Below are 111,450 nucleotides of genomic sequence, written 5' to 3'. Positions count from 1 at the left end.
TTCTCAACACCAGGGGGCTGTGGAAGCTCAGTCAGTGAGCATGTTCAAGACAGAAATTGATAGATTTCTGGATACGAATGACATCAAGGTATGTGGGGATAGTGGGAAAAATGGCACAATTAGTAGATGACCAGCCATGATGTTTGAATGGTGGAGCAGGCTCGACAGACCAAACGGTTTCCTCTTGTTCCTGTTTCTTATGATCCTAAAAGCGAGAGAGTCAGGAAGCTGAGGCTGTCGGAGCAGAGGAAAATTGAGTTGAAGGACCAGTTGGCATCACTTCCCTACTTCTAACCTCAATATTCTGTTTTCAGGAGTTGGCATGGATATACAAACACACATGCTTCAAAAGGTGATGCATGGGAGAAAATCCTGTTTATCTTTGGTAAACCTGAATGAAAAATAATTTCTCAATGGAAATCATTTCAGCCAAACTGGATAGATTATCAAGATGGAAAACAGAGGTAATGGAAGGTCATAAAAAATAGGAAGAGTAGATCTGCTCTGGCATTCAATAAGATGATAGATTTCTGGATGCAAATGACATCAAGGTATATGGGGATAGTGGAAAAAATGGTATAATAGGTAGACAGTCAGCCATGATGTTTTAAATCTAATTGTGACCTTAAAACTACTTTCCTATCCATCCTCATAACCCTCAGCTCCCTTGTAGATCAAAAATCTGTCTAACTTTGAATATATTCAATGACCCAGCTGCAGTGCTCTCTGTGGAAGAGAATTTCAATATCTAATGACTCAGAGAAGAAATTCCTCCTCATCTCGTTCTTGAATTGGAGACCTCTTATTTTTAAAACCGTGTTCCCTAGTTTTAGTTTCCTTCATGTGGGGAAACATCCTCCCAGTATCTCACTTGTCAAGTCTCCTCAGCATGTTATATGCTTGTTTCAGTAAGATCGCCCCTCATGTTTCTAAACTCTTATGAGTATAGGCCCAATCTGCTCAATCTTTCCCCATTAGACAACCTCTTCATCCCAGGAATCAGGCTAGTGAAAGTTCTCTGGACTTCTTCCAATGAAAGCATAGTCCTTGTTGAGTAAGGAGACCAAAACTGTACACAGTACTCTAGGTGTGGTCTCATCAATGCTCTGTACAGTTGTAGCAAGACTTCCCTACTTTTATAATCCATTTATTTACCTTGCAATAAAGGCCAACATTCCATTTGCTTTCCTAATCACTTACTGTACAACTCCAGAATAATTTTGAGAGATTCATGTACAATTATGGAGATCCCTCCATACAGCAGCATTCCACAGTCTCGCTCCATTTAAATATTTCACTTTTCTATTTTTTCTGCCAAAGGGGACCTCACATTTTCCCACATTATACATCTGCCAATTATTTTCCCACTCAGACTATTTATATCCCTTTGCAGATTCTTTGTATCCTCCTCACAACTTACTCTCCTACCTATCTTTGTATTGACAGCAAATTTGGCTACAATACTGTCTGCCCTTTCATCCAAGCCATTAAAGTTAATCATAAGTAGTTGAGGCCCATGGACTGATCCATGTGGCACTCCACCATTTAGTTTGCCAACCTGAAAATGACCCATTTATCCTGAATCTAGTTTCCTGTTAGCCAATCCTCTACCCATGCTAATATATCACCCCAAAACTCTTATCTTGTGCAGTAACCTATGTGGCACCTTACCAAATGCCTTTTGAAAATCCAAATACACTACATCTATTGGTTCCCCTTTAGCCACCTGCTTGTTACATCCTCAAAGAACCCTAATAAATTTGTCAAACACAATTTCTCTTTCACAAAACCATGCTGACTCTGCCTGATTGTACTATGATTTTCTAAATGTCCTGCTACTACCTCTTTAATAACAGATTCTAGTAATTCCCCAGTGACAGATATTAGACTAATTGGCCAATAGGTTCCTACATTCTGTCTTTGTCCTTTCTTGAATATTGGCGTTACAATTGCAGTTTTCCAATCTGCGGGGACCTTTCCAGAATCTTGGGAATTTTGCAAGATAACAAACAATGCATTCACCATCTCTGCAGCCATTTCTTAAGACTCTAGGACGCAGGTCATCAGGTTCAGGGGACTTGTCAGCAATCATTCCAGAGGCTGTCAAACTGTTTATCATGACCTGCAGTGGAGTCACGGGATGAGATTTTGGGGCCGTGAGCTCTGAGGCCATAATGCCGATGGTGGGGCCAAGACTCTGTAGGTAAAGTCCTGGGACTGGCTCAGATGTCCCAGGATACATGCACCCAATTTTTCTTTCCCAGCTCAAAGATCACTAGGTGAGATGGGGAAGTGAGCAATCTTCTCACAGGCAGCCTCAGTGCTTGCTTGAAACGAGTTTTATTTTTTTTTCTGGCTCAAAAGTTCGCTGGGAGGGGTGGGAGTGAACCCTCAAGTGACCTGACGCTTGATAGGGTTGCATCAGTCAATGGGAATCCCAATAGGAAGATCAGCAAATGGGGGAGGAAGGTCATGCTATGGCATTAGGCTCAGTGAGCAAGATAACATTTTCACAAAAGTAGTGTAATTTAAAAACACGTGACTTTTGTACATTTAAAGTTAGTGTAATTTAATAGTTAGTGAAAGTTGCTATCCTCCTGCTTTGTTTATTTTGACGCCACCCTACCCCCACCTCTGCTCAACAACTGAAGACCAACCCAGCCCCACTCAACAGCTCTCATCCACCACCAACAAACCCCCCCCCCCCCACACCAACCACCAAATTTTCACTCTGAGGCCACACTAAAAATGTTTGGGAAGTGCTGCATTAGTCCCATTAGTTTTACTCATACTTTTTCTTTAGTGATCACAATTGTTTTAAGTTCTTCCCTCTCTTTTGACCCCTTACTTTTCTAATATTCTTGGAAGCTTTTGTGTCTTCTCTGAAGACAGATACAAAATTCTTGTTCAAAGTCTCCGTCATTTCCTTGTTTCTTATTATAGAAGGTAGGAAAATGACAAAATGGTTTTAAATGAAAATAAAGATCTGCAATTTGTTGTCGAACCTAGTATAGGCATCAATCATGGGGAAAAATGTCAAGGCAATAAAGCTGAAAGATGTAAATGCAGACCAGGATTACTTGGAATATTACATTCTTGATAGATCCATAATAACTAAACAGGTGAAGGAAAAAGGTGAGGGCTCAACATCAGTTTCTCAAAAGGTGTATATTATGACCAAAGTACCAAGGACACTGGACAAGTTAAGAGTGAAGTTGAGCAACTGTGTTATTTTAAGGCATTAATTGTTTTTCAATATTGAACACGCGCAGGACACCTCACTATAATACTAGTGCAAGACAACTCCTAACCAGCATTATTCATGTTTTCAGTGCATCTACTTCTTGTATTTCAAATACAAGAACAAACATTTTCTGACTTGAACAAATTCCACAACCACTAGACTCCAAAGGTTATACTTACTGTTCTTATGCAAAGAACCATGTGTAAACAGAAGCAAATCAGCATTCAAAATATAGACTATCCTAACCATTTATTACTGGAATGTGGTTCACCAAACTTCTCCAAGTAAATTAGTTTATCAAAACATATCTGGTATCTTATATTACAATACATTGTAAGACAAGTCTATTTGATAATTTAAAAAGCAGTTAATTTTGTACTTCATAGAGCAACCCTGACACAGCCTGTTACCACCACATTCTACATGTCAGTTCTATCGTGGGAGAGTTTAGTGACATGTGCATTCACTTCCAGACATTCCTATACATTTACATAGACTAGGCTTTTCTATAAATGTTCAGACTCAACTAGCCAGATGGACTGTAGTGGTCTTTCCCAGTCTTGCACATTCCTGGTCTCCTAAATATGTCTTTTTTAAAAAAAAATTGCAGACTGGCTAGTTAGATCACAGTGGTTCTCTGCCAGTTTCTAAATTAGATAAAAGCTGTCCCCATAAAAGGATTTCTCACCATCAGAGGCTTTAGAAATAACTCTTAAGAATGGTGGACAGACAATATTTTATTCATTTATAAGTGCCCATCGTTGTATTTGCATATTAAAATATCACTACTTTCCCATTACAGCTCCCAGTCAGGATATACCTTCATGCTATATTTACAGCCATCTTCCAGCTCTACACAAAATTGTCAGCATCAAAATATTCAGAAAACAGAGACAGATACAGGCAATACTATGCAAATTAATATTTAATATATTATGTACATTCTTCATAGAACGGCAACAGCAGTTGCGTCAGGTACCAGTTAGAACAGATTTATGCAAAAACAATGATCAGAAATAGCCCATGGCACCACACACCAAGAACTTGTCAAACAGTGGGCAAAACAGCAAAAAATGGCAGTTTTGTAAAAACATCATTTTATGTAAAATGACTATGCTCATATCCTGTAATCCCCAATATGAATGCCAACGTTAACATTAAACAATATTACTAAACTTCCAATCTAACCCAATCTTGTGATAAAAGCATTAACACTCAAGCTAATTTAATGATTCTCATGTTCCATTACACTATGCTATCATTGCATAATGTTGAATCCAAAAAGGTAATGCATTCTTTGCCCTCTAGATCAAAAAAGCATAAAGTTTAATCCCTTTTAAAGCATTCAATTTTAAGATTTAATACTGCACAGAAGCTGGTCAAAATATGAGAGCTTGCATATGTTAAAATGATTAGTACTGTAGAAGCACAAATTAATGTCAAAATAATTTTTCGTGCTCACTGAGGCAAGACATTTGTTTTGGGAAGTGGAAGAGTTGTGTCTTTGCAGTAACTGTGGGCAAAGTCCTCCTGGTCAACCTGAACACAAGCACCGATGTGTCACCCTTTCGCCTCCTCAAGCCCCAACAACATGCATTGAAACAGAAGGGTACGCAATGAGGAAGTATGAACTTTGATTATTTAACAATAATTAAACTTTTAATTTTTCATTAATTTATTAACAATTTAACAGAAGTCTGAAGTACTCATTTCCTGTCCCATGCTCTATTATAATGGTAACCTATCATTTTGAATTAGGTTCTTTCTAGACTTTTTTACTGTAGTGAACTCATTGGTATAATGGCTTAATTTAGTTTGTATGGGAAGAGACTTTCCTGTGAGAAAGAGCTAAAGAGGGCGTATTATTTAATAATTTTTAACAAAAATAAACTGTTGTTATAAGTATGATATACGCCCTAATGGCTGAGTGCCAAACAACCTTTCATGTGGTGGGTAAACACACTTTTTAAAAGGTAGCAGTCCCACAATCTTATTTATATGGGTCAACATTGAACATTTTTTGGAAATTTTCCTGGAACTGCTATGCAGGAACAAGGTACAATTGAAGGTTGAATATTAAATACATAGAATGATAAATATTTTGTAAATGATTCAAAATTTCGCTGTCCTATAAATTTATTTCTGTGGGAAACAGTCACTGGCCCTTTCTTTTCTAATTTTGCTGGAAGATCAATGTGGAAGCAAGGTAAAAAGTTAAGGAGCAATCAAGGTGATTGATATCTTATTAACACTGAATGCGAGGCCCTTTTACAGCTGCCCAACTGGCCTGTCAAATTAATACAAGCAATGATTCATAAGGATTGGTAACATGTCTGCACTGTTTGAGTATTACTCAGATGGTAGATATCTTTTAAAATGCCTGCACGCTTCAGATCAACATCCAGGACCCTAATGAATTAGTACATCCATCTGTTGAGCAGCTAAAATGACTTACGTTTGATTAAAACCATTGAGTCTCTGCTGTGATGATTCAACATAGTGCTTCTAATATTTGAGCTTTATGATTAAAGTGCATAATATGGGAACTATTTTGCATTGTAAATCATTCCCTGGTTTTCTTCCCTTTTAAATACAAAGTCCAGAAAAAATTCCCTCTATGCACCAGTGATATTTCCATTTCCCATACCAGTTAATCACCTATAGACTACTCATTTTCAAATGATTAACTCTTTTGTGCTGTAAATGTGTAGATTATAGAAATTGAAGAGACACCCCAACATCTGCCTGAGATTGGACTTTCAAATTGTATTCAACCCTACAGCCCTGAGACCTCTGCGTTCCTCTAATTCTGGCCTCTGCCACATCCCTGATCTTAATCGCTTCACCATTAGTGACCATGTCTTCAGCTGATTAGACCCAAAGCATTCTAGGCCTCTCTACTCTCCTTTAAGATGCTCCTTGAAACCTAACTCTTTGACCAAGGTTTGGCTCACCTATCCTAATGTCTCCCTATGTAATTTGGTACCAAACTGTGTTTGATAACGCTATGAAGTGACTTAGGATGTTTTACTGCATTAAAGATGCTATATAAATGCAAGCCGTTGCAATTGTGTGCCGAGTGTACCATCCTACTCTACTATCTTTGTCTAAATTTTATCCTATGGCAATCATTAATTTGGCCTTCAACTTGCACAAAACAGTTACAATATTTGGCTCAACACATGTCTCAGTAAATACCCACAGCAACTGCAACACTGTATTAAATGGTATTGCACACATTTCTTTGGATTTTTCCCACTAGCTAGTTTGACATGCACTCTTTCCATGTGGGCAGAGGCATCTTATGGCTATAAAATCTGACATTATGAAGCTTCATAGAATTGAGAGAAAGGTTAACTGGAATGAACATAAACATTTTTAACAATTATTTTCAACAAAAACAAATTGTAACAATATTAAACATATCTCAACAGTTGAGGAGTAAATATATGTTTTATAAACAATTCAAAAAGTAATTGTCCCACAATTTTTTTTCATAGATGGAACAAAACAAACTCTTTTCTAATTTGCTGGAAGCACAATTCAGCTGTAAGGTACAATCATCAGGGACAATAAAAACAGCTTACTACTGACAAAGACATGTACTGCAAACATGTTCACAAAGAAACTACAAAATATATAGCTATATTTATTTATTTTTAATGGGGGAAACTGAGAAAGAAAGAATAAAGTGGAACGTAAAGACGTATAAAAGAATTAACATTGAATGAAACATTCACTTTCCTGCTAAATGCATTGAAAAACAAACAAACAAAAAAATTGCACATAAAAATCTCCACTCCAACTGACCCTCCTATCATCTTTTCTGACTGCATCTCATCCTTGAGCAAAGTTTTGGTACCCTTCCAATGTCTCATCCAAGTGGCCATTCTTTCTGTGTCAGAGCTGGTAGCAATCAATGTCAGCAGATAAGTAGATTATGTGGAGATCGGATGGGATTTCAAGCAAAATCCGATCATGACCACATCAATATCCACACTTTCACTAAGGGCCAGAGATAAGAGGCCAATTGTAGCCCCCCCACTGCTGCCCAGCGCCAATCAAATCTGGGCCCTTCTGGGCTGTGTTGCTCAGCACGACATTATTTAGTGCATTTATCCACAGAACCATTAAAAAAGTGCCTATTTGGAATTTTTATAAAACAGGATAGCTGAATCCATCTGCTTTTTTATAAAATTCAGCACGACTTGAATTGCAGTAAGCATACAAGCCATGTTTCCTTATCACAAGTAAGAGTAAACATGTTCAAGATCTATTGAAATGCAAGGCTCAACTATTAAAAGAGCCTCCTTTCCATTGCACACAGCTGCTTGGAAGGCATTACAACAGCATTGGACTCAGCATAGTGTGTAAATGCTCAATTCAAGCAGAAGCATCCCAGCCTATTATTTGAACACTGGTCCAGCTCCATATATTTCATTATATTGCCCAGAGTGAATTCAATTACACATCTCTAGAGCTGTTTTAATTCAGCCCAATAAAGTGCCTCAATCCCGACTTCAGCAAAGCATCCAGTGCCTCACTATAACTGATGCTTTATTTTCTCTAAATCCTCAGCTATCCTTGTTGGTATTTAAGAGTGAAGCTAGTATTAAATTATAAGAACAAAATTATGTGTATTTTTGAGTAAGAAAGCATGCATGTGAAACTGAAGTCACTCAGTCAATTGACAGGTAACTTCAATCTCAGGAGTTAGCACTGGTTTCAAATGGACGTCCAATTGGTGAAAGGCTGATGTTCTTTGTGTCATGCACATTCTTGACAGGTCATCCTTCATCTAAATTCTTCAGCCTCACAGATAAACACGAATATACTCATCCTTCATCTAAGTTCTTCAGCCTCACAGATAAACACGAATATACTCTCCAAATTTCTGCTTGTTTAACTGTGAGCTGTCAAGATGAGATGCAATGCCTTCCAATGAGAAGGTGGGGTGAAAGCAATGGTGCTATACTAACAGTCTCACAGAGAAGTTACAGGAATGGTCGGTGGTGGAAACAGGTCAAGTGATATAACTGGTCCTCTGAAATTAAGATTAAGTTCCATTGTTGAGACACAGCTTTATTCTGAGCATGGCCGATGTTACACTTGAATTAGAAGCTTTTGATGCAAACTCTGGACAGTGCTGCAATGTCCTGCATGCTTATCATCGTATCTTCGACAAGAGTGCAGCACAACTTCAAAAATTAAAAAGGATTCCCTGGATGAGTCAATTGGTTGAGTGTTTCCCCTTTATAAGTTTCAGAGTTCAAGCTTACAGGCTCAGCAATAGCTATGGTACATCCAATATTCGCAGCTGAGAAATGAAAGAACATGCACTGATATAGCATTTTTCATTATCTCTGGACATCTCAAGTGCTTTAAAGTCAATGAGGTATGTTTTTTAAATTGTATTCACTGTTGTAATGTAGAAAATGCAGTTGGCCAACGCATGCACAGCAGGGCACCAAAAGCAGCAATGAGACAAAGAATTTGGTGAACAGTTGTTTTAAGTTAGGTTGGTTGAGGGATACATAAAGGCCAGAACAACTTGAAAACTCCCCTAACTCTATTTTAAATAGGGCTGTGGAATCTGTTATGCCTAATGAGAGAATAGAAGTTTAACATCTCATCTGAAAGGTGGCATCTCCAACTGTACAGCACTCCCCCAGCAATGCCCTGAAGAGTTTGCCTAGATTATATGTTGGAGTGGAGCTTAAACCTTCAAAATGTCAGCCAAGGTTCAGTTGGTAGCTCTCTCATCTGAAGGCTGTGGATAAGTCCCACTCCAAATACTGGAGTACAAAAATCTGAGCTGACATTCCAGTGCAGTATTGAGGGAGTGCTGCATCATTAGGGGTACTATCTTTCAAATGAAACATCCGACCAAGGCCCTGTCTGCTCTCTAAGGTGAATATAAAAGTTCCCATGACACTATTTCAAAGAACAGGAAGTTATCCCCTCTGTCCTGGCCAACATACATCTTTCAAGCAACATCCCAAAATAAACATTTTCGTATTGCTGTTTGTGGAAGCTTGATGTGCACAAATTGGCTGCAGCATTTTCAGTTCAAAAGTATTTCATTGGCTGGAAAACTTTATGCAACCTCCTGGGTGACACAAAGGCACTATATAAATGCAAATCTTTCATCTGACTCAAGATGCAATCCAAGGCTGGCACCACATCAAAAAAATAGGGCTTCTATACAAAGTCAAGCATCACATCATCCTTTTGGGTAGCTGCATTCACATCTTAACTATTGTACTACATTTCTAAAATAATAGTTTTAACAATCATTGCTTCTGTTTTGCTTTTTTATCTTCAGTGATCTAATATAATGAAAGTAGTGTAAATCTTACGGGGCCGATGATGCTTGTCACCTGCACAGATTTGCTTTAAAATTCCAAGCCCAACTAGGATTCTAACCCCAGGTGGAATGTGTGGACGGTACTGGGAGAGCTGTGGCACTGTTGGCATGTAACCAGCCCGCGACAGTCACCGCATCCACTTACAAAGAAGCAAGGCACTTGGCCAAGATAAGAGAGAGCCTCCCACAGCCATGGAATGACACCCAGAAAAAACAAGTCATCATTTTCAGGAGAGATGGAGAAAAATAAACTTAGAGCCACAAACAGGAAAATAAAATTAGTTTCATTATTAGTCACAAATGAGTTTTGGAGGAGTTGAGCTTCAGGAGCCCAAAGAGTTTATCATGTCCATTCTCAAATCTTTCAATGCTAAATAACTCAAGTGGCAAAATACAGAAAAAAATACACAACCCCAAGGCCGAGAATTAATTTCTCTTAGATTTTGATAATGTTTTGTATTTTGACACATACACAGAAACTCCCAGATCATGTTAATAAAGAACCTGAATATTTTTGACAAAATTAGAGTTTACTGTAATGAATTTTAATATATCCAAGAGATGCCACTGTTTAGGCTAATCACAATATTACACACCAGATGTCAATCCATTAAGTTAATGATGGATAACTTAGAACTCAAACAGTTGCTATAAATCTGTAGACATATGTCAGATGGAACACAAGAAACAGCAAACAATTTATACAAAGAGTTCTGTTGTAGGCTGGTGATTGCTGTCTCTCTCACTGATACAGTGAGAGGTAACTAGAATAATGTGCAATAGAAAGGCCTGGAGTGACTCCACAGTCTGAAGTCCAGAATCGTACAAATTATTCCAACAGAAACATAATACAAAACGTGATGGATCATTAGACCAACATCATCTGCACACAAATTACAGATCCCTTGGCATTAACCTACATTAAACACATTAAGATTATACTCTCCAGGCATGACTGAAAAAGATTGCGACTCTTTACCCATGCAGCTGAAGTATCTGCCCAAGTTATTTATTCCAATTTTAGTGTTCAGTGAAATCTTTTGTACCTCCGGGATCCAACTGAAAGTCTGATGTTCAGAAGCACAACAGACCACTAGAAATGCTCAAAACAAATCCACCCAGCAAACAAAAAACAACCTCGGGGGCACATGTTGGTCTGAGATGTCTCCATCGTCTAATAAGAACATTCATTTCAAGATTCAAACAAGCATCATGTAGCCAAATTCCTGACAGTTCAAAACTAAAAAATGCTAATGGGTTACAAGGCCTTTGTCTTTACAATCATGGGAGATTTCTATTGATTTATGTAGAATTCATCCATTCACAGCAGGAAGAATAAAACCTCCCTTGTTAAACCAATGTTTTCATTTATATTTAGATTCACGGCTGCTTAGCAGATTTAATTTTTAATTAAGGGGCTTCATCACCAAATCTCTCGAGCTTCCTGGAGTAGGTGAGGGGTGGGGGAGAGGGAGATAATCACTTCTCTTCCCAAAACAAAGGAAAAATGAACCATAGCAAAGCTTGGCCACCACTGGTGCTACCTTAGTCATATAGTCAAATGCAGCAACAAAGAGTAAAAGAAACCATTTACCACCATGGCAGGTACCACATATAATAGCACAATAACTTACAAGAGGCAGTCCAGTTATAGTAGGTTTCAAGTACGCAACACTGCAATTGTATTTCTTTGGAACTCTATCGAAGGGATTTTATTTTTCCCAAGAGAGGATTGTATGGAAATCCATTACTGTGTACAACTATAGAAATCCCATAAGGTTTGTGAAGGGATACGGAAACTCAGCAGCATCTGTAAATTTCTTTTGAACTGTAATTACCCAAAACCACAGATCGCAGTCAAGTGCCAGATATCCTGTACCTGCAGTCAGTAATAATGCTCACCTCACTTGCTTAGTATAAGTATTTGTAATTATGTTTTTGGAGAGGTGGGAAGTGTTCTACATCTTGGGCCAATCCTTTCCCAAGTGGGCTGGCATCTTTGCAACCTTTGTAGGTTTAGCTTGTGTAACTGAAAGAAGCACATTTACAAGATGTAAATAACGCTCGGGAGACTTTGCACACACTGCAGAAGGCCTCTCTGTGCTAGAGTCGATAGTGTCATTTCACTTTAAAGTGCTGTAGTAGATTACTCCAGTTCTTTCACTGTTTGAGGAGGTCTTTAAGTACAGCCCCAGCACTGGAATCTGGAGACACTGGTAGAGGTGTGAAGGTGGGAAGGGCACTGGAGATTGGTTTCATGAGGAGATGGGGGGCCCCAGCACCACTAGAGACTGTCGATGTGATGAGAGGGATGGCGGCAGATCGTGGAGCCAAGAAAGGGTTGGAGTCAGATTTTTTCACTGAACCTTCTCCTGGTGGACCTGCAAATAAAATTCAGCAGTATTATTCATGATAATAATGACTGTGCCAATTAAACAAGATACTGAATGCAAAAATAATTTGTACTGTATATCTAGCTATTGCTGTTCAATAATTGGGACTGCAGAAATATGATTATTCTATAAATATTTTCAAACACTTAAGTAACTGTATACTGCCACCAAACTCTGGGCCACAAGTTATAATAAATCCAGTTAATGCAAACAAGGCCAGGCAGTATAACAAAACACATGGCACTCAGCACTGGGATAGTTCAAAAGTGGAAGTTCCTACGGCTTGTTTGAAAACTTTCTGCTTGGGAGCTAAACATTCAGACAAATGGCTTTGTTTTATCGGCTGATATCAAAGTAAAATAAAAAGTTCTCTTCCTTTACCTTCCGCATTGGGAGGACACAATAACAATGTATTTTGCTTTAGATTAACACAACAAATCAAGTTCTTATAACAGATAGCCAACCGAATAAAGGAGGAATTCAAATCATTTGAAATAAACTACAGAATGAAATGACACAGAAGACCATTCGATCCATTGAGTTTGCACCAGCTCTTTGAAAGAGTTATTCTATTAGTCCTGCTCCCCTGCTCATCATGCTTGTAAATCTTTTTTGCTTTCTCCAGTGTCTCTCTATCCTGTTTTTACAATATGGAGTCAAACTTACTCATTTACCCAGTGTGGTCTAACCAAGATTTGTTATAAGATTAACAGAACTGAGAAGCAGAGAAATTTTTCTCTCTCTCTAGACAGCACCAGTGCTTTTTTTGCATTTTTCAAACCAGACAAAAGACAACAACAGGGCTGGCCAAAGGTGACCTGGCGAAGTACGTTTAAGGAGGAGCTCCAAACATGGGACACCAGCTGGGCTGGAGCACAAGAGGATGGGCCAGCGCCGGTGGAGGAGTCTTGCTGCCCATGGGACTGGAGGAACTAAGTCTAAGTATTAACCTACATTGATACTTTTAGTTATTTGTGGAACTGCACCCATCTATGTTTTAATATTAACTGTAGAAGAAATATGGAACATAACACTTTGAATGCCTGTACCTGCAGAATGGCCAGAAAAACTAATGGATGGTTGGCTGCTTCCAGAGGTGACTCCAACTGAGTGTATATCATAAACTGGAAGCTTTAGAGCAGGAAGGGAAGGTCGAGATTCTACTTCCAGGAACTTCACAAACATTTCTGAGAAAGACTGCCGAGAAAAAAGCAGAAGTACTTGATATAATAATACACTGCATCAATACAAAGACCTCTAATAAAGCACACCATGATGGTCTGAATGAATTCGTTTTTAACCAGTTTGCACACCTGAAGATTTACTTAGATTCATAACAGAGGGCCATGTATCAGAATCACAAAGACCAGAGGTTTCAATAGTGCAGGAGATCATTTGTCTCGCCATGCTTATGCATTAACTTCATATCCCAGTTATCTACTTAATCCCATTTTCATTCCATCTCCGTACTGCTTAATATTCTTCCTCATGCATTAACTTAATCCCTTCCTCAACTTCAGGATTGACTTGGATATCAACATAAAGACAAGGGGGTGATTTATAAAAGTATTCCACTGATGGCAAAGAATCTTGGGACATAGAGATGCTAAGAAAGGCATTATATAAATTAAATTTCATTCTGTACTTGTAATTTCTGGAATTTTGCCTTTGTCCTACTTTCTTGAATTCCCTCCAGATATACTCTTTGCCTTGAAAAACTTGCAAAATTCATCCTCTCAATCAGACGAATAATTAGCTGTCCTAGTTCGCCAAACTGGGCTCAGCGTCATTCTTTTAGCACTTTTCATTGGCTTTCTTTCCCCACATGTTAGAGGCATTATACAATTCCAATTCATTGTGGTAGTGCATTCCATATTGTAATAAATCTTAGTTTAAAAAAATTCAGAGAAATGCACACAAGATTTCTTAGGAGTTTCCTGAGCAATAGTTTTGTGGTGGTGGAGGCGAGAAGAGCAGGGGGTAAGTGAAGGGATGAAACAAGAGATGAAAATAGAGAAAAGAGATGGCAACAGCGCAAATGAAAGTCAGCATCAGGCTTGTGGTTCATTTCCTGTACACCCAAGGTAGATTTCAATGAGGAACACTGCCACCTATCTTGAAGATGCAGCTGGGAGGTCTCATAGGTAAATGAGAAACTGTGTCATCATGTGGGGACCAATCTTGAAAAATGCAATCAGAGTCCAGCAAAATGAATGTTGAACCTGAGTATCACAGATAGGTATGATCAAACAAAGAACAAAGAACAAAGAAAAGTACAGCACAGGAACAGGCCCTTCGGCCCTCCAAGCCTGCGCCGACCATATTTCCTGTCAAACTAAAACATTTTGCACTTCCGGGGTCCGTATCCCTCTATTCCCATCCTATTCATGTATTTGTCAAGCTGCCTCTTAAACACCACTATCGAACCTGCTTCCACCACCTCCTCTGGCAGCAAATTCCAGACACTCACTACCCTCTGCGTAAAAAACTTGCCCCGCACATCTCCTCTAAAGTTTTCTCCTCTCACCTTAAATCTATGTCCCCTAGTAATTGACTCTTCCACCCTGGGAAAAAGCTTCTGACTATCTACTCTGTCCATGCCACTCATAATTTTGTAAGCTTCTATCAAGTCGCCCCTCAATCTCCATTGCTCTAGTGAAAACAATCCGAGTTTCTCCAACCTCTCCTCATAGCTAATAACCTCCACACCAGGCAGCATCCTGGTAAACCTCCTTTGCACCCTCTCCAATGCCTCCATATTCTTCTGGTAATGTGGCGACCAGAATTGCACGCAATATTCCAAGTGTGGCCTAACCAGGGTTCTATACAGCTGCAGCATGACTTCCCAGCTTTTATACTCAATACCCCTGCCAACGAAGGCAAGCATGCCATATGCCTTCCTGACTACCTTATCCACCTGCATTGCCACTTTCAGTGATCTGTGGACCTGTACACCCAGATCCCTCGGCCCATTGATGCACTTAAGGGTTCTGCCGTTTATTGTATAATTCCTACCCATATTAGACCTTCCAAAACGCATAACCCCGCATTTGTCCGGATTAAATTCCATCTGCCATTTCTCCGCCCAAGTCTCCAACCGATCTATATCCGGTTGTATCCTTTGACAATCCTCTTCACTATCTGCAACTCCTCCAACCTTGGTATCGTCTGCAAACTTACTAATTAGCTCAGTTACATTTTCCTCCAAATCATTTACATATACTACAAACAGCAAAGGTCCCAGCACTCACCCCTGTGGAACACCACTAGTCACAGCTCTCCATTCAGAAAAGCACCCTTCCACTGCTATCCTCTGTCTTCTATGACCAAGCCAATTCTGTAGGCATCTTGCCAGTTCTCCTCTGATCCTGTGCGACTGTACCTTCTGTACCAGTCTGCCATGAGGGACCTTGTCAAAGGCCTTACTGGAATCCATGTATATAACATCCACTGCCCTTCCATCGTCGATCATCTTTGTCACTCCCTCGAAAAACTCAATCAAGTTAGTGAGACACGATCTCCCCTTCACAAAACCATACTGCCTCTCACTAATACGCTCAGTTGCTTCTAAATGGTAGTAAATCCTGTCACGAAGAATCTTCTCCAATAATTTCCCTACCACTGACGTAAGGCTCACCGGCCTGTAATTTCCTGGATTATCACTGCTACCTTTTTTAATCAATGGAACAACATTGGCCATTCTCCAGTCCTCTGGGACCTCACCCGTAGCCAGTGAGGATACAAAGATTGCGGTCAAGGACTCAGCAATCTCCTCCCTTGCCTCCCTCAGTACTCTGGGGTAGATCCCATCTGGCCCTGGGTACTTATCCACCTTAATATTTTTCAATACACCTAACACCTCCTCTTTTTTGATCTTAACATGATCCAGGCTATCTACACACTCTTCCCTAGACAAATCGACCACTAAGTCCTTCTCTTTGGTGAATACTGATAAGAAGTACTCATTTAGTACCTCTCCCATTTCGTCTGGCTCCAGATACGGATTCCCACCTCTGTCCCTGAGTGGGCCTACCCTTTCCCTGGCTACCCTCTTGCTTTTTACATATGTAAAAAGGCCTTGGGATTTTCCTTAATCCTGGTTGACAATGATTTTTCATGACCCCTACTACAATGATGGAAAATTTTATGGAAAGTTTGTGCATACACGAGACTAATATTATACAATATACAATGCAAGTCTTTTCATTTTTATAACTGTTCCATCAACTTAGATGTTCCAAAATGCTTTTATAGCCAATGAAATACTTCTGAAACGTAGTCACTGTAGGACAATAGGCACAAATTTGGACTCCATAAAGCAAGGTAATTACAGAATAATAATCTATTTTTAGCAATGTTCATCGTGGAATAAGTATTGGCCAGTACAGCGGGCAGAAATTTCTTGCTGTTCTTTGAAAAGTATTCAGAAAACTAAGATTTATTACAATATGGAATGCACTACCACAATGACTTGCAATTGTACAATACCTCCAACATAGAAAATGTGGTGAGATCCATTATCATGCATCTGCAAGGGTTAACAGGGTCCATGGTTTAACAAATTATTTGATTATTGAACCTTCGACAGTACAGTGCTTCTTCCATAATGCTGCACACCAAAATGTTAGCCTGGATTTTCTGCTCAAGTGTCTGGAGTTGTACTTGAATCCTGTCACTAAGCCAAGGTCAAGGTTTTATAATTTTACTGCTAATAATTTTACTGCTATCAGAAAATAATGTACTGCACAAACATGAGACAATTTTAAAAATTGCTCCCATACATCAGCTGAGTGGAGCATCCTGATCGACATATCCCATGAAACTCCTATAAACACAATAAAATTACTCCTATGAATTCCACAGTGTTCTATACTAGGAGCAATTCTGATACGAGAATGATCACAGGCTATACCTTACTTAGAAAGCGAACAGTCCCAATTTCTCTAATCCTTCTACGTAATCGAAGTTCCTCATCTCTGGAACCATTCTCATCAATCTTTTCTGCTCCCTCCCTACCACCTTCATATCATTCCTAACGTGTAGTGTCCAAAACTGAATGCAATTCTACAAATGAGGCCAAATTAATCTAGAGGATGTTTTGGTCCCTATAATGTGCATTTTTTAAAATGGCAATGCATGAGAACATATGAAAAGAGAGCAGAACTTACACTGTTGAAGACTGTGTGCTGGTTTGGCCTCTGGGGGGTACTTGGGAAACTTTGGGTTCCACTAACTCGCTTAACGCCAAGCCAACTAGTTACCCATCCAGTAACACCACGATGCTCGCTATCCAAGAGCTAGTAAAAACATAGCACACAAGTTACATTTTTAAATGTAAAACTATTACAACTGAATGACAGAAAATACAACCATCAACTTGACCTGACGCAAGGGCTCAGCATTTCATTTTTGTTTCTGTCAACTATAAGAGCATGGAATAAGTTCTCTCTTTTCTATTTTAAATAGCATGTAGTTAGCAATGTGTATAGGAATAAATTGTGGTTAACAAATTGTTATGCGAAATAAGTGAGGATATGTCAAATGTGGATACCTGCAAAATGTGGAGCTGAGGACAGATATATCCTATTATGGAGGAATTGGTACAAAATGTCAGAAGAGTTAGGTCTCCTCAAGATGTTGGATAAGATTATCAGGCTTAATTTAATAATGGTTGTACAGATTCATTTGCTGATATACTGCTGTGAGCCTAGGACTTTTTTTTGATAATACAGTAATGAGTAACTTTAAAGTTGCAGTAACTCAAGTTAGTTTCAGAAATACAGTAGTTTGAGCAATTCTGAAATGTAGGCTGCATGTGTGTGCAGAATTCCTGTAAGAACAAAGTCTCAGGGAACTGCTGGTGATTACTAACCGAAACCTATGAGCCACATTGACAATTGCTATTGTCTGTAAAAGATTGATAAAATGGAACAACAGTTTGAAACAACAGGCAGCCAAAGAGGGGCAGGAAACCACAGGATGCCTCTTCAAAACGTAGGATAGGAGTAGGAAGTACCTATGTACAACTGAGTTGAGGATGCGTAAACTTACAAGGTAAGCAGGAAAACCAGAATCTGAACACGTGTGGACAAAAATGATTGTACCTATTGAGTCAGATGACTAGCACTTTGTGGTATAAAGGAGTTGTGGACAAGGAGACTTATATGGGTTGTATATAGTGCTGGCAGGAGCAAAACACACATCTAGCTAAAGAAACTGAACAAAAAGTAGACAATGCATGCTACTCTCTCCAGTGATATGTGGTCTATTGGAACTGTACATTACTGCCTAGGCATTGTAATGTGTTGATTTCTGCTGTGTAATCAATTGGTATCATGTTTGAATCCCTTGAAATTCTGACACAATACTGGTCTTAACTGCTCAAGAACTGTCTCGTGATTCTCAGCCAAAGTGAGTTGCATCAAAAGAAGCTGCCCAAAGCCACAGCTCCCGTACTTGGTGACTTGAAATGAAGTTATTGTATTGGTGATAGTATTTCTAATATGTGGATAGGCTGGTTTATGTCTAGTCAATCTTCCATTCAAAATAAAAGTAAAAACTTCACTTTCATAGGAATGTTACAGTTGGAAGAGGAGAAAAATATAAAATGCAACATTACTGAAGATTTGGAACACAAAGAAAACTAACATTAAAGTAAGAGTTCACAGCTTGCATTAGTTTAGTAGAAAACATATTACAACAAAAAACAGAAAGGTTAGTACCTTAGGTGGGATTTTTGGTTTCAAGCAAACAAGGCTAAGTTCATTAGAAGGCCCTTGCAATTTTACTAACTGCACTGGAAACGGCAGTGATCATTTTGTCATACCTGACTAATCTCTTCTTTTTTTAGCCCCAGGACACTTCCCAATAGCCGCATTGCTTCATTACGTTTGTTCTTTGGAGTATGGAAGTATCCCACAAACAAATTTCTCATCAGGACCCTTTAAAAGAAATGAGAGCCGCTTAGTGACATGAACACAAATGACAAATCCATACTTGTGTTGGTTGGCATGCAAGATAACAAGGCCTTCAATGATACTTTTTAAAAATACGCCTTCCAAGACATTGTAAATTGAGCTGTTAAATTCAGGTGACAAATCCTGCAAGTTTTTTTTTAAAAAGTTATCAAAATTGTGTTTCACGATTACCTGCTTCATTCACTGTTCAATATTTGCTTCAGGACATTTCAACAAATATAGAATCAACTTATAATTGATATTCTCCTGCTGTTTGAAATGTGAGGCTAGTGCTGACCATTTTAACATCCCTGCAAATTCCTTGTGGTTAAACAAACCCTATGGTGTGCAATTGAGCCATAGATATAGGCTCCAAGTTGTTAGAAGTTAGCTGATCTCAAGTGTGGCAACAGTAGAGGGGTACAACAATTTGCCTAGCAATCTCTGGTGTAAAAGGTAGGGGGTGCAATGAGGGGGAAAGTAAGTAATCAACTGGAATTCTCATTTGTAATGACTATCCCTTGGGCCCCTGCTGTACAGTATACATGCGTGAATATTGGGTAACAAAGATTCAACTTGAATGTATTGATCCCCATAGGTGAATAGTCATTGGCAATACCTGACTGGGCTCACAAATACAGACTGGCTTCTTGAATTAGATAATGCAGAATACAGTTAACTATGGAATCACATAACAGCAATTCAGGACCATCAGGAAACTGAAGAAGCAATAAAATAATGCAATTTTTTCTATCACTGTATTTGTCTATATTGTAAAGCAACAGCAAATTCTCCTCATTATTTCAATGAACATATGTACCAAATGGTGTGAGACAGCTACAGAAAAACATGCGCATGTAGACATCCTACAAGTGCAGGATTGGGCATTGGGTCTGATGCTTTTTATTGTGAAACAGTCCATAATAAAAAAAAATTGCCCAAATTCATCCATTGAGAACAGCTACTGGTCGCTATGAGCTGTACCTCAATCAAGGTCAGGAAGGCAGATCACGTTGGAAATATGAAGGCACAAAAAGAAACCATGGTGGGTTGGGATTAGTAGAGCGCAGATGATCTCAGTATTCAGATTTTTGTTTTCAATGATTGAAAAAAGCTCACTATCAGTGAAGAACCCCAACCAAAATGAGAGCTTCAAACCAAAAGTGAAGAGATGATGAGCCAACAATTCATAAATTGACAACAAACATTCAGAACTTTATAAAATGCAAATGTTACACTTAGTCCTAGGAGAAAATGCTCAAGCTAACACTAGGCTGTTACAAAAGTCAAATACTGAGAACGCTGTTAAATCTGAAATATAAACAGAAAATGCTGGAAATACTCAGAGCCAGTTAGCATTTGTGGAGAGAGAAAAATAAAGCTAACATTTCAGGTTGATAACCTGTTGTCAGAATTGGAATAAAGTTAGAGGTGTAACAGGTTTAAGCAGGGAAGTCCAGAAAAGAACAGAAGGGGAAGTCTGTGGTAAGGTGGAAGGCAAGAGATTAAGTGACAAAAGGAAAAGGCAAACGGTGATGATAATAGTCAAGAGACAAAGAGTAGGTTGTAACAGTTGCTCAAGTAAGTGTCAATGAAAGTCAAATGTTTCCTAATGTTTTGCTTCCTGATAATTTGCTAGATTAACCTACTGCTACATTTTCAAATCGAATTACTTCAATGCTACGTAATCAGAAATCTCCTTTTATTGCATGACGTAACTCAAAATCATCCATTAGAGGTGCTGCTCTTGCTAGGGCACAGCCACATTAGGACTGCAAACTAACTATTAATTTATTCATAAGAAAATGTCCATACATTTCCAAAATAAAGATGAACATCAGTGCTTACTTGTCAATTCTACCTTCGCTGTTGTTGACCAGGTTCAGTAGTTTTTTCTGAGCATCATCCAACATGTCCTGTTGAGCCACAACTATAAAAGAAATACAAAAGATTCATGGCGGGAGGTTTCCTTTGGGTTAGAGGACAGTCACTTGCCATGAAGAGGAAATACAATTTAATCAAAAGCTGCCCTAAACAGAACAGGTGGTCAGAAGCAAGTGTTTCAGTCCTGCAAGTTACCCACATCTTCTCCGCTTTGCTGAGTTTCTACAGTTCCAGCAATGCTAGAACTGTTGAAGCTCAGTTTCACAGAGAAAATCCCCTTTGTTGGAATATTTCATGCCAGTGGAATATTCAAATGAAAGATTGGGCCATGGATTTGAAGACAGGCATGAGGATCATAAAATATAAGCAGTGCTAATGTGGCTTCTTCATTAAAGAATTCATTCCGATTAGTGAGGCAAAGCTCCTCGCCTCCAATAACTGTCAGTTCTACCAGAATCACATAAATTATATCTCTAAAATGCGTTACAGAAACTTCCCTGCAACTTACAGGAGACTAACAGACCTACAACTCCAGGCATTTGATTTCTTCTCCTCCTTAAATATGAGGACCACAATACATGCCTTCCTTCAGTACAATGGAACTAGCCCAGATCTTAACAGATCTATTCGTGGTTTGCTTAATTCACCTCCCATGTCCTTAAGCACTCTGGGGTAAATGTCATGAGTCCAGTCGTTCCATCAGCCTTGAATATTTTAATCCTAACCAAGAGAATTTCTGCATTTATTCCTATGGAATCAATTTTACCAGGACTCTGATCTGGCACCTTGCTATTATCATCAATAGTTAAAATCAATGCAAAGTATCCACACTCAACACTTCACCCATACTCTAATCCTTATATCTATCTGAATCACAGAATCACAGTGCAGAAGAGGCCCTTTGGCCCATCGAGTCTGCATCGACATGTGAGAAACACCTGACCTACCTACCCAATCCCATTTACCAGCACTTGGCCCATAGCCATGAATGTTATGACGTACCAAGTGCTCATCCAGGTACTTTTTAAAAGATATGAGGCAACCCGCCTCCACCACCCTCCCAGGCAGTGCACTCCAGACCGTCACCACCCTCTGGGTAAAAAAGTTTTTCCTCACATCCCCCCTAAACCTCCTGCCCCTCGCCTTGAACTTATGTCCCCTCATGGCTGACCCTTCAACTAAGGGGAACAGCTGCTCCCTATACACCCTGTCCATGCCCCTCAATCTTGTACACCTCAATCAGGTCACCCCTCAGTCTTCTCTGCTCCAACGAAAACAATCCAAATCTATCCAATCTCACTTCATAACTTAAATGTTTCATCCAGACAAGATCCTGGTGAATCTCCTCTGCACCCCATACAGTGCAATCACATCCTTCTTATAATGTGGCGACTAGAACTACATACAGTACTCCAGCTATGGCCTCACTAAGGTTCTATACAACTCCAACATGACCTCCCTACTTTTGTAATCTATGCCTCGGTTGATAAAGGCAAGTATCCCATATGCCTTTTTCACCACCCCACTAACATGCCCCTCTGCCTTCAGAGATCTATGGACACACATGTCAAGGTCCCTTTGCTCCACAGAACTTCCTAGTGTCATGCCGTTCATTGAATACTTCCTTGTCAAATTACTCCTTCCAAAGTGTATCACCTCACACTTTTCAGGGTTAAGTTCCATCTGCCACTTATCTGCCTATTTGACCATCCCGTCCATATCTTCCTGGAGTCCAAGACACTCAACCTCAATGTTAACCACCCAGCCAATCCTTGTGTCATCCACAAACATACAATCCTACCCCCCACATAGTCATATGTCGTTTATATAAATGACAAATAATAAGGGACAGAGCACAGATCCCCGTGGTTTGCCACTAGACACTGGATTCCAGTCACTAAGGCATCCTTCTGTCATCACCCTCTGCCTCCTACAACTAAGCCAATTTTGAATCCATCTTATCAAATTACCCTGTATCCCATGTGCATTTGCCTTCTTTATAAGTCTCCCATGTGGGTCCTTGTCAAAGGCTTTGCTGAAATCCATATAAACTACATCAACTGCACTACCCTCACCTACACACCTGGTCACCACCTCAAAAAATTCAATCAAATTTGTTAGGCATGACCTCCCTCTGACAAAGCCATGCTGACTATCCCTGATCAAACCTTGCGTCTCCAAGTGGAGATAGATACTCTCCTTTAGAACTTTCTCCAATAGTTTCCCTGCCACTGACGTGAGACTCACTGGCCTGTAGTTCTCTGGCTTATCTCTACAACCCTTCTTAAATAGCAGAACCACATTAGCTGTTCTCCAGTCCTCTGGCACCTCCCCTGTGGCCAGAGAGGAATTAAAAATTTGGGTCAGAGCCCTGCGATCTCCTCCCTTGCCTCCCTCAGCAGTCTGGGGCACAAATCATCCGGACCTGGAGATTTGTCCACTTTTAAGCCTGCCAACACCTCCAATACCTTGTCACTCCCTATATCAATTTGCTTAAGAACCCCGCAGTCTCTCTCCCCGAGTTCAATACCTTCATCCTCATTCTCTTGGGTGAAGACAGACGTGAAGTATTCATTCAACACTCTAGCGATGTCCTCTGGCTCCACCCATAGATTGCCCCCTTGGTCCCTTATGGGCCCTACTCTTTCTCTGGTTATCCTCTTCCCATTGATATACTTAGAGAATATCTTGGATTTTCCTTACTTTTACCATCCAGAGCTTTCTCATATCCCCTCTTTGCTCTCCTAATTGCTTTAAGCTCCACCCTGCACTTTCTGCACTCCACTAATGCCTCTGCTGATTTGCTTCCCTTGTACCTAAAAGCCTCTCTTTTCCTTCTCATCATAACCTGAATACCTCCATCCATGGTTGTTGGAGCTTGTTACTCCTTCCGATCACCCTAGAGGGAACATGTTGAGCCTGTACCCTCCCTATTTCCTTTTTGAACACCCCCCACTGCTCCTCTGTAGATTTCCCCACAAGTAGCTGTTCCCAGCCTATCTTGGCCAGATCCTGCCTTATTTTACTAAAATCCACTCTCCCCCAATCCAAAACATTTTTTTTGCAACTTGTCGATTTCTTTGTCCATAACAAACTTAAACTGTACCATGTTGTGGTCAATATCGCTAAAATGCTCCCCCACCACTACCTCAGCCATCTGTTTGGCCTCCCTATTTAACATGTCCAGCTAAATTTCTCAAAGGACTTGCACAGTACTTAATCATTTTAACTGATAAAGCTTTAGCTTTACTACTGCATCAGTCCACAATCCTTTCTTTCCAATATAAAATTAAAATACTGCGGATGAAGATCCAAAATAAAAAACAGAAAAGACTGGAAAAACCCAGCAGGTCTGGCAGCAACTGTGGAGAGAGAAACAGTTAACATTACGAGTCCGTATGACTCTTCTTCAGAGCTGGAGAAAAATCATGCAGAGTCTGAACTCATCAAGAGTTCTGAAGAGGTCATATGGACTTGAAACGTTAACCTTGTTTCTCTCTCCACAGGTGCTGCCAGACCTGAGTTTTTCCAGCATTTCTGTTTTTGTTTCCTTTCCTTCTAATGCCCTTTTAACATTTCTAATAGTAACTTTATCAAACTGATCGGTATCTTATGCATGCACTAACTTTCCTGGCAGTTACTGGTTTTTGTACCAAGTGGAACATTTTTTTAAGGGCAATTTTAAAAATATTAATTTGCAACATAAAGCACAATTAACATAGAAAAACATCCTGAGGCTCTTCACAAAAAGATAATTGGACAAAAAAGGACGCCAAGCTAAAAGAGGAGATATTGGGAGGGCTGACAAAGTGTAGTTAGAGGTGAGTTTAAACAGCCGTCTTAAAAGGAGGACAGCAAGGTGGAGAAATTTAGGAAGGGAATTCCAGACCTGAAGACAGGGTTGCCAATGATGGGGGGAAAAGGCAAATATAAGTGGGGCCAAAATCAGAGGAATGCACTGCTCTCTGGGGTTTTAACAGTGGAAGGAGAAAGTTCAAACTTGATATACAGGGGACTTGAAGCCAAATGTTCAAGAGCGATTGGTGAACGGGACTTTCTCTGTGAAACTCCCCCATTTAGGTTTCACTGTATTATCTACCCTCCTTATTCAAGTAACGTGCATACAAGCACAGATTTAAATAAATTTAATTTTTACACTGACACTCCTGAAAATCTGGTAATAACATTAAATTATCCTGAGGACTAATGTGCCTAGTTAACTCAAATCCGACGATACAGATGCATCCCCACCTGGATGTCTGATATCATCACAGAGATATTGTTAAGGGCTCAATGTAATAAATTTGTTTCTTTAGCATTGACCCCAATATGTTAACTTAGGAAACAATTGATGACTACTTTGCTTCCTACTTGAGTTGCTTCCCCTCTATCTGCCCACTTATTACTGGTTGAGTAATTTATATCTCCCAAAGTAATAAAGCTATCCTGTCATCTTGTCCTACCAACACTGTGTTGCTGGACTGCCCTGTTTGCTTTCAGCAGAAATACCCTGAAGGTCTATAACTGGGGCCACAGGGTCAACTCCCTGATTCAGCAGGAACAAATTTGTTTTCACCACATCTTTCTTGATACTCCTCCTCCGTCACATGGGAAGATAAGATCATTGGAAATAGAAGGTGTAAACCACATGGTCCCTCGAGCCTGCTCTGCCATTCAATATGATCATGGCTGATCTTCTGCATCAACTCCACTTTCCTGCCGGTTCCCAATATCACTTGACTCAGAGAAAACAATCTCTCAGCTTTAAATATACTCAACAATGGAGCATCAACAACTCTCAAAGATAGATAATTCCAAACATTCACAACCCTTTGAATGAAGAAATTTATCCTCATTTCAGAGCTAAGTGATTGACCCTTTAACCTGAGACTATGGCCATGTTTGAGATTTTCCCATTCAAGAAAAACAACCTCTGTGTCTACCCTGTCATGCCCTTAAGAATCTTGCATGGTTCGATGAGGTCACCTCATTTTTCTACACCCTGGGAGTTTAGGCGCAATTTACTCAGCCTTTTAACATAACACAAACCCTCCCATCCCAAGGGCCAATCTAGTGAAACTTTGACGCATCATCTGCAAAGCAAGTATATCCTTTGTTAAGGTTCCTATAGAGACCATTACCATTTAAAGAAAAATTTGAACACCCAGTGATTTACTGAAAGAGTGAAGACACAAGATCCACAGTTTAAAAACAAATGAATTTTACTGTACAATAATCAAGTAAAGCAAACACGACTAAACAAACATGATCTTAGGTAATTACCTATACTTGACATCAAAAACCACAATAAAACACAACCACTAATACTTCTAACTAAAATCTTCAACTGAGTCTTCCCTTTTCCACTATGATTTCTGCCACAAAGTCTTTGGCTACTTATCAGGTTCCTGAAGGTTATCCACTTTCTTGGGAGCAACTCCAAACTTTTGCATAACTGCCTTGTAAGGTTTCAGCTCGAGCCTGAACTCCACTCACAATTCCTGCTTAATGACTTAAACAGGAAATTAGAAACACCCTTGGTTTCTAATAGCTCTGCTGCCCTGGTCATAACTGCTTTATGGCTCCTGGCAGACTTTCTCCCTCTCTGTCACCTTCAACTTGACTGCTCGTTTTCACTATGAGGGTTACTGTAGATCTCTTCCTCTTGGTCCAATCTAGGAAAATCTTGCAAATCTTCTCTTTCTCCCTCATGAGCTCTGTCTCCAAACTGAACACAAGCTCCATGCCACATTCCGCACGGTGAATAGCAAGGTTAGTATTTTCTCTGCTCAAGGTGGCAGGTGTGGCTAATATCCCTCTTTTGTTCCCTCAACATTCTGTGAGCTGCAAACTACACAAGACCAAAACTGAACTGCTTGATTCTGTGAACAAACACACATAGTTAAATTTAAAAGCAAATTAAAGTTAACCCCTACAGCCCACCTCCATGGCAACATGGCATACTTGAGATGCTCTCAAGAGAAACGTAAACTAATTAACTTTTGCCTTCAAAACAACTCTATGATTCTCAGATGCATACAAAAAAATTTATACCTCTAATGAAGTTAGCTGCCCTCTCTCCAGACTTGCTAGGTCCACCAAGAAACCCCTATATTTAAAAAGATGCATTTAACTTCTTTGATCTGGGAACTACAAGAAACCCAGGAAAAACAGCCCATTGTTTAGTGTTCCCACCTCTGACCTCTTTACATAAACATGGACTATCCTTTGGATGGTATTTACCTTAAGGATGCTGACCAAATTATCAAACCCACTTATCTTACATTTAACCCTTTAACCCCCAACCTAAAAATCATGCCTCTAAAACATATGAATTATGAAATCAGATATTCACAATACCTTCCTTAGATACATAGGCCAAAACTGTACTCTAGGCAAGGTCTCACCAAAGCCCCATACAACTGTAACAAAACTTGTTTATTCATGTGCTCCAAGTCCCTTGCAATAAAGGCCAAAAGCCATTTGCCTTTCTAACTGCTTGCTGTACCTGCATGCAAACTTTATTCTTAAGTACACCCAAAATCTCTCTGAACATCAACATTTAGAAGTTACACACCTTTAAAATACTCTGCTTTTCTGTTCTATACCAAAGCAAATAACCTCACATTTTCCCACATTATATTCCATCTGCCACCTTGTTGTCCATTCACTTAACCTGTCAAATCTGTTTGCAGCCTCTTGTGTCCTCCTTACAGCTTACACTCCCACATAGTCTTGTATCATTAGCAAACTTGGAAACACTACTCTTAGTCTCTTTATCTAAGTTATTAATATAGATTATAAGTAGCTGAGGCTTCAGCACTGGTCCTTGCAGCACTCCAACATTTACAGCCTGCCATATTGAAAATGCCCCATTTATTCCTGCTTTCCGCTTCCTGTGTTAACAAATCCTCCGTCCATAGTACCTTAAAACACCATGAATCCGTATCTTGGGCCTTTTCTGCGGCACCTCATTGCATGACTTTTGGAAATTCAAGTATGCTAACATCTACCTGTCTCTCCTTTTTCTATCCAACTAGAGCGTTTTAGAGGTATAACTTTTAGATTAAGAGTTAAAGTGTAAAGAGTTAAATGTAAGATAAATGGATAAATTTGGGTTTGAGAAATTGATAAGCATCCCTAAGATAAATACCATCCAAATGATAGTCCATGTTTACATAAAGAGTTCAGAGATGCAAGTGTGAAAACACTAAACAATGGGCTGTCTTTCCTGGATTTCTTCTAGTTCCCAGATCAAAGGAGTTAAAAGCACCTTTGTAAATAAAGGACTTGCTTGGTGGAACCAGCAAGTCTGGAGAGAGGGCCGTTAACTTCATTAGAGGTATAAATTATTTGTATGAGCCCCAGAATCAGAGTTGTTTTGAAAGCAAAAGATAAATAGTTTATATTTCTGTTGGGCGCATCTCAAGTATACCACATTGCTATGGAGATGGGCTGTAGGGGTTAGTTTTAATTTGTTTATATCCTCAAAAAACCATATCGATGTTGTCTAATCATGTTATGATTTTCTAACTGCATTGTTAAGACTTCCTTAATAACAGATTCCAGCATTTTTCTGACTGATGTCAGGCTAACTGGCCTGTTTTCTCTGTCCCTCTTTCCTTGAGTAGCGGAGTTACAGTTGCTAACTTCTAATCCTCTAGGACCGTTCTCGGATCTAGGGAATTTTGGAAAATCAAACAGTGCATCCACCAACTATTAAACTACCTCTTTTAGAACCATAGGATATAGGCCAACAGTTCCTGGGGATTTGTTGCTTTTAGTCTCTTAAGTTTCTTCAGTGCATTTTCTCTGTTGATACAACTACTTTAAGAAACCTAACCTGATCAGCCACATAAGCACTGTGGCTAAAGGAGGTCAGAGGCTAGGTATTCTGTGGCAAATAACTCACCTCCTGACTTCCCAAAGCCTGTCCACCATCTACGAGGCATAAGTCAGGAGTGTAATGGAATACTCTCCTCTTGCCTGGATGACTGTGGCTCCAAGTATACACTCATGAAGCACCATCTGGGAAAAAGCAGCCCACCTGATCAGCATCTCAATCATCATCTTAAACATTCACAACCTCCACCACCAGCACACAGCAGCAGCATCACACCATCTACAAGGTGCATTGCAGCAACTCATCAAGCTTCCTTCGACAACACCCTCTAAACACGTGATCTCTATCACCTGGAAGAACAAGGACAGGAGATCCATGGGAACACCACCATCTGCAACTTCCCCTCCAAGTCACTCACCATCCTGAATTGGAACTAAGTCATCATTTCTTCACTGCTGCTAGGCCAAAATCCTGGACTTCCTCCTCTAAAGCACTGAGTGCATCTGCACCATTTGGACAACAGTGATTCAAGGAGGCAGCCCACCACTATCTTCTCAAGGGCAATTAGGGAGCGGTAACAAATGCTAGCCTCACCAGCAATCCATTAACTGAATAAAAAAACTGATACCCCAGAATAGAGAAATAAACCACCGGGACTTGCTGGTCTGGGCGACCAAAAACACACAATGGGTGCAAAGTTTCAGCAGCATTAGTGAATACATGTCAGATAGGAAATTGAGAAAAATATAGAAAGTTCCCACTTAAGCCGAAAACCAAAATGTATGCCAACCCTAAATAGCAAGGACGATGGGAGAATTGCTATTTTGTTTTGAGTAGGTTTGATAAGGTCTGGTTTAATAAGGTCTGGTTTAATAGACTGGCATAATCCAATATGAATTAAATAAGACAAGCAGCTCCATTCTGAGCCCCATATTTAGTTTGTATTTGACTCTCAATCGATATTTTCCTCTCCTTCCTGTCCCCCTCAGCTTTTCTTTGGCTATTCAGCTGTTTGTGGTTCAATGAATACTTTACCACTGAGTAATCAAAGTCAGAACATACGCCAAGACTTTTTATAAATGAAATAGAAAGAAAGAATGAAGTTATGCAGGAAACATCACTGGCAAACTGAGTGCTGCAATACATGAAACATTAAATGGAGCTATATGTATTCAATCATGTTCAGTCAAACAAAGAAGTGAACAGATGCCATTGACCCATTTGACATAAAATGCATTCAAGACATTGCTTGTTTCTACAAAATTACCAAACTAGTTGGACTGTATTATTGAAGTATCCACATATTTTAACTTGGTTTTGGATCATTTCAGCTGGCGGAATTTGCTGAAATCTTGAAGTTAACTTTGCCGGCTCACCTAGTTCTTACAAAAATGTTTTATTAAAGAGTAAAACAACTGGTGCTGGTCAATATGAGCTTTTTCCCTATTGTAGGAATAGGAGAAAAAAGTTTCTCAATCATAAATGTATTCCACCATGTTTTGTTCCACTTTTTTTTCCCCCCATCCTTTAATGATGCTAGTTTATTTCCATCCTCATTCATATACCAGAAAGTGATCTGTACACTTGTAAATGGAAAGCTTTCGCTATGCTGCAGCATGGATTTGAATTATCATATTGCTTGTTGCATCACCTACTCTGGTAAAGCTCAACTCTTAATGCAATAGAACCAAGTACATTGTGGATCATAGGTAAGAAACGCCCAAATTTTGGTATAGAGAGATAACCTAAAAGACTAAAAAATAGCAATTTCTATGGTGAACCCTTAAACTTCATTCAAAATTATGCACTGAATCAAGAAAGACATGCTTATAATCAAATCTCTCCTCAGAATGTTTGAAAACAGTCCAGATACCTTACAGCATAGCAGATTGTTTCCAGCAATCCAAAACCAATTTCACGTCATTTTAAATATCACTTAAAGCACAAATGCCGTCGAAGTTTCTTTGTGTTGGCACACATGAAAGGTTATACTGAGTCCCTTATTACTCTTTACTGGTTCAGTGCATCTTTGTGCTTTTGCAAAGGCCAATTGGCCCATCAAGTTCATGCTTTTCCAAGACCATGCAACAATTTGCTGCATCACAGATTCTATCCAGCACATATAATCACCTGAAGAAATATGTTACAAGGCATCATCCCATTGACAAAATTAATGAAGAAACATCCTGAATACAAATCTAGTTTTAATTTGCATTATACGTCTTAAACCAATTCTTTCTTAATATGAGATTCTCATGGTCCCTGCAGGTCAGATTATCATGTTCCACACAGCGTTTAAGAACCAGCATTTGCACTTATCCTTATAATCTTAAATCTTGTTCTTAATCAGATATGTGTCCAGATTTTTGTTTTCAATGTTAATTAACAAAGCATGAACCACTTCAATTGACAGGCTAGTCCTCGCATTCATTATTCTACTGGGAAAAACATTTTCTTCTGAACTCAAGTCATATTTGCCTCATCTTTTGATCCATTTCCTCCAAGTCACCTATTGTGCACCACAGTATTTAGACACCATCAAAAATAAAATTGCTTAATCACATTTTGCCCAAGTTGCTCCATCAGTTAAACCTGAAGTTGCATTGGCACTGGCAGTTGCAAAGCAAACTTTAGTTGAACTACCTGCTCTTTCAGGTTAAAGTGAAGAACTTCAACCATGTCTATCTACAGTTAAGAGGTTGTGCAGCAATTCAGAAAGTAGGATATTACAAAACAATACAAAGAGAAGGAATCTCCGGATTAGGCTTGCAATAAGTGCCTTGGGATGCTTTTTCACATTAAAGATATTTTAAAAATGAAAGTTACTGTATACAATTTTCAGATTGCTCAAACATGGGTTGGGAGAAAGTCTGGATTTCCAAGGCAGCTTCAGGAAGTTCAGCGTCATAAGTTTTAAATATTCTCTTAAACATCTGTAACCTGAAAGTGAAGGAAGCTTTATATTCGAAGGATTAACACAACAATTGTTTAATTTGTTTCCTTTTTAAGGCTGAGGCCATTTTTTCAAACGTTGTCATTCTTTACTTACCAAATGGCCAAAAATGCATGTTTTAAAAGTCAGCTTTTGCTGCCAGCAATCGAGATACATTGCTGTGGTCCATAAGTTTACTAACAGTCAAGTCTACTCTGCTCCACTCAATTTTTTTTTAATATTTATAAATATAAATGAATATATTTATTTTTTATCCATCCCAATTTGCTTCCATTTTATTCACCCCTTGCGCTTCCATGCTTAGCGAACTTGTTTCAAATCAATTTTGTTCATACCCAAACAATAAAACTAAAGAGCCATTGCATAAATTGGGCAAAAAGGGCCTCTTGACAACTTGGAATACTAACACTACTTTGTACTTTGCTGACAGAAAAATGCTTTCTACAGAAGTGGATAAACAAAAAATCCTGTCCACATAGCACCCAACATCATGTTTCTCTTCATTTCTCACTGCGAGTGTCAAATTCTTGCTGCATATGGCTCCACAGGCAGCAGACATTCTGCAGGATCTCACCCAACGATCACTCTATGTGTAAAAGGTAAGCATTGGCAGGAAAGCTTAAACATGGAGGCTGGGATTTTCTGGCCCCATGGGCAAGGTGGCGTACCAGCCAGAAGTCCATTGACTTGCGGTGGGACCGGAAGGTCCCGGCGGTGGGTGGGTGTGGAAAATCCTGCCCAGAGGGTATCGCAGCAGAGGCTCACTGTGTTTTTGTAAATGTCTGGTGTGGACACACTTTCAGCACAAGTTGCTGAATGGGGATCAGGCACATGAACCTTGGTTGATTGATACTCCCAAAGTGCTGAGACCACTTACAGCAGTGATACTGGCACCTGGGACGAACTCTTACTGATCTGCATGGCTCTGCTGCACACTGAATCAGTGGTTCATGGAGTAATTGGGGAGTTGATTAGTCCAAATTAAATTCTACCCACCTCAGAAATAGCTGTTGTCAATTGTGCAGACACAAAGCACAATATTAATAGAAGTTACTTCCAATATCATTCCCAATCCTAATTCATTTCCATTACTACAGATTTAGTTCTACTCTTTGTTGGTTTGGACCCGACCAGTGTAGAGCAATATATATATCCCAAGGAGTATGAGAATAAACTTGCATTTTTTGCAGCACATTTGCTTTTACATGTCCCAGATGCCAAGAACAAGGAAGTTTTACGTACTCGTGTTTTAACTGAATATAGTTGCTTTGTTACCCGGTCAACTTTAAAGACCAATGTGCAGATTTATTTCTAAAGATGCAATGTATACAGACACACACCCTCTAAAACAGTAATTCAAATGTTTGTAAAACTTATAAAGTTAATGGCCCAGTTTTGCAGCAGCCAATGTTATTCCCCTTGACCTCTTTCTCCATAGATCTTCAGCCCTCATTAAGATTACAGTTATTTCTACTGTGCATGAAATTACTGGCTCCCATGTTAGCTGATATCGTTAATGGCTCTCTCTCCCTGATATTGTCACGTTCTCCTTCAAATCTGCTATCACTCAGCTCCTCAAAAACCCAATCCATGACCCCTCTGTACTTGCAAACTCCTGTCCCCTTTCCCCTCCAAAATCATTTAATTATTTTTTTCTTTCATGGGATGTGGGCATCACTGGCAAGGCCAGCATTTGTTGCCCATCCCTAATTGCCCTTGAACTGAGTGGCTTGCTAGAGTCAGGGGGCAGTTAAATCAACCACATTGTTGTGGATCTGGAGTCACATTAGGCCAGACCAGGTAAGGATAGCAGACTTCCTTCCCAAAAAGGCATTAGTGAACCAGATCGTTTTTTATGACAATTGATAATAGCTGCCATGGTCACCATTATTGAGACTAGTCTTTTGTTACAAATTTTTATTAATTGAATTTAAATTCCGCCAGCTGCCTTAGAGTTAGGAAGATATAATAATTATCATAATGTTATTGGAATTTATTGTAGAGTAATAGTGGTGTGTGCGTGTGTGTGTGTGTGCGTGTGTGTGTGCGTATATGAGTGAGAGAGAGAGAGAGAGAGAGACAAGCTGGTCTGAAGGCTTTGACATATCAGAAGATAAGCTAGGTTTGAAATGTTGAGTAGGTAAACATGGGGGAAGTTTTTGAATGTAAAGGTGAAAAGGGAACACTTGCATTGTTAAATAAACCAGACTAGCTTTAATTAAAAAGCAGAAATGAAATGTTACATCTAACCAGGAGAAGACAAGAAATGGTGTGTTTATTTTACCCAAAGATTACTGGTAAAATTGCTACCACGATAGATTTTATCACTAGAGAGGTAAAATCCAAAGACATGGTGAAACAATGGGAATTTGTATTCAAAGGGGAAAACGTGTACAAAGGAGCAAATGTTGTGTGTAAGGGCAGGTACTCCAAGATCTAACACAAGGGTGAAAAGCCTCCAGCATCTAAGCCTCAAGCTGCTGTCTTCAAGGAACTGAAGCTGAGAAAAACTCACTTTCAATTCAGGGTATTGTGTGTTACTTTGCCTGGGTCTTTTAAAATCTATGTGTCTCATTGTTGCCTTAACAGAGGTGTAACTGGGATTTAGATTAACTAGGGGGTTTAGAAGTTGTCATAGTAGTAATTTGTAGACCGATGTATGTGCTTAAAATCATTTCTTCTATTAATAAAGGTTTAGTTTTGTAAGAAACCTATAAGACTTGGTGGCCGCCTTTTTACTGAATTCAATGTCTGCACCTCGAAATAAGTACAAACTGCAAAGAGTTGTAGTAGCTGCTTCAACTTTCCCTCTGGGATTTGGGCAGTTTGGCATCCGCCTGCCATAACACTCAGTGGGATTTGAACCCATGTCCCCAGAGGATTAGCCTGGGTCTCTGGATTACCAGTCAAGTGACATCACCACTACGTCACTATCTTCTCCACAAATGCATTGTTGTCTCCAAAATCTGTGCCCAGCTTTCCAAGAATTCCATCTTTAAATCTCTCCAATCAAGTTTCCAAAGCTGCTGTGGCACCAAAATGGCGAGGAGACGTGAGTGTGAATATGAGAGAGAGAGAGAGAGAGAGTGCGAGAGAGAAAGTGTATGAGTTTCAAGGGAAGAAGATGGAATACCAAAATCGGTTATTACATTTCTAATAAACAAGTTTACACCAGCAAAGCAAAGCATTACCTTGTTTTTTAAGATCTTCCAGTTGCTCCTCTTTCAGATCCAACTGTTCAGCTAGTCTTGATGCAGAATCGAGAGCATCATTTGCTTCCTTTAAATGTTGCTGCAACAGGAGGAAAACAGTTAACAATCAATTGCTAAATACTGGTGGAAAAAAGAATAATTTCTAATGAATGCTGAAAATTGGTGCGGTAGATATGTTGAAGTCTAAATAGAAAATGTGGTCTGATATTAAATTAAATTCATCATTTTATGGTATCTAAATGCAAACAAAATTCCAACATGTTATTTCTCAATGATCACACAGATCCCCAAATCAAGCAAGTTAAACTGGAGCGAGAGGCACAGATGCTATAACACAGAGGTCATTTGACCCAACCAATATATGCGGGCTCTTCTCCTCCACTAAGCAAGCAGTGCTAGTCACATTTATCCACTGCAATCCAATACTTTTGGCGTTTTCCTTCATCCACCTAAACAATCCAATCTAATTCTTATAGCAAACTAATATTTATTATTACTAGTATTATTATATTTATATTAGTACTATTATTTAGCATTATTATAGCGAATTTCGTATTCATTTTTGCTGAACTGCATGCAATCAGTGACACTAGGAGATGGGGCGGTGAGGCAGGGCAAGGAGGCGAGGCGATATGGCTGGGGGACCGAGGAGGCGGGGCAAGGGGATGTGAGTGTGAATATGTGAGAGAGAGGGAGAGAAAGTGAGAGAGAAAAAGAGGCATAGAAAACGAAAGATTTTCACAATTGATTTTGCCCAGGTACAATTGAGAGCCTTTCATAAGAACGTGACCACAGGAAGCAAAACTAGTTAATAGTTTCAGCTCAGAAACTGCAGTTAAGTACAGAGGGGTCTAACAGCTGCCAAAAACAGATTTTGGGCTCCTTGGATATGCCAACAAGAGGCCTAATATCTCTTTTAAAATATAAATGGAAAATGGTGTTGGGATTAGCAGCCCATGAATGGTCTAACAGATGGGCCATTAATGATGCTGGAATCTACCCCCAGAAAGGCATGTTTTTAATTAAATTTACCTCAATGTGGGGCTTAGAGGTGCCAGAGCAAGCAGTGAGCTGCCTCTGAGACAGTAACAGTGGTCCACAGCTTGCTGATCCTATACTAATAAGGCCTGTGGTGGGTTTTGTCATGGTCCAGCTGATGGCCTCATTAAATAGAAAGTAATCATTTTCACATCATAATACAGTATGTTCCCATTTAAATAGGGCAATGTTAATGCTGCTTTGTTTCAACAGGGTTAATAGGGCCGGTAACCTCGCTAAGCGTTGTGCAAGTCATTCTAACATAATTTCCCCGTGCCCGACCCACTCTCTCACTGAACCTCGTGCTCTCTGACACACTGACACTGCTTGCCTCTCCTGAACCTATATTCCCATTCAAAATCCAGATTCATTCTGATGCCAGAGCTCTGAGGTTGTGAAAGTGAAGTCCTGATGGTGCAGAAGTGCCAAGTTGGGGCTGTTATTTAAAAAAAAAACTGACTGCTGACGCTGCTCCTCCTGTCTCTCGCCACTCACCTCCAGAGCCCTTGCTTACAGTGAGAGTCCTGGAGAAGGAAGCAGGGAGCGGGAGCATTTTAAAAAAATAGATTGCAACAGCTCCAGCTCAGAATTTCTGCACTATTGGGACTTGCACTTTTACAATCTGTAACTCCGACATAAGATTGGATCGGATCTGGAACGGACTTGCAGGTTCAGGGAAGGAAAGCAGTGAAGGGGTGAGTCAGAGCGGGAGGTTTGGCGAGAGGATGGGTCGGGCATGGGGAGAGGCCACAAGTTAGAGGGTCAGGGTCAGGGAGAGGTAGCAAGCCAGAGGGTCACGGAGTGGGAGGTTTGGGAAGCAGGATTGATGGAGAACAGGAAGTACTGCAAGTACAAAGCTACATTTTTCTTTTATATTGTTTAATTTATTTTATTTTAAAAATTATTTCATTTAGCAACTTAGGAATTTAGCAACGTAAAGTTTTTCAAATTACATACAGGGTATCATGGTTTAATGTTTCTTTTTTTCTGATAAAGGAGGTCCTAAGAATCTAACTCCAATTTTAGCATTGATTTCTATGGGAACCTGTTTCACTCAAAGTTGTTTTATTGAAAAGGAAATTTCAAGATTTTCAAGAACAATTTAAAGTGAGGACTTATTGTACTTAAAACCAAAAAATACACTGGAAGTGGTTGAAAACAAGTATGATGCAAGCTCAGTTCTATTCTTTTTGGCTGCAACATTTTCAAATGGAGCTTGTATACTTTCTAAGTTACGCAAGTTACTATAATAGTTGGTCCAAATTCCATGCTGGCACTTTATGCCTCCAAATAATTGACGCTAAGCATGCTGCTTTTTCTTGTTACTGTCAACTTGATTGAGGCAATCCAGGCTTTTCGCAGATGTCAGTTGAACAAGGCTGCTCATCATGTTTAAATCAATGGATTCAACCCAGAGATCTAAAACTAATTAAAAACATTTCTGAATGCAATATTCAAGGCTTTTGGTGCAGACACTTTTGAAAAGGAGCATCAGTACAGGGAGTCAGGAAATGATTCAACTAGTTTGAGAGCAAAACTGCAATTGATAGAGCACGAGGCTGTTGAAATCTACTAATCAGATAGGTTTCAAAGGATTAAACTTAACAGCCCCTGGAAACTCTAAAGCCACTTTAGAGCACCGTAAACTCTTCTGGCAGATTATTTAGAACAAAACCTATCCTTTTTCGAGAACCCTGTCATAGAAACAATTGCCCCTAAAAACAGCCTCTCCAACTGGAATTCACCAAGGTCCTTCAACAGTATCTTCCAAACCCATGACCACTACCATCTAGAAGGGCAAAGACAGCAGATAGATGGGAACACCACCACCTGGAAATTTCCCAAGTCACTCACCATCCTGACTTAAAAATATATTGCCGTTCCTTCATTGTCACTGGGTCAAAATTCTGGAACTCCCTTCCTATGAGCACTGTGGGTGTACCTATACCACATGGACTGAGGCGGTTCAAAAAGGCAGCTCACCACCACCTTTTCAAGGGCAACTAGGGATGGGCAGTAAATGCTGACTCAGCCAGCAAAGTCCACATCCCATGAATGAATGAAAAAGTCTTGAATACAGAAACTAATTCTTCCACATTCTTTCTGTCCTAGTTACAAACGTTGGGGACCATGATTTTGCATACACCACACAATAATCTTCAGATCCAAAATCCCATCTGGCTCTTAGAAGCTCATGTACACTTCAGCAGCTAGAGGCCAAAGTCACGCAGCAACACATCAGTAAGCCACAATACAAATTATGGTGATCTGTCCCCACTCCTCCTTGGTGAATTTGTACAAAATGTCTGTTACCATGCTGCCTTTTTACTGCAAACCACATTAACGAGGTTCGTGCAGTATGATGACAACAACCAATTTCAGCAGTAAAGGCAAGAATCATTGTTTTAAGATTTATGATTTTCTATCTCTCCCCACCCCCACAAAACATGAAGATTACTGAATAAAAACAGAAGTGAAAGGCTAAATGACTAAACCAGTGCTAACCATCAGCATGTATTGGGAACTGTTACTCTCTCCATTCCATTTGCTATTAGTTTGGGTCCCTTTGTGTGGTCTTATTTTTATCACGATGCAAGGCGCATAAACACTGGTTTGGGCCAGTTGGGTCAGATGGTCTATTTTCTTTGCTGTACGTTTTATGTAGTTCTATGCACGATACAATTTTGCTCCCATATTTGCTTTTCTCTCCCTATCTCCCTAAATGAATAAAAGTCTAGTGTCTTCAGAAATAATGAATCAATCTAGTACCTTATTGGCTAGACCATCCAAAAAGGTCCAACAGAAAAGCTGAAAGCACCCCTGGAATGATCAACTTTTGTTTTCACAGGAATGTGTAATTACCACATTAAGATTAGCAACAGCTGGTTAAAACTCTTGGCAGCACTGAAGTGTACATTGGCAGAATTTCAGCAATCGAAACAAACGTTCGCATTAAAAAAATCAATGGCACTAAAGTAGTAGCCATGGATAGATGACATGATCATAGGGCAGTATCCAATCAACCAGTTCAGGTGACATTGTGTATGTTCACAAAGTGAACCCAGTGCTAAACAAATTACTGTCAAACACCCAATTATTAAAGCAAAGAAAAATAACTGATACAATATAGGTCGCTACAAGATATCACCGATGTAAAACCCCACAGGATAGCAGAGTGTTTTTGAATGGCAAATTACAGTAAGATTCACTATCCACTGATTATTCTTATATTTACACCTAGTTAGAAAATAGAAGTTAAATTTGCTCCTTACCTCTAACTCTGTGACTGTTTTCTCAAGACTTGATGATTTCTTCTTCCACTCTGCAATGTCTTTCTGATATTTCTCCAATTCAGCTGCATACATCGCTTTCTCCTCTACACAGGCATATGAATTGGCACAAAAATACACGTGCTGATTAAATCAAATAAAGTGAGCACTGCCTGTCTACATAAGTAACCTGGAATTTACTACCTTCATTTAAGCTTTCTTTCATGCAAAATGGGTGTCACTGGCAAAGCAAATACTGATTGCCCATTTAAACCAGCCTTTGGGGGGCAGGAGGTAGAACTGCTGAAGTCCATGTGGGTTAAAGCTTTTTGCATCAGCTTTTTAATACAACTGACTGGCTTGTTAGGTCATCTCAGAAGACAGTTAAGAGTAAACCAGATTACTGTGGGGTCTGGAGTCACCTACAGGCCAGACCAGGTAAGGATGGTAGTTTTACTCACCCAGAATGGATATTAGTGAACCAACTGGGTTTTTATGACAATCCGGTGGTTTGATGGGCTCCAATACTAATACTAGTTTTTTTAATTTCAGATTTATTTAATTAACTAAATTTAAACTCCTAACTCTGTGGTGGGATTTGAACTCACGTCTCTGGATTATTAGTAATAAGACCACCATGCTACTGCATCCTAATCAAGATCTTGCGCTTACTATCAAAAGAAAATTAAAGATCCAAAGCGGAAAAAGAACAATCAGAACAGAATCCAGTTAGCTCATGATGGGTTATTTTACAATAACCCTTAGAGGCAAAAACACTATTTAATAAAGGCACTGTATTTTATCAACTGTGCAAAGAAACGAGGATTTTAAATAGTAGAAGTTGAGGTTTGCACACTCGAGAAGATGGTGAGGATGAAAAGACATATTGAGGAACAGAACTCAAATTCAGTAGCAGAGTTGGGCTTGGATGGAACATTAAAAAGTCAGGTTTTCACCTTGGATCTACTGAGCATTTAATTAAATATTAGTTTAACAAATACAATTTACCAATAGATATAAGCATTTACAATAATAATAATACTGCATGCAACTGGTTACCAAAGCATCCCTGTTTGCATTTAATGACTACTAATAAAATAGACAATTATAGATTTAAACAATTTAGTAATCATTAACACTAGGTGCAGCAGACAAATAAAAAGCAATTGCATAGTGAGTCACATACTGTGGAGGAACGTTGCCTATGACTATGCAAATAGATAAGTTAAATGAGCTGTAAAGCTACAACACAATAATGCAGCATGAAATTTAGCACTACAACTCTCATTCCTGCTCAGGATTAAAAATCATGGGGTCTTGTTTGCAGTACGTGTACTATCTAAAATTAAACTGAGCAAAGACATGCAGAGCAAGATCAAAGATTCAACCTTCAATTTATTTTGAGTTAACTGATCACAATCAGGGGGGTAATGCAGTGCTACATTTTTCTCAATATCCCATAAATCAGTCACTGAGGGTAGAGCAAAAACTAGATTAAATTAAACATTTATTAATCGAAGAAATCATTTTAAGCACATACATAGGTCTACAAATTACTACTATGATAACTCCTAGCTCCCCTAATTAATCTAACTCCCATTAAGGCAACAATAAAACACGGATTTAAACAGGCCCAGGCAAAGTAACATGATACCCTGAACAGTCGAATTCAAAGTGAGTTTTCTTAACTTCAGTTCTTGCAGACAACAATTTGGGCACAGAGGCTGGAGGCTTTTTCACACTTGTTAGATCTTAGAATGCCTTCCCTTGCACAAAACCCTCTCTCCTTTATACATATCTTCCTCTTTGAATGCAAATTCCCATAGTTTCATTGTGTCTTTGGACCTTACCTCTCTAATAAAAACATATCATAGTACCAATTTTACCAGTAATCTTTGGGAAAAATAAACACACTGTTTCTTAACTTCTCCTGGATAAATGAAACATTTCACCCCCTCTTTTGAATTCAAGCTACACTGGTTTGTTTAAAATTGCGAATGTTCCCTTTATACCTCACATTCTAAAACTTTACCCATATTTACCAATTTTGCATTTCAAACCTAGCTTCTCTTCTTACATCAAAGCCTTCAGACCAGCTGTCTGTAATTCAATTAAGTCCCATACACACAAGCACAAACACATATAGACACAGACCCCAATATTACTCTACTTTACATTAAATTCCAAATAACATAATGAAAAGTATTATATCTTCTTGACAGATGTTACTAGTGTCCTCTACAGTGAAGATAGAAGCAAAATACCTGTTTAATTCATCCGCCAACTCCCTCTTTTCCAATATCAATTCCCCAGATGCACTCTCTAAGGGACCAAAGCTCACTTTGTTAACTCTTTTCTTATTTAAATATCAATAGAAACTCTTACTATCCGTCTTTATATTACTAGCTAGCTTTATCTCGTACTCCAATTTTTCCCTCATTAACCTTTTTGTCATTCTTTGCTGGTCTTTATATTCTTTCTAATCTTCTGACGTGCCACCTGTCTTTGCATAATTATACGCTTTTTCTTTAAGTCTGATACTGTCTTTAACCTTTTTAGTTAACCACAGATGGTGGGCCCTCTCCTTGGAATTTTTCTTTCTCATTGGAATATATATATTCTGTGCATTCTGAAATGTCCCTTTAAATGCCTGCCACTGAACTTCTATTGACATATCCCTTAACCTCATTTGCCAGTTCACTTCTTTTTCACTCTGCTTTCATGCCCTCATAATTACCCTTATTTAAGTTTAAAATGCTAGTCTTGGACGCACTCTTTTCTCCCTCAAACTGAATGTAAAATTCAATAATATTATGATCACTGCTACCTAGGGGTGCCTTCACTAGGAGGTTATCAATTAATCCTATCTCGTTGCTCAATACAAGGTCTAGCATACCCAGCTCTCTGGTTGGCTTCAGAACGTGTTCTAAGAAACTATCCCAAAAACATTCTATGAACTCATCTACGCTACTTTTGCCCATCTGATTTTTCCAATCTATATGTAGATTAAAATCCCCCATGATTATTCCTGTACGTTTCTGGCAAGCTCCCATTATCTTATTTTTTATTCTCTGTCCTACTGTGTAGTTTCAAGGGGGCCTGTACACCACTTCCACAAGTGACTTCTTGCCTTTATCATTCCCATCATCTCAATCCAAACCTCTTCCACATCCTGGTTTCTTGAACTTAGGCCATCCCTCTCTCATGTGCTAATACCATCATTAAGAGCTACCCCTCCACCTTTTCCTAACTTCCTGCCCTTCCTAAATGTCACATACCCTTCAGGTCCTAATCTACGTCTTCCTGTAGCCATGTCTCTGTAATAGCTATCATATCGTACTTATTTATTTATATTTGCGCTATCAGCTCATCAGGAAGGGAGATAAAAGCTGTCTGACCAGGCCTGCGGTGAGGAGTTAAATAGACAAGCTAAGGTGGCTCAACAGTCTACTCATGCATTGTGTATTCCAACTTGGCATGGGACTTGATCATTTTCAATTCATACTTCATTAAAATCTCACAAACAGGATACTCTGAAATGCTATGTACCAACCAGATTATTTTAAAACAAATCTCAAGTTGATATTTTTACTTAGTATCAACTAGTAGTTTTTATGCCATACTTCTATCAATTCCATAGAATTCATCATCAGACATTACATTATTTAGAGCCAAGTTGTTGATTTGCAGATACTATGCTTCCCTATGATTACTTGTCCTCTTCCAGTTTCTCTCACAACTCCATACACCTGCTGCTATATAGTTCATTGCAATAGTTTGGGTTGAAGGTTCAGACTATTTGATCTTACACTTTCAAAGTGGCAAATCCGCTTTTTCTGTTACCACATCTAACTGTGGCTTAAATGAGTTGTGTTCTGGTTTCAACTACTCTTCTAAGTCATCCATTCCAACTACTGAGCGGATCTTGGCTGTATGGATTTCATTCTGAAATATTATTTAAAAGCATTTCTTCTTGGAAAACCTTTTGGTCTCCAGATGGCCAGAAACAAATGCTTTTTATCTCTGACCCCATGATTAGTCTTATAATTAGTCGTTTGGTAGTACAGAATTTGAATATTGATGAAAGAAAGAAGAGACATGGCAAAGCATTTCATCTTGCACTCATTAGGACAGTTCCAAAAATAAGGGGGAAAGAATAAGAATAAGGGGGAAAACAACAATTTGTGCCATGTGAGGAGTGTGCTGGTTGGTTGGCAAGTGGCTTTGCCATGGAGAATGCATCACTGATTGTGACTGACAGTTAACTGACAAGCATTATTTGACATTTAAACCGGGCAGCTTGAACCTGATTGGTCAAGGCATTGCCCGGAGGAATGAGTCAGCGAATGGTTGTCACTTATTTTATTCAGCTGAAACAGGTGCAATGTATGCACATGTCCTTTCTGTCTGCAAAGAACAGGGCCTTGTGTATTAAGATATGTAGCTTCCAGTACACACAGATGTGCCACATTGCAAGCCCAAGTGACAATCTTAAATTGGTTGTCAGCGTAATTCTTAGCACATTGAGGATAATTTAGCAAATGTTGTCCAATTGCGGAATCACATCTAATGCTGGACACGGTTTTGAGTTTTGCAAGCACAGGCTGGTTGGGTACAGTCTGTACCCTGCCCATTGCGAATAGCGGCTGGGACATGCTGTTTGATATAATCCACCAGTCTTTGGGACGTACAGCCTACATACCTAGCATCACACTAGCACTGAAATTCATATACCTCATTACTCATTTGTGTGATAGGTAGAACGTCTTTTAGGTTTGAGGGCTGCATCCTGTTAGTGGTGAAGATCACCCAAATTGCTGCTGCATAGTAGCAGTGTGAAACAGCTAGCTTCACCTGTTGCTCAAACCTTTGAGATACCTTGCCTTTCCACGTTATTTGGAGGTAGACTGGGCACTTTTCAAGACCAAAAACCTTAGGCCCGTTCATGGGTTTGCATGATATTCAGCACGAAATGATCCTACAGGATGTCTTTGACCCACCCTATTTCAGCGTCAAGCTTGCATGGTGAACAAATGGCTCGGGTCCCATTTACAAGATTGCTGATAAGACCAACCTTATAGCGTGTGGAACTGTAAGAAACCCAGTGTGTATATTGGCCTGTGAAGGTAGGCTTGCAGTAGACCATGGTAGAGAATCCTCTGGCAGGTTTCTCAACTAGTATGTCAAGGGAGTTAATTTGACTGCTCCATTGCAAAGGTGAATTTGAGTGCAGGACGGAGCCCACTAAGACATGTAAGGAAATTGTTACATGCAGCTGCAGATTTAAATATAGCAAGCATATCATCCACATATCGGAAATATGCGAGGTGTAGGAGGTTAAGTGTCATTCCATCGAAGACATGTTTCTCATGGAACCCAACAAAGAGTTTGCAAGAGCTGGGCCTAGAGGGGATCCCATGGCAACGCCATCCATTTGAACTCAACTGTGCGAGTTGCCGAGTTCAATGAATACTGATTCACGCAATGATGGTGGGTCTCGACTGCCATAATACAGTGCTGCAGCGCAAATATCGATGGCTTCCTTATGTGGAACATTGGTGAATAGGCTAGCAATGTCAAATCAGCACATGGATACAGCATAGTAGCATAGTTATCAATCTGCAAGTCCTGTATGGCCTTCGCAAATGTGAAAAATTGGACAACAGGTGTTTCACGCTGCTACTATGCGGCAGCAACACAAGCGGTATTCGCCATTGACAGGATGCTGCCCTCAAGCCAAAAAAGGTGTTCTGCCTATCACACAAATTAGTAATGTGGTATATGAATTTCAGAGCCAGCGTGGTGCTAGGTATGCAGGCCATACCTCCCAAAGACTGGCGGATTGTATCAAACAGCATGTCCCAGCTGCTGTTCGCAACTGTACCCAACCAGCCCGTGCTTGCAAAACTTAAAACAGTGTCCAACGTTAGATGTGATTCCATGATTGGACAACATTTGTTCAATAATCTTCAATGTGCTAAGAATTATGCTGACAACCAAGTTAAGATTGTCAGCCGGGCTTGCAATGTGGCGCATTTGCATGTACTGGAAGCTACATATATTAATACACAGGGCTCTGTTCTTTGCAGACAGAAAGAATGTGTACATACATTATGCCTGTTTCAGCTAAACATAATAAGTGACAGCCATTTGCTGACTCATTCCTCAGAGCAGTGCCTTGACCAATCAAGGTCAAGATGCCTGGTTTAAATTTCAAACAATGCTTGTCAGTTAACTGTCAGTCACCATCAGCAATGCATTCTCCATGGCAGTGCCACTTGCCAAACAATCAGCACTCTCCTCACATACAGTATAAATTATTGTTTTTCCCCTTATATTGGTGTTCATGCGAGTGTCCTGATGAGTGCTTAGACCTGTCTCTTTTTTCAGCAATACTCAAGTCTTAGAATTTTACCATTCATTATGCCCGTTATCCAAAAATCAATTCATGAATTGAATATTGTCAATGAACTTTGAATACTGCTTATATCACTGAGGAAATCAATAAGGAATGTACAACAGTGGTTTACAGATTATCCCACATAAAGCAGTAAACTCTGTCTGCTTTAAAATACTGTATTAATAAATTCCAAGACATTGTGCCATGAAGTTATACGAAACAGGGTCACATCTTCGTTCCACATTATGGAGAAGCCATTATGGAAGGTGCTGAGTCAGGATTATTTAATTTGAGGATGTGGGAAGGAATACACAAAAACTGGAGAATCACTCCATACATACAACCTCTGCCCCCTAGTGTCAAAGTTAGTAGTATAACAGGCTACTTGCTCTTCAACCTACTTACTGGTTTGGATAGAAAGGTCTCTGTTGCACGGGTCGATGTTAAAATCATTAAATGGGAGAGTGGGAAGGGAAGCTGGTAAAATTTAAGCAGTCAAGTAAAACTTTTCAGTTAACCTTCTATCCAATTAGATCCACCCCTAAATATAGCCACTTTTGATATTTGCACAGTTTAAATAAAGGCTTACCCTGCTGGAATTGCTCTATCACCATCTGCAGGTTTGTCAGTGACATTGCATACTGCTTCACTTGTTCTTGAGACATATTCAATTGCATCACTGCTTCATCTCGCTGTTTTGCAATAGTTTGAAGTTGCTCCTGCAAGGACTCCACTTGAAGACTGGCTTGGTGGCTGTCAGAAGAAAATCATGCAGCTTGGGTCATTTGAATTTTCTAAGACACACCAAGTATCACTTATGCCATCAGTTAAACTGGTTTGAAAGCACTGACATGTGAAGAAGCTGAATTTACATCTCCAGTTTTTTTATTTAATTCATTTACAGGATGTGGGCGTCGCTGGCTGGGCCAGCATTTATTGCCCATTCCTAATTGCCGGTGGTGAGCTGCCTTCTTGAACTGCTGCAGTCCATGTGGTGTAGGAACACCCACAGTGCTGTTCCAGGATTTTGAACCAGTGAAAGTGAAGGAACGGTGATATATTTCCAAGTCAGAATGGTGACTGGCTTGGAGGGGAAACTTCCAGGTGGTGGTGTTCCCATGTATTTGTTGCCCTTGCCCTTCTAGATGGTAGCGGTCATGGGTTTGAAAGGTGCGGCCTACGGAGGCTTGGTGAGCTCCTGCAATGCATCTTGTAGATGGTACACATTGCTGCCACTGTGCGTCAGTTATGGAGGAAGTGAATGTTTCTGGATGGAGTGCCAATCAAGTGGATGGTGTCAAGCTTCTTGAGTATGGCAACACTGCACAGTGTTATGATTTCAGTGTGCAAACTGTAAACCAAAATAACTAAATTTATCAAGCGATTCCCAAATGAAGAAATTACCAACAAGATTTCACGTTTTGTAACTTTTACTTTAACAGAAATCAGAATTAATGTAAATTAAACATGAATTAACAGGCAAATTATGGTTGGTACAAGCTCTAAATTACACATGTAATAACAAGTACAACAAAGACTATCTCACAAGATTACACACATTCACATCACTCCCCACATAAACATGGCCTACACGCAATTTCAAGGTCTTACCAACTCCAATGTGTTGGATCCCTCACTTTTCTCTCTCAATGGATTTGGTCACGAGTCACCTACAACAGTAGCTCCACTCCTTCCCTGGAGACAGTAATAACTAAAGGTGACCAACTGTCCCAGATTTTCTGGGACCATCCCGTAATTTGATCTTAGGTCCCATATCCTGAGTCAGGCTTTCCTGGATTTCTAGTGCCTCAGCAGTCCCTTTCTTCGCATATGCGTTGGGCGCAGGTTTGTGGCTTTGATCGGGGCTGGCCTGCGAATGTCCAGGGGATGGATCGGCAGGTGACAGCATCAGAATCACGGCAGGTTGCATGCCTGCCGACACACCAATTCCCCAACTCACAGGTTTGTTAGCATGCCAACCCTCCCCCACCACTGCTCTCTCAGGCTCCAGGCTCTCAAGCATTCCCCTCACCCCACCCTTCTCACATTCACCAGTCCACCGCCCTCACTCCCCTCACTCTCTTGGATTCACCAGCACCTGTACAGCAAATTGTCCCCTATTTTTTCTGCTAGAGTTGGTCACCTTGCCTTAGCTAGGTTCATGGCAGTCTTGGTGGCACAGATTCTGACTGATGTGTACTTTTTAGTGCAATATTTGCTCTGAGACTATTTAATCACTAAATCAATAGTGTTTCCATTTATTTTATTCAGGTTCCTGCAGATATATGGAATAAAGGCACACAGCTTTTGCCATTTTACATATACTGTAAGGTTATCTTGACCTTTTTTCCACTTGTATGAATCCAATTCTTGAATTCCACCACCTTACGACTTTATTACCAATTGAACCAAACCAGGAGCTTGTTCAAGCCCAATTCAAGGAATTGAGCACATAAATCCAGGTTGAACCACAAAGCAAGTGCTGCACTATGAAAAGACACATCCTTTGGATAAAAGTCAAAACCATGAAACTTATTCTGCAAGTGCAGGCAGATGTTAAAGATCAATGGTACTACTGAAAGAAGAGTAGTAAGTTCTCCAGTCTTGGTCTATGCTCAACCTATCCGTTTGACAAAGCTTTTGGTCATCTAGTACTAATATCTTCTTTCGTGTCCAATTTTGCTTTATAATATTCCTGTGGATGTTTGATGTCAAAGATGTTATGTAAGTACAAGTTTTGCTGTTATTCGTTCCTCAACCAATGCCACCAAAATTGTTGGTCAATGCAGTACTTCATTACAAATTTTAAATGAGAAACTAACATTTATATAGTGCTATTTACAACCTCAGGATGTTCTCAAGTGCCTTACTCCTATTGAACTAATTTTGAACTGTTGCAATGCAAGAAACATGGCCATTTGTGCACAGTAAACTCCCGCAACAGCAATGTGATGATGGCTAGATAATTTGTTTTAGTGATGTTGATTCAGGGATAACTACTGACCAGGTCCCCTGTTCTTCTTTGAAATAGTGCCATGGGATCTTTTATATCTTCCTCATAGAACAGGCAGTGACAAGGTGTTTTAACATCTGAAAAACACGTTGGGGCATTTCTGGCAGACATGATAGCCATTATAAATGCAAAAATCTTTATTTCTTCCTGACCCAACATTGCCTGAGCATGTGTATTTGCCAGGGGTTGTTTGATCAGGGCCATGATTGTAGTTCAACTTTCCCCTCCTCCTAGCTTGGGATCATTGAGCCAACTGTAATGAACTCACAAATGCACTAAAATCAGCTGAGTGCACAGCAAGAGCTGAATCTGGAATCCTGTGTGACTCAATATCATTCACCTATTTTATGAACTTGTTACATGAATTATCCTCCTTTTCTCAACACTGAGCAGCTGTTGACTGACTGGCAATCAGGTATATCATCTTTATCTCTGCAGAAGTCTTTAGTCAGCCAGACTTCCATGTGATGCTATAACTGAGATTAGTGATTCACTGTGAAACAAATCATAGCCCAAATTTATGTCACACTGTGCACCATATATAGGACATGTTAAGCAATTCAGCATCTTTACTAATTACTATTAGAATCTATTATTTAGTAAAAAGGCTTTACATCTACCTGGCATTTTCCACAGCACAAGATGATGATGCCAACTTCTCCCCCAGGAAATTAGCCCTCTTCCTTAGCTCAGCCTCTCGGTCCTCAGCTGCCAAGGCCTCTTTGGTGTATGACTCTTCCATTTCAATTAAGTGGTGTCGCAATCGCTGCAAATCCTGGTTTAAACGCTGCTCCTTATCACGCGTGTGCTGCAACTAAAATAAGACGACATTACCATCAACATCCCAGTGTGTTTGATAAGATTTCTAATTATCTTTCTCCAAGATAATAAATTACACAGAAATCAGAGACAGACAGCCATTGGGAACTTAATAGAATGTCAGGACTAAGGGAGAGTAAGGCTATATATACAGTAAGTGTCTACGTTCACAAAGTGCAAGTGACATCAAGCATGTAGTTAGTTCTCCCTTCTAGCCTATTGTCTGCACTCACCAAACTTAAGTGGCCAATCTACATTGTCCTGATACAAAGACAAAATACTGTGGATGCTGAAATTTTAAATTAAAAACAGAAAATGCTGAAAATACTCAGCAGGTCTGGCAGCATCTATGGAAGGAAACAGAGTTGACATCTCAGGTTGATGACTGTTCCTCTCCACAGATGCTGCCTGATCCGAGTACTTCCAGCATTTTCTGCTTTTACTCCTTTGCCCTGAAGTTAATGAGAACCCAGATTATTCTGAGTCTAGCAATCTGCTACTTGCTTCACCAAATCAACTGAGCCAACTGCAACACACCCTGAAACATATTCAGTTACTGTGCAATGCACATCTCTGAATGCTGTTTTGTGCTCAATTGCACAGGCCTATGACACTAAAAAGTCCTTACAAGTAATATACCATTCTTTTTGTTCGCTATTAGCTCTGACTCCCATTGGCCTCATGTTGAGTTGAGTGATGTTTTTTAAATTGTTTTCTGCAGTCATCAGCTGGATGGTGCACAACTGCAACAAGGTGTGAACATTTTCAGTCTGCTCCCTACAAAGTCTAACAATATTTAAGCCATGGAGAGTTTTTGTGGCAGGCTGTAAATATAAATAAAGAACAGTATGTGGAGAAAATCTCACAAAACTACATAAAAACTAAATCAATGTAAAAGTGCAGAAACTATACTTGTACTTTTAAACAGTCCTAGAAATTCAAAAAGCTTAGGAATAGGGAAAGGTGAAACCTTTAAATAAATGAAATAAACCCAAGTACCCAGTGCTGTGTTTGGGAGTGTCAATGCTGATGACTCAGTCAAAAAAGAACTTTTCAATTTTTTGTATCATTCACAAATATTGCCCTCAGAAAAAAAACCATACCCCAACATTTGTAAATATATACATTTGCAGAAAAATTGATACTTTTAGAATACCATTGGCCAACTATCAAAGCAGGCTTTACAGCTTGCAGAGTATTGCCCATTGTTATAAGTACTATGGTTTTTTTTAATTGGAAGGACATTGAATTATTTGGACATTTTCTTGGGAACTGACCTGGCTTACTTTTTAAATAGTTAGAAGTTTGCTTTGGACTGTGAACAAATTGCCTTTTTCAAGAAATCACATTACTTCAGCTAAATGACCAGCAAGGCACCTGAGGAGATAATATCTATTTGTTTATTCAAACTTTAATTGCCGGAGAAATAAAAAACTGCCATCTTCAGGCTGGAAATCACCTGACTGAGATGAGTTTCTGTTCTGAACTTGTTTTTTGGACTTAGTTTGGAAATAAACCGAAAAGGCAAAGATTACCAAACTTGTTCTTTCCCTGCCTCTGAAATTTGGTGTAGTTATCAGTATCCAGCTAGGAATCCTCATCTCAGTATAACGTGTCTGTATTTGGAAACCTGAGAAGCTGAGACGAGAGCGATCCCAAGGACATTGATTGGGCTCTGTTCATCTCCACACTGAAGCTCCTTTGGAAGGAACCAGCAATCTGTCTTTGGGGGCAGGAACACCAGATTGACAGGATCAAAACCCTTCAAACTTTATCCTTTTTTCCTTCCCATTGGCCAAAAGGTGTTTTTTTCCTTCAAAGGCCAACCTCTACAGAGACCCTGTTTGTTTTGTCCTTTGTGTAGGCGTGTGTACACTGGGATTTAAAGGGGTATATAATTACAATCCCCATCCACCACTACTGTCCTCCGTCTGGCTGAACTTGTTCTCACACTGAACAATTTCTCTTTTAACTCCTCTCACTTCCTCCAAATAAAAGGTGTGGCTATGGGTACCCACATGGGCCCCAGCTATGCCTGTCTCTTTATGGGGTATGTGGAACATTCATTGTTCTAGTCCTACTCCGGCCCCCTCGCACAACTCTTTCTCCGGTACATCGATGATTACTTTGGTGCTGCTTCATGCTCTCGTCGGGACTTGGAAAAATATATTAATTTTGCTTCCAATCTCCACCCCTCCATCTCTGACACTTCCCTTCCTTGACCTCTCTTTCTCAATTTCTGGTAATAGACTATCCACCAACATCCATTACAAGCCTACCGACTCCCACAGCTACCTTGACTACAGCTCCTCACACCGCGCTTCCTATAAGGACTCCATCCCATTCTCTCAGTTCCTTCGCATCCATCGCATCCGTTCTGATGATGCTACCTTCAAAAACAGTTCCTCTGACATGTTCTTCCTTAACCGAGGTTTTCCACCCACGGTGGTTGACAGGGCCCTCAACCGTGTCTGGCCCATCTACCGCGCATCCACTCTCATGCCTTCTCCTCCCTCCCAGAAACATGATAGGGTCCCCCTTGTCCTCACTTATCACCCCACCGGCCTCCGCATTCAAAGGATCATCCTCCGCCAGTTCCGCCAATTCCAGCATGATGCCACCACCAAACACATCTTCCCTTCACCACCCCCAACACCCCCCATGCGGCATTCCGTAGGGATCGTTCCCTCCGGGACACCCTGGTCCACTCCTCCATCACCCCCTACTCCTCAACCCCCACCTACGGCACCTCCCCATGCAAACGCAAGAGATGTAACACCTGCCCCTTCACTTCCTCTCTCCTTACCGTCCAAGGACCCAAACACTCCTTTCAAGTAAAGCAGTATTTCACTTGCATTTCCCCCAACTTAGTCTACTGCATTCATTGCTCCCAATGCGGTCTCCTCTACATTGGAGAGACCAAACACAAACTGGGTGACCGCTTTGCAGAACACCTGCAGTCTGTCCGCAAGAAAGACTCAAACCTCCCTGTCGCTTGCCATTTTAACACTTCACCCTGTTCTCTTGCCTACATGTCTGTCCTTGGCCTGCTGCATTGTTCCAGTGAAGCCCAACGCAAACTGGAGGAACAGCACCTCATCTTCCGACTAGGCACTTTACAGCCTTCCGGACTGAATATTGAATTCAACAACTTTAGATCTTGAACTCCCTCCTCCATCCCCACCCCCTTTCCGTTTCTTCCCCCTCCCTTTTGTTTTTTCCAATAATTTATATAGATTTTTCTTTTCCCACCTATTTCCATTATTTTTAAATCTATACCTTTTATGCCTGGTTAGTCTTATTCCACTCCATCCCCACTAGAGCTGTATCTTGTGTGTCCTGCCATCCATTCTTAATTAGCACATTCGTTTAGATATCACCACCTTCAACACCTCTTTGTTCTTTTGTCTGTGACATCTTTTGTATACCTGCTCCTATCACTGCTTGCTTGTCCCTACAACCACACAACCCCCCCAACTTCTCTCCCCCCACTCCCCTCCCCCCACCTTAAACCAGCTTATATTTCACCCCTCTCCTAATTTCACTCAGTTCTGTTGAAGGGTCATGAGGACTCGAAACGTCAACTTTTTTCTTCTCCGCCGATGCTGCCAGACCTGATGAGTTTTTCCAGGTAATTCTGTTTTTGTGTTGTACATAATTACACTTCTGGATTACAAATTGTATGTTAACCAGTTTTTGCAACTTGCTTTTTAAAATGAAATTTTGTTTCATAATGAATCAATCATTCTGAGCTTGTTGAAAGAAGCCTGGTTAAAGTCTCTTATTCTGGGTCTAACAACAGTGAAAGTAAACATTTGGCCATTTTGGTAAGTGAATTAAACATTTACACATGGTATCACCTGTGGAGCAGCAGGGCTAAAGAAATTGTGCAATCCTCTCATCCCAGTAGTAATACCATCATGTGTCATCTCTTATCAGGACTTCTGCCAATGTGATGACAAACTAAATCTGAACCACTTGCTAGCAGATAAACTTTATCAGTGCATTAGATATGCAGGTAGCTTCATTTATATGTTGCTTTGAATGCACCATTCCCATAGCAAAGTTTTTTAGTCTCTGTATAGGAAGTTTCTCATACTTCAGCTGTGCTTAGAGCAAATCAGAGAAAACCACAATAGGGAAGATAAAAATGACTTCAACTTAAAGCTGGTTCCCTATGGCCAGTGTTATATTTCTAGCCTGCAGTATATGCCATCTCAATATCAGTAGCATCAAACAAATTAGACCAAGCAAGATAAAAGCAAAATACTGTGGATGCTGGAAATCTGAAATAAAAACAGAAAATGCTGGAAAAACTCAGGTGTGGCAGCATCTATGAAGAAAGAAAAACAGAGTCAATGCTTCAAGTCGGTATGACTTTACCAATTGCTCTGAAGTAGTCATACAGACTTGAAGCGTTGACTCTGTTTTTCTCTCTCCACAGATGCTACCAGACCTGCTGAGTTTTTCCAGCATTTTCTGTTTTTATTTTAAAATTAGACCATGCACCTTATTTATAATGGGTGTTGACTCACTGTCCAATAATGACTTGTGATTTTACACCTTGGGTTACATTTACACCACCTCATGACCTGAACTAAATATTTGTGTTTTGCATATTCACTTCTTCAGTCTCTCTAAAAATGTGCTAAGCAATGGTTTGATGAGAGTCCTTCAGCTGCTTTATTTCACAGCAAGTGAAAATATGGAACAGTTATAATCAAATTCACTTATTTCAATCAATAAAACTTATCTTTGCATTATGATATTAAAGAACACATGGCAACTCCTTACATCAGTGAGTCATCTTAATTAACTTAAAGAAGATAACTAACTTTCTTTTCTCAACTGTCAACTGTCTCATTAAAGCTATCTCCTCTAATCCATCGACCCTAGCATCTAACAAGTGCCAGGAGCTCATGGGTTGCTTTGTCACTAGACAGAGGCAATTCAACCAGATGCCTCTACTGTTCCTCTTCCTCTTTCCCATAAAGGCAAACCTCCCTCATGCTCAGCCATTCTTGTCCTTAAAAAACCATCTTTGCCTCCATCTTCTCCCCTGACTAACTGTTACCCATCACCGTTCTTGAGCTTATTTAATTTTCAAGACCCATCTCCTACTTCCTTGACTTCATCTAATTTAGATCAAAGGAAGTGGCTTATAAAGATGTCAGAGAAAGGGGTAAGCCTGAGGATTGGGAGCAAATTAGAACCCAACAAAGGAGGACCAAGAAACTGATTAAGGGAAACAAAAATATGAATGCAAACTAGCGAGGAACATAAAGGCAGACCACAAAGGCTTCTTTAGGTGTGTGAAAAGGAAAAGGTTGGCTAAAACAAATGTGGGCTCATTACAAGTGGAGACATGAGAATTTATAGTAAAAACTAGGGAAATGGCAGAGAAACTAAACAGTTACTTTGCATCTTTCTTCATGAAAAGAAGATACAGAAAATCTCCCAGATGTACTGGGCGACCAAGTGATTTGTGAATCTGAGGACCTAAAAGAAATCAGCGTCAGTAAAGAGGTAGTACTTGAAAAGCTAACTGGATTGAAGGTTGATAGATCCTCAGGACCAGATGTGTTCACCCAGAGTTTTGAAGGAGGTGGACAGACAGGTAGAGGATGTACTGGTGGTTATCTTTCTAAATTCTATAGGGCAGAATTTTCTGCCTGTTGGGCGGGCTGTGCGAGAATGGGAGTGAGCGTGGGCCCGATCACCACCCGTGATTGGATCTGCAACGCCATTTTATGTGGGCTGGCCAATTAAAGCCTGCCCAGCATGAAATGTGGCTCCCGAGGACAGCGGGAGTGGGCTGGTGGTGGCAGGACTGCTATGACTGCCGGGTCCAATGGTGACCCGGCGGCCTGTTTAAAAGTGCTCCTGCAGCCTTGCAAAGGCTGTCAAACATGGCCAGCAGAATGGATCCCCAGAGGGCTGCTGGTGAGCAGGTCATGCAGGAGGGTAGGGCAGGGGGGCACTATGCCCGTTTCTCAGATGATTGCTTTGCTGCCCTGGAGGAGCTGGAAGCATGGTGGGAGGTCCTCGCTCCCAAGGACAGGAGGAGGTGGCCCCTCCCACATGACCAAACGTGCCTGGGAGGAGGTGGCAGAGGTGGTGAGCTTCCGCAACGTGGTGCGGCACATCTGGATCCAGTGCTGCATGCGTTTCAAATACATTTTGCGCCTCCTTGCTTTACAAGGTTGGATCGTGTGGTGCCAAATGTGATGTAGGTTGCTTTTGGCCAAGGGGGGTGGGGTGGGGTGGGGTGGGGTGGGGTGGGGTGTGTGTGTGTGTGTGTGTGTATGTGTGTGGTGTCGGTGTGTGTGTGTGTGTGTGTGTGTGTGTGTGTGTGTGTGTGTGTGTGTGTGTGTGTGGAGGGGAACAGGCCTGGCATCTTTGTGCGAGTGTGCAACAGCTGCGGGATGAGGAGGCACTGGAGCCCTGCAATGTTCCACTCTAGTTGGGGTGGGACGGCAGCAAAGAGATTCCAGGTACATGTTGCACTAATCAATGCTCTTTTCTCCTCTTCAGGAGAAGAACACTCATAATGCCGCCAAGTGGTTGAGGACTGGTGGAGGGCTGGCTCAGTTCGCCATCATTACCAGGTTCAAGCAGGAGGCCCTCGATCTGGAGAGGCGCCATGCGCCCAGGTCCACCCATGTCGGTGAGGCTGGGGTGCCATAGGCAGGTATGTTAGCCCAGCACTGAGGTCACCATTAGTGTCCCAGCAGCCATGACACTGCTAAATGTTCAGTGATTGAAGTTTGCAACATGGCTTGACCATTGCTTATGTAAGGATGAGCACACAATGATCCGGGGGACAGAAATGCACATTGACGTTGTCTCCACATTAACTAATCAAATGTCCTTGTTCTTCGTTTCAGCAGCAGTGGATCAGGGCCAGGAGGCTGCAGCACAGGGGCCCCCTCTTACACCTGACGGTCCTGAAGTCTCTGACTCACCTGCATCACACCATCTCTGCCAGGCAGGCACCAGCGCAGATACTAGCACCTCAGTAGGAAATAGATCATCGGCTAGTGTCCCGGGGCACAGTGGTGAGGGCACTTCACAGTCGCTGGAGGAGCTGGCGGAGACAGAATGCCCATGGTGCCAGCAGTCGGAGGACTGCAGGGGACCAGCATATGCTCACTCGGTGCCTGATAATGTACCTCTGGAGTTGTCCATGAGGCAGCAAACGCTGGAAGTCCAGCAGGGTGTGCGGGAGGATCTGGCAGAGATACACGAGGCTATGCTTGGTTTGGTCTCCGTGGTGGAGAAATCCACGCAGACCATCGGCAATGCAATGAGCCTCATGGCTGAGCACCATGCGTCCTTCATGGAGAGAGTGGTGACTCTCATGGCAGGGCTCCTCCAGACCACCAATCAGGGCTTCCCGGCGATGCGCTGGGGTCAGCAAACCCTCATGCCGGCATTGACCTTAGCTGGTCAGTGCCAGTGTGAGAGATGGTCAGGGCACCAAGTTTTCCAGCTCAGTGCCCATCCATCTAAGGTAAGCAGGGAGGTCCGAAGCAACCTCACGTCGGCGTAGCAGCTGCCTGTCGTCTCTGCGGGCTCCTCTCAGGGAGCTCCGGATGAGGGCAGCAGTACCTGTGACCCTCAGCCAATGGCCACTGCATCCGATGAGGCTGCGACAACTGGGGAGATGCCAGCTGTGGAACTGGCTGCTCCCTCCCAAGCACAGGCTCCACAAGCCAGAGGACGACCACCAAGGTCATCAAGGCCAACAGGACAGCAGCATGAGCAGGCTGTCTCAGATGCCAGTGCCAGCGAGGGGACAGCACCCAGCAACCAAAAGTGTAAATTTAAGGCACCTTAGGCACACTATGGGTTTCTCATTGGTGCTTTTGTGTTGCCCTGCAATGAAGTCACAATTAGTTGGTGTGGTGTAGTGTTTAACACCTTTGTCATCTTGTTTCCCTAACATGATTTTGTTATATCATTAAATTTAGACATGTGACCATGACTGAGGGTGCCTCTTTTCCTCTGCAAGTGGATGGTTACCCATAATATCATGAGTGGGTTGTGTCACATTGAGTTTTATTGACAAGGCCCTTAGTTAATGTTCCTCTCCAGGCAGATTTAGCATTCAGGTATCGTGTATGGAGCCGACAGTACAGGCTTTTGTTGGAGATCCATCTATGGTGTTCTAGCTGAAGGGTCATTGGATTAAAGCCTCCCAGATGTTCCTACCTCCCTGGAGAATGCCCGGTTCAGTGTCTACCCTCTCAGCATTTCCCTGTGTGTGCTCATCCTCGGATTCACTGCTGGACTCATTGTGTGCAGCCACAGCAACTGCGTCCACATCTTCTACATCCACAGCGTCGCCCCCTTTCCAGCACAAGATTGTTGAGAGCACAGCATGCAATCACTATCAGCGACACACGATCTGGGGCGTACAGGAGTGTGCCCCTGAATGGTCCAGGCATCGGAAGCACATCTTGAGAAGACCGATGGTTCTCTCTACCACAGCTCTTGTGGAGGCGTGGCTCCTATTGTACCACTGCTCAGCTTCTGCTCTTGGATGGTAGAGAGGCGACATGAGCCACCCTCTGAGAGTCACCCATCAGCCATCCATCCAGCTGCACTGGAGCACTGAAAAGCCCCAGCACCTGGAAGTGTCTGAGGATGTAGGTGTCGTGGGAGCTGCCTGGGTACCTTGCACAGACTTGTAGAATCTGCATCCTGTGATCACACACACTATCTGCACATTCATGGAGTGGAATCCCTTCCTGTTGACGAAGGCACCGGGCTCAGCTGCTGACGCCTTGATGGCCACACGTGTGCAGTCTATTGCACCCTGGACGCGGGGAAAGCCAGCAATTGCTGCGAAGCCTCTAGCTCACTCTGTCTAACTGGCCTGGTCCTAGCAGTTGTGGATGAAGGTCAATGGATACCTGAATAGAGTGTCTGTCACCTGCTTTACAGAAGTGTGGACAGTTGATTGGGAGACACCGCAAAAATCACCCACTGAGCCCTGGAAAGAACCAGAGGCATAGACGTTGAGGGCAGCTGTGACCTTTAGAGCCACTGGCATGGGGTTCCCACCCACACAGTTAGCGGAGATCTCAGGGCCCATCATTTGACAGATAGAATTGACTGTCTCCCTGGAGAGAAGGAGCCTCCTTTGGCACTGCACCTCAGAAATATTGAGGTAGCTGCTTCGTCGCCTGTATACCTTGGCAGCAGGATAGTGGTGTCTTCTGTAGCTCGTTCCGCCTTGGACTTCCTCTTGGCCCTGCGCCCCTTATGCCTGCTCCTCTTCTCCCAAAGGTGGCTCCCCTGGAGGCTGAATGTGCACTCCTGGCCTCCTCCCTCTTCTGGCCCTCCCTCCTCAGAGGAGGTAACTCCAGTGGAGAGCACAACTCCCATTCCCAGGCTAAGGGAACCTGAAACCTGCAGGCCCCAAAAAGGATCTTCACTGTAGAATGCTGACCTGAAGGTTATGAGACCTGTCCAAGCAGCTGGTATGAGTTTTGAAGTATTATGCTCACACAGGCAAGTATCAGTAACTTTCCAAATTAAATATCTGACTGAGCACATTCGCGACCCCAATGACCCCTCTTATCCTGTCCATGGTTGAGGTTTATACAAATGTGTCCTAACCACCTGCCCGTTGCGCTTGTGCGACGACCTGAAGATTGCACAGGCCCCAAAAAATCGGCATCAATTGGTGCCTCAAGGGGCTCATTAATTAATGGCGGGCGCGAATCAGAGATCATCACGCGCGCGCCCACCGAAATATCACAATGGCGCGCAGTGACGGCGGGATGCTCGCTCGACATCACCGCGTGTCATTTTACGCACAGGCGCATGCCAACGGGAAAATCCTGCCCATCGATTCTGGAAAGCTTCCTGCAGACTGAAAAGTAGCAATTGTAACCCTGTTATTTAAGAAAGGAGAAAGGGGGAGAATGGAGAACTAGACCTGTTAGTTTGACTTCAGTAATAGGGAAAATGTTATAATCAATTATAAAGGATGTGCTAACTGGATATTTAGAAAAGAATGGTAAAATTGAGCAGAGTCAACATGGGTTTATAAACAGAAATCATGTTTGTCAAACTTGTTGGAGCTTTTGAAGATATCACTTGTAGCATTGATAAAGGAGAACAGTGGATGTGGTGTATTTGAATTTTCAGAAGGCTTTTGATAAGGTCCCACACAGGAGGTTAGTAAATAAAACGGAGCACATGGGATTGGGGGAAAATATACTGGAACGGATTGAGAATTGGTTAACAGACAGAAAACAGAGTAGGAATAAACAGATGATTCTCAGGATGGCAGATTGTTGCTGGTGGAGTACTGCAAGGATCAGTGCTAGGTCCGCAGCTATTCACAAACTATATAAATGATTTGTATGTGGGGACCAACTGTAATATTTCCAAATTTGCGGATGACACCAAACCGGGTGAGAACACAAATTGTTGAGAGGATGCAAGGTGGCTTCAAGAGGACTTGGACAGGCTAAGTCAATGGGCTAGACATGGTAGATGGAATATAATATGAATAAATGTGAGGTTATTCACTTTGGTAGAAAAAACAAAGACAGAATATTTCTTAAATGCTGAGAGGTTGTCCAAAGGTTCCTGGGTGTCTTTGTTCATGAGTTAGAATTCAGATGCAGCAAGCAATTTGGAAGGAAAATGGTATGCGTTGACTTTCATTGCAAATAGGATTTGAGTACATGGGTAAAGATGTCTTGCTGCAGTTGTGAAGATCCTTGGTGAGACCTCACCTGGAGTATTGTGCACGGTTTTGGTCCCCTTGTCTAAGGGGGGATATACTTGTCATAGAGGGAGTGCAAGGGAGGTTAGGTTCACTATATTAATCCCTGGGACAGCGGGATTATTATGAGGCGACTGGGTCTGTATTTCCTCAAGTTTCAAAGAATGAGGGGTGACCTCATTGAAACTTACAAAATTCTCACAGGGCATGACAGGGTGGATGGAGATGCTTCTCCTGGCTGGTGAGTCTAAAACCAGGAGACATAATCTCAGGATAAGGGGCAGGCCATTTAAGACTGAGATGAGAAGTAATTCCTTCAGTCAGAGGGTGGTGAATCTTTGGAGCTCTCTACTCAAGAGAGCTGTGGAAACTCAGTTACTGAGCATGTTTAAGACAGAAATCAATAGATTTCAGGAGACGAATGACATCAGGCTCCACGGGTTGAATGGCCTACTCCTGCTCCTATGTTCCTAAAATACTGAACACCCAACTTTCCTTCTAGTTTCCCCACTGTATTGGTTCCCTCTAGTCTGGCACTGTTCCCTTCCTTTTCAATCATCACTCCACTGCACAAGATACATATCCTTGCAAACTATTGTCCCACTACTAACCATCCTGTCATCTCCAGAATGCCTGAAAAATATTTTCACTCCAAGATCCATGTGCTTGTCCCCCCATGAGGTTGCTGCTCCTTCCACATTACCAAAGCAGGCCTAACCAGAGGCGTTAATAACATCCTCAGTAACCACCATTAGCAGCTCTGACATGGTCCACCACTTTAATTTCCTCGAAAACCTCTCCTCCATTACCCAGTTTAGTGGGACTGCCCTTGCTTCATTCTTACCTAGTCAATCGTAGCCACATCATCTTCAGCAATGGCTTCTTTTCTCATCCCTGCACCATCAAAGTCTCTGAAAGACCCATTCTTGGGGCTCTTCTTCCTTAGCCAAGTCACCCCATTGAGACAAAATCTGACAATACAAACATACATACGAACTAGGAGGAGTTGGCCACTTGGCCTCTCGAGCCTACTCCACCATTCAATAAGATCATGGCTGATCGGAATGTAACTTCAACCCCACATTCCTGCCTAACCCCGATAACCTTTCACCCCTTGTTAATCAAGAATCTATCTAGCACTGCCTTAAAAATATTCAAAGACTCTGCTTCCACTGCCTTTTGAGGAAAAGTGTTCCAAAGACTCTCAACCTTCTGAGAAAAAATTTATCCTCATCTCTGTCTTAAATGAGCGACCCCCTGTTTTTAAACAGTGACCCCCTACTTCTAGATTCTCTCAAGAGGAAACAGGTTCTCCACATTCACCCTGTCAAGACCTCTCAGGATCACATCTGCCCACATTATACTCCATTTGCCAGATCTTTGCCCACTCACTTAACCTATCTATGTCACTCTGTAGCCTCCTTATGCCCTCTTCACAATTACTTTCCTACCTATCTTTGTGTTGTCAGCAAATTTAGCCACCATTTCTTCAGCCCCTTCATCCAAGTTATTTACATAAATTGTAAAAAGTTGAGACCCCAGCACTGATACCTGTGGCACACCACTCATCACATCCTGCCAACCAGAAAAAGACCATTTATATCCACTCTCTGCTTCCTGTTAGCTAGCCAATCTCCTATCCATGCCAATATGTTAACCCCTACACCATGAGCTTTTATTTTCTGCAATAACCTTTGATGTGGCACTTTATCAAGTGCCTTCTGGAAATCTAAGTGCGGTACATCCACTGGTTCCCCTTTATCCACAGCACATGTGACTCCTTCAAAGAACTCCAATAAATTGATTAAACATGATTTTCCTTTTACAAAACCATGTTGACTCTGGCTGATTGCCTTGAATTTTTCTAAGTGCCCTGCTATAACATCTTTAATATTAGCTTCTAACATTTTCCATATGACAGATGTTAGGCTAACTGGCCTATAGTTTCCTGCTTTCCATCTTCCTCCATTTTTGAATAAAGGAGCTATGTTTGTTACTTTCCAATCTAATGGAACCTTCCTCGAATCAAGGGGGTTTTGGAAAATTAAAACCAGTATATCAACTATCTCACTAGCCACTTCTTTCAAGACCTTAGGGTGAAGTCCATCTGGTCCTGGGAATTTGTCAGCTGCAGCCCCAACAATTTGCTCAATACCACTTCCTTGGTAATTGCAATTTTGCAGAGTTCCTCCTTCCCTTCCAAATTCCAAATAACATTATAAAAGTTATATCTTCCTGACAGATGTTACTTGTGTCCTCTATAATGAAGACCAAAGCAAAATACCTGTTTAATTTGTCTGCCATCTCCCTACTTTCCCATATCAATTCCACAGACACACTCTCTATAGGACCAACGCTCACTTTAACTCTTTTATTATTTAAATATCTATAGAAACTTTTACTATCCGTCTTTATATTGCTAGCTAGCTTTCTCTCATACTATAATTTTCCTCTCATTGTGATTCTTTGCTGTTCTTCATATTTTTCTAATCTTCTGATCTGCCACCTGTCTTTGCATAATTATATACTTTTCTTTAAGTGTGATATTGTCTTCAACTTTTTAGTTAACCACAGATGGTGGGCCCTCCCCTTGGAATTTTGCTTTCTCATTGGAATGCATATATTCTGTGCATTCTGAAATATCCCTTTAAATGTCTGCCACTGAACCTCTATTGACATATTCCTTAACCTCATTTACCAGTTCACTTTAGCTAGCTCTGCTTTCATGCCCGCATAATTGCCCTTCTTCTAGTATAAAATGTTAGTCCTGAATACACTTTTCACTCCCTTTTTTTTTAATTCAATCATATTATGATCACTGCTACCTAGGGTGCCTATACTAGGTGGTTATCAATTAATCCTATCACATTGCTCAATACCAGATCTAGTATAGCTTCTCTCTGGTTGGCTCCAGAACGTGCTGTTCTAAGAAACTATCCCAAAGACATTCTATGAGCTCCTCATCTATGCTACTTTTGCCCATCTGATTTTTCCAGTCCATATGTAGATTAAAATCCCCCATGATTATTCCTGTGCCTTTCTGGCAAGCTCCCATTATCTCTTATTTTATACTCTGTCCTACTATGTAGTTACAATAAGGGGGCCTGTACACCACTCCAACAAGTGACTTCTTACCTTTATTATCCCTCATCTCAACCCAAGCTGCTTCTACATCCTGGTGTCCTGAACTTGGGCCATCCCTCTCTCACGTGCTAATACCATCATTAATTAACAGAGGCACCCCTCCACCTTTTCCTAACTTCCTTTCCTTCTTAAATGTCACGTCCCCTTCAATATTCAGGTCCCAATCTATGTCATCCTGTCGCCATGGCTCTGTAATGGCTATCATTTATTTCTATTTGTGCTATCAGTGCTTCATCTGTTTTGTTTCGAATGCTATGTGCATTTAGGTACAAAACCTTTAGTTTTGTCATTTTATTACTTTTGTAGCGTCTAGCCTTATCTGCTGCTTTACTCTTAGAACTCTTTTATTAGTTATACTGGCACATACAGAAAACGTTTACAAGCGATGACCTCTGTGACCTCCCTTTCTGCGAGTGCTGTCTGATGGAATGGGAGTAACGTCCTTGATCCGGCCAATTTTCATCCCAGATCGAGCCAGGGCTCTCAGGACAGACTGGGCACTAGGTCAAGGGGTTTTGGTCCTGTTGCCTCCAGTGGCACGCAGTTTGATGTGTAATGTGGTGATGCCCAGCTCCTTGCATCTCTAAGACACATCCTGAGCGGCCAACATGGCAGCATACGGGGAGGACACATCTCTGTCTGACTTCACCTTCATCCCCCACAGTGACACGGCAGATGGTTTCCTTGCCGGACAGGTCTGTTACATGGACAAAAGTATCGTTGAAGGAAGCAAAGATGTGGCAAACTCCAAAAACATTCTCTCCCTTGGCTGCCTGGGGTCCCAGGCTAATCACCTGCTGCTCCTCCTTTTCCTTACTCTTAAGTGCAGCCATTCTGCCACTCACAGCAGATGCAGAGTTACACTCTCTGTCCCTTCCTGTCACTGTCTGTTTATCATTTCCCATATTAATACCTGTTCCTCTTGCCTTGTCTCTACTCTTTGGTTTACATCTTCCCAAATTTGATCCCTTGACCCCACTATTCACTTTACAACACTCTCTACTTCCCTAGTTAGGCAGCTCGCGAGGACACCAGCCCTAGCATGGTTCAGGTGTAGACCGTCCCAACAGTACAGATCTCAGTTTCCCCAATACTGGTGGCAGTGCCCCACAATCCAGAAACCACTTCTCCCACACCAGTCTTTGAACCACGCATTAAATTCTCTCATCTTATTTGTCCTATGCCAATTTGCACATGGCTCAGGTAATAATCCAGAAATTACTACCTTTGAGGTTCTGTTCCTTACTTTGGAGCCTAGCTCGTCATACTGACCATGCAGAGCTTCCTTCCTCATCCTGCCTATGCTGTTGGTACCTACATGGACCACAAGCACTGGATCCTCCCCCTCCCATTGGAAGTTCCTCTCCAGCCCTGAGCAGATGCCCTGAACCCTGGCATTGGGCAGGCGACAAAGCTATTAGCTTTCACATGTGCGCTGTTAGAAGTTTGATGTCAGTAGAAATTCTAATGACCTAGATGCTCAACATCAGTAGGAGCCCAGGGCAATGTCAGTGCTCTTGCCCAGAAGGCATTTAGTTTATATCACAATGCCGTAAAACAGTTCACAGGCATGCAGCAAAACTGAAACAAAGCTAACTGGCCTAACAAGAGTGTCATCCTTTCTCCCCAACCATGCAAGCCACCTGGACCAGAGCCCTTGAAACATGTTACTTCGATGACTATGATGTTCTTGTTTTACTAGATGAATTTTTGTGCTTCTTTGTTGATTTGGAATGTAGACAGTTCACAGTCTGGCTCCCAGTGAGCAAAATACTAACAAAGGTAAAAGAAATGCAAGCACCGAGCATGCTTTTGTCAGGTGCTGCATAGCTTGTGCTTAAATACGACATTGTTAATTCTATGCAGTTTTATAGCCTGTTAGTACAATTGGCAGATTAGTGCCAAATTCAAAAGTTAAAATAGCACTGTGGACGTGTGTTTATCAGGAGCTAGAGCGATACAGCTCAAAACTGCCGATCTGGACAAGAATTAAATTCAAATTCCTGAGTTGCAATTGTCACATCCCTTTCGGTTGTGCTCAATACGCTTTACTACATTTACAATACTGGAGCGTAATCACTATTTCAATACTATCTTACCTCATTCACTAATGCAGAGTTTTCCATCTGTTTCTGTTTGAGGGCCAGCATTACTTGGTCTCTCTCATGCTGAAACATCCCAGCTTGTTCTTGCATTGATTTCACTTCATTCAGCAGTTGATTTAACTCACCAGTCTTCCCCTTCAAATTATGAAATAGAACTGATCAATCCTATAATTAAGCTCAAATCTAACAAGATAGAGGTCAGTAAATCTCTTTTAAAACTGTTTAACTAACCATTTGGCAATTTAAGCCATTTCATAATGTCTTTTTTTTTTAAAAACACATCATTATTGAACTTCGACATTTAAAGCTGTTCTTTTGCGTGTAACAGGACAATTTAAAGAGGAAGGCAAAACTGAGTGTCAGGGAAGGGAGGTTAATTTCAAGTACTATATTTCCCATTTAACAAGAGAAAATACCACTCTTCTCAAATGTCTTTAACTTTTTAATTTGCCCATTTTATTGCTGACATATCTGGTGCAACAAAGGTTTTTTTCTCCTCCCAGCATTTGATATTTTGGGGCTTCAATCAACGAAAGCACCCCCGAGCAGCTTCAGTAGAAATAGTGGTGAAAAAGGGAGGAAGAAAAGGGCTCTAATTCAAACCACTTCAAGGCCCAAGCTGGAAATGTCCAATCCAAGGAAACCATTCTATGGGATGGGTATACAGATTTCTCAACTAGTAACATGGTTCCTGTGTCAACTTTCAGGCCAATGTGAAATTGTGCAATGCTAGGAAATATGGACAATCACTTTAGTTAACATCACTGGAGCCACCTAGAAAGGAAGCAGAAACCATTCCGGGAATGAAATCCAGGTGATAACTTTGGCAATTCTTTCAAATGGTAAAGAAATATACAACTAATCTTTGACAAAAAATATCCTAGACTTTCCTTATGCTTCATAGAAGGTTACTTGGACGTAAGAAACAAAGGACATGCTTCTCTGGAGCAGGCCATGTATTTATATAAGAGACAAGGGTTAGAAGACAATTATAAAAACGAAACTTGCTGAATATTTCCAGCATTAAGGCAGCATTTGTGCAGAGAAAAACAGAATTAATGTTTTCAGTCTCTGACCTTTCATCAGAAGACTTAGTTAATTTGGTCCAGAAATACTATTCACAAATTTAACAGATGTCTCATGCAGGGCTAGCGTTGGCACAGTAATATACTCTATGCTGAGTACAGATTAGAAGTTTTACAAAATCTTATAAGAAGCCCAGCTTGCTGTCAGATACATGGGCCCAAGATTAGATGATTATTGGAGGTGTATTTCAAGAAGTTATTTTATATCTTATGTGTTTGCCAGAAACTGAAGAGTAACTAGAATGAGGTAACAAAAGTCATGAGAGAGATATCTAACACAGAAAGGAGAGATTCCTTCCCGTTTATGAATTGGGTGATTCAAGTCAAGTAGGTATAATACAATAGGAAAGCAATTTTGTATAAACTGGGTATATAAGGATGTCAAGAGTGTTATGATTTCCTTACAATTCTTATATCCCCCCCCCAACAACCTAAGGTATGCCTAGAAATAATTGTTACTACTGATGCAGAAAATTAACAATTAACATTAATAAGAATTTAAAGACCCAAAAGTCGAGCCAAACAAGAAAAGCAGAGTACTAAGTTACCCGTAGAGTCTTTAAGGTTTGTGTCTGATGGTTCATCGGTCTATAATTGATCTATATATGTTGTATGCATTTGCTTCGTTGAAAATAAAAATTGGGTCACAATATAAATTTTGTTATTTAATCATATAACTTCTTCCAATTATTGTGTGCTAATAACGCTGAGCAAAACTAGAATAAGCTAAGAATCACAGAAATGTCTCAATATATTTGTGCTTAGCATTCCTCATACTGCAAATTAATTCTTAAATCTGCTCAATCTACACTGCAAACATTCATTAAAGTTTTGAACTCACCTCTTCTTTCTCCTTTAGCAGTTTTTCTAATGCAGAAGCCTTTTCTCTCATGGAGTTTTTTTCGAACTCCCTTTCTCTCAACATCATGGAGAACTGCAAATTAGTCTCCTGCAGGGCTCGAAATTCTGTTTCCTTTTCTCTTGATTTAGCTACAATTTGGTCATTCTCCTCTTGGGCTTTATGAACATCTATTTCCAAAAATGAAATCCTCTCTTTCAGATTAGTGACAGCTTGCTTCAAAACTTCATTTTCACTGTCCCTATTCCTCAAACTTTCTGTCACTGATGACAACTGATCACTTTTAGATTTGATGAGCAGATCTTTTTCCCTGAATGATCTGTGTAGTTCATCATTTCTTTCTCTCATTTGCTTGATCTGCAGAGCAGCATCCTCTTGTTCCTTCTTGTCCATTTCAGCAACTATTGTCAGAGAGCTGGATAATTTAGTGCTATTTTGAAGTTCTAGTATTGTGGTCTCCTTACCCTCCAATATTTTATTCAAACGTTCTACCTCTTGTTGCAGTTTTTTAATTTGATCCAATTGTTCTTCTGATGAGCATCCACTGAAAGAAACTGGTGTGTGCAATACTCCTGTAGTTTTTGCAACCAGTTGCGGTTCTGGGGGTACTCCATCCAACTTGTCAAGTATAAGGTTCTTGGTACTGCTGAGCTGCCCAATGCTTTGCTGTACCTCTGCTAGTTCTTGACTCAGAGTTTGCAATCGCTTCTCTTTTTGCTCGTAACTATGAATTAAACAGTTGTAGTCTATTTGAAGCCTAGAGTTGCAATCACCATCAGTCGACAATCGTCCCTGAAGCTTAAGGAGCTCATCCTGAAGCTGAGCAGATTCATGCTGCATGTTCTGAACAGTGGTGATCACCTGCTGCTTCCACTCCTCTATCTTCTTCACTTGTTGTTTTAGTTTGTCACGTTCTTGCAAAAGCTCTTCAAACTGGTTACTGCTCACCAAGCCCGACTCGCCACCAGATCCCATTCCAGATGTCTGCAGGACAGTTACTAGAGTTTGGCACTTCTGGGTAAGGGCATCTATTTCCATGTCCTTCTCACGGATAATTCGAGACAAATTCTGGATGGTTTCACGTACCATGTCTTGACTTTCATTCTCATACTTATTGACCATTTTCAGATTTTCTTCTTGCAGTTTCAAAAGAGCGGCTTCCTTTGCAGCTATAATGTCCATCATTCTATGATATTCAGTCTTCAGTTGGCTGTTCTCCCTTGTCTTTTCATTTAATACTGCTAGCATTTGCTCTCGCTCATTCGCATAAGCCTGCAATTGCTGCTGCAAGTAGGCCACATCTGCACCAACCTGCATATATGAGCCAGGTGTCACCCTTGCATGAAGAGTTTGGATCTCCAAGTTTTTCTGTTGAATGATTTGAGTTAGTCTACCCACTTCATCCTTAAATATAGGTAACTGATCCAACTGCTTATTCAGAGACAAATATTTTTCGTTTAATACCTTTATCTCCATTTCTTTTTCTTTTAAGCCATTAACCAATCTGTCAATCTCCACTTTGGACAAATCATGCTTTTCATTTCCATTTTCTCCATTCACTGTTAGTACTTTAGTTTCTTGGAGAATGACTGGAGCATCTGTAGGAGCAACCTGGAGTTCTCTCTGAAACTGAGTTCTCATTTGATCGATGGATTCCTGAAGGCTGTGGATCTCTTTATCTTTCTCTGAAATTAATTTCTCATATGCTGAAGTAATTTCCTCATGCAGGGTTTTTGCTTCATCCCCTTCTTTCCCTTGTGCCTGTATAGAACGCTGAAGCTGTAAAACATTTTGCTTTTGCTCCTCAACTGTCCTTTTATGAAGCCTGATTTCCTCTTCAAGGCTGTTCTTTTTGCTGTTCAGCTCAGTTATCTCTGTCTCAAGCTCTATTATTATATCAAGAGTCTTGGGCTCAGCAGTCGGCTGAAGCCTGCTATGTTGGTCCCTGAAGTGATCCATTTCTTCTTTGAGATGGTTATTTTCTTCCTTCATTGTACTTAATTGCCGCTCTTTCTCTTCAAGATTTTGCTTTAAGGATTCACACTCTCTAAAAACCTTTGCATTTTTTTCAATTTCTTGCTGTAATTCTGAGCTTCTTTTCCTAAGTGTTTCAACAAATGTCTCCTTTTCATTCAAAAGATCTGTCAACTGCTGCTGACCCTCCAGGCTAGATTTCAGCATTTCTCTGGTCTCTTCATGGTCAGTTTCCAATTGTTGTACGTTACGTTTGAGTTCTTCAATCTTAAAATCCTTCTCCTGATTAAACTTGATCAGACTGTCATGTTCTTTCTGCAAAGCTGTAGCATCTAAATTTCGAGCCATTGTTAGCTCATTGATGGTGTGCTCATATTTTTTAGCCTCCTCATTAATTCTTTTTTCAGCCTGGTTCAATTCGGACTCCAGCTGGGTTTTTTCCATTCGCAATGCCTGCATTAGGGTGGCGTTTTCCTTGGTAATCTCACTTTTACTGGTTACAGCTTCCTTCAGTTGTTCTTTAACTTCATTTAGGGCTTCACTGGCTTCTCTCTTTTCTGCATCCAGTTTTTTATTTTGGATTTTGAGGTCATTAAGTTTAGTTTGCAACTCATCACTTAGAAGTTTAGTTTCTGAAACCTGTTGTCTTAGTTCTGAAATTTCATTCTCTTTTCCTTGGAGTAATTCTTCTTGATCTCGATTGCTTGGAGCTTGCTGGACAGCTTGTGTTAACTCCACCTTGGCGACTGACAGTTGAGATTCTGCATTCTGTAATGTCCTCGACAGATTTATATTTTCAGCCTGCAAGTTCGAGCTATGCACGTTTGATTTGCTTAGCTTCTCCATTAGGTCTTTGACTTTCATTTCCAGCTGCTGCTTGCTCATGTGCAGCTCATTGAGGGCAAAAGCACTCTGACTCAGCTTGTCTCTTTGAGATTCCAGCTCTTGTGCCATTAATGCCTTATCAGCTGCAACAACCTCCAGTTCTGACTGCAACTGTTTGATCGTTCCTTCAGAATCTCTCCGCTGCTGCGCCAGCTGATCTTTCAATGTGATCAGATGCTTCAGGAAAATTTAAGAAAGTATAATGTTATACTGGCATGTTTCAGTTACATTTGTTTACTGTATAACTTATTAAAGACCCATTGCCAATAGTAAAACTTGCTTCTAATGTTTTGCCATGTTAAATGGAGCATGTGCCAGCTGGAGGAGGGCAATTGTCCATGGTGGAGGGAGGAAGGAAGAAAGAAAAGAATGGAACAAATGGAAGAAAGAAAATGCACCAAATGTTGGTGCAAATTGCTCCATTATCTCAGCACTTGGATGAAGAGCAGAATCAACAGAAGCCTGTAAGGTCTGTCTCCAAGGTAAAAATTCCTGGGTGGCACAGAAAGGTGCAACAGAGAAAATGACTTCAAAACAGGGGCTTACCTAAAAAAATCTTAAACTTGATCATTTATATTTTCTCAATTAGTGCATTAAACAAATGTTTAATGATAAAAATGTGCACATTTAAGATAAAAAGTAAAATACATTAATATTTCAATTTTTTTTTAAATTCCAGATCTTAGCTCAGCAGTTATCCTAGTAACAAGATCTTTTTCCACAAGGGTTGGCTGAGGGGAGATTCGACAGAGGTGTACAAAATTATGACAGGTTTAGATGAGGCAGTCAAAGTAAAGCTGTTTGCATAAGCTGATGGTACAGGACCATGGAGGTGGCGGGGGGGGTGCAGATTTAAGATTTTCCGATTCAGTGGGGGGGTGGTGTGAGGCAGAATTTTTTTTATTATGCAGCAGGTGACGTACACGCCATCTACAGGATTTATGGAAGTAGGAGATGATGAATGATTTCAAAAAGGAAATTGCATGGGCACTTGAGGGAAATAAACTTGCAGGGATAAGGAGTTACAGCATACAAATGAGACTGACTGGATTTCCCCAAGGCAGCCGGGTGAATTTGATGGGCTGAATGGTCTCCTTCTGTGCTATACTGACTCAAGAAAGAAAAAATGAAATGATTGAATCAAGAGCCAATTCAACTGTGCTACACTGAAATGTGGTTGGAAGCGGCTTATCTGCTCATATTTTCAATCTAAAAATGGTGAATTGAGGAAAAATGCAACCAACCAAAAATATACCATTTTTACGTTCACCATCATGCAGAAAACTTTACTTATTGAAGTATTTAAGGAAACAATTAGAAATTAGATAGTCAAATGCCTTAATTTTTCTTTAAAAGAATCAGAAACTACAAGGAGAAACTAATGATTATAGGGGCACTACATACCTCAGTAGCTTCTTGATTCTGCTTGTCTAGTTCTTCCAACTCAGACACTAATGTGTCTTTCTGCCTGGAGACCTGTGTCAGGTTATTCTCTTTAGCTGACAAATTATGCTTTAGCTCACTCACTTCCATGGTCAGCCTATTCAGATTCAAAAGAGCATTCCCATTTCCCTGAGTAGTCTGCAGCTTTGAAAGTTCCTCTTGGATAGCCTCCTGGCAATAAAAAAAGAAACAACTTCTGTCAAATTGCAATCATTACTGCAGAGCAGATCAGATGTTAGCCAGCCTGTACTTAAAAAAACACAACTACCTGCAACAACCCCCTAACCATAGAGTCAGTTCCAATAAAGTTTTGATTCAGAGATGAATCTTCAACCAATCCGTAAAATGCACGTGAAGCATTCTAAATTCATGAGACTGATCTTAGTTCATTAGTAAATATGATATAACAGCAGACAAGCAATGCAGGCCTCAGCGCTGTTGAATGATGACCATTAATGAGTTATACAAGGTTCATATGGTTGCACAGGTCTGCCTAATCCTTGCTCAGGCAATTGGGGGTGTGGGGGCGGAATAGCACCACTGTTACATACTTTTTGCATGCTGTATCAAATATCAGGCATAACACAGATCACAATTTACCAATCCACATAAAGAATTAGTTTGCCTAATATACAGTGCATATCTCATCCCAAAAGCGCATATCTGAGCCCAGGAAATGTAGGTACAGGTCGACAACAACGAAGGCTTGAAGGCCGGCAGAGAGGGCGCATGTGAGAGAGAGAGACAGACAGACAGAGAGACATAGAGAAGGACGCCTGGGGTGGTGTTCCCATGCATCTGCTGCCCTTGTACTTTTAGATGGTAACAGTCATGAGTTTGAAAGGTACTGGCTAGGGGGCCTGTTGAGTGAGCGATAGTGGGAGTCTGTGTGTGTCTGGCTCACTCACAGTCTCAGGATTTCCACTCAGCCTTACCCCCACACACAATCATACCCATTCAGAAATGGGTGAGGGTGAGCTTCAAGTTGTTACTTTTCTTCATACCTCAACTTTATTATGAAATTCATGTTTAATGTGCCAAACCTTATCTTTCTGAAATTTGCTCAACAGCCCCTTGAAGAGTGAGAAAAAAATGGAGATGTGAAAAGGTTGGACAAGCCTGGCTTACAGCATACAACCTAGCCATCTTGACTGGATATGGTCTTACCAATGAAAAGACCACTCACAAAAATTACTTTAACTCATTTAGATAGCAGCCTCCAAATGGCAAAAGATCAAGATACTATGCCCACCTTTTCTTTTTGTAGCTCCTCCTTTTCATGGTTCAGCAACTGCAGACTTGCTTTCAGCTCCCGAATATCTTCCTTCCCATTATATTTAGCCTTAAAAAGAAATTCAAAACAATAATTATGAACCTGGACAATTTTTATACTGCTCGAGACCACATTACACTAAAAATAATTTTTTGAACAATTCCAAATAGAGTTTTTGATTCTTTTTCCCCTTTTCATTATTTTTGAATCTATTTTGGCAAACGGTGTACAACATATACAGTTACCCTTGTCCTGGATTAAAACACGTGAAACAAACTCCTCCTAATATATCTAACCATGATCTATTCAGCATAAAGACAATGAAATTTTCTACTGCACAGAAAGTTTGCAACATAATTTGAACTATTCAAATAAACTTAGTGCTTAAATTTGAGATTATTTTTCATGTTTTCATACATCTAATATGTACAAATAAAACCATAATGGCAAAACAGCTGATCATTTGCCTACATTCACACTAAATATATCACAAACTAAGAAGGTAGTGTGAATGCTCTTGTCTTAGTAATAAAGAATACAAAGCATGAGTGCATTACTAGGTAGAATAGATATTTCAGATACTCAACAGTTCTCCCTTCATTGAAGCAGGCCTATGATTTCTATTTACTATCTCAAGTTTGAAACAAATATAAAAGTTCATTGGGTACCTTATCAATCAACACTGCAGTTCTATTTTTCTATCTCAATAGAAGGAAATACAGAAGTGTTTCAAATACACCATTCTTCACAAATACATGTAAAGCTCAAGATTTACTTAATAATTGTTTCCTGTACAGATGCAGATTTCAATTACTGGAATTCATCAATTGAAATATTCTTCAAATGAATGCTCAGGGATAGTCTAACTTGACTCATTTATCACAAAGGAATAAATCATTAAAAACATTTAAAGAACAAAAAAAATCCATAATTAATTTTAACTCCTTACAGTTGATTTTTAATTAAGGTACACATTACATAGGCTCATGGTGCACCACTGTATCCCACCCATGAATGATATCAACTATAACCCAGAACTTATCACTCAGGAGTTATCAAGATAGCCTGATAATATACAAATTTTATCTCAGATCTTTATACAAACCGAATAAAGAACAGAAATATTCAATGCAAACTCAAGATATCAAGAGTCTGGAAACCACTTGCAAATACATACTTCATTAGTGTTATCCAATCTCTTCAATTCTGCATCTATAATAGTCAAAGGAAACATGAAAACATGTTAAAAATCTTATAGACAAAATCCATCTTTATTCATCCTTACCTGGAAGAAGCACATGCATGCTTTCAAGGCACATTTAAAATTATCTGAGCAAAAAAATACATTAGATCAGAAGCAACTTGAAAGTAAAATTTTAACTGATCTTGCTTGTCATTGGAATATGGATTACAAGTACTCTTGATTTACCCAAAGATTTGCTGTCAGATTTATAGGGTCTAAAGAGTTAGATGGTGGATAACTGTCAAACAGTCCAAGTGTTAGAGAAGCTCTGGATCCAGACTGGAGAAGTGTGGTTCCAGTCCAATTGAAGTACCGCCAGACAAGCATCATCTAAAGTTTCGCTGCAGCTTTACTTGGATCAGCTATTTGCATTAAATAATGCTGTAGTGCTATTTCAAACAGAGAACAAATTACCAGCTACAACTTTTAGAATTCTACAAATGAAGCATTTGAATCATGCATGTGGATGTAGATCTGATTAGCATATTTTCATTTCCGTTCTGGAGCTGCATTTGAATCTGGTCCAGAATAATAGGATGAAGGTTAGCCTCTCTCAAGGATATTACGTGAAGTTATTCTGGATCCAGTTTTTAATATACACATTTATGCAAGCACAATGAATTACAGTGATAAACTCTCAACCTTCTCAACCTATCTGCAGCCTCCAACATAGTTGATGACACCATCCTCTTCCAATGTTTTTTCTCCATTGTCCAGCTGGGTGGAACTGCTGTTATCTGGTCTATCTTCTCTATCAAATCATAGCCAGTCCTTGTAATCCACATCACCTGCAATGGATTCTCTTCACACTTCTGCACCATTACCTCAGGAGTTTCCCAAGGATCTATCCTTGGCCCTCTATTTCTCACCCACCCCTTGCTCTCCACTGTCTCTGATTTTTTACTAGATTCCTAAACCTACTAGATTTCCAGAAATTTCCTCCAAATAAATATAGTCTTTGGTACCTGCTACAAACACAGCTATTTCCATCAATTTCCCTGGAACGGCAAGAAGTAAGTCAGACCTTGGTATTGTGTTTGACCCCAAGATGAACTTCCGACCACATATCCACTCCTTCACCAAGAATGCCTACTCCTGCTTCCATAACATCGTCTGACTCCATCCCTGCCTCAGCCCACCTGCTGTGGAAACTCTCATCCATTCAGGGACAATCACAGTGATGCAGTACAATATTATATATGTTCACTTGAGGTTAACCTTAAGAGGTGAAACTGACAGCTTAAGTTACCAATCAACTTGTGATATATAGAATCTAACACCTGTACTGCTAGATCCTGCCACTTGTTCCCAAAGTGTTCGCATTCTATTCTTTAACATTGGTCAACTTGATGACATAAAAAAATCCACCTCACATCATTCCAACTTGTAGCACTTTAAATTGCCACCCGTGTTGGGAGAAACACAGAATTCTTTCAACTGCTTTTTCAATAAATATGCTGCATTGCACAGAATTGAGCGTCACTGATCAGGGGGAGTCTTGGTTGGACTCCTGGTCTGTGACAAGTTAACTTATTAGCAATGGTGATGGTGCTGGAGATGACCTCAGTTTCCTCGAACTAGAGGTTAGTGAAAAATTACCCAGAGCGCCCTTGCCTGATCATTATATTGTGAGCCTCCAAAAATAATACATACCTGTATATTGGTGAGGTCAAATTTATGTTCAACTGTAATCTCTGCCCCCCCCCCCCCAAGGTTAAGTAGCCAGTCAAGACTCTAACAAGCCACAGATGAAGAACAGCAAGGTACCAGAGGCCCCATTATGCCTGGTCATAAGTCAGTACCTTGAGGAAAGGAGAAAAATGGACCAATGGACTTAGATTATAGGAATCCTATCAAGGAGTGAAATATGCATGTAAATATCTTCATGGAGCACAAATAAGAACAAAGGAACACAAGTAAACTTTAAGCCTGTCTGCCGATCAATGAGATCATTTCTGATCACTGATCCAACTCCATACACCAGCCTTTACCTATATCCCTTAATGCCTTTGGCTAACAAAATTCACAATTGGTGTAGTGTGAATTGCTATTTGTGGAAGAGTTCCAAGCTTCTGCCACCCTTTGAGTATAGAAAAGTTTCCAAATTTCCAAAGATCTGGCTCTAATTTTTAGACTATGGTCCCAAGTCCTGAACTCGCTAACCATTGGAATCCTGCTCACTCAACCCACTAGCATGAAAGGCAGAGCTTGAGAGAGTGCATACATGGACCATTACACATATCATTAAAAAATGTTTTTCTGGAAAAACAGAATGCACAGAGGTTAATGGAGGCATAGTCTCATTCATAGACCATTCTGGTCCAAATGCTGCCATTCTGTGAGAAATATACATTCTGCACCAAAATATCCCAATTCGGAGCTGTTGAAGATTAATACAGTATTTCAGGTGAAACAGCAGTCTACTTGTACTTCTTTCAACTAAATATGCAGTATTCAATGTTCACAACATGGCCTCCTCAACAGTGGGGAAACCAAATGCAGATTGGATGGCTGCTTTGCTGAACAACTTTGTCCCTCCCTACATTATCTAGAGTTAAGTAGAATGCAAGATGATCTCACTGAAACAGGTAAAATTCTTAAAGGTCTTGTCAGGGTAGATACCGAGAGGCTGTTTCTCCTACCTGGAGATTCTAAAAGTACAGGTCATAATCTCAGGATAAGGGGTCAGCCATTTAGGACTGATGCAAGGAGAAATTTCTTCTTTTAGGGTATTGCAAATCTTTGAAACTTTCTGCCCCAGAGAGCTATGTTTGCTCAGTTGCTGGGTATAGTCAAGACTGAGGTCACTAGGCTTTTGGGTATTGAGGGAAACAAGAGATTTAAGGATTGAGCAGGAAAGTGGAGTTGTGTAGAAGATCAATCATGATCTTTCTGAATGGCAAATTAGTCTTCAGAGCTGTGTGGCCTACTCTTGAACGTTTCAGTCTTTTAAATTAAAATGTGATCTCCACTGTAATTTCACAAATAAAGTTGCTTCATATGAGTACTTGGTGATCAGCAGGGAAATAGTAACTGTTGTGGCAATCCTATCCTATCTCTCCAGTAGCATGGTCTTCTTGGGTGTAAAGCAGCACAACACCTACAATGAATAACATATTGTACCTGTTGCAGCTTGCCTTAGTTGGAGCACTTCTTCCTCCAGTGCCACTTTTCCTGACTGTTTTTCCTGTTTCTCCACAGTACCCTGCAACTCCATCATACAGTTCTGCGAGTTCTCATATTCCTCCTGCAGTCTCTCGCACTCCTTCAGCTGACTTATCTCTGTTGAAGCATTCTCCCATTCTTGGAGCAAACCAACAGCCAGTTCATCATTCTTGGTCTTAACTTGCTTTTCCAGCTCTTCTCCAGATTGCTTTCTGGCTACTAATTGAGTCTTTCTCTCCTCAGGAATTGTTGAATGGTCTGAGGACACAGCACCTGCTCCAGCTACAAGTACAAAATAGATGAATTCACTCCAAACACAATTTCTGAATCTGAACAGACATTCCTCTGCACTATTACTTCAGCCTCAAGTCCAGATGATGCAATCATTATGTTGATTGCTTAACCCAGCAGTGAAGACATTATCTAGATCACAAAATTAGATAAGCTTGTTTGTTGTTATATTTATATGTTGGCCAAAACTATACAGTCAAGTGACTAAAATTTCACAGGTGCTCCAAAGAAAAGATGCAAAGAGTTTCTAAGTGATAGCTGCGTGCAAGGCAATTCCAAATTGACTTTGCACATGACAAACATTCTATATAAATTCTGTTTTGACCTTGGCCAAAACACATTCCACACTTCAAAAGGGAGAAGGGATGTTAAGGTAGTTGTTTTTAAATACAAAGTGCTTTTACACTGCTTGAAATTTTCACTTCTTTAATGAGCTCTTAAATCCTGCACAGCCAGCAGCAAGCCACCTGGAAAACTAAGGCATCTCACCAAGACAGTTTATTGTGGATCTGCTGGGCTGCCAATTATAGCAAATAGCAAGGGTTTTATCACTGGTATCAGGGGCTTTCAGTTGACTATGAATGACATTTCCTATCGGAGCGGTCTACATTACTATGCATCTCACACAATGTAAAATTATTAAGGTAATTTTTCTTTCTCCCATCAATTAGGTAATATATACTTGAACTACACTTTTCTGGGATTTTGCTGTATGAAAATTGGTTGCTGCCTATTCTACATTACAAGAGCGGCTTCTCTTCATTGGCTATTAAACACTTGGGGATGTCCCGAGGTTGTGAAATAAACTATATTAATACAAGCCTTTCTTTTCCTTTCTAGTAGGACATTTGAATATTTCGTGAAATTTCTGTTCTTGCAATTGCCCTTAACTGCAAATCTCCTCTGCAGAGCGTTGCTCAACTGATGTTTGAGAAAAGAATATTCAATATTGGGCACCTCCTCAATCCAATGTTCCATGTCCATGCTGTTAATCAGCTTGCCATAGGTTGAAGACAGGCTGATTGATGCATGATGTTTTAACCTGTCTATGCAGGGGTAAGAAAAATAGTTTTAGCAGTGTAAATGCTGGGAGCCAAAGCACAGGCTCCCACAATTCAAAATGAAGTAAGCTACTGATTCTTTGACAGCTTTTAAGGCTGATGACAGCTGAACAACTATCTGAAATAATGGGGCCCAAAATAGCAAGTGAAGTAAAAATAATGTTAAACCTAAGAACAATTGCAGCTCGTGAGTTTTTACTTAGTCATTATTTTCATGTTATCTGACTGACAGGAGTAAGGTTCTTTATGAAAACATGTCCTCCAACTCCATCTCCTCCTCTGCCAACAAGCTGCCTCTGGCTGTGGTAAAGTTCCATGGTTATCCTCTGGTACCATGCTCAAGAGGCCATTCTTCATGTGTGAGCCTGCACAGTAACTGACTGCCCTAGCAAAATCCTGTCCTCAGCCAATTTTTACACACATTTACTTTGCAACATGTGGCCTCCAGATGGTGATCAGGAGCATGAATCCTTATAACTGAACTAGCCATTGTGTCCTCACTAATTCGGCTAAAGCTAGTTAACCCACCACCAATTGTGAAATGAACCTGTCTCTACTGGGCTGCAAGGCTCATCAGTTGACAAAAGCAGACACTGTATGCAGCAAACAAAAATTACCAGTGTTTCACCACACAGAGCAAAAGGAAAACTTATCATTTCAAAAGCTACATTAGTTAGTTGCCCCACAACTAACCTAAATTTATTCTTCTTCATACCCTTAAAAAATATAAATGAACACTAATTTCACAATTGGAAGTTTCAAGACATGGTACATTTTACTTGAACACGTTTGGCTTTACAACTTTGCAAATTGCCAGTTATAAAGTAGTTAAAAGAAAATAGGATCATGAGGAGAAATAGTTAACAGTAATTAACCATCACGCGCAAAACATGTAACATTCACATAAATATATTACTCTAGTCCTCAAATGCTTCTCTGCAAAATTAAAAAGTGAAAAAGTACAACTGCACAAGGGGTTACTTCTAACCTTGCAACTGCTGCTCCAGCTCCTCAATCCGTTCTTCATATTCTGCAAGCTCAATCCTATGCCGGAGCGTGAGGCTGGTTAGTTTCTGGCGATGTATGTCCTGCAGAGCAGACAGCTCGTGCTGATGTTCATCAATCTCCTGACTAAGCTGCTTCTTCACCTCCTATAATAATTAACCAGCTGGATATCATTAGAGCTGTACCAGCCAATTATGACCATAATCAGAATATCTTATGAGGAACATGAATCATGAACTGAATGATTCCAATTTAACTGGCAAGTCGGGCTAAATGTTCATTCAGCTCTTCCTACACAATACTACAGCATAATCAGAGTGCTGAGGCTTACAGACCATTATATTTTCATACAAGGATCATGTGCATGCTTTTCCACAGACAAAATTAAGAGCTCTCTGATATTAAACGGATTCTGAACGTAAACCTATGCAGACTGAAGTGCACTCCTCAGTATCAACCACTGACTTTCACTGGGGGGTGCGGACACCAGGTGAGGATCAAATTGGATTTATCAGTGATGCCGCTGAAACAGTATTAAAATTATAACAGTCGCATGAGTGAAGTACCAAGTGACTGCCAGCAACCATATCAGCCGCACATAAGACAAACAGGGGAAATAAAAGACACAGACACAGGTACAAATAGAACCATGATGATTTCAACAGTAGCATCCTCATACTTTGACATTATTCCAGCTGACTGCTGGAACTTAGGTCATTCTTAGCGGTTTAGTGAATAATTTGTTTGAAAAGTTCTTACCTCGATTGTCTTTTGCAATTTGTAATTATCATCCTGACTAGAGCTAACTGTCCCTTGACCCTTGGGTGCCTAAAAATAAAGTTCATAAAGTTAACTTTTCCCCAAGACAACACTGTGCACCCTAGCGCAAGCATTCAACAAGATCTGGATTAAATATGGAAGTGGCCATTCTGTCTGCTCTTTCCATCACAACATGAAGAAGCTCAGCAACTTCGTAGAAGGAATATTAAAACCACAGAAAGCTTACAGCATAGACTCAACCAGGATGATGCATTAAGTTATGAATCAAGATGTTTAGTGCTGGGAAAATATCCATCTGAGCACAGAAGAGCAAGGGAAGATTTAATAGAAGCTTTTAAAATTATGATTGGGTTGGAGTGAAAGAACATTTGTTCTGGTGGGGAAGTCAATGGCAAGGGGTTATCAATTTAAAGTGGTCACTGAGTGGTTAGGAGAAATGTCTTTAACTCTATAATGTCACAATTGGGCAGAAAATCCTAGGCATGATTCATACCAATTATTCTTCCATGCCCATTAAAGTCCAAAGACAGTAATCACAAAAAACTATAACAATGGTATTCTCATCCTCACGGAATTATACCTAACAAATAATGTCCCAGGCACCACCATCGCCATCTCTTGGTATGTCCTGTCCTACCGGCAGGACAGGCCCAGCAGAAGTGGCGGCACAGTGGTATACAGTCGGGAGGGAGTTGCCCTGGGAGTCCTCAACATTGACTCCGGCACCCATGAAGTCTCATGGCATCAGGTCAAGCATGCGCAAGGAAAGCTCCTGCTGATTACCACATACCACCCTCCCTCAGATGATGAATCAGTGCTCCTACATGTTCAATACCACTCGAAGGAAGAACTGAGGGTGGCAAAGGTGCAGAATGTACTCTGGAAGGGGATTTCAACTTCCATCACCAAGAGTGGCTCAGTAGCACCACTACTGACCAAGCTGGCCAAATCCTAAAGGACACAGCTGCTAGACTGGGTTTGCAGCAGGTGGTGAAGGAGCCAACAAGAGGGAAAAACATATTTGGCCTCATCCTTACTAACCTGCCTTCCACAGATGCATCTATCTATGACAGTATCACTAAGAGTAACCATTGCTCAGTTATTGTGGAGGCAAAGTCCCGCTTTCACATGAAGGATACCCTCTATCGTGTTGTGTGGCACCACCACCGTGCTAAATGGGATAGATTTCAAACAGATCTAGCAACTCAAGACTGGGCATCCATGAGGTACTGTGGGCCATCAGCAGCAGAATTGTACTCGAACACAATCACCTCATGGTCGGGGGTATCCCCCATTCCACCATTACCGTCTAGCCAGGGGGTCAACCCTGGTTCAATGAAGAATGCAGGAGATCATGCCAGGAGCAGCACCAGGCATACCTTAAAACGAGGTGTCAACCTGGAGAAGCTATGATACAGGACTACTTGCGTGCCAAACAGCATAAGCGACAAGTGATAGACAGAGCTAAGCAATCCCACAAACAATAGATCAGGGAGTCCTGCCACATCCAGTCGTGAATGGTGGTGGACAATTAAACAACTCACTGGAGGAAGAGGCTCCACAAATATCCCCATCCTCAGTGATGGAGGAGCCCAGCACAGCAGTTCAAAAGATAAGGCAGAAGCAATCGCAACAATCTTCAGTCAGAAGTGCCGAGTGGATGATCTCCAGAGGTCCCAGGCATCACAGATGCCAGTCTTCAGCCAATTCGAATCACTCCACATGATATCAAGAAACGGCTAAAGACACTGGATATTGCAAAGGCTATGGGCCGTGATAATATTCCGGCAGTAGTAGTGAAGACTTGTGCTGCATGACTTGCTGTGTTTCCCAGCCAAGCTGTTCTGGTTCAGCTACAACACTGGCATCTACCCGGCTATGTGGAAAATTGCCCAGATACGTCCTGTACACAAAAAGCAGTACAAATCCAACCCAGCCAATTACCGCCCCATCAGTCTACTCTCAATCGTCAGTAAAGCAATGGAAGAGGTCATCAACAGTGCTATCAAGCAGCACTTGCTTAGCGATAATCTGCTCACTGATGCCCAGTTGCAATTCCGCCAGGACCACTCAGCTCCTGAACTCATTACAGCCATGGTTCAAACATGGACAAAAGGGCTGAACTCCCGAGGTGAGGTGAGAGTGACTGCCCTTGACATTAAAGCAGCATTTGACAGAGTGTGGCATCAAAGAGCTCGAGCAAAACTGGAGTCAATGGAAATCAGGGGAAAAACTCTCCGCTGGTTGGAGTAATACCTAGCACGAAGGAAGATGGCTGTGCTTGTTGGAGGTCAGTCATCTCAGCTCCAGGACGTCACTGCAGGAGTCCCTCAGGGTAGTGTCCTCGGCTCAACCATCTTCAGCTGCTTCATCAATGACCTTCCTTCCATCATAAGATCAGAAGTGGGGATGTCACTGATGACTGCACAATGTTCAGCACCATTTGCGACACCTCAGATACTGAAGTAGTCTATGTCCAATTACCATTACTGAATCCCCACTGTCAACATCCTGGGGTTTACCATTGACCAGGAACTGAACTGGACTAGCCATATAAATACTGTGGCTACAAGAGCAGGTCAGAAGCAAGGAATTATGCGACAAGTAATTCATCTCCTGACTCTCCAAAGCTTGTCCACCATCTACAAGGCACAAGTCAGGAGTGTGTAGGAATACTCCCCACTTGCCTGGGTGAATGCAGCTCCCACAACACTCAATAAGCTTGACATTGTCCAGGACAAAGCAGCCGACTTGACTGGCACCACGTCCACAAACATTCACTCCCTTCACCACTGATTACTAGCAGCAGTGTGTACCATCTACAAGAAGCACAGCAGGAATTCACCAAGGCTCCTTTGACAGCATCTTCCAACCCCATGATCACTACCATGGACAAGGGCAGCAGATAGATGGGAACACCACCACTGGAAGTTCCCCTCCAAGTCACTCACCATCCTGACTTGGGAATATATTGCTGTTCCCTCAATGCCACTGGGTCAAAATTCTGGAATTCCCTCCCTAGCAGCACTGTGGGTGTATCTACACCACAGGCACAGCAGCAGTTCAAGAAGGCAAATGTGATAGACCACTATCTTCTCAAGAAAAACTAGGGATGGGCAATAAATGCTGGCCCAGCCAGCAAAGCCCACATCCCGTGAATTTTTTAAAAAAATCTTAAATCATCTACATTCACTATTTTGGAAATGGCATCAATCACCTGCATTTCTTTGCCTAATCATTCAAATTTCTCCACGTTTACTCCATTAGGGGATTCAGTTGTGTAGTGGTAATGTCACTGGACTGACAATCCAGAGGCCCAGAATAATACGCTGGGAACACGTGTTCAAATCCCACCATGGCAACTGACAGAATTTAAATTCAATTAATTAAATTTGGAATACAAAGCTAGCCTCAGTAATGTCGATCATGAAACTATCAATCAGTTCGACAATGTCCTTTAGGGAAGGAAATCTGCCGTCTTTACCGGGTCTGGCCTACAAGTGACTCCAGATCCACAGCAATTTGGTTTATTCTTAACAACTCTCTGAAAAGGCCTAGCAAGCCTCTCAGTTCAAAGGCAATTAGGGATAGGCATCAATTGCTGGCCTTGCCCATGAAAGAATAAACATCCCATGAAAGAATAAATAAAAAGGTATGTTTTCACTTCTGGATCTGCCCAGAGGATATTTCCAGTTTTTGTATTGACTTAATATTAAGTTGCATGTTTGGATCAAAATTACATCCAAATCTGTTGTGTAGAGTGATAGTGTGCTCATCCTGGTTGGTCAGTGTGGAATAGCACTTGTTACCAATGTTCCCATGCTTCAAATAATGGGCTTACCTCAGAGGGTATAGAACGCAAAAAACATTCAGAACTCAAAGCTGGATGAGCACTGGCATTCAAATGTACTGACCACACAGATAAAGAAGAAGCATGGGAAAACTGATAAGACTGCATCAACAATTATCTAATTGTTCCATTTTATGCTTGATTACCTGCATGATGGCATTCACTGACCTGTGCTAGCGCTTTCCAATGGGCAACATCAGCTTCCAACCTGGAGACTTCTTTGGAAAGCCTGTTGATCTCTTGCTGGGACCAGATGACATCTCCAAAATCCATGGTATCCCCATGAAACGTGGACGTGCGAGACATGTCCACAGGCAGAAAGGCAGTTGAGGCTGTGCTTGAGGTAACACCAACTTGTGATGACTGAGCAGCAGATTGGAGCTTCTGTACTTGATCCTGTAAGGAATTTTGTCTGGCTTTCAAATGGCTTATTGTAACCTTAAAAAGGACAAAATAATGAATCAGGCAGCCAGCCGCAAGCGCTGAGCTGGATTAAAAATCAATTTTAAGCAAGTTAAAACTGCAACTGGCAAGCAACATTCACATCACAGAAGTGTCACAAAGTGATCACTGAGAACAAGAGAAAACCTAGCCATTTCCACATCGTTGGCAACAACACCCCCTTTGCAGTCCCCAACAATCAATATTTATAGGCTACCTTGATCAAAAGCTGAACAGAATCACCAAGCCTGATAGAGAATGGAAAATGAATTAACAGTAGCTGCCTACTGACAGGGGTTAAGAAATTTCACATTATTTCTAGTATGGGATGAATATGAAGCAGGTTCCTTCTGTTCTCTGGTTGCACTGACATATTTTGACAAAGGGAATGAGTACTTTTTCTGCCCAGTGCACCGTATTGGAATGTCACACTTGGAGGCGAGCTGGAGGAAAAGCCAATCTCATGTGAGAAGCCCACCACCTGCACTCAACCGTCAGTGGCAAGGCATACTTGCGATACAAACGTGAGTAAGTGTGCCCCACAATTCAATTAAGTATATTTAAGAATTTCCAAATAAAACTGTTAGGGATACCTTGCCTTGGCTGCTTCCAGGAGTCTTTCCGGAATTTAACCAGTTAAAATCATGGCATTTACTCTCACGGTAATTTCACTCTATTGTTCAAGCCACAACCACCCTATCTGTTGGAGGCATTGTAGTTTGCAGATTATCAGAAAACAATTTAAAAAAGTACCAGCACTCAGCATCAAGTAAGCATCTCCTGCTGCCAATGTACCTACTTAACTCAGCAACATCCTGGTATAAGAGCTGCCTGCCCTAGCTACTAAATTGTTGAATTTGCCAGAGGATTGACTTGGTTCTAGCTCCTCATTGCCAGCTGTCTCATCCTGGAGGCAACCTGAAAGAGGCCTTATGTACCTCTCCAACAGGGCAGACAAAATTTAATTATTAGAATATTACAAAGGGGTTAATAAGTTTTTTTTTCCTGATAGTTCCAAACACTTACTATCAATCTTTGGTGTTTTTGTTGCTAGTGACACTTTCTAGTTTTTAAAAAGATAGATATCACTTTCCACTGCAATCAAGAGAATGGGCAAACACCCTGTCAGTTCTGTCGAAGGGTCATGAGGACTCGAAACGTCAACTCTTTTCTTCTCCGCCGATGCTGCCAGACCTGCTGAGTTTTTCCAGGTAATTCTGTTTTTACCCTGAACCAGTCCAAAAAGGATGTTACAACAGTCAGATGACATTTCTCCCCAGCTGATAAAACTGTGCTTGGCCTCTACTTGGCACCTTCAAACAATGGGACAGGTGAAATTGGTAGATAGATAGAAAGTGCAAACCTGCAATCTACTATCTGATTCCATTTGTTGTGTCACCTCATTAAGCCTAATCAGGTACCATCAGCAGTTTAGTTGGCTATATGATCCAATACCAAGCATACTTCAAGCCTGGACTGAAAGATAGAATTAGAATTTAAAAAGGTCCACTTTTACTCCTCATCAATGGCTATACAGAAATACAAACTAGTGAAGAAATCAAATAAAAATCTTACTAAGTTCCTAAAACACTCAGTGCTTGCCATGCAGGAGCACAATCACATAATAGTGCTCACAAAATGTACCATCTAGAGGCAAAAAAAAATGCTAAACCCTGGTTAATTCAGATTCTATTATAACCCAGTGATAATAGCACTTACAAAATTTACTGTCTAGAGGCAAAAAGAATGCTAAGCCCTGGTTAATTCAGATTCTATTATAACACAGTGATAACGTTGAGCTTTTAAACTAGCCTGGGGCTGTGCATTAATAATGATTTTGGTAATTAAAATCTAGTGACTGTGACAAATTGACTATTCGAATATAATAAATTATGAATAGAGTCCAATTTCCTGGTTACGTGCGCTCATCCTCTGACTACACAGCACATGGTTTTTGAGCCAACATTTACAATCCATTACCCTTCCTCTTGAGAATTTCACCACACGCCTCCAATGCAATCCATTTCAGCAGTTCAGATACAAATAATATAATTTTGTATTTTTTTAAAAAATCAAATAAAGCCATTTGTTATATAGGAAACAGATCTAGGATTCTGAAATTAAAACATGGGAAAATATAAGTTTATTTTAGAAACAACAATTCACACACACTACACGAAATGATTCTAAGTTTCTTTATCCATATCAGACTGGCTGAGCCATCAGGGGTGAAGAAGAGAAAAGGAAAGCTGTGTTTGAATTTGGACTCTGATATTATTCCAGAGAAAGAAAATCCACATGCAGGAACTCAACAGCAATGATGATGAGGTGACTTAGTCAGTTAATCAGTGACTAACTGAAAGGTACCAGATTTGATCTGCGGTGTGTGCTAAGGTAGTTGAGATAACTGTTAGGGATGCTGCAACTGATCTTATTTTAGCCCAATTGGGAAAGGAAAATCAGCATCCAGTAAGGCTCCAAGACCAATCACAGCCAGTAAACCAACGGTGGAAGAGCCAGTCATTGGGTAAGGATAGGATCTGGCAAATGCATAATGCTTCTTTAATAGCCTGCCAACACTCTTTTGTCTATGTTCACGCATGAAAGATGATCATTTTGACAAGCAGTGAAGACAGACTACTATTCACAGAGAAAGCCCCCACCCATTAAACAAAAACCTCAACATCTTTGGGTGAAGGGAAAATAACAGGTGGAAAAAAAAAGGAAGAAAGTTAAACTGCTGCTGCAGTCTTTTCCTAACAATGCACTTCACAATTCACTTGGCCTTGGAACAAGAGGCTCTATTGTAAGGGAACAGAAATGCATAAAACCTTTGACCTACTTCTTTCTGCTGTAGCTGGTTTCTGTATTCTGAAGATAGGTGCTTTATCTGGAGCTCTGCTGCTGCCTCTTTCTCTTCTAGGTCCGAGTAAAGTTTCTTCAACCGCTCATACTAAAATTGGAAAATAAATCTATTTAAAAATGCTTAACAAGAAGGAGCACATGCAGATATATAAAGGGTTTCCTAATTCACATAAAATGAAAGTACTGTGCCAGCTTTCTTCACTGAAGTAATCATTAAGAGGTTCGGGGAATGTTGGTTTAAATTCCAACATTAGCTTCTAGAAGATGACTTGTACAAGTGATAACATCCCACTTTTTCCATGGACCAATAACAGAGCAATTTTGACAGCTCAAGGGTCTAAGCAGCAGCCATCCTGGAGAAAAAGGGGCTAGGCAAAGATGGGCTGCTCAGGTAGATCTTGACTGAAAGCTCAAACGACAGCCTGGAAATGTAGCATTTGTTACCCTTCTTTTTCTTCCTGCCTATTCACTGAGCTCAATTGTGTCTCTCTGTTTCAGTGCTGGCAGTAAAAGATTGCATGTTAGAAGACAATGCACTTGAACATGCTACTATATTTGACTCTAATGGTGTATTCATACTCCACAAACTCAATAAGTGTGAAGCCAAAACTGTGATGCACAAATGCTACCTTTGAGCAGATAAGTTGGATGTGATGACATGACTGACTCTGAAGTGCAGCAAAGCTCCCCGATCCAGGGAATCTTATTCTCCTTCACTCCAATGTTTTCAGGTCCTGACACTGGGGTCAAGCACTCAGTGAAATTACAGTGACCACCTGCACTGGCTACCTGACTCCAGTTTCATTTGTTGGTGTATGCAGAGTGGAGTCACTGTGTCAAACAATTTTGAATTAAGAGAGGACTAAGTTAAATGGTCCGAATATTTATATTTTTTAATGCAGGAAAGTGCTTCTTTCCTGCATTTTTACATTGCTTAACTGAAATTATTTAATAATTCAATTCTTTTCACCACAACAAATTATGAATTATCAGGGGTAAACTGTTTTATTTCGCTAGCTACTGCGATCTTTTTAAAAAATGTTTTCTGACTTAAATATCAGAAATGTTTTTAAAATGTTAAATGCTCATCACACTGGAGCTCTTTTGCCCTTTTACTACCACTTTGACCTATTTGGATAACAGAAATAATTAACGTTCAAGCTGATCAGCTATTGAAGAATCCATTTGTTCTTCAAGGAATCCTGTCTCCACTTCAAAGAAAGGCAGCTATATATCTGAAAAGTGAACCTTAAGGTCTTTTAAATTCTCCGTTTTGACCATTTCCATCCTAAGGTAGCAAACAGAGTCCAGAGGAGTCAACTGTTGACGTGACATTACATGGGAAACTCAGTTCCAAAATTTTTGGAATCTACTTCAACAGATTTGCCCTGTTTTGATATAGTTTGATATAGATTGAGGATTCTATTGTTAGATTTTTTGCTGTGATTCACTTCTTCTGGGTACTTAACGTGCTGGTGAATAAAGTCAACTATGAGATTTAGCCCAAAAGTAAGAGTTTGATAGTGTGATATTTTCTAACTTTTGAAACAGACAGGAGAAAGGAGTGGGTGGCTCACACGATCTTATCTCCACTGCACCACACCATGGTAAAAGGGCAATTGTTAGCACGGTATGACACATCCCACTGTTATTCATAAGTGTGCAAGTTTTAGAATTACCAGATATGAGCCTGCTTTTGAAAATGTCTTTCTATGGTGAATATGAATTGTAAATATAGGGAGAAAACCTGATTTTTTAACAGATGTCGCAAGACTGATTAGCACATGTATCCAAATAGTAATAGTTCTATCCTACATCCTTAAATGTAGATGGAAAAGTAATAAACATAAATAATTTGTAGTAAGTGGCATGTTACACTAGGCCAAAAGCCAATCAAGAACAGCCAAAACAGGGCACAGAAGATGCTGTCTGCAAAAACGTGAATATTCAGTCTATAACAAGTACTTTCAGTGTTTTAAGAATAACTTAAAAACTGCATAATCCCCATGTCTGAAGTCCTAATTGTTCAAGTTAATCTTGTAACTTGTAGTGGTGATGGAAGCTGATCCATAAATAATATTAAAAAAGGGATTGGACAGGTACTTAAGGGAGAGGAGTTGCAGGGTTATGGAAAAAAGGGAAGAACTAGCACAGAAGTGATGGGCCAAGTGGCCTCTTTCTATGCTGTAAAGTTTCTATGATTCTATAATTTGTCAGCAAAATTCCTTCACTAATTAGTTTTTTAAATCGCTATTTAAGTCCTTAAAAATATGGTTTGTTGCATAAAGCTTAGTGCTTGACTTTGGGGACAGTTTACATTCAACCATCACATTATAATTTAGGATTTATTCTAATTTTGCAGTCCATACCTTAGAATGAAGTTAAGGAATTAAAGTCTCAGGAACAGAATAATCATGCCAAGATTGCAAGAATTTCAACATGTGCTCCAGTGTAACACTTACATCTAGTCTTACTTCTGACACAATCAATAGTATTAAAATATTAGGGCTGTGCACTTTTAAATATGACACTGAACTCATTTCAATCAGGGTTTAACATACAAAATCAATCTGTTCTCAGAGCAGCAAAAGTGAATGGCCAATGTTTTAACAAACAGGGAAAATTGGGGTTTATTCTAAATGGTAACCAAAGTAGTGTCTTTTAAGGTTTTGTCAGCTAAGTGTCTGTAGCATAAAGCATTCACATACCAACCTCTGATTTTTGTGCTGAGTAAGCTGTTTCAACATCCTTCAGTCTGGAATTCGATACTTGTAGTTCGCTGGCAGCATCTGAAGTTCAAGCACACACAGCAATGGGCATTCATTTTCACATGGCTTATTGTTAGGCCAGCAACATGATCTCTATCTTTAATAATTTTCATAATATTTTTATGGTTTATTGTAAAATAGATTTATGGGGGTAAGTATAGTTAGGTCTGTCTGTGTGTGATTTAATTACATTTGGAGTAAAGTAGACTACAGGCTTTGATTCATCAAAAGAAGCTAGGTGCTTGATATGCTAATGGGTAGACATGGATGTTGGCTTAGCAATTAAGATGTGAAGGGAATTTACATTTTTAGATAGATGAAGAGAGATTTGGATTTCAAAGTGATCTCAGTCTGTTTATAAATAACCATATAAGCAAGGTAAGAAATGTATTTATTTTCCCAAAGGTTACTGACAATAAATAGTAGCAACATGAAAGTTTTTACATTGTGAGGAGGATACAGTTTCAAACACACATAAAACAATAAAATTTACATATTAGAAGAGCGAAACATTAAAAAAAGGAGAATGAAGCTACGTGTCAGAAGAAGGCATTAAGATATCTAACAGAAGCGTGTGAAATAGCCTTAGTGAAGCCTCCAGTATTTGTGCAGGAGTCTGCTGTCTACCAGAACTGAAGCTGGGAAAAGGTTATTTGGAAATCTACCGTCCAGGCTATTGCATTAATTTAAAAACAGAATTACCTGGAAAAACTCAGCAGGTCTGGCAGCATCGGCGGAGAAGAAAAGAGTTGACGTTTCGAGTCCTCATGACCCTTCGACAGAACTTGAGTTCGAGTCCAGGAAAAAGCTCTTTCCTGGACTCGAACTCAAGTTCTGTCGAAGGGTCATGAGGACTCGAAACGTCAACTCTTTTCTTCTCCGCCGATGCTGCCAGACCTGCTGAGTTTTTCCAGGTAATTCTGTTTTTGTTTTGGATTTCTAGCATCCGCAGTTTTTTTGTTTTTTGTTTTTATTATTGCATTAATTTGCTGGATCTGTTTAAAATCTATAATCTATATTTGGACCATTACCTTAAAGGGGGTGTAACTGGGAGTCAGGTTAATTCAGAATTTTAGGAGTATTATAGTAGTAGTTTGTAGTCCTATGTATGTGCTTAAATTTTTTTCTTTTGTTAACAAATATTTTAATTTAGTTTTTTAAATGATCTCTAAGTCTTGGTGGAGTTATTACTTCTGAATTCAGTGCATGCATCTCGAAATAGATACAAATTGCTAATCCACTGTGATAACGCCATCAAGTTTCCCTCATGGATTTGATCTGCCTGGCACACATGACCTACCACATCATAACACTGATAGAACAGTATTCCATTAAAGCAAGAACAGTATTCCATTAAAGCAAGAACATACAAAATTGGAAATTATTCACTTCAGTCCAAGAACATGTTTTCTTAAAAGTAAAAACAGCTTGACCAAGCGGGCTACCGACATGCACCAATGTGAACAAAATATCACTGGGGGTGGGAAAACATCAAGAAATTTATCATTTTCATTCCACTCTGAGGAAGCCACAGACCTCTGTGTGCTGCTACCTACTGGCAGCTGAGGCAAGCTTGAAAATTCACAATGCAATGAGTGTCTGGAGGAGTACTAGTAACACTACCAACTTGAAGATCAAGGCCAGGAGACAAATAAGAACACTATCAAGTTCTCTTCCAAGTCATGCACCATCTGACTTGGAACTATGTCGTCGTTTCATCATCATCACTGGGTCAAAATCCCGGAACTTGCTCCCTAACAGCAGAATAGGTGTACCTACACCACATGAACTGCACCGGTTCAAGAAGGTGGCTCACCCCCACCGACTTCTCAAAGGCAGTTAGGGATGGGTAACAAATGGCACATTCCATGAATGAATATGAAAGGAACTCTCATGCCTCTGTGAATTATTTCTCAAGGGTCAGGTATGAGGTGTTCTGGAGGGCTGATAAATTAGTTAGATTTATAATTTAATCCAATTTACCACAATACCGATCACAGGTAGCGCCTCGCAACAATGAAAGGTATAACTCGAAGTGGCAACCTGTGGGAACCCTTGTCATGTGTGGGAACCAAAGTACTCCAAATGCAACTGTTCCAAAGCCTTTTACAGCTTAATTAAAAGGTTCTTATTTTTATATGCATTGTTCTAGCAATACAATCTGAAATGCCTTGTTCTAGCAATACAACCTGAAACCTTCCTAATAATCACACTGCCATACAGCCTTCGATGATTTCTAATAATCCACAGCTTCTTCGATTGATCCATTAGTGGGTACATTTGAATCACAGAAACATGTCTGGAGTTTTCCAAATACAAAAGCTTAAATTCCACACTGAAGGCCATAGTACCACTTTCAGCACAGAACATCAGTCAGCACTTTGTGCTGGCTCTTTTCTATAGTAATGCAAGACTGATCCCACTGCCCTACTCTCACCACATTCAAATATGTTCCCCTGCTTCAAACATTTATCTATACCTTCATTAAAAGGTACAGTGATGTCTGTTGCAAACATTCACTGGAGCAAAGCATTCCTTGGTGAACAAACCATCTTTATTAAAAAAATTCTAACTCCCAGTAACAATTTTAAATCTGTGACCCCACCCCACCACAGCAAATGTTCTTCCCTTATTTGCTCTCTCAAAATCTTTATAAATTTTAATAACCTTTATTAAATTTCCTTTTGCCTTCTCTGTTCAAGTTGAAATAATCCAAGTGTTGCAAGTCTCGACTCATAACTATAGGCTCCCATCCCTCGTATTTTGCTGATGAGTATACTTTAGTTTCTCAATCTCTTTGATGTTCCTTCTGTGATCTCACAAAATTATACACAGCATTGTAACTATGGACTAAGCAATTTTTTGTACAAATTATTTTTTTCTTCACTCTTGTGTTCAGTGCCCTTATGAATAAACCCCAAAATACTACTGGCACTCCATGGCTTTGTGCACTTTCAGAGAATAATGGACATGAGCCCATGGGTTCATTTTGATCCATGAAGCATGCATTCTATTATAAATGCCCTCACATTGACAATATGCATTATCTTTACTTTGTTCTACCTTGGGATAGCTAAAATCACTAAATATTATTGCACAATTGTGCTTGTATAACCCCTCCTCTTATCTAACTTCCTCCATATCATTCTACAGAGTATGTTCTCATTCCTCGTTTCTGCTCCTAAAATATATTACCTCAAACTTGTCCACATAAAATTGAAATTGCCACCTTTGTCCATCCCAAAAATTATATCTTCCTGAGCTCTTTACGGTGCACGAATTATTTGCTACACCTCCTCCATCCCATCAGCAAATTTTGAGATCATGACCCCTCTGTCCAAATCCAAATCATCTATATATCTCTAGAACAAAGGTAAATAGAACAGCTTGGTTTTTATTTCTCCTCAGAACTCTTTGATGCACTATTTTTCATCTTCTGGAATATATTGTTATGTTGCATATTATTTATCTCAAATTTGAAGATTTTCCACAGCTGATCTGTTGACCTATTTGTTAATTTGCTTGCTTAGCTAATTCAGGCCGGATCCTTTATCATCTTACTGCACTTTCTCTTTTACCATCCTAATATTTGACCCTTCAGTATCCACCTCTGTTCTTATATTGAACCAAATAACGTTATGACCATTATTTCTCAATCCGTCTCCTATTCCCACTTCACTTCATTTCCCAGAACTAACACAATGTTTCTTCCTTTCTTGCGCTTGAAACACTTTGACTCCTTGAAGCAGTCCTGAATACATATTCTAAAAATGTGTCCCACTTTGACAACAAGCATAGCACTCCATCTTGGAATAGTTAAAATCACCTGATATTATTGTACTGTTGTTCTTGTATGTCCTGCTGAATTGTCTGCAGACCTCCCCTTCTATACTATCTCCACTGCATGGTAGTCTATAATACTGGTTAAGATTTGTTCTATTTCCTTTCCTGCTTCTAAAGTTAGCCCATAAGAATTTGGTCATGATGCAATTATCTAGGCCATTATTATATTCTATGATTAGCTCAGCACAGAAGTATAGATTGGGGAAATATTGAGCGGGGCATCCCATGGTGTGTGGATACGTAACACTATTTAAACTTCATATTCTTACAGATTTGCTACCAAGCCAGGGAGAGCAGGGAAACATGTGGATACAACTGGAGTCTGCCTGCCACACATTACTCTCAGAAGGTATTGGTCTCAAATCAGTGTCTATATTATAACTGCACTAATAAGGGAATCACACATTAATTATGCAGGGAAATCCATTTTCAAACTGGGAATGCAAATATTACAAATACAGAGAAGCTGCTAAATTACAATGCCTCAAATCTACGAAGTGACTGTAGCCCTGGCTGAGTGTGAAAGTTGTGTGTTCATGGCGCTGTATGGAATGAGCATGCAATCTATGCCGAAATGTCAGTGCAGTATTGAGGAAGTGCTTCAATGTCAGAGGTGCCATCTTTCAGGTGAGACATACCCATCCATTCTTCCCAGGTGGTCATAAAGGAAAATCTGAGAAAAGCAGGGAGTTTTCCTGATGTCCAGTCAACACTTCTCCCTCAACTAGCACCACCACAAATCTAACCATTTGTCTCAATTGTTCTTTGTGGAACTTCTGCCGAACACAAATTGGATGCTGCATTTTTATAGATGACAACAATGCTTGTTATGAATGGCGCAGTTGGTAAAGCAGAGATATTTTAAAAATCCTAAAGGGAATCTTTAAACAACTGTCAAAACCAATAATTTTAAGTGTTATGTTTTAAGTGTTAAGTGCGACTCTAAATTCAGGAATAAGACTACTGGTTCTCGAGGTTTAATGTAAAACTAAATGAAACATTTTATTAATTTACACAGGTTAAAAGATATGTACACATGGCTACAAATTGCTACTATCACAACTTTTAAATTCCCAAACTAATCTCCATTAAGGCAACAGCAACCCACAGACTTAACCAAACACCAGGCAAAGCATTTTCACCGTACAAATTCAAAATGAGGTTCTTTTCATTATGGAGGCTTATAGCTGCCTTTTGATCTTACATTGCCTCTGCTTTGCACACCCAAATACTATTGAAGTTATAGCTACCACCACTGATTGAATTCAAATTCTCAACGTCCCACCAGTCTCTTTGAACTTTACCTTTTAACAATGAAACTCCATTCATTGTACCAAATTTTATTAGTAATATAAACATATTGCTTGGCAGCTGCTAGAAAGGCATCAAGTTTTCACCCCACTTCTTGAGTGTTCTATTCAAAAAATGCAAATGTATGCTATCTCCCTTCCATATCAAAACTAGTACTCATCAAAGCACCCAGACTTTAATCCAATTAAGAAAGCCCCGCAGACTATGATGTCAGCATGACATCAGTTGTCACAATTTCTCTGCTCCTCTCACCCACTCTAACCTCTTTCTGAACTTGCCGCACTCCGTTCTCTCAGTCCAACCCTGACTTTGTTATCAGACCTGCTGACAAGGGTGGTGCTGTTGCTGTCTGGCACACTGACCTCTACCTCGCGGAGGCTGAGCGTCAACTCGCAGACACTTCCTCCTACCTCCCCCTGGACCATGACCCCACCACTGAACATCAAGCTATTGTTTCCAGGACTGTAACTGACCTCATCTCCTTTGGAGATCTTCCCTCCACAGATTCCAACCTCAGTCTCCCAACCGCAGATGGCCCGCTTCTACCTCCTACCCAAAATCCACAAACAGGACTGTCCGGAAGACCGATCGTGCCAGCCTGTTCCTGCCCCACTGAACTCATTTCTTGCTATCTTGACTCCATTCTCTCTCTCCCCTTGTCCAGTCTCTTCCCACCTACATCAGCGATTCCTCTCACACCCTACATCATTTCAACAATTTCCAGTTCCCTGGCCCCAACCGCCTCCTCTTCACCATGGACGTCCAATCCCTCTACACCTCCATCCCCCACCGGGATGGACTGAGGGCTCTCCGCTTCTTCCTCAAGCAGAGGCCCGAACAATCCCCATTCACCACCACTCTCCTCCGTCTGGCTGAACTTGTTCTCTCACTGAACAATTTCTCCTTAAAATCCTCTCACTTCCTCCAAATAAAAGATGCGGCTATGGGTACCCGCATGGGCCCCAGTTATGTCTGTCTTTTTATGGGGTATGTGGAACATTCCTTGTTCCAGTCCTACTCAGGCCCCCTCCCACAATTCTTTCTCCGGTACATCGATGACTGCTTCGGTGCCGCTTCATTCTCTCGTCTGGATCTGGAAAAATGTATTAATTTTGCTTCCAATTTCCACCCCTCCATCATTTTTACATGGTCCATCACTGACACTTCCCTTTCCTTCCTTGACCTCTCTGTCTCAATTTCCGGTGAAAGTCCGTCCACCAATATTCATTACAAGCCTACTGACTCCCACAGCTACCTCGAGTACAGCTCCTCACACCCCGTTTCCTGTAAGGACTCCATCCCATTCTCTCAGTTCCTTCGCCTCCGTTGCATCTGTTCTGATGATGCCACTTTCCAAAACAGTTGCTCTGACATGTCTTCCTTCACCGAGGTTTTCCACCCACAGTGGTTGACAGAGCCCTCAACCATGTTCAGCCCATCTCCTGCACATCCGCCCTCATGCCTTCCTCTCCCTCCCAGAACCACAATAGGATCCCCCATGTCCTCATTTATCACCCCACCAGCCTCCGTGTTCAAAGGATCATCCTCCGCCATTTCCGCCAACTCCAGCATGATGCCACCACCAAACACATCCTCCCTTCACCCCCCCCCCGGAGGCTTTCCACAGGGATCATTCCCTCCGGGACACCCTGGTCCACTCCTCCATCACCCTCTGCATCTCAACCCCCTCCCATGGCACCTTCCCATGCAACCACAGAAGGTGCAACACCTGCACCTTTACTTCCCCCCTCCTCACCATCCAAAGGCCCAAACACTCCTTTCAAGTAAAGCAGCACTTCACTTGCACTTCCCTCAATTTAGTCTACTGCATTCGCTGCTCCCAGTGCGGTTTCCTCTACATTGGAGAGACCAAACGCAGACTGGGTGACCGCTTTGCGGAACACCTTCGGTCTGTCCACAAGCATGACCGAGACTCCCTGTCGCATGCCATTTTAACACACCACCCTGCTCTCATGCCCACATGTCCGTCCTTGGCCTGCTGCAATGTTCCAGTGAAGCTCAATGCAAACTGGAGGAACAGCACCTCATCTTCCGACTAGGCACTTTACAGCCTTCCGGACTTAATATTGAGTTCAAAAATTCAGATCATGAACTCTTTCCTCCAACCCCACCCCCTTTCCGATCCCCCTTTTTCCAATAACTTATTTTAAAAAAATATATTTTTCTTTTCCCACCTACTTTTAAATTCATTTCGATCTATTGTTTTATCTCCACCTCTTAGCCTATTTCGATCCCTTCCCCTCACCCCACCCCCACTAGGGCCATCTGCCACTTGCTTGTCCTGCTTGCTACCCTTAATGCCCCCATTAGCACATTCCTTAGATAATTTCACCAACAACACCCCTTTGTCCTTTTGTCTATGACATCTTTGGTAATCTCTTCTTTGCCTCCACCTATCACTGGCCTTCTATCCAGCTCTACCTGCACCCCCCCCCCCCCCCCCCCCCCCCCCCCCCCCCCAACTCTCCTAGCTTATATTTCACCTCATTTCTCTATTTCCTTAGTTCCGATGAAGAGTCATACGGACTCGAAACGTCAACTGTGTTCCTCTCCGCAGATGCTGTCAGACCTGCTGAGTTTTTCCAGCTACTTTTGTTTTTGTTCCTGCAGACTAAACCTCTATTTAAAAAGGAAAATATTTTCCAAAATATTATATACATTAATAGCTTCATGACAGTGCTTGTAATTCAAAAGTATTCCACTAACTGTAATCTAATCTGGAATGTCGAGAACATTCAGCTGTTACATAAATCATGTTCCTTCCTTCTTAATAAAAAGACTGCATAAAGCATGTGGGGTAAAAAAAGGACAAAGCTTTACAGCTATTTTTCAACTCTGTCTCTCCTCCCAGTACTGTTTGGTGAGTCAATGCTCTCAAAGATCCTTTTGAGGGATTTAGTATTGTGGAGTTGCATGAAGCTGGTTGAAAAATTATTTCAGTCACATTTCACTAAGGAGACTAAAATCCAGTCCCAAAATTGAATCTCGGAACACTTCAATAGCTATTTCAAACACATTAACTGTTTAACATATTAAAGACTTGCATTTGTGCAGCACCTTATTATGCCTCTCAGAAATGCCTCAAATTGCAGGCAAAACCATTTATTAGGTTAAAGATTGATCTAATATTGGGTATTAGGATAAATTATACAGGATTTGAGCCAGAAGTTTTACTCTTCACTGCCAACTTACCCAAATGTTTCTGGAAAATATTTCATTTGCTCGTAAAGGTTAAACTGTATCTGGTCAGAATTATAAGAATCACTCTCAGATATCATTCAAGGTGAGTTTCACTATTCAAGTCAGTCATAAAGTCCATTCACAAGGGGTTTACATCACCTGTGAATTCTCCACGTTTGCAAATACACACTAGTTATTCTTTGCTATCACAGTATCAGTATTAGTCACACAGCTATTTACAACAATTCAAAATTGGATTTTACACTTAGACTATACATGCCTCATCTTGCACAATCACAGTTGTTGCCCTGTGTACTCAGGGCTAAGATGTGGACAAATCTAATTATAAACAAACACTTCCATTCATAATTACGCTTATTATAAATCAGAAAAGCTATCACCTAAATAGTTGCCCATATCACACACATTTGGTACAAGTGGCAGTTTCAATTCAAGAATCTTGTCTGAAAAGGGACTTTAAATTCATATTATAATGCTGCTATTGAATTAAATTTGGGCACACAATGGATTAACTCCCCAAAACAAAGACAATTCAGGATATAGATTAGATCCATCAGATACAGGAGTAATGGAAGTCATGAACAAAAATGTGTTTCTCACATATCAGTTTGAGACAATAGAGGTTATTAGCAAATTGCAGAGAGATTTGCATAAAATGTCCGATGGCTGTCACCCACTGAGCACAGCAGGAGGCCAAGCCAAACCAGAGGGGGTTTCTGATCCAAAGCTGTAACTGACTTAGTAACTCAGTGAGCCAATTTACAAGGAGAGCAGGTTTGGGGAGATCGGGGGGAGGGGCGGGGAGTGGGTACACACACAAGCTGGCTCTTTGGTTTCATCTCAAGCTGAAAATCATTACTTTGTGACAGGTTTGAGTTTAAAACACAGAATGTATGGGTTTGGGGCAGTGCTCTCTTCCTAAGTGAGAACCAGTCAGTTCAATGATACCGACTTGTAACGTAAAGATTGGACTGCGTCAGGGGAAAGGTGTGCAGATTTGTCATTTTTGGCGTCACAGGAGGCAATTTGGAATATCACCAAAACCTGTATTCTGCTCAATTATACATTTCATGTGAAATGAATCAGCTCACTGGTTAGCAAGTAGCCCTGTCCCACTAGATTGCTCATCAGGTTTGCTTTCCAGAAGATGGGAAAACTGTACACGAAAGATCAGAGAACTCAGTATACACAACAAAAGGCCTTATATTTACAGCTCCGAATGACGCTATCCTATATCCAGATAGTGGGCTGCAAAGGTACTCTCCATATTATAATAGAGAAAAACAAGAAATCATCTAACAACTCAAAATTAGCACCAAGTGGAGTAAGAGGAATCATACTGTAAAATCACAAAACTAGGACTTATCTGGTTTCATTCACCTGTGCACACTTTCAGAGCTAACACAATTCCTTAAATTTTATAAAAACAAAAACAGAATTACCTGGAAAAACTCAGCAGGTCTGGCAGCATCGGCGGAGAAGAAAAGAGTTGACGTTTCGAGTCCTCATGACCCTTCGACTCTTCTCCGCCGATGCTGCCAGACCTGCTGAGTTTTTCCAGGTAATTCTGTTTTTGTTTTGGATTTCCAGCATCCGCAGTTTTTTTTGTTTTTATCCTTAAATTTTATGACTGCAATCAACTGAGATCACTGTTGAAATCAGTAACTGTAAATTGGCCATTTGCATTTCAGTCATCCTCAGTTACATTAGCTAAAGCAGTTTCATTTCTAAACATTAATGATTTGCTTTAAAAAAAAATCTTACCATTTGGCAGCAACTTATTCTTGTTTTAAACTAGTAACACAGCTCAGCCAGAATTATTTGAATTCATTTTAAAAATGGAAAACAGCAAGGCACAAGAATAGTTACACTGTCATATCAAGCCTGCTCCTTTCACAAACCTTACTATGGAGTACACAAACAATCTCGAGAGAGAGAAAGTTTTACATAAATACTCAACTCCCCAAAGGATCATCACACAAAACTCCAAAATATTCTCCCATCTTCGTATTCCCAGAAGTCAATCCTAGTCTTCTACTATCCAAACAACCCTCCACATGCACAGGAAACACCTCCAAGGAAGTATGTGACCATCTCGGTTTATCCCCATAACCACTAATTTCATTCCTAGCTTTTTATTCAGCCTCCCTTTCCTCTTCAATTCAAATGCTTTTGCTGGGAGTTCAGTTCCACATACTTACTACCCATTTGGGGAGGACAACGGAAGAATGCCCACAGAAGAATTGGTTCTGGTGAAAGGTCATGACCCGAACCCCATAAACTCAGTTTCTCTCTTCATAGGTGCTGCCAAACCTGCTGAGTATTTCCAGAATTTTCTGCTTTTATTTCGGATTTTCAACAGCCACAGTATTTCATATTCAGATTAGTGTTTAATTCACTGCCACTTCTCTTCCAGGGATTCCTACTTTGAAGAAGTTCTGCTCTTCTCTTCAATGGGATTCTCATTTGTCTCTTTTATCTTGCTCACCTTCATTGCTTTCTATTTCCCTTCTCACGTTTGATCAGGTATCTCCCAAATCCCACTTTCACAGCCACACTTCCGTCCTCAGCAGTTATTGCACGTGGCTTCCAACTAAAATTCCACCCTTCATGTTTCAGATCCACCCACAATTACAGATATTTCCTAGACATTCAACACTCTCGCTCTATCCTGAGATCCACACTCAGTGCCAGGCACTGCCGTATGAATATTCTCAACCTCTCTCTTCAGCAGCGCCAATTCACTCTTGCTTTGCAGTTTCATCTCACCCTTCATCTCATCAGAAGTTTCAAGAAATAAAAAACTTTTCCTCTTCCTTTCAGGTGTTAAGGATCAAAGCTTCAACAGCTCATGGGTACCAATGTACCTCCAGATCAATCTTCCCCTTCACTTCCCTCCAACCCCATCCCTTCTAATCTCTTGCAAAGGTGCTGATGAAAGGTCAAGACCTGAAATGTTAACTGTTTCCCTCTTCCCAGATGCTGCCAGATCTGCTGAATAGTTCCAGCATTTTCTGTTTTTATTTCAGATTTGATTTCCAGCATCCGGAGTATTTAGCTTTTGGAAGAATGACTGTTGCCTTGTCTTAATTGAAAGCTGGTAATTTTAAATCTTCTAAATGTTGTGCTCAAAGTGAAATAAGTAAAATAACCCGTCTTTTACAACAAAGCTATATGTCAAAATATTCAAGGCCAGGGGCACATCCCATTTAATTTGGTCGAGTTTCACCACAATTGTTGAACCAAAAATCTTCACTTCAGTCAACATATCAAGCAGGTGAATATGTTGCGATTCAAACCTCCTATACTTCCCATCATTCACACTTCATTGAAAGCTGCATTTTCCATACTCCTGTAAGGAACATGTACAAAGCCTTTGAAATAGAACAGCTGAATAGAACGTGCCAAGTGTCCCCTGTCATCCAATTCGCAAGCTAGCACTGAAATTGACTCTGTATGAGGGTGTTGATTTCTTCATCCCGATCACAACAGTACGATTTGAAGAGCTCGATGATGACCTCTTCCGAGGCACACTTGACCCTGTTGAGAAATCCTTGTGAGATGCCAAGATTGGCAGGGCTCAAATCCACTAGCACAGTGCTCCTCGGTTGGAGATCTGACCCACATGCAGGTTGTCCACAGGTAGGAAAACTAGAAATTTCTAAAACAGCTGTCCTGGGATTTTTCTAAAATATCAATACGGAAGGGCTCAGAAAGAAGTGAGATGCTGTCATTCCATAATTCCAAAGAGACAGATGGTGAGAAAGATTAAGAGCTCAGTTCACCCTGCAGGGAAGTGTTTGGCTTTGCAAAAATGAGGAGATTCCCAAATGCAACTGGCACACCCAAGGTGACAGACTCTGCTGAGACTCCAGGGCGAGGGTGGTGGTGGTTGGTTGGGGGGTGGTGTCTAAGCTGCGAAGTACAACACATAGTTTTGGCAAGAAATCCAACCAGAGGGGAACTTGCGAATTCTAATATCTGTACAACTCATTGTACAAGAACAAATTCTATTGCAACAAAAGATATCTTATTCCACAGGTGAGAGATTTTAACCCCATAAAAATCTTTAATATTCTGTAGTTGAATGAGCTGTCTGTTACAATAGATACGAGGGATCTTATTGTTTAAGAACAGTATTGTATAATTTTTTTCATTTGTTGCAAAAAAATGTTAGATACCCTAAAAAAAACTTCAGCTGCTTCATCAGTGACCTTCCTTTCATCATAAGGTCAGGAGTGGGGATGTTCTCTGTTGATTACAGTTTCAGTACCATACGAGATCCCTCAGATACTGAAGCAGTCCATCCTGCATCGAGAAATACCTGGACAACATGCAAGCTTGGGCTGATAAGTGACAAGTAACATTGAGACCACACAAATGCCAGGTAATGACCATCTACAATAAGAGAGAATCTAACCATCAGCCCTTGACATTCAACAATCTTATACTGAAACCCCAGCATCAAAATCTTAGGGGTTACCTTACCTTAAGGAGAAACTTAACTGGACCAGCCATATAGATACTGTGGCTGCAACAGAATGTCATTCTGTAGGAATTATGTGTCAAGGAGCGTAACTCCTGACTCCCCAAAGCTTGCCCGCCATCGACAGGGCAAATCAGGAGTGTGATGGAATACTCTCCACTTGCCTGGACGAGTGCAGCTCCAACAACATTCAAGAAACTCAACACATCCAAGACAAAGCAAAATCGGCACCCCAGCCACTACCTTCCACATTCACTCCCTCCACCACTGGCGCACTGTGGCAGCAGTATGTACTACGGCAACTCACCAAAGCCCCTTCAACAGCATCTTCCAAACCCGCGGCCTCTACAACCTTGAAGGACAAGGGCAGGTGCATCAGAACAGCACAACCTGCAAGTTCCCTCCAAGCCACACACCATCGTGACTTGGAACTATATCAGCATTCCTTCCATGTGCCTGCGTCAAAATCCTCCCTTCCCAACAGCACTGTTGGCGCAACCACACCACATGTACTGCAGTTCAGGTTGGTGGTTCACCAACACCTTCCCAAGGGAAATTGGGGGTGTGCAATAAATACTAGCCTTGCCACTGACTATCACACCTCACGAATAGAATAAACAAATCAACAATTTGGACAGAGAAAAAAGGAACACGAGTTCTTTCATTTAGATATCAGTGTTTCCCCTCCCACTTTTCCCTGTGCTGCGAATGACAAGCTTCCTTTGTTTTGACTTATTATAGATTTCTTTCTGAATGCTAATGATGTGCTTTTAAAAATAATCCTTTCAAACAGAGGGATATTAAACACCGGGACTGAAAAGCAAACTGTCAGTTTACAGTTAACGATTTCGGTAGTGATCATCTGTTGACTGATGTGTTTATGCTCATTAGGTAAATCAAGCATCACAAAATTAATCACACTGTATGGCAGAATCACAATGCAGCCAACAGTCACTGTAGTAAATGTCAGTCAAGGAACAGCACCAGGAACTTGCATAATACCAGTGCAACATTCCTGCTCGGGGATTTAAATGCAGCACATTTCCTCCGAGATTAACATGAACAAACGAGAAATATGGAGACACAAGAGCTTTGAGCTGCGTAAACTACTTAATAAGCAGAAAACCACAAATCCACACAACACATACATCACTGTGGGAGGAATGGGTTTCAGTTCATGGGGCACTGGCACCAGTACTGGGGTAGAAGGGAGCTGTTTAGGTGGGACAGGCTTCTCTTGAACCGTGCTGGGACCAGTGTCCTGGCAAATTGAATAACAAGGGCTGTAGAGAGGGCTTTTAACTAAATGGTGGGGGTGGGTGGGTGGAGGAGGAGAGGGGTAGGTTCTGGAGAAGGGATATGTAACAAAGGAAAAGGATATGGCAGCATTGCAGTGTCAGGAAGGGACAAAGTGTACAAACAAAAAAACAGCAGAAAATAGGGTCAAAGGGGGAAAATATGGTAAAAAGGCAAAATTAATGCCCTTTTACTGAAATGCACATAGTATTCGGAACAAAATAAATGAATTAATGGCACAAATAGAGGTTAATCGGTATGAACTTACAGTCATTACAGAGATGTGTTTACAAGGAGATCAAAGCTGGGAACTAAATATTCAGGGGTATGTGACTTTTTGAAAGGACAGGCAGGAAGGAAAGGGTGGTTGGGTAGCTTTGTTAGTACGAGATAGAATAAGTACAATAGCAAGAAATAATCTTGGATCGGAAGATGTAGAATCCATATGGGTGGAGGTAAGAAATAACAAGGGGAAGACAGCACTGGTGGGAGTAGTCCATAGGCCCCCTAACAGTAGCTATACTATAGGACAGAGAATAAATCAGGAGATAATAAGAGTATGTAAAAAAAAAAGGCAGTGACTTTAATCTTTATGTACATTAGGAAAATCAAATTAGCAGAGATAGCCACGAGCAAGAATTCATAGTGTATTCGGGACAGTTTCCTAGAACAATATGTTGTGGATCCAACCAGGGATTGCTTGCGAAAAGACCAAAGGTGTTCCGCACAGCGATCATCCAGTCTGCGTTTGGTCTCTCCACTGTAGAGGAAATCGCATTGGGAGCAACAAATGCAGTAGACTGAGGGAAGTGCAAGTGAAATGCTGCTTCACTTGAAAGGAGTGTTTGGGCCCTTGGATGGTGAGGAGAGGGGAAGTAAAGGGATCGTTCCCTCCTTCGGTAGCCTTCTGTGTGGTACCTTATCAAACACCTTTTGGAAATCCAAATATATCTACTGGTTCCCCTTTATCTATCCTGCTTGTTACTACCTCAGAAGTCTAATAAATTTGTCAGGCATGATTTCCCATTCATGAAGCCATGCTGACTCTGCTTGATTATATTACGCATTTCTAAATGCTCTTTGTCCTTTGATCTATGACATCTTTTGGCAATCTCCACCTATCACTGGCCCTCTATCCAGCTCTACCTGTCCCCCCCCCCCACACCCCTTAAACCAGCTTATATTTCACCTCTTTTCTATTTTTCCTTAGTTCTGTTGAAGAGTCATATGGAGTCGAAACGTTAACTGTGTTCCTCTCCGCAGATGCTGTCAGACCTGCTGAGTTTTTCCAGGTATTTTTGTTTTTGTATAAACTTAATAAAACTTCTCTAAACTTCCTCCTCAAATAAGGAGACCAAAACTGTACAAAGAATTCCAGCAACAGTCTCACCAATGCCCTGTACAGCTGTAGCAAGACTTCCCTATTTTATACTCCATCCCCTTTGCAATAAAGGCCAACATTCCATTTGCCTTCCTAATTACTCACATAAACTGCATGCAGGTACAGCATGAGGACAGCAAGGTCCCTCTGTACTACAGCATTCTGCAACATCGTTCCATTTAAATAATATTCTGCTTTTTTATTCTTCCTACCAAAGCGGACAAACTCACATTTTCCCACATTATACCCCATCTGCCAAGTTTATGCCCACTTATTTAATCCATATATATCACTTTTCAGATTCATTATGCCTTTTTCACAACTGGATTTGCTATCTATCCTTGTATCATCTGTAACTTTAGCTACAACACAGCCTGTCCCTTCATCCAAGACATTAATATAGATCGTAAATAGTTGAGGCCCCAGCACTAACCCCTGTGGCACTCCACTAGTCACAGTTTGCTAACCTGAAAATGACCAATTTACCCTGACTTCGTTTTCTGTTGGCCAATCCTTTATCCATGCTGTTATATCTACCCAACACAACAGCTCTTATCTTGTGCAGTAACCTTTTATGTGGCACCTTATCTAATGCCTTTTGGAAATTCAAACACATGACATCCATCTTGCTTGTTACATCCACAAAGAACTTTAGTAAATTTGTCAAACATGATGTCCTTTTCATAAAACTGTGTTGACTTTGCTTGATTGTTTTACTATATTGGCCCAGCCCTGAACACGCATCTGTATCTCCAATCTCCTCTCATGCCCTCTGCAAACTCATTTTGTCCGTAAGACACACCTCCTGCACTCTCAGCCCTATTCCCACAAACTGCTGTCAGGCTGTTCAGCCAGACCACTGACAACTTTGGCGTCCTATATGGTCCCAAGATGCGCTTCTGAACACAAATCGGCTCCATCACCAATATTTGTTTACTTCCCCCATAACATCTCTGCGCCTGTCTCAGCTCATCTGCTGCTGCGACCATTTTCCATGCCTTCATTACCTCTAGACTTAACTATTCCAACACTCTCCTGGCCAGCCACCCATCTTGCATCCTCCATAAACTTGAACCGATTTAAAACTTTTCTGCTGTATCCTAACTCACACCAAGTTTCGGTCACCCATTAGCCCTGTACTTGCTGCCCAACATTGGCTCAGGGACTGATAATGCATCAATCTTTTAGCTCTCATCCTTGTTTGCCAATCCTTCTGTGGCCTTGCCCCTTCCCATCTCTATAACTTCCTCAAGTCCTACAACCTACCAAGGTCTCAGAGCTGCTCCAATTCTGGCCTCTTGCACTTTCCGTATTTGTGATTCCATTAGTGACCTTCAGCTGCCTGGGCTCGAATTCCAGAGAATTTCCTTCTTACGTCTCTTCACCTCTGTTTCTCTCTGCGCACCCACCCCCCCACCCCGCCCCGCCTCATCCTTCAAGGCGTTCCTTAAAGCGCATCTCTATGACGAAGTTTTTGATCACCTAATCTCCTCACGCTGCTTGGTTTCAAATTTTGATTTTATCATTAAATTTCCATTTTGGCTATAACTTTTGAAATAAACACCGGGCTTCTTAAGAACTCCCTGCTAGTAAGGTTAGAATAGAATATACGGGTGGAACCCAACAAAAGATAATCAACTGACACATATCCAAGCAATGATTTACATTTATACAGCATCTTTAACATAATGAAATATCCCAACATGCTTCACAGGAGCATTATAAAGCAAAATATGACACCAGGTCATATAATGAAATATTAGGTCAGATGACCAAAAGTTTGGATTGGATTAAACTTGGTCAAAAAGGTAGGTTTTAAGGAGCATCTTAAAGGATGAAAGTGAGGTAGAGAGGTGTAGGGGGGGAATTCTAGAGCTTGGGGCCTAGGCAACTAAAAGCACAACCAACAATGGTGGAGTGATTACAACTGGGATGCTCAAGAAACTAGAAGGGAGCAGATATCTCAGAGATTTAGAAGAGATTACAGAGAAAGGGAGGGGTGAGGCCACGGAGGGATTGAAAACAAGGATAGAATTTTAAACTCCAGAAGCTGCTTTACCGAGAGACAATGTAGGTCAGCAGGAACAGGGGTGATGGAGGACAGGATTTGCTGCAAGTTAAAACACAGGCAGATTTTTGGATAAAAAAAAAATCATTTAACAGTTTGGCTCTCTTTTCTCTTGAAAGGAGAAGGCTGAGGAATAACCTAATAGAAGTCTTTAAAATCATGAAAGGCTTTGATAGAGCAGACACAGAGAGGAAGAGGAAAAACTAGAGGCCATCAATATAAGATAGTCACCAAGAAATCAAATATGGAATTCGGAATAAACTTCTTCACCTAAAGCGTGGTAAGAGTATGGAATTCTCCACCGCAGGGAGTGGCTGAAGTGAATAATCCAGATACATTTAGGGGAAGCTAGATAATATGAGGAAGAAGGGAATAGAGGGTTCTATTGATAAGAATTAGACAAGAAAGGATGGGAGAAGGTTTGAGTGGAGCATAAATGCTAGTATGGAATGGTTGGATCGAATGGCCAGTTTTTGTGCTGCATATCCTATGTAATTCTATGTAATGATGACTGGATGTGACAATATTTCCAGAAGATCTTCAGGAGTTTGTTAACATTTGCAGGGAGTCCCCTATAGGTAAACCATTAGACTGGAGCAACACGGGGGTGGTTAGATATCTATTTCAGGAGTGGCGATGTGAACAATCTGGAGGATGAATTAAGATACCAGACAAGAAGTGAGTTGTACAACATCAAGGGCACAGTGAAACATAGTATAACCCCAATAACAGCTTAGAGATAAAAACAAAATCACATTTCACATCAGATCTTTGGATATTGCATAAACAGCCAGAAAAAGTAGGTACCTGGAAGAGTCCATCACTCTGGCTAACTTCCTCTGTCTTGTAGGTCTCCGGTTAATATGTGGCCAGACCGTTTTCATCCTACTTCTGCCTTTACACAAAACTCAATCTCCCTGGTCTTTCCCTGAATTAGCAAATTATCCCTTTAATTTCAAGAACGCTCACTGTCAGCCTTTTATTGCATCAGTTACGTCGATGATTGTGGAGAACCGATTATTTATTGGTTTGTGATTGTCTCTTATTATCCCATCCTCTGGTTCTGCCAAAATTCCCTCAATGCTCAGGGCTCCTTTGCTATTTATTTTTTAAAATCACTCTGTCCTTAATATTTCCCTCTAAAACATGTTTATTCTGCAACCGCTGCAAAGCAGTTTCCACTTTGTAGCAACATTTCACTGTAGTATAAGTTTCTAGTTTAAAACCACCCTAAACCACAAGAGCATTAGTGAGAGATGACTCCTGAAAAAGGGAGTCTCAAGCATGTAGTAAACACTCCAGGGCAGCGTCAAACTAAGTCAAGATCTTAAAACCTTCTGCACACTTTATAACCAGTTGAGACCAAACCAGTGTTCTATATAAGGTTAACATAATTTCTTTGCTCTTGTACTCCCCAATGATAAAGCCTAGAATGTTGTATGCTTTATTAACTGCTCTCTCAACCTGTCCTGCCACTTTCAATGATTTATGCACATATACATCCCGGTCCATCTGTCCTGCACCCACTTTAGAATTGTACTCTATTTTATATTGTTTCTCCGTGTTCTTCCTATCAAAATGAAACACTTCACATTTCTCTGCATTAAATTTCATCTGCTACTTGTCCGCACATTGTCTACTTCCTTTTGAAGTTCTACACTATCCTTTTCACAGTCCACAATATTTCCAAGTTTTGCATCATCTGCAAATTTTGAAATTGTATCCTGTACATCAAGGTCTAGGTCATTATTACACATCAGGAGGAGCAGGACTCCTAACACTGACACCTGGGGAACTCTTCTGCAACTGTTTATCCAGTCCAAAAAACATCCATTAACTAAGATTCCCCATTTACTGTCACTCAGCCAATGTACTACTGTCTCTTTTATTCCATGCCTCTAACTTTGCTCATGAGTCTGTTATGCGACACTGGATCAAAAGTCCAAGCACAACACATCAACAGCATTACCCTCATTAACCCTGTTAGCTCATCACAAATTCTCCAGCAAGTAAGTTAAACATGGTTTGTCCTTAACAAATCTGTGCTGGCTTTCCTCAATTAACCCACATTTGCCCAGGTGACTATTAGTTTGTCCCAAATGATCATTTCCAGAAGCTTCCTCAACACGGAGGTTAAACTGACTGGCCCATAGCTTCACGGCTTATCTTTACATCCTTTTGTCAATAACAGGCCATATGGTCTCTTTCTGTGCTGTAGCCATTCTATAATTTGTATTGTTACCATCGCCATCTGATAGAATGTATCCCAGCACATCAAAAACATTTCAAATTGTACTTCTCTTTCTTTGCACTATGGAGGCAAAGATCACTCTCAACAAGACATAAACGAAACATTGTTAACAGAGAACATATCCTCTGAAATAACCTGTAAACATTACCAGGCATTAGACAGGAAACAATTTTATACCTAACTTTTAATCTCAAATTCCACATAAAAAGCATACTGAACCGTCACTCTCCTGATCTTGAGAACTTCACTGACTAATTTATAATCCAATTTAACAACCATCTCATCTGGCTTTTCCACATCAAGGTAATTGCGGACATAAAAAGGGATGTTAACAGTTGTTGCAGTGACACTTGTCCAAACAGCTGTTGTGGAAGCAGGAGGAATCCTAAACATGAATGCGCATTAGTCAAGATCCAAAAAAAAATGTAAACCCATAGTTTAGTAACGCCACTCACACAGCGTGAACACATCTCATTTGCCCCTTTTTTTTGGGAACTAGTTGTTGGATCCTCACCTTGCACTTCCTCGGCACCTTCTGCCAACATGTCTTTGGTGAAGCTGGAGAGCTGCCCGGTCAGGGAGGACAGGCTGCCCCCGACATGGCCCAGGCCCGAGCCGATTCCACCGAACCAAGAGGACATGGTAACAGCGGCGAAAACAGGAGATGGCTCACCGGGAGCAACAGGCGGAGGAGGAGTGGAGGTGAAGGGAAGGCGGCCGCCAGGCGTTTACCCGAGTTACCTCCCCAGGCCGGGCCAAGGGGCCCGCCGCCTCCGAAACAGGTGGTAACTAAACGCCGGGGAGGGAGGTTGAAATGTGGCGGAGGCGATTGAATACTCGGCCGATTGTGTCAGAGCTGCCGCCGAGCAGTTTATTTGTTGCTCTTGTTGCTCCTCCGCCGTCCCTCACTCACTCATCAGCCCAGCTCAGGCTCTGCCAACTCAACGGCAGCCATATTGTCAGCGTCAGCAGCTGCGCGCCGCCCAGCACCCTGGGTACAAAGCGGCGGGATAGAGCACTTTCACCGCTGCCATCTTGGGCCATGCTAACGCAGAGGATTGTGGGGAAACAATAACAATCTTCTGGGTTAACAGAAACCGAGTGGCAACGGGACAATTTCAGCCGTCTGTGTGTTTTTTTTTTAATTGGGCCAATTTATGCCGTCAGCTCAAATAAAAATAATCTAACCAGAAAGTTCTCGCCTGTCGTAAACACTC

At 40.8% G+C, this 111,450-nt stretch overlaps 1 protein-coding gene across 4 annotated transcripts; it reads right to left on the bottom strand.

The window, feature by feature from the left end:
* Positions 1-4,151: 4,151 nt before the first annotated feature.
* Positions 4,152-111,192, bottom strand: trip11 (thyroid hormone receptor interactor 11). Of its 4 annotated transcripts, none has more exons than XM_041213925.1 (21): positions 110,748-111,192; positions 90,320-90,396; positions 87,585-87,695; positions 84,470-84,739; positions 80,431-80,499; positions 79,655-79,817; positions 77,273-77,596; positions 74,084-74,118; positions 72,886-72,975; positions 71,595-71,804; positions 67,314-70,367; positions 65,382-65,522; positions 49,193-49,386; positions 46,149-46,312; positions 39,163-39,266; positions 34,832-34,931; positions 20,809-20,890; positions 18,831-18,945; positions 17,173-17,301; positions 13,054-13,201; positions 4,152-11,992 (listed from the first exon to the last, which is right to left on the bottom strand). In XM_041213925.1, exons 1-21 carry the CDS (start codon positions 110,872-110,874, stop codon positions 11,772-11,774), a joined length of 5,928 nt encoding a protein of 1,975 aa, XP_041069859.1. In that variant the 5' UTR covers positions 110,875-111,192; the 3' UTR covers positions 4,152-11,771. The 4 variants fall into 4 exon arrangements, with proteins under 4 accessions (XP_041069859.1, XP_041069860.1, XP_041069861.1 ...); XM_041213926.1 differs by having other exon boundaries at positions 65,382-65,516; XM_041213927.1 differs by having other exon boundaries at positions 84,470-84,697.
* Positions 111,193-111,450: the final 258 nt, after the last annotated feature.

This window comes from Carcharodon carcharias, chromosome 20 (genome assembly GCF_017639515.1).
Source record: "Carcharodon carcharias isolate sCarCar2 chromosome 20, sCarCar2.pri, whole genome shotgun sequence".
NCBI classification, from domain to species: Eukaryota; Metazoa; Chordata; class Chondrichthyes; order Lamniformes; family Lamnidae; genus Carcharodon; species Carcharodon carcharias.
The sequence above is the reverse complement of the archived record's forward strand: the minus strand, read 5'-3'. Positions and strand labels throughout refer to the sequence as shown.

Excerpts from the sequence above, each read along its gene's own strand:
- trip11 (XM_041213925.1), bottom strand. The coding sequence starts at position 110,874 with ATGTCCTCTTGGTTCGGTGGAATCGGCTCGGGCCTGGGCCATGTCGGG. Across the intron at positions 34,932-39,162 it reads AAACAGTCACAGAGTTAGAG|CAACATTTAAAGGAAGCAAA; the intron begins GTAAGGAGCAAA and ends CTCCTGTTGCAG. Across the intron at positions 13,202-17,172 it reads AGCACACAGTCTTCAACAGT|TCTTTCTCAGAAATGTTTGT; the intron begins GTAAGTTCTGCT and ends TTTTCTCGGCAG.